The 101381-nt window shown below is 37.8% G+C and overlaps 2 protein-coding genes across 2 annotated transcripts; one reads left to right on the forward strand and one right to left on the reverse strand.

The window, feature by feature from the left end:
* The first annotated feature begins 14675 nt into the window (after positions 1 to 14675).
* On the forward strand, positions 14676 to 43535 carry LOC139722530 (uncharacterized). The gene is made up of 9 exons (XM_071633817.1): positions 14676 to 14845; positions 27573 to 27752; positions 33039 to 33110; positions 33528 to 33557; positions 34039 to 34232; positions 34569 to 34654; positions 35095 to 35358; positions 41498 to 41653; positions 41976 to 43535. Exons 1-9 carry the CDS (start codon positions 14676 to 14678, stop codon positions 43218 to 43220), a joined length of 2397 nt encoding a protein of 798 aa, XP_071489918.1. The 3' UTR covers positions 43221 to 43535.
* A 9728-nt stretch (positions 43536 to 53263) lies between these two features.
* LOC139722599 (TBC1 domain family member 5-like) lies at positions 53264 to 92358 on the reverse strand. The gene is made up of 15 exons (XM_071633900.1): positions 92261 to 92358; positions 87286 to 87394; positions 85014 to 85184; positions 72992 to 73162; positions 69098 to 69186; positions 67884 to 67904; positions 63849 to 63899; positions 62738 to 62983; positions 62130 to 62272; positions 60750 to 60856; positions 59601 to 59838; positions 58586 to 58782; positions 56534 to 56633; positions 55603 to 55682; positions 53264 to 54701 (listed from the first exon to the last, which is right to left on the reverse strand). The coding sequence occupies exons 1-15, from the start codon at positions 92356 to 92358 to the stop codon at positions 54210 to 54212; spliced, it is 2313 nt and encodes a 770-aa protein (XP_071490001.1). The 3' UTR covers positions 53264 to 54209.
* Between the last annotated feature and the right edge of the window lie 9023 nt (positions 92359 to 101381).

Raw genomic sequence — 101381 nt, forward strand, 5'->3', positions numbered from 1 at the left:
GAGTGTTGTTAGAGTCTAGGCGAGGCAAAACTTACCTATCCAATCGAACTCCGCCTTTAAAGAGAAACCACAGTCAGTGACCCACGATGGCGCTGTTTGATGTAATGAACACCTATGAAATTACTCCGACCTGTCAGACGGATTAGGGGCGCTAAAATCGAGTTATGGTAATTCAAGATTTGATTACCGCGCCATGACCGTATCGACTGCAAATCAGTGCCTGCTCCTTCGAGGGGGGTGGGGTCCCGTCCTGTGAAGTAACCCCCTCCCTTCACTCTCATCATTCACAAGGAGTAAAGGGGAGAGTTGAATCGACCTTATCGAGATGAAGACACCCAACTTCCAATGCTCGTGATAATCAGCGTATTATTTTTAGACTGGTTTTGATTGTCTTTGATCCCAAAATGAAACTCAAAAGTAATAATGTTTCGAAAGTGACCTTTCTACGCAATATGTCGAAATGCAAACGCCCTACCTTATTTATAAACGATGTCAGATGTGCAGTGGTGACGAAGCGCTGGTTTGCAACTGTATGAATTCTCCCCCAGTTAAAGCTGTCATGCAGTTTGATCTCACAGAGACAGTTTCCCCAAATATAAAAGTGGATTGAGTGAATGCAGCAATATTAGTAGATCATATCAGTGTTGTTTAAGGAAAATTGGACGATCCATTAAAAAAGTTACGGATTTTTTTAAACTTTCGGTGCCGCCGTCGCTGGATAAGAAGACTAAAACAGTTCGTGACATCACTGCAGAACAACTATAAAAGAAAAATGTAAGGAGAATTTTAACATATTTTCAATTTTCTAGCATAATGAAAGAGCAATTGACTTACCTCTATCATAAAGCAGGGGCATGGCATCACCATTACACATTTTGTAAGCAACAAGTCGTAGAAGTGTGTCTCTTTCATTAAAAGATTTTTTAGTGGAAAAATGAGCAAAGAAACGTGCATTCCATCGGGATTTTCCGCTAATGAATTATATTCATTTCTGGTCAGTTCCTTCTGTTTGCGTTTGTTTCATTAAAAAAAATGACATTTTGTGGAATTCTCTTCATATTTTCTTTATATTATGGCTATTTTGCAGTGACTTCCAGAACTTTTGTAGGTCTTCTCATCCAGCGATGTGGCACCATTACGAATTTATAACTTTGTAATGATTGTTCAATTTTCCTCAAACTTCACTGATTTCTTTTATTCTTATATTGCTGCATTCACTCAATTTATTTTGGGGAAACTTCTTCTTTAAATCATAAAATAGGAATATCTAAAATTAAGGGGAACCCTCTAAATGTACTTGCTTGTAGCCATAATTTTACTTAAATACACAGAATGCTACTAGACTTAGAATATTTCAGCGACATGGAATTTTGTGTTCCTTTAGTCTGACGTGTGATCATTCCAGCCTAGGGATATGGTATGTCTTGAATTTTATGATCAGGTTTACGCTTCGATGAAATTATTCTCATAAGGAATTATCCTTCCGTACTGATGAATTTCAACATCAGATAATATTATTCTCAATTAGCATGATGAAAGAATTTGCCTATTTGTGTTATAAGTGAGAATGATTTACACACATGTAATTACTTCCGGGCTGTAAATGTTATCGCTATTGTCATCGTTAGCTTCTTCTTTTTCTCTTCCCTCTCTTTCTTCTTGTTTTTTATTTCTCTTGTTTCTGTGTCCTGCTCCTCCTCCACCTTTCGTAATCCTCCCCCTCCTCCTCGTTCTCCTCCAGAGCCTCTTCATTTTCTTTGCCATTCTTAATTGCATTGCCTTTTTTCATATCACAATTGTTACTGTATACAACCTAACTGATAATTTGAAGAAATCTGACCAGCTTATCGTGCGTCTTGGAAAAAAAATGTCGACTCCGGGATCGTTGTTGCCGAGGAGAAAATGATTTGTTTATCAAACGTCGAGGCATATCTCTGTGTGGTACAGGGGTTGCTTAACACGGTGACGTTGTCATTCCTATATACTGTGCCTCTAAAGAAGATCTAAAAATATCAGTTTTAAGTAATCACCAACCTGTTTAAAGATCCTATACTTGATTAAACGATTTGGAGTGAAGGTACGTATGAGTAATGCCTTTGGAAGAGGAAGATGCCCAGCGGCATATTAGCAGTTAATTTCGTATGAAAGCATTTCCTGTATATAGCTAATCAGATGCTGAGGTTCTCCCAGGGACAATTTCGTCACAACCTATACATGAGAGGTTACCAAAGACACCCATCAGAATATCATGAATTTATTGAAACACTGTGTGATCAGTCTTATCCATGTGTGTCAAGACTGAGTGTCGATAATAGTGGATGATGATCAGCGTTGCGTCGTATTCTCTTTCTGGTCGCATCAGGCAGACCTAAGAAATTAAATCCGCTCCGATACGCCAAGAGCGGGATTTCTCTTTCTCCTCACTGGCGCCAAAAAGTCTTTAGAATGCAAAAACGCAGTCAGATGAGGAGCAGCATTACGGAATTCAGACTTACGTGAAATGAAGGTTGAATACAGACGATAGTGCTAAGGGTGGTGTTGTTGTTGTTTTGGTTTGTTTTGTTAAGATTTGTTTTCTATTTTTGCTCGCTCGCTTGTAAAGAGACGTATAGATACTGTGTCATGGATATGTCCTAACATCACATTTTTTTTTTTTTTGGAACTGTCGATATTGTTGCAACCATTCCCCTTGTCAAGTACAGTCTGTCATGTATATGTGACAAAAGGACACTGAGAATAGGTAATTATCAAAGCGTGAAGCTGTGGTGATGACAATATGCGAAGCATGCCTTTACCTGATAAGATATCCAACGAACGTCTAATAGAAAATATGAAACAAACGAACAATATTATATGTATTCCACCTACATTGCTGATCGAATTAAAGGATTTCGCTAAGTCCTTTAGCATATTCGACCGAAGAAGGATTTCATGCATGAGAGTAGTGACCTGTATGCTCTGAAAAAGAGGTCAATGTTCAAAGTTAAAAAGATGCATTTGTTTGTGACCATTCCAATGTTTACCTGCAGACGTCATTCCCATCACAGACATGCTTGAGTTTAAAGGGATGGTATAGTATTGGTGGAGATGAGGATTTGGCATTTAACTTTCTGCCAAGAAAACACTTATGAAATAATACAGAGCATGCCATTCTAAGACGAATTCAACTTTTATTAGATGAAAGTCGGTTTTAGAATTGCTGAGACATCCAAAAACAAAGTAAAACAAAGCAATTCTATTAAAAGGTGGGTCCCACCTTTTATTAGGAATTCTCTGTTTTGGATATCTCAACCACTTTAAAACCAGTTTTCATCAAATCAATAAACGTTGAATCCATCTTGGAATTGCATGCTCTTTCATATTTCATAAGAGGTTTCTCAATATCTCACCAAAAACTGGTAGAAACCTGAAGTTAGGTCTCAACCGAAACTATACGATCCCTTTAACGCGGCCAAGGGTTTAAAGGAGACCTCCGGATGATTTTCAGGTTTTGACATTTAAACAACTATACTAGTTATACTGAGTACAGAGTTTCAGGATTTATAATGATTAGGATAAAGAATAAGAATGTTTTCAAAATGTATAACAAATTGCAATGAACAAGAATGATGACATGGCAGCCTCACCATAAGAATGCATGAGTTGGGGCTCAAGAAAGCAGCACAAAAGAAGAAGGCATGCATACATTATATACACAGGTGACCTTGCAAGCAAGCAGCATTGTAATGGAATTATACTACCACATTTCTGAAATACGTGAGCCTCCTTTGTCATCATCATTGTTCAGTTTAATTTGCTTAAGGTTTTTCAAAGTATCGTTTCTCTGCTCAAGGACCACAATAAATTCCACAAATCTACACACGGAGCTTTCGATTTATGTACTACATGATGTGAAATTATGAAAATCGTCTGGAATGCCCCTTTAAGAGGATGTTGTTCTTTGTCATTATAATATGATATTATGTCATTATAATATAATGACATTAAGTCATTATCTTTCACTATATCATAATGAAAGATATAATGATATCTTTCACCATGTTATAGTGAAAGACGGCATTACATCCGGCGAATGTTCTTAACCAGCATGTGGTAATCGGCTCAACTCATGAGAGAAAGTTTGTGCATGATATTCCAAGAGAAGGGCCAGGATTTAAGATGGAGGTTTTTTATCATTATAATGATAGACGGCATTACATTCGGCGAATGTTTTATAACCAGCATATGGTAATCGGCACAACTTAATGAGAGAAAGTTTGTGTATGATATTTCAAGAGAAAAAATGATTTGCCTTCTACTTTCTCTCTTTCCTTAGATATCACAGCGTACTCCAACGTCAATAAGTCTGTAAGCACTTATCCATCCCACTATCGAGTAATCTTCATGAACAAACACGAGCCTATAGCACCTCTAATCTTTCATATCTAACGCCTTCCCGATACTGCTGTGTATGGAAAACAAAAATGTTAGCCTGATTGCTACTTTATTTCTGTGAATGTCTCTTGTGTCAGTCGCACTACGTAGTTTAACACTGCAAACGCAAACATTAAAATCAATATTTCACTTCCGATGGATTAATCTGCTATTTAATACGCAGAAGATACAGTTGTATTACCTTTTGCAATTAGAGGGTTTATTAAAGATTAGCATATTATAGGGTTCTCCAAAGTTGTTTGTCCAGAGTTTTAATTTCGTGGTTAGGCAAGTTGAATACGGGTTGCAGAGGAGAAAACGGAAAATAGCGAAGTGGGTGGAATATGACTCTAAATCCAGGAGATTGGTGGAATAAATTGTGTCCGTAAACAAGCGTCATCCTCTTATAGCATCATCTCTCCCAAGTCTTCATCTTTTTATCTTCCCACACCATAGTTTCGTCTTCTTCTTCTCGTCTTTTTGTCTTCCGCCTTCCACTCAACTCAATCTCCTTTTCTTGCTCCTTTTCTCAGCCCCAGCAGGTGATGGATCGACCTGTATTATGCGATTCATACATGCACTCTTCAGCATAAGTGACGAATCTGCTGTCATCACTAGCCGGACGGGAGAGAGTGGTGAGGAAGCCACGAGAATGCACGACGCTAGTCGGTGTCGTTTCGGCGATGTACCCGACGATCGTCTGGGACTTTCTTCTCTTATGCTGACCAAACTTTTTTTTTTCCTTTGGAAAAGTCCATTTTCTGACTAAAAAAAAGTATGGTCGTGACAAAGTCGGATTGATGGTAATGGACAGTCCCAGGGCTTAGTGGTTCTCAAAGTGGACAGCCCCGTACTTGTCCTGGTAAGGCGTAAATTCATCGTCTGTAAGACAGTTATTTTGTCCATAAAGTTAAGTCTGTCATATTCCCAACACACCGTAAAAGCATGCTTAAAGGAGACATGTATCACATTACTGACGTAAAACGGTGTACTTAAGGTATGACGTCAATATTATTGTACGCCGTTGCTCGTAATCTAATGAGTCCAAAATTCCGAAGCATGCACACGTCCGAAAGCGAATAAGGCCACACACTCTCAGAAAATAGCACAGTCAGGTTATATCTATACAACACACACACACACACACACACACACACACACACACACACACACACACACATCCAGGTTCTTATACGCAGAAGGGAGCAGGAGGGACACCCCCCCCCCCCCGAAATGCTTTTGGTAAGACGATTATCCTGATGTTGTACATGTACTTCAAATGTTGTCCAAAATAATCAATCTTATAAGACTCTAAATAAACATAAATCCAGTGAAATAGATGAAAATAAGCAAGGACATACAATGTTATAGCTATACAGCCCCCCCCCCTCCCCCCCCCCCCCCAACAACAAAAAGGTCCTTGAACACAGTCCCTCGTACCTAATACGCAACATACAGGTAGTATTGTCTTGGGTGCCAAAGTCAGATTTTGGGCCGAACAGTGTTTCATCGTCCTCCCGATGTAATTGGCTGGTTTTACCCTATTCAAAATAAACACGGCTGCTAAAATCTGAAATTTCCTATAATATCCTCCTATAAGAAGTGAAAATCATGTTACAGAGTGATTGGGGAGATTGAACTAAGGGAAAACTGCAAAAAAAAAAAAATCATATCACCAGCGAATTCTTCTCCAACTGTGATGGTACAACATACCTACAGTAATAATGTCAAAACCATTTAATAGATTTTTTTTTTTACAAAATCTTATCACGACTGTGTTGGTGTCTACATGGGCGTTTCCGTAGCCTATAGATAGTCTCAAAAATGCTTGACTTGATGAAAATAAATTACATTCTACTAATATTGTCTGTATTCATGTATTCGTAATGTGAATTTCAAGCGAAAATTATGTGATAAAGAGTTCATGGGAGAATGACCGGATAGAAATGGGAAAATTGTGTCTTAAAGCGTACATTCAGGCTTGAAAAGTATATTCCAAAGAAAAAAAAAAGGTGAGCTCATCAGATTCTTGTTAACAGCTGTTGTGTGAGGTCTACAATAGAGTTCAAACTTAAAGTAATGTATTTAAGAGACTGGTAATTTGCGCCTTGCTTTGTATGTTTTGTTTATTGGTGGGGAGTGTCGCTAGTTGTATTCTTACATTTTGCGCCTATGCTGGCCTGCCTTAAATGCGGAGCCAATGAATACGGCAGAAAGCCCCGACACTAAACGAGGCTATTCTTACGCAATCCGTATAGAAAACCCGGCTTGCATTATCCATTGTCCACTCCAGTCTTTTGAACTTCAATCCTCGACCATACTGAAAGAATGCTTGGTGTCAAAGATCTTTTTTAGCGACGTGCAAGACCTACCAACAGGTGTATTGAAACTACCATCTCTATAATCACAACCTGTTGTCTACAAAATCACTGGAACTCTGACATGGGATTTTGGTTTTAGGGGGTTAATTCTTTATTTTGTAGTTACATTGTGGGCACTTGATCCGGACAATAACGAGTTTGGTCTCCACTCACAAGTCTTTTTCACATTACCCAGCATGATGTGGTTGTGCTGTTTTGGACGATGTCCCGAGTGTCCTCTCTAGATTTTAGAGAAAACGGCTGGTAAGGAAAGACTAGGCTACTCGGGGATCATTCATGCAGAACACCCAGAAGTCAATAAAAGAGATGTTACCCCCGGATGGTTGGGCGGAATTCTCCCTGATGGCCGCCATGAGTGGACGTGCAGCACAAGCCCATCACGCAACCGCGGAAAAAACCCATCACAGGAACATTAATATACACATCACTACCACTGCCGCCACCTTCCACACTCATGCCCAGCAACCACACCGCCACCACCACCACAAACCCGAACCTGAACAAACCCGACAGCGAACCTGTCGAAGCGTGTCACGTGAAGCATCTGTAGCCCCGGCTGTAGCCCTAATAAGCACAACAAACATACATTATTTCACTTTTATACATTCGCTGAACATTCTTTTCCAACTCAAATATAAGACTCAATGTGTACATCCCAAACAGTCATGCCAACAGTCAGCAGAATACATAGTCTGCCTGCAGAAGCTTAAATTGAATTAAAGCCTGACACCAAGTTTTCTTTGATGGTTAGGGCCGATACCCTATTTCGATGGTGTTGAATCCGAATCTGGATGATGCAACTCTTGCATCCTTGAGAATTTACAAGTTCCATAAGAGCGCTAGAGGAGTTTCAATTAACATTTTAACCAAAAGGTCATATGATAATATTGACACAAGCCGAAATAGAGTAACTTCCCTAGAGTATACTATTAATAAGTTATAACTTCACATCTTGGGAGCCATCTTCGCGGCCATCTTTATGGCTATTTTGTAAGTCTTTGCGGCACAATAAGGTTTTAGCCGTAATAATCTCAGACTTTCAGACGTGTCAGACGTGTCAGACTTTCATCTCTAAAAGAAGATGTTAATATCAACTTTTTTTATACATCTGATCTTTTCAGTGATTCATTGCTGATTTGACGAATTCTCTCAACTGAAATGCAAATAGAATACGAATTGGGGACCCATAACTCGAATCACTTTAGAGTATACAATTTTTCACCATTCATAAGGATAGGCCCAAAGGAATTTCATATTTTGGCGGCCAACTGGACCATCTCAAAACTTTCAAAGGGTACAAGAGTTTCATCATCCAGATTCGGATTTAGCACCCTCGAAACGAGGTACAGACCACATTTTTTTTTCTGAATTCATAAAGAAATGGGAAGGAATGATATCGGCGCCATTTTGGCATTCATTTTGGTGGCCAGTTCGTCTGTTATCTTGAGTATCTCAAAACAATTAAGGATGAAAGAGCCGCATCAGATTCAGATTCAGTACCCTTGAAAATAGAGTTAAGAAATCACATTGTTTTTAATTTTCTCCGTTTAAAGAAATAATACGATAATGGGAATTATTCAGTATTTGGCGGCCATTTTGGCGACCATTTTGAATACCTCAAAACCCTCAAGGATGCAAGAGCTGCATCATCCAGATTCGGATTCAGCACTCTCAAGATTGGGTAAAACCATTAAGAAAACATGGGCGGACAGTAAAACAAGGTTCAGTCTCTGGTACTCATGCAGACTGTATAGCCTGCATGCGCATATTTATATTTGAGTAATGTTTTATTCGTACATTTGAAGTACGTAACACGAAGCACACAGACTACTGATGTTCATGCCTTCATTACACGATACAATTTGAAGTTGAATGTGCGGAACCGTTCTCAGGAATGTACTGTTATCTTTGTGTCATCGAGTAGACGTACATAATCAATTCAGCTCTACAATACTACAAAAGTGAAATAGGACCTACCACTATTATTCAAGTTGACTTTGATAAACAGAGTAAAATGCAACCAGTGCAACGACACAGGGCTAATCACAATCTGAAAAAAGATATAACATTGTATCTAAATTTCTTTCTCTTGTCTCTCTCTCTCTCTCTCTCGCTAAAAAACAAAAAAAAAAAACACGTTGCTGTACAGTGAACAGATAATCATACACCGCCCCCTTAAAAAGGTGATTATCAACGCTACTCAAGAGTGTTTTGTTATTACTTTCGATTTTAGGTAGCAATATCTCCAAATAGTGACGATTACTCGGAATTTCATTGATGTTGCACAACAAACTAACAAAACAGAACAGTAGCCAAGATAAATCTAATTCTGGCAGCTAATTAGACAAAGTGGTGATTTGCCTGCCACTAGTGGAAACAACGGAAAAAAAATCACGAGGATCGTCATTGGTTACGGGCGATGGGACTACTGTCATGGAGGTTAAGCGGGAGATCTTTCTAATGTATTCCATCAATAAGAAACAAAGCTTGCCGAGTTAAATATTTGTCAAGCCATGAAGCAGAATTCACAATGATCATATAAATGTCATGACATTCATTTTTACAGAGACGAAATATACCCATCTCTCTCTCTCTCTCTCTCTCTCTCTCTCTCTTTCTCTTTCTCTATTTTTATACACACATAAACACAACACTGCTGCTACTGCTATTGTTGCTAGAAAGAGTGAATGCTATTATTTCTACTTCAACCATGGCTACTGCTTCTTACACAACTACTTTGTTAATATACAGTAGCTGTTATTCCTAGTTTTACAACTGCTGTAAGATCCCCACTACTTCTATTATACTGGTGTATTTTACGAACCTACTTCCCCCACTACTTCTACTACGTCTGTAATTATTACTAACCTATTCCTCCCACTATATACTACCACCACTACTACTACTACTACTACTACTACTACTACCACTACCACTACTGCTACACTACTACTGCTACTACCACTACTACTACTACTACTACTACTACTACTACTACTACTACTACTACTACACTACTACTGCTACTACTGCTACTACCACTATTACTACTACTTTATACTACTTCTACTACTTTATACTACTACTACTACTATACTACGACTTCTACTACCACGTCTTTTGCTACAAAATTATACTAGTTCTACGAACACTATACATCTTATACAGCAGGGCGGAAGTGATGGTAGTTGAACGTGATATCTGCACGTAACAAGAGAGAAAGGAGAGGAGGGGGAAGCCTCCCTCAAACGTGGATACTGTTTGAGGGTGACATATTACCTCACACCTTCCCGGCGAGGTACATTAGTCGAGGTTAAAACACCCCATGTTGGCTAATCAATTTCTCTGACTAATCGAGTGTTTTAGGATCTCGCCGAAGGAATACGTGAACTTTGACCTTCCCGCTGCTTCTTGACAATACTAACAGGGGCTAGTTTTCCCCGTTGCACGGCAGCTTCTTGTGATTAATTATCCAATGGCAAATAAAAGTGCAATCATTGCTGTCTGCAGGCGCGAAGCTAGGGTCGTAACTGTCTAGTTTTTAAGAGCACATAATTTACCTGTAAGGTCACATACCATGTATACCATACGACAGTGCCAATTCTCAGCATGAGCTAGACACACATACACCACATAACTTGTGTATGTATAGGATGCATGTGCAGTATATATATATATATATATAGTAAACGAATCAGTAGAAAAAGAACGCCGTAAAAAATAATAATAAATCCATATATATATCTATATATCTATATATATATCATGTATATACATGAACCCCTCAAATAAGTTCTGCAATTAAAGTTTGATATATCATATTTCGTAGCGTGCATTCGAAGAATACATAATGTAAACAAGTGAGTTGTTATTGTAAAAACAACAAAAAATCAGGCTTTCTTATAATCAATGGTGTCACATTACATTGGATGATTATAAGAGAAATGTGATACATCTAATATGAATTGCACAGCTTCAAGTGTTGAGGGGTTTATGAATGTAAATGCATACATAAAACAAAATATGCATATAGTAGTAGTAGTAGTAGTAGTGGTAGTAGTAGTAGTAGTAGTAGTAGAAGGAGTAGTAGAATTGCACTATATTGATATATATATATATATATATATATATATATATATATATATATATACAAAGACGGACAGACACAGAGGGAGAGAGAGAGAGAGAGAGAGGGACAGACAGACAGACAGACAGACAGACAAACAGAGACAGACGTGCTTATTTGATATATGGTGAGAAATTTATATTGATATATGAAACGAGAAAGTATAGGCATAAATTTGTCCAGAGATGACATTCAAAAGCATTATATATATATATATAGCAACGTCCGCCTCAGTCTAATTTCATTCAGTATAATCATATGCAACCAACAATGAGGCACCGCGCACGTTTGGGAAGGGAACTATCTCTCGCACTATATATATATATATATATATATATATATATATATATATATATATATATATATATATAAGAAGAAGAAAGAAGAAGAAGACTGCGGACCAAGATTCATTTCCAGAAACGATCAACAGTTCACAGAATATTACTGGCAAGATACAATGTCTCCCTCTACTGGCAAGCTGCGCGGGAGTTTTGTTTCTCAAAGTGCCCGTGATTTGGTCGAAATTTGCCAGCGCCACATTATTTTCAGCAAAATATCGATATTTCGCAATTCTGTTTCGGAGCAGACAGCAAGAGATTATTAAGCAGGGGGTGTAGAGATATGAGTTTTTTGTTTGTGTGTTTGTTTCAATTTGTCTACCCTCTGTACAAACTACATTTTGTAAGATCGTAAAACTGCTGATTTACATTTTTTACAAACATGTCGAGAAAAGGAATTCAACCAGAGGGTTCTATTTTCAATTTTCCTTTCATTTCGCACATGGGATTTTATTGGAAATTTAATTTTCTTCTGAATCCCCTGTTTTCACACGGCCCAACTTCAAGAAGTTGCTAACAATACAATTGGCAGTACATCTTGACTCCAGAGAAGATTATCTCTATCACAAGAGAATTCTAGCATAACAAATAGTGCAACAACAACAAAAATGTCCACAACGCGTTTCACATCTTACAAGGAAACTAGGGATATAACGAATTAAAAAGAAATAACAACAATCTAACATTAATTTTCGTCACTCCTTCACTGATTTTTTTTTTCAGATTTTAATCAATTCTTTAGCGTCTATTTAGAGCTGCAACTTGCGTTTCTTTATCAAAACTTCATCAAAGTGTGTCCATGTCAAGTTCATCACTTTCGAGCTTTGTCTGATTTTTTATTTGGGGGTGGGAAAACGCTGGTATCATGCAAATGAACTTTCTGTAGGCATTAGCTATTGCCTTCATGGAATTGTTCTAGTCTATATTCAGGTGCTGATTTCAAGTGCATGTCCGACATTACACCCTACATGTCTGTACATAAGCACATGTCTTCAATTTGTTGTATACGATGTTACCTGTGGAGCTGATAAAAGATAAAATCTTGCACTGAGCACGACTTGTGGATGGGTGGTAAGATACAAGAACCCAAGAGTAACAGTTGTTCTGTTATAGGGATGGGATAGTTTTTAATTGAGATTGGGATTCAGCTTTCAACTTTTTGCAAGATAATTAGAAACCACTTGTGAAATGTTTAAGAGCATATAATTCTAAGAGGAATTCGATGGGTATTTGATGAAAATCCGTTTTGAAGTGGCTGAGATATCAAAAGAAAAAGGTAAAACAAGTAATTCCATTGAAAGGTGGGTTCCATCTTTTGTTAGGTTCCCTTTTTTTTGGGGGGGGGAATCTCATCCATTTCAAAACCAATTTTTATTAAAAAAAAACAAAAAAACTTTGAAATCCTCCTTGAGGATTGAATCACAAAAATGTTGGAAACATGAAGCCCAATCTCAACCAAAACTATATCGTTCCTTTGAGTGCCGATTAGCACAGAAAATCATCAGCAGCACAAGTGTCTTGCCTCATACACACTTAAAAAGTAGCATGCATAGAACACTCATTTTAGAAAGGGCTAGGGAGTCAACTTTGGGTGTGGTTGGAGAGTTCCACAGGGAAACAAAGCCAAAGCCTAATGCCATGCAGGAGGCATGGATTTATATGGCTCCATCGTTAGTGGCAGCAGAAGCTGTTCCTGAATTTGATGGTGGACCTGTGCACACAACAGGTTAGCAGCACGATGGGTGGGGTTTTGCGTGCAAATTCTTGGCAACAGAATAGTGAAATTCTCATCTTTGAAGTCACTTTCAAGTCACTAACTTACCTGCGTCCTTATTCCTTGACTCATTATACTAAAAACTTTTGCATTATCTTGATATACTAGGATTTGGAATATTGTAAGACCTTTTTCTTCAGTCAGATGTATGTTGAAAAATGTGACGATTTGTAATATGATAGGCCACGTTCGTTCATTTATAAGTTAAATCTTTAAGACTATTATCAATACTACTGCATCCTTATTGCTATTGTATTGGCAGTAGTAACAGTATTGTAAAAGTAGAATTACATTCTTGTATTTATCATCATCCTTGTCATCATCACTATCATAATGAGTTTTATTATTAATGTAATGATTGCAATTTGCAATCATGTGACACTAAAATAATTCATAATGATATGACACTGATGTATGTAAGTTGCAATTCGCTGACACTATTGTGTTCACTGCATTGCATTCCTAGGAGTACGAATGATATTTTATGCTTAATTTATACTTAAACCTATCTTGAATGGAAGCTCATTGGAAAGTAATTGCTCTATACGTCATAAAGCACGAGCATTTTGTGCTTGCGAGATTGTTGTCATCTTCATGCAACGACCCCAAACATGACCTTGATACACGTGTTTTTTTAATGAATGTCAGTCACAAAACAAATCCCCGCTCATTAATCCCATCTCTATAACGACGGCCTCGGAGGTACACACTTCCTATCTTGTCTACCCTTTCACGCAGTTCCGCATCGGCGAATCACCTTTTACCTCTTCATTTAATGTTTTCCAACCCAGCAACTTCGATCAATAGACTGCGTTCGATCGCCGCGGCGATGCACGGCGTTTCCACTATGTGAACGACACACGCAGTTCATCGCATCGCTCCCCGCAAGGCGTCTGGTTACCCTGGTGACGAGCGTTCCCGTATGTTTAGAACCCGAGCTCGGCTATCCCCCACTGAGGTGTGTGTGTATTTCTCGCTCAATCCGTTACACAGACAGGTGTACTCCACGCGAGCCGCATCACATGGTGATACAATTCGGTTAGGTGTGTTGACTGTCTGCTGCACTTGGATGTAACCATACCGATATAGCACGGCAAGGCCATATCTATGACAGACGACCATTTCACCGGTTGACAGAACCGTTGGACCTAAGGTGTTACAGTCTCACATCTTCGGATTTATATCTGTTTGTGCCTTATTCCAGTATCGGTGAAGGAATTTTCATCTCCTACCCAAAGAGATGTATTAATGATTGATGTGGTTTCGGATTACTTCGTATTATTTCGTTGGATCACTGGATTGCCATTGCCATATCTTGCAAACGGAGTTCATCTCTGGACCACTGCACTGATCATTAGTGGGAAAGCATTTTAATTCATTTTTCTTTACACTAGCAATTCATCAATTCCATCTAAAGTCTCTTTCCATCGTAAGATTTGGAAACCTGTTTTGTATCTCGTCGATTTGTGAATGCTGTAAGTCTGGTTCGGGATTCTACTAATCTCTGGAGCCCTGACTATGGCATACTCATAGCTGTCTCTGCTGGCTATTAGAGTACTCTCAAAACGGCGAGCGTATGAGTGACATTTAGTAGATAACAAAATATCATTTGAGAAAGTGACTAATTATACACGGAACTGAAAATGGCCACCGCCGCGATAAGCATGACGAACCCAGCCTCCGCGGGCCCGCTGGGGCTATCCCACTACTACCGGGAAGCGCAGGGTCTCGATACACTCTCCAGAAAGTTTCAGTCCAGCGAGCTCTTCTCACCCTTCCAAGTGCCACAAAGATCGACCGTATCAAGCAGCAGGTAAGAAAAATAAACCATATAACCATCACATGACTTCAATATCGCATTGTCACTACAAGAGACCGACGCAAGAGTCTCCAGTGCAATCCGCCATTTCGTGGCGGTATTTCCTCCATTACATTTTTTTTTTGATCGATCGTCTGCTTGGCGTGACGATGGCATGGATACGTACATGAATTGTCATACTGAGAGTAGCTGGTGCCATTGTTCACAGCGAGACAAACTGTTTGAGTGATATGGCTTTTATCTATTTTCATCGCTGTTGACAAATGTGAGTCATTGTTATGGTGTGTACACTCAATTTTCTCATAGAGGAAAAAAGACCAAGCACGATTCAAGTTTATTGCCACAATAATGGTGTAAAAGTAGAGCAAAACAATTTATCGGAACAGGTTGCTACAGCTGATGAATGAATCTGAAGTTGTAGCATATTAAGCAGAAAACTAAGCGGATATTTCTACTGGACCATTCTACGTTAGCATTGCATTTTCGATTGTGCCAGGGCCAATATAGTAATTGCAAGATTTTTTTTTTCGTACGAGAAAACAACAACAACAACAACTTGTCTATGTGTTTCCCATTAGAATGATCTGAAAGTATAATGCGGCATTGAAAGGAAGCTGTTCACGATAACATTTTAAATAACATTTATTTTGAATAACTAAAATTCCGGAAACAGCTAGGAACAAGTTGAAGTTAATCTTACCCATCATTTGATTCGACAGAAAATGAGCGTATTCGTCATTTCATATCATCTAGCATGGGTTTTACCGTTGAACTCTGTTTGTACAAATGTACCTTTGGTAACCTCTAGGAATACATCGTTTATGGCACTTCGAGGTGTTTGAGCTGAGACGAATAGCTGTCCATGTCGCATATGTTCTATTTATATATCTTATACCTTCACCCTTGTATTGCAAATGTATTCAGCATTAACATAATATACTTTATTTGGGGACCATATGACTTGAAACTTTCTTGATGCACTTATAGTCAAACAATATGCAGCAAGTAATGGAACGTTATATGTCTGTTCTTGTCGATTCTATATGACCACACATTGATATTTCCGACGATTTATGACATTAAGTTTCTAGTATGTGCACAGAGCATAATAAAGAGAAGAAAATGAAGAGAGAAATCCTGTTATAAGCGCATACAATACAGAAGGTCCAGAGTCATCAGCTCAGATCGGCTTAATGTTCTTTCGCAATCTATTATTAATATGATACTGTGAAAAGCTATAAAGTCATTTAGCGTGGGAACCATACACTGCTTGCCACGATCCGGTTACGCCAAGGATACGATCAGTCAGGCATGGTTGTTGTGTTGGCTCTACCGTGGATGGGTTGTCATGGCGATACGCTATATGACAGAATGAAGGATGGATTACAATTTCGATTCATAACTAATTGAAAGCGTCTATCCAGTGTAGTTTGGAAGGCACAGAATATATAGAAATTTGCAAGACCTGAACAATCATTTTTAATTAAATGAGATATGTCGCTTGGAATGGGATTGTGCACCCCCCCCCCCCACACACACACAAATATTCATACACACTTACAGAATGCATTTTAAGCACAAGTACAACTTGAATCATTTACTTTGGTAATTCACGGCATTGATTATTGCCACACGATTGACTGTTCTTGCCAGACACATTTTCGCATTATAAAAGAAAAATAACTTAAAATGCATACATGGTTATTAAGTGACTCACTTTTTTTATCCGTTATGATATTTTCGTGAATGCTAAACGCTATAGCACTATGCCAACAACTGTACATACTGTTGGGACCGCCGAGTTGGTACCCAAGACAGAGTTAAACTCTAAAGGACGTACACAAGAAGAAACCAGGCAACCAGTCATTCCGATGGTTCATGTCTCAAAAGTAGTCTTTTATTCGAGCTCGCAAGATTACATGACTATGACACGCCAGTGCTCATTCCAAGACTGCCTTTTACTCCAGTCAGCGTCCCAAGATATACTCAACACTCACTCTTAATTTCTTACAACATCAAAGCATCATTCATCACCTTCTTGTATACAATGACTGTCTTCTACAGTGACCGTTACCAATGACCATTTGTGGTCTGGTCTGGGGACAGGGAGTCTACTTGGGGGTGATAAACTCTAGGGGGCTCGTCCGTGGTAAGGGGAAAGGAAGAACCACAGATACAAACAATGTTCTCAGTTAATGTGTCCGCCCATAAGACTTGTCCTACCAACTTTCAAGTGGAGTCCCAATTTGCCTAACTCTGGGACCGTAACACTCTTCCCCCCTTTGAAAAAGAGGTATTGTCCGCAATACCAGAATGCGAGAGAGAAATGTGTTAACGATACATCAAATTTTTGACCCCAAAGAACCTTCCAATTAAATGAAATTGTAAATAAATGTCAAATCATAACGAAATATGTTTGTTTTTTTTTAAACATTGACGAACCTACTCCAAAAAGTTTTGAAAAAAAGGGAACAGAAAAGAAGTCGAGACACAATGACCCCAATACAAGAGAGACATATGTTTCATAAAAATCTATGCTAACTCTGACAACAGATACGAAAATCTATACTAACTATTCTACGTACATGTATAAGCTTACACATACTCACACTTCATGATATTTAACAACAAACTGGAAAATGAAACAAAGAGCACTAACACCGGCTGAAGAAAAAAAAATGGCACGGAAGTGCATCTCCCCTATTGGAGACAGGAAACAAAATCACTTTAAAAACAACATAATAATGACCACACCAAATGCATGATAGACAGTGCAGACAGGTGCCGACCGTCTATGGTCACCCGCCTACTAGAATTCCTTATCTATTACTCAGACCAGAAGTCGGGCACAAACCCTGCAGATGACGGAATTATGTAGCTGGACATTGTCAAAATACATCTCAGAGTTATCTTTCCCAAATTTATGAAGCAGGCACATGCCTCAAGTCTGACCTCATGTAACCTCCTATACTGTGCAGGCTCATGCCAAGGAGAGTGGAATTAGCTAATCTGATTGGTCAGTGAACGCACCCCTTGTGGACTAATCAAATGCTCAATAGAGGAAAAACATCGAGAAAGGAACAGGAGAGAGAGAAACAGAGGAGGGGAGCTAGAGGAAAGGAAGGGAGAGAAGCGGAGGGAACTGAGCAGTAAAATTAAAGAGGAAACCCATTTCTCCGAAATAAAAACTCCAAGTATCCAACATGTGTCATGCGCATCAGTAACAACAGTTTGTATGTACATCAACAAAACGAGTAACTCTACACTGTAACAATGCTCGTGCCCAAGCTAAAACAAAATGAAACACATCAGCAAATTATACTAGTGCTGCTACAATAAAAAAAGGATGGTTTACAGCAAAGAGAGCAAAGAAGTGGAAGAACTGAACGAGAGATAGAAATACAAACAGAGTGAGATGAATTGGTGAAGGATACATTAAAAAATCGGAGGAAAGGAAGGGAGCAGCGTCTTTGCAATAAAAACAATTAAAAGAAAAGACTGTACTTATAGTAATACACAATACGGAGCACCTCCATCAGGGTTTGTAAACTAGAATGCCTGTACCATCCATTTTACGAGATGGAAAATCAAACAAAATGGACCATCCATTTTACAAGATGGACAATCAAACAAAGGCAAAACGATTTCTTTTAACATACAACACAGCATTGGTAAAAACGTCAAATTACATTCATATAATCACAATGCGAAAAAAATGGCACAGCTAATGAGCGAGGTGAAGAAATACATAGAGAATGGGGGAGACAGAAGTAGAAATAGAAAGGGGGAGGAAGGGGGAAGAGAAGGGAAAAGACTGCCTCAACAACAACAAAAGCAAAAAAAAAATGGATACATGTTCGTTTTCCTGTAGGCTCATGAATTATACATCGCTTATTGGCTGTAGGTAATAAAAAAAAATTACACAACAAACATTTTGAACAGGACTTACTGTTCTCATGGCACATACAGCGATCATGACTACGATACTACTACAGTATCTTAGTCACCGAAAAGACATTAATCACGCAGTAAACAAAAATGCATTCTTACAGCGTCCACAATCACATAACGCAACGATAATGGCCAGTCACAACAATCAGAGGCGGCAGAAAGAAAGAAAAAAAAAGAGAAATCCTCCAAACATCGTAAAACATTTGCCATGGCCCCTGTGACCCTTTGCAGTCCATTGACTGAGAGAGAGAAAAAAATGTGTGCAGTGGGCGAAGGGAGGGAGAGCCAATAAAACCAACGTGTTAATTCTCCTTACAGTTCTCCATCACTCATAGTCTTTCTGCAGTACTTTGGCATGATCTAAGCTAAAACAAGGTTAAAATGTTGTTTATCAGAGCCGACTGATAATCTTAACTCTATTTACAAGTATACACACAAATATAAGCTTAAGTCAAATGAAATACTATGCGAACCTCTACGTGTACTTGTACTTTGGGAACCCAATCTGGAAAGTTATTGCTAAGGTACGGCTTCAATCTATCGTGGTGAACCACTTTTGGCTGAGACTTAATCTGTCTAATCACAAACAGCTGAACATTTATCTTTCTAGTAACAAATCGTTCAGTTTACGTGTTACGACAAATAAAGCAACTTCGGCCACTATCTAACAAATTTCGTACGACCAGGGACCAATTGCTGCCTGAAATTCAATCCAGCGAGACGTCTTTTTCTGAGACGCAGGGCAATATAGCCTCTTTACACCCACAAAATTCGTTAAAAATCGGGAAAAGTTTTCAACTATTGCCAAACCGTGATCAACGGTGATCGATTAATGCGTATCTTCCAGAGTTTTGTGTGATCGACATGAAAGACTTACCCTCCACTTAAACTGTGTAAACACTCCTCTCGCTATGTTTTCGATAAACTGTCGCTATATTCCTATATGTATGCTGTTACAAGTTGGATCATTGCTGCCTGAAAATTTCAGCTATGGCGACTTTGTCGGAGTCGCAGGGCAAGTTACCACTAACAACATACACATCTGAACAACAATGCGCATCATTGAATTATTCCTCTTATTCTTCATTTTAGGCACCTTCATCATCATCTTATTGACAACCCTGACAAGTGGGTTTCAATTTCATCTTCATCGTGCCGATTTTACCATTTTTCATTGTTAACCTTATGCGCAAAATCTTTCATGCAGTTTCTACAGAATATCGAAAACTAACATAAACTGACAATAGCACACAGTCATAGAACGAAAGGAACTCCACAAATGTTTGCTTGCATTAAAGATATGTGTGCAGTTAAGCTACAAAACCAGGGTTGAGTGTCTAATGATGTGAAACATAATGACAATAACTTTTTGGTCAAAACAATAATTGACGGAGAATGAGCACATACAATACCAGTTCCCGAGTCCAATGTTAGACCTTCATGTGCCTGTATGAGGTATATTCTTGGCCCCAGTGTTCGATTCTTAGCTGTCTTGATTCTCTGTCGCACTCATAGTCGCTAGTCATGTGGATGGTCATATATGGTCGCTGCCGTCTCGTTGCCATGGTGATATGTGCCGGGTCTATCCGATGATGTGCTCCCTGTCCAACAAAGATGTATCCTTAGTCGCGATGACGAAGTTATGATATGATCCGTCCATGTTCCTGCCAGCGCCTGCCATACTCAGCAACCCGACTTGAAGTAGCTCAGCAGAAGTTGTTGTCATCATCGAACCCGTCGCCACTACCTTGCCTCCATCAGTGCTATCTCCATGACTGACGTCCTCGCCTTGGATCATGAAATCCTTGATGACGAAGTTGAATTTGCTACCATCGTATCCAAATGCTTTCAAATGACTTCCAAGAGAGGAAGAGTTCTGTGTTGACTTTGGTAATGTTTTCCCAAGAAGGCCATGTCTCCCCATCTCCTTTTCTCTGATCACAGTGTCACAGAAAACACTTGCGATAACCATTGATCCTTTTTCCGATAATTTCATTCGCTTGTGGGCATGGGCTGCTACAAGAGCTACTGATGCCATCAACAGTATGAGAGTTAGGGCCTTCATCGTGTTCAATGTCCTTGAGTTGAGAGTTATTTAGCAAATCTCATACTGGTAATCATAGTTCAAGCAAGTCGCCGGCTATTGCCTTGTCCTAGCTCCTCCCTTCCTCACAACATGCAAACTTGCCATGTCGCTTCGATATGGCGTCTTCCCGAAATTAAATAATCACTGCTTTACCGCTGCCACCATTGTTGGGACCGCCGAGTTGGTACCCAAGACAGAGTTAAACTCTAAAGGACGTACACAAGAAGAAACCAGGCAACCAGTCATTCCGATGGTTCATGTCTCAAAAGTAGTCTTTTATTCGAGCTCGCAAGATTACATGACTATGACACGCCAGTGCTCATTCCAAGACTGCCTTTTACTCCAGTCAGCGTCCCAAGATATACTCAACACTCACTCTTAATTTCTTACAACATCAAAGCATCATTCATCACCTTCTTGTATACAATGACTGTCTTCTACAGTGACCGTTACCAATGACCATTTGTGGTCTGGTCTGGGGACAGGGAGTCTACTTGGGGGTGATAAACTCTAGGGGGCTCGTCCGTGGTAAGGGGAAAGGAAGAACCACAGATACAAACAATGTTCTCAGTTAATGTGTCCGCCCATAAGACTTGTCCTACCAACTTTCAAGTGGAGTCCCAATTTGCCTAACTCTGGGACCGTAACAATACATATGCATGGTACAGACGCTAATAAACCAGTCAAGAATAAAGAAATACGTTATGAGTTTGATCAGAATGCGATCAGCTGGATGTCATTTTTTATTATGTCGATTGGAGGATATCACATGAGTTTGTGTCTTGAGAGCACCAAATCAATGAACTTTGTGCCTTAATTTACTGCTGCATGAAACAAAGTAAAATCATTGTCTTAGGAAGATGATTAGACTTGACTAAAATCTATCGAGTATTCTTAACGTCTAACAACTCAATTTGACATGCAGTTTTCATAGTTGATTGATTCAAAGGCATGCACTCGCTTGATTCAAAGGTAAAGAAACATTAGGAGACATTACATCTCGTTTGCCATCAGTTTATCACTTGATTCAGAAGGTACCAGTCAATCTTGGAAGACAGTTACAAACATTAATGAAAATAGAGATTGTTTAAGTATTTCACGGACACAATTGTTTTAATGCATAATGTTATGTATCTTACATGTCTTTAATGTTATAGGGCACATAATCCTGTTTTGCTCTCGTTGATATTCTTATTTTAATGTATTTTCTCGATATGTGTTTTGTTAATCACTTGATGAACTGCCAGGAATGTAGGCTCGATGCCTGTGTGATCTCTTAAATCAATTTATCGAAGGTTCTGCCATTGCAATGATTTGTTTGTTTCATTATTGTTCAATGTTATGGAAGTATCGGTTCGATGACAAAATCAATGCAATCTTGTTTGTTTCGCAGTTCAAAGTAGACATTTGTACATGACGTTCACAGCCATCGACATTGTATTATTAGCCTTTCATTTATTTTTTACAGGTAAGCAATGTCCCCGAAAAAAAAAAATTAAAAGAAACTTCTGAGTATCACTTTTTTTGAGCTGTTCCTTGAAGATAACTTTCACTAAAATACCCTTGTGATGAAGCTTAATGCTGATGATGGTAATCATATCAGTTCTTGAATATTTCAGAACAGTCATAAAGCGCATATTGTTTCGTATGATTTTGTACATGTAAGCTTTGTAATGGATTTCGAGTTGTAAACGATATTCCCCATTGCACCGTTTGAAATTGCGAATGTCTACTACTATTACATATTTAGAAGTAAGATGAGAAAAACGGTAGACTGATACGACATCGCATCAATCAAAAAGTGGACATCGCATGGAAGCACAGCTGAACGCTGGCAAAGGCAAGGTTGTCGAGAAAAAAAAATGCAGAGGGGAACGTCTTCACGACAGCTTCTGTTTTAAGGAATCGTCCTCTGTTTCTGTTTGTTGAGGAATGAGTGACACAGGTTGCCGCGATTCCAAAGTCGTCCGGTAAAGATTTTCTAGAGCATCATCTGTATTTTATCGTCCAAATAAGACTGTTTGTTCGGAGACAAAGAAATTCAAATATTGGTTCTTGATCCCTTAGGGGTAAGGTAAATATAAACATTAGATAATCACTTTCTTGTGTCCAAGACATCTCTATCGCATAAGCTGAGTTCTGGATGTATCCTCCTGCAATGTTCACTTGCGATGAAGAGATCGATAAAGTGCTCTTAGCAAGGTTGCAAAGCGATTTATGGCCGAAAGCAAATAAGGATGGATCACAAAGACTCGATGACCAAATAATGGAATTCGAGTGTGTCTGCTGGTTTTACAGTGGTGATGCTAAGAGTACAGTGCAGTTTGTTTGCTCAGCAAAATCAAACTGCATCCAAAAACATGACAGGTCTTACAATATCAATGACGGTAGACAACTAATCAAATGTCAATAGTTCAGACAGTCTGACGAAAATAACATAATTGTATTTACTTTTCCAATCGCTCTTCAAGAAAGTTAAAAATGGTTTAATGCTGGTTGAGAATGTATAGCCCAAAAAAAATACAACACATAACACACATACAGGCTGTGTTTATTTTACTCAGAAGACATAGAACAAAGTGTTATTCATCTCATCGACAGCGTGCCAAAAAAAAAAATACAATTGTACTTTAAAGATGGCGGTAATCATCCACACTTTACTGTTTGATCCATTGTGAGAATCGGGTGACGATCCTCCAATATCTGAATGCTAAAGTCTGGTTAACTGATCTTGCGGGGGGGGGGGGGGGGGGTTACTGTAAATCTTGTGCTGTACATTGTCATCACTACAAATTTCGTCTATATATTTCAATCACTGAGCTTACTCGGGGTGCTAAAAACCACTGCAAACTGTTTGGAGGGTGACTGCCGTGCTCTTTAATATGCGATGTCACATTTGAAATAGTTGTAGGGTGCAGCATTATACATCTGTACCCTAATGAGTGTTTCTAATCGACACAAGCAAATATGGAGTATAAAAACGACCAAGAGGACGTGGCACGAATGAAATCTTTAATACCAATTCAAAGAACAAATGACACATTTGATTGTCTTACACGGCTTTGATGATATACAGTATGTTTATAGTTCCATGACTTTAGGATTAAGGTATGTTCTCATCAACTAGTTTATCAATGAACAGAATAGTGTCACATTAAAACCAAAAGAAAATGTAACTGTTTACTGTTTACAAGTAATATGCAACGATTGTCAGTTTCGGTGGGTTTCTAAAAACTGCGCTTGTTCAGCAGTGTTAAGGTCGTCGTCTTGGTTTGTTACCCTGTATATATCATAGATATTCTTCAGATTGTTTGTGCAAGTGCCACCTTCATAGACAGCTCTGCTTACAAGACTCTAACAAGTCGACTTTAAGCCTCTCGCGAAGGCAAAACACCCCTCTTTTGTCCCAACTCTCGATTCAAAAGGATGATGCCTTACAAAAAATCCGCCATAGGCGTTTGCTCCGAGTTCTTTTCAGCTGCTACAATGGGTACTCTTCGTGGTATGAGACTGGCCTTAGAACCCTCACACCCTTTGTCTTCTAAGATAGTAATAAAAAGGCTAACGCTATCCCTAGTAAGAAAAGAGTAATCTCACTTTGAGGAGCAAATAGGGTTGTAAACACAAGCTATGATATGCCTTGTTCACATAGAAGGAGTCAACGTGATGCTTATACGTACATGCCACACACACGGAATACAGTATCGGCATAACGCATGTTCAGGACTATGATTTATAGAGGTTCATACATGTTTCTATTTTCTTCCGGCATCAATATGTGATGAGTGACTCCTTTCTTGATTTATGCTTAGTGAATTTAAGGTTATTCCATCAGCCAAATGATAAAGCTATACATGCAGAGTAGTCGTACATCTCAAACGAGTATATCCCCAAGATTCATTTGAAACTGACCGAGTTTATCATATCTACTCTTTGTCTATAAAGGGTTAATTGATGCCGGCATAATTCGTCGTCAAATGAGAACTATATGAAAGCGGAAGATAGGATACTGAAAATTAAAAGTATAAGAAAAACAGGGAACCATGACAACACAAGATTTGATTGATTTGCAAAATTGTAGAAGGTTATCTTTGCCACAGTCAATTCGACATTCGCAAAGTAGAGTATAGTTAAAAGCACTGCCTGATTTGCACTGGATAACTTTAGATTACTTTGAAAAGAGAATTCCTTCTGTTTCACATCTTAATGCGCGTTTTTACAAACTTAAATACATTGTTATATGTATTTGCTACATAGGTAGTGTACTTCTATACATGTATAAGTTGTTTTAAGTATCGTAATTGTTTAAGGCCTGTATCGACAACGACAGCGAACTTGAGTTTCGTGTTGTAGCTTGATGCTTTAAAAGTACTTGAACTTTGGACATAGATACGAATAGCCCGAGTGACCGTTCATTTCAATTAACGTAATTTGATCGGACAATTCGATAGTAACCACGGGTGAAACTGAAGGGTATTTGTCTGAAAAGAGTAAATATAGTAATGGATGATGAAGAACTGAGGATATGTCTTGCAGTAAAGCATGACTGTACGTTTCAAATACTGCTACACCTCCTGGAAAAGGGAAGGAAAGGAAAAATATAGAACAAAAGATTAGAAAGGCGAGAAATACAAGAGAAGGACTGAACTGGGGATATATGGGTCATGAAATTATCAGCATGTAAACAAATGACAAAGACGACTAAATTGTTCAGCAAAGCCAGAAAGCTTGACACTAATTATGCATGTGGTAGATTGTTCCATAAGTCAGGTGCAGCTGACTAAACAATAGTCATTCTGTAACATTGTTAATTGAAGTAATAATGTATACTGCAGTATATTCCTTTCAAAACACAAAAGGACGGTGTGTTCAATGCACTCAAACGCAAATATCAGTATGAGCAAAATCAATTGTGACTTGTCACTCTAATCATTTATTATGTGATTAGTGAATCAGATATTTCTCTTCTTAAATTGAACATCTTATGGACTCGTGACCCACTTACCACCAAAGGTAGTAACTTGTAGCAGTTATACAATTACCATAGAGACAAATCAAAATGCGTACAGCTGATTGCATGATATCTCCTTTATTGTCATATCAGTTATAATATTTTTTGTCATAGTTTGTGCGTGTACTACTTTAGGAATCAGAATTCTACCTGCATAATGCAGGTTGCAATAGTAAAGAGTACCGAAGTGGTTGTAATTGTGTCACAGCATTTTGTTATAGCTCAGGGTGGGACCATGTGCGCGCATAAACACTCGGGCCAGGACGGGTGAGGTTGTTAGAACCAGTTCCCATGGCGATCAATGACTATGACGTCACACGTATTCTATTAACGGTAAAATTGTGGTTTCTATGACAACAGCCGAGCAGTGCAACAACCAAACGGGTCCAGGTTTTATAGTTACAGTGTATCTCTGTGACAACTGCATTAAATGGAAGGCTCTTCATGTTACATCGATAGGATTCCGAAGTTTTCGCCATAATGCTTTGCAAGGGACATTGGATCCCGTTGATTTACAAAGGGAAAGTGATGTGTTACCTGCCGACAGCTCATTGATATTTATTGAGCTCCGACTATCTATGATAACCATGGGAATATAGACCTCTCAAATTCACTTAAAATGAAATATTCATGTGCCCTTCCGCCACTTCGTCGTAAACTCCAAACGTTGTACAGCATAGTTTGACCCTGCGTGGTCACTACATGTATATTCAAACCCGAACTTGAAACGGTATCTTGTACTATAGACAGTATCCGAGCAAGGAGGTATACTATATTTCAAGCAGCTACTTTTTGTGTTGACACATTGCCTACAGGAATCGAATATGCAACTTCCTAAAGGACAAGTTCACCTTCATATACATGTGGATTAAGTGAATGCAGCAATATTATTAGAACACATTAGTGAAAGTTTGGAGGAAATCGGACAATCCGTTCAAAAGTTATGAATTTTTAAATTATCTGTGCAGTCACTGCTGGATGAGAAAACTACTACAGTGTATGATGTCACATGCGTACAACGATATAAGGAAAATATAAAGAGAATTTCACAAAATTTAATTTTTTGAAAAAGTGTACATTTCCTCAACCTGTCACTGATGTACAGTGTATGTTAAGAGTAATATTATTCCCCCTGCCTTCTGAAAGAGGCAAGTCAAGCGTTCTTTATCATGCGAGAAAAGTGAAAAATATGTCGATTTTTCTTTATTTTTTTTCTTTATATTGTTCTACACATGTCACATCACAAGCTGAAGTAGTCTTCTCATCCAGCAGTGACTGAGCATAAACTTCAAAACTTTATAACTTTTGAACGGGTTGTCCAATTTTCCTCATACTCTCACTGATATGTTAATGTTGCTGCATTCACTCAATCCATATGTCTATGAAGGTGAACTTGTCCTTTAAAGGTACAGTAGATTAAATCTTTATCCCGGAGGAAACAGAATGAGATATGACCGTAGTTGTTGTTGCTGTTGTTTTTTGCATTTGCAAACTTCGTAAAAGAGAGAATGTATACTCAGAAATATTAGCCGTTTGATAATTATGTTCTATTTCATTAATCTGTGGTTATCAATATAGCTGCATAGTGTATGAAAAGAGAAAGGAAAACAATCATTTTAAACTTCACGTTGATATACTGTACATAAATTACTACCAATCCTCTCCATTAATAGATACCAACACTATCGAGATGCACTGGAGAAACATCCACGTGTACCCTGGGGTACCGCCCGCGAGTACGCGGGGGAGGGACCGATCAATCTCCCTGACGACCACAGACCAAAGAGTGAACCGCCCCCAGCGGTGGAAAAGGGACATCGTCACTTCGGCTCGGGAGCCAATCCATATCCAAGGTATGATTTGATGGGGCTGTTCTGATCATGGCCTTTTTCGATATGTGATGATCCACTGGAAAATATTTTTGAAATAAGAAAATCAAAACTCAAAGTTTTAAGTTTGTCAGTTGCATTAAAATAATACCTTTGGCGAAACCTATGCAGGGTTGATTCTTCGTTCTAGTGAAACCGCATTGAAACCACTGATATCTCGGACTATAAAGATCAAAGCGGTTCGGAGATCAGGCAAATTATTAGCAAAGGTTACTTTCAAGTTTTCCAACGCGCATAAATGTTTTCAGCCAATGGATCGTTACAATCGAAAGGGCAATACTTGTGAATATACCGGTGTTACCACCAAGACAGCTCCATCTTACAACATTTCTGCTCTATGTTCAATCTCCTCTGCATGACGTCATTAACATCCTCATCATCTTCGAGGGACCACTTGGTAAGTTAACCCTCATCCATCTTTCCTCTACGATAAAAGAATACACTAACTGCATGTTCTCTCTCTCTCTCAATACAGGGAATAAACTGTCGTCATCTATCTGATTGATGTTTGTCCTTTATCCATTCTTTATTACGTTGGTTGCCATGACAGGAACAATATCTCACCACCACAGACCTGTAAATCTCGTCGAGTAATAATCACATGGGAGTATAATAAACCTGATTTACTGATTTTCTCACTACTGGATTTAGATTTATTTCATAACACGGCCATTGAAGAAGCGATTACATACCGAGAGGTTCGCGACCACATAACCGACGCGACGGCTTTTTAAATCCTCTCTAAATGGCAAAAACTGTTATATCATTGCCAGCTTGTTGCCAGCTTGCATGGCTATGAGTAATAGAAAATAAGGTTTTAAACTACTGATGCTTCACTCATAGCAATCAGGCTACTTAACAGTCGTTCTTCCATGTATTTATTCTGTCAACGGAGCCATTTTCTATTTCATTTTTTTAATATTCGATGATTTGGAGTGGTTGCCCCACAGAATAATGAGATAAGATGGATGTTAATCCTTTGTTTGAAACTTTACAATGAAAAGACACATTTTCTACTTTTAGATATTTTATATAGGTATTTCTACAATATCTTTGCAAAGCATTACAATTTGTTTGTATTCCGAGTATCTCTTATACATCATTTTCGATGCGTACAGTATAATATCAATGATTGTGATGATGATGATGATCATAATCTTATAGTAATAATAAAAACGATAATAAGAAGAGAGAAATAATAGAAATCATTACATTAAGAGATACAATAGTCAGAATTAACAATGCACCAGCTCCACCTATAATGTTGGTTGAAATCATTGTCTGAATCAATAATCAAAAAGTTCAGTGCGCAGCGAGAAAATACTTCTCAATTACTTCTCAAATACTTCGCAAATACTCATTTAATTTCCTTTATCGATATGGCGTCTTTAAATGTGAACTTATTTCTCCAGCTTTTAACGATACAATCATTATTGAATTATTGAGTTAGTGGTGCAATCTGCTTGAGACATCATGCGCAGATTAATGCATGTAGCTCTTCTACACTCAATACATAGTGTATATTATGAACAAGAAAGGGGTTTTTTTTTCGAGATCAAAATGCACCCTTCTCGCGTCTTATGAGCGGCTGGTGTTGAGTCTGTAACTTGCAATCAATCGCAATGCCTTTAGAAAGTAATTGAAAAGCATGAGAAAAAACTGCATTTATGTGCCACAGTCTTAACAGTGTTACATTACTGTGTGTCACTACGAGATTATATTAACTACTTTGACGCCAACTTGCTGCAAAATAGGTTTGCCAGACGAGGAGTAAATTACACTCTGTCTTCACCAAAATGTGCGTGTATAGGACTCTCGATCTTTGTGATTAGTGCGTGTAGCTGTCGGTGTTCCTCTTGCAAATGCTTTGTCGGACAATGGATAAGGGGAAAAACCCATTAAGGGTGGATATGATTGTGTTTGCTGTTGTGTCTCATCGTGGGTAAATCTATTGGATATATCGAGTAGAGACTGAGAGTATTTCCTTGACCCTAAAAAGACTGGTCTATCTTGATGCCTTTAGTAAGACGGGGGGGGGGGGGGGGCTGATTCAGCTCCCCCCCCCAAGATCTTGGTCTTTGACCGCGTGATCGCGAGGAAAATTGGCACGCGCGTCACCAACAACGTAATCCACAAAACTGAATATGGGTAATGGTTGTTCCGCAATTTATTCAAATTAATTTTGATTTAATTATGCTTAATTATGCTAATTTATGCATGAAATTAAAAAATGATAGCTTTAAATCTGTAAATACAAATCCAAAACTGCTAATTTTGGTCTAGGTACTCTTTTTAGGATTCTTATTGAATGTACATAAAAAATTGCGGTATCGAAATGTTTTCTTATGTATTCTATTGTTTTAAAATTTCTTACACTGTATGTATTTCGTCGTTTTCGACTTTCTGTTTTTAATGGTTTTATGGAAATCCTCGGCGACACTGTTCATAAACAACATGAAATTAATGGATTTTAAACAGTAAAAGTAAAAATAATAATACATTTATGTATTTTGACGAATAACAAAATTTGCATTGGATTTGTACATTAATCACGTTTTTGAGCAATTTTGAGTCTGGCATGCACTTACAAAATAGTGCGTAATTTCGGAACCGCTAACCCGGGCGTCGCGAATTTGGTCTCAAAAGTTGCACAAACTTAAGAGAAACAAAAATCATGAAACAACGCGGCCGGAGATTTTTACGTTACGGATTTACCCTCGATCTTTTTTTCTTTTTTTTAAGAAATTTCAATGTGTATTTTTCTTTCCGAAAATTGCCAGAATGAGGGTGCTGTTTTATATGAGCTCAGTGATCTCTCCATAGAGCTTCCTCCCCCCTCACAGAATTCTACACATGCATATAGAGTTTTGTGTCCCATTCCCTCCCCTTCTCTCATTTTGAGTATCAAACTGTTTAGATTACATGGTTTTCACCATATTATACCATTTCTGAGCAGTGAAGCACCAATTTTCGAACTTTGAAAAGGACATCCATAAGTATTATAGGTAACGCATATATGCTTTTATCTGTAATTATTGCATCTGCCTATCCTGTTTTGGAGGTAACTTACGAAAAACAAAAACAAATAAAATTAGTAGCTCATACCAGTATCCTGTGCTTCAGCATAATCCCAAAACCCTCGTTCTCTTTTCCAGTGAATCATGGTCAACAAAACAAGATTGATAATAACATCCACTTAACATTCTTATTCGCTCTTAACAACGCCTACCCCCTTAACGATTTTTAAGTCTGCCCTATTGAGCTGAGTTAGCCACCGATGAAACCACACAAAAGCGAGAAACGCGACGACCCCCGGGCACCCACGGGTCACAATAGTTCCTTATCTCATTTGCATATCGTCTTGGCGACGTCCACGAGCGTTACCGGCTTCCGTGATTCGGGACTGTCAACAAACCCCCTCTGCTAGCGTGGAACCACAGCTTGGGGTGCGAACAGGTGTACCTGCTCTACTGGTCCCATACGTTCATTGGGGTGTACGCGCAAACCAAGCATGCACCCCTCTTGCTGGGCTCGTGTTGATAAACACATGTTTGTGCAACCAAATGAGGACCGATTTGTCTTCTGATGGGCCTGTTTATGGCCATCTTTATTGAACTTACGCTGCATCTCTGATAGGTTCCCACAAAAACTCTATCAGATTGTATTTGTTTGGAGTGTCTGCTGTTTAAACTGTTGTTTGTCGTCCGTTCACGTCTGTCGAGTATCAAACATGACATCGCTTCTTCCTACCCTGCCGAGGACCTATCCTCACTTGAATGTCGAGGAGGACGAGAGGAAGAAACGACAGTTCATCAAGCTTCATCCTATCTACTACACGTAAGAAATGCTGGTTCTATTTCCTGGCCGAGGGGAAATCTCTGTTGAGCATCTTGACAGTTGTTCATTTCGCCTCATCTGGACTATCTTGTTTATCGCTAAAATGTCAAGCATAAATGCCTGCAGGATTTGACAAGCAAACCTGCTAAAGTTGGGGGTGGGGGAATCTCATAGAGCAAAGTAATGTGCACACCGAAATTTGTTTGTATCACCTTAAAAAAAAAGAAACAAAACTTTGCCATAGTGAGGAAGTCACTTTGGTTTACATCAGAACAGTGGTCTGTTTTGACACGCGAAAGAGTATCCAAAACCTTTGCTAAACATGGCGCTACTCACAGCAGCGATAGATTAAATATTATTAGGCGCGTATCATCCATTCAAAACTATCCGAAGTAAAATTCAAACAATTCGTCAATTTCTCTGTGGTCGGGTTGAGGCACCACATGCTGGAATATGCTCCGTACGCTCTCTGTTTATTAAGTATTTTTAAATATTACAGGCGTTCTTTGTATTCTCAAACATCACTCAATCATGAAACACACACTGTTCTTCATTGCAACACTAAAACATGTGGCATTTTGCAAATTGTGTTTCTATATATAACAAAACGTGTTCAACACCGAGAACACTTTCTGTTGACATTCTTAGTAATTCATCCGTACTTCTACCTTTCCTTGATGCTCTGCGTTTCAGTATCTTTCAAGATAAGATGAGATCCATGCTCCTGCGCGGAGGGATTGCATTATGATGAAGTTATTTGAAAGCCCACACAATTCAACAACTTGAAATCTCAAACTTTTATTTCTATCGCAACAAAGAACTTAAGATTTTCATGGAAAAAAGAAGCAGACTACAATTTGACATTCATTTCTCCTTGAGTTGACTTAAATTGTGGTTGGCAAGGTATACGCTAGTAACCACAGCCTCAATCACGCGGAAAAGACACGTGAAGGTTAAAGACAATGTTATTCAGTCACGTTTGGTCAGTAATCTGTGGCAATCACAAAGGCAATCGATATCTTCCTATTCACAGAGGTGCAAGATGGCGATCGATAGCGCCGTGATAACTTATCATGGCTCCTACTTCGAGGACAACGCGTCGTTGTCAAGATACCGCCAAACGTATCATACTTTCAAATATATAACTTACATTGAGCATTATAAAATCACTTTAAATGAGATATATCCTTTTAGCGTAATCATTGTTATCATCGTCATCGTTGTGGCCATTTGTACAGAAAAACAACTAAAAAATATTACCAACAAATCAAACTGGATTTCATGACTGACTCCAAGTGTGTAAGGAACGATGAGTTGGGTGTGGTGGTTAGAAGGTTATCGTTGTCATGGCAACCGTTGATGTTGTTCTAGATATGCATCTCTTTGTTTCCCTCCATATTTTGTGCATTCTAGGGGGCTCCCGATAGACCAGTATTACGACCTCACGCTACTCAAACGGAGCAACATCAGGTCCAATGACCAACTGTAAGTATGACGTCATTAGGATTACATCTGATAGATCAATCATTCATAATACATGTATCTTGTACCAACCGACCAAAAATTCGATCATATCACTAGAGCAGACCGTGTAATGATTTCATATTGGTATGGCGTTTATTTGTTAAAACTGTAAGGAGAGAAAGATAAAGGAAATATGTTACGCAGGAGAGAATGAAACTAAAAAGCGACAAAAGGGTATTCGTTAACGATGCCAAAGATCATTTAGTGATATAGAAACGATGTACATGATATCAAAAAAGATTGTTAGATTTTTAATTTGGGTATGATTTATGATGTTGTATAACATAATAAATACTGTGCACTTATCCGCCCGTACTCTCTTGAAATGAATCAGTATACAAAGTCGTCATTATTTATTTGTATTTGCTCTCTTTTCAGGTTGCCAAGACCCACAGAAGTCGATATGACGTAAGTGTGACTCATATATTACAGTGATCTTAATTCTGACATTGTATCTCTGCATTACCCGATGAGAAGAAATGTAACTTATGTCCGCATGACTATTCATCTACCCTGGGCTACCTGTGTGGCAAAATAAGCCATAAGTATCTAGATCACTAATTATGATGCTGTATTAATAGTAATGAAGATAATGATAATCATGACGACAACATCTCAAAGGATGTTACTAATGATAGTAATGATAGTTATGATGATATTCATAATAATGATAATAATGACAATAATAATGATATTGATTATAATGACAGTCATGATAATGATGATAATAATGACGTCAAGGCCCTTGTGAAGAACAAAACTTATGCACTAGACTTAAATTCAACACACTCATTAGAATATATGCTGTGATAACATTAAATTATAAACATCAATTTCCGTCATAGTTTTATCAGTTCAAATGTATCCTCTTTCATTTGTCCCGATACAGGAAGCTGTCCATAGACAAGCCTTTCCCTGCCGAGCATCCATACAGCTCGCATATGTCACGATTTGCCATGTTTCCTAGCTTCTCCAACACCCCTGATGACTACAAGACCGGGGAGGCGGCCCGGAGGTCGCTTCCCCTTCATCCGCAGATTCCGGCCAACCCCAACGATGTCACCATCAACTACAAGAGTAAAGGTAAGACACTATAATTAAAAATTGTCCCCCTTTAGTTTTCCAAACACTTGCTGTTTTTGTTCCCCTGCAATGTTGATGTACATTAATGATAAAGTCTGCGTTTAGTGCTTTTAAAGAAAGGCAAATATTTCTCAAGTCATAACAGTATTGTTTACATTCAAAACATGAAAGCTTTATAAAAACTCAAATCACCAAGATACTAAAGAAGAAACCATTTAAGTCCAATGGAGCTCCTTGGTTTTTATTTTAACAATACATGCTATGTAATATGAAAATATTAGAATATGTAATTACTTGTTGCTAATTGATCATCTGTGTTTCTTCTCTCTTTTCCAGGAGCACGTGACCGCGTGGAGACGGAGCATATACCACTAGATTCACAGAAGAAAGCCCTCAGCTGGCCGGGTGACATCTTCTTCCAGGTACGTGCATATTTTGGAAACTTCAGTTTACCCCTTAAATGAAAGCTACGTTTATACATACTCCAACAATATATCCCTTTTTAATCCATTATTTGATAATTAATCTAAGAAGACATGCACTGAATACCTGTAATGTTGTAATGGCGATATTATATCTGTCGCCTCAGTGCAAAAATACTCATTGAAAATCTAAATAGATTGATAGCACAAACAAGACCCTGCATCGATATCAACGTTTTCACTTACTAAAGTATCCGGTGTTCTCTTAGCAACATGATCATCATTCTGATGAATTAGCTTTTGATGAAAAGGTTGATATACACTGTTATAATATTATTTACATGTAATTGCTATATATTCATTTAGCTAATATACTGATATTCTTGACTTGGATATTTCAATAATTTCACTTGTATAATTTGCATTCTATCCCAATCCAGAACAAGAAAACACCCACCAGCGGTCAACAGCAGTTCTATCCAATCCCGCCCAAGGCTGTCATCCCAAACCACGCCCCTCGCAAACTAGACCACGCCCTCGACCCCCGCACGGCCAACGCCCTCCGTAACGTAGAACGTTCCCAGTGGACGACGACCTACGGTCGGGCGCATGCCGGATATGGCCCGGCCAATGCGCTGGCACTTGACAACTACGACGAGAAGGTCGACAGGGAGAAGGCGACAAGGATTGAGGACCATAGTTTGGTAGGTATTCGTTCGGAAAATATATACTGCTAAGGAGTATAAAGCATCCCTGACGATCTGAGCATGGAGCTATTTTAAAATCGTTTGCCTAACAAATACCTCCTTAAATGGATCATAATATGTTTTAATGATCAAAATATAGGAATGGTGTAACTATCAGATAGATGGCATTGTAGTTTTAAACACAGTAATTTTGACATGAAGGGTTTTAATCCCTATATTCTAAAAGAGACTTGTATAATCAGAAATTAAAGTTTTCTGTTAGGTAACTTTTATCCAAATGATTATAATTTGAACTAAAATGTTTGATTGCACATTATCATGCATTTGTATTGTGCATTCATTGATTGATATCATGATATTAAGTTGACTAATACGTAATATTTGTCACTTGTTTTCATTCTGTTTGACTTCATTTATCGTACTTTTTGATTTGTCATTCTTCGTTTCATATTTCTATATGTATTTGCATTTTTGTGTCTCATTGAAATGATATTTCAAACGTTACATTTAACTTGGACACAGATGGGAGAGAATCATACTGTTTTTGTTAATCTGTGTATCTCATCAGCATTGTGTGTGTGTGTGTGTGCGTACTCGTTTTTTTTTTAAATAAATTTCCTGCATTACTGCCAAAGATTGTATAATTCCATAATATGCGTCATTCATTTGCTCTGCCACTTGTCATTATCACGATTACAATGTTCAAAAAGCTTTACATTAATTGTTTATTCCACCGTTCCTTTGACAGCTCTTCCAGAAAGGTCTGCCTTTATTACGTCACGGAGTTCAGAGGTCACACTGGAACCGACAATTTCTGCCTCCATCACCGCGATAAAAAAAAAATCATTTTGTTTACAATCAATTTATGACATGACCAAAGAACTCTATCTTATCTCCCATGTCTGCAAATATAAATGTGAGAGCTTGAAAGATGTGTTTGTTCTTCAGTACATTTCATCAATCATGTACTGTGATGTGCTGTCGTTTATACATCGCGCTTATGTCGGAACCATACGAGGATGTTTTTGTCACTTTATTTTTTTAAGCATACCCCTACTGTGCCGAAGTTGTGTATCATTTGTCCTGGAAATGTACATTCAGTGGTACTACCTGTGCAACGTGTTATGCATTGTCTGGTAGAGCAAAATTTGTTTGGCTAAGACAAAAAAACACTGCATTCAACAAGCTTGACAAAGAGAGCAACATGCCTGCTTTGACAGTATCAACGTCACGTAAAGAGAAGGAGCTTTGTATTGTAACCTTGAGTCAAGAAGAATAGAGTGCCAATGTGTGACGTCACAGCAATTCATCGCAATGGAGACTGGTTCTAAAACAATCTCACCTTTATTGCTGCTAACCATGCTCGTATACTGGTCCCAACCCAAGCTAGAACAAAAGACTTTGACATCATCACTTCGGTACTCTATTCCAAGAAGATGAAAGTCAAGAAGACATGTCAGTTTTACACAATCATGAAGATATTATAGCTCTTAAAACAACAAAATACAAATGCTGCACCATTGTTTGAGATGTTTTGTCGTGCAAAAAAGAGGGGTGGTAATTTTGCAGTAGGACGCAAAAACTGTCTGTGACTGACCTCTTTGGCACACGTTTATTCGTATCCCGGTGATTACGAGAATTTGGTTGTCCGTATTATTTATCAGAGAAAGAAAGGACCTCACTTCTCTCACGTTCAACTTCTACGGCATTATTTCATTGAGGCTTTTGTAGGATTTTTACCTTAATGTGTAAGTAGTCCCTGCCGGAAAGGGAAACGTAATCATTTTAAAGTGAAGGTCTGACTACTTGAAGTTAATGTTAAAGTAATGTTAATGTTAAAACGTTAATATAAATAGTATTGATACCATTAAGTAACATAGAGAGTTGATGTAATTCATGTAAATACTAACAGCATAGCAATGATTGTAATAACGCAATGCTGTTGCATTTTCATACGATGTCGATGTGATGGCACAAAAAGTCTCACTTGAACCAAATGTCTTTCAGTTTTGGTTATATGGAAACTTTGGCATGGTGCTCAAACCGTCGAGATCCATTCTTGAATTTAAAATTGTAGTTTGACTAATAGTTCCTAATTATATCTCTTTTCTCTTTAATTCTACCAAATCGTTAAATAAGTCCTGGCCTTATTCCAAAGTAATAATGGTTTAGGCTTATAAATTCATTCGATAGGCCTACTTTCTGGCTAGAATTTGTACTAATAGCATTTTTTTTTTCATGTTTACTCTCCGTGTTCATGTGGCACAAAACTTCCTCTTAGTCAATAGCCGCTTGCCATCTGATTTATTTGTGTGTGTTTTTTTTCACTCAAATGTCCTTATCTTCTGAACCTGGCTTGCCTCATGCGACATCTTTTCTGACTATTTTAAAAAGAAGAAATGCCTACGTGTTTCATATTGTGGACAGCAGCGTGGTTATTGCTTGTCTGTAGGCGTTATGTTAATGAAGGCTATTTGCTGAGGTTCTTTGTGCTTTTCTTTTGAATATTACATGTACTGAGCTGTCATTATGCTTGCAATAAATTCGTTTTGTAATATGGTTTGAAAAGTTTTGTCGTAAGTCTGCTCAATTTTTTTAACCTTCATTTGTATGTATTCATATTGTCTGCTGTTTGACACGATGATCATTTGTCAAATCTATAATATACAAACACACACGCACACACAACACAACAAACAGTAAAGCTGAAACAAGCCAGAGTACTAATCATGAACACATTTTTGGCGGCAACCGGTCAAATTTCACAAGTAGGTATTTTCACAAGTAGGTACTGAATGCTTGATCAATTCATATCATAAAGATGAAAAGCATTATCGGACTATTTCAATTGAATGTGAAAATATTTGTGTTATACACGTTTACAACCTTGCCATCGTCTTCACTGACGCACATTACGGAAACAATCAAATTCAACACGTTGGGGAAAATGAGTTAATAACTCCTCATTTAAATGTTTCACGTAAATCCCCACACAATGGAATGGTCACAATAAGGGAGTTCACGGTTGTGATTTGCGCATGTGCAAAACAAAGGTCAAATGAGAATGTCTGTGTACTGTATTTGCCACTGACTTTAAAACGTAAAGAAGTCTCAAGCAACTATGAGAATCTGAATTATGTCAGTACAATGTATGTGTTTCAGACTAAATTAGAACGTACAGGTGTAAGTCATTCATCAACACTGTTTAGCATAATCTCTCCATGCACTTTCTCAACATTGATTTAATTCAAGATGACATGCTTCAAGAAGGAATTCTTGATCACAACACATGTCCATGTTATATCAAAGTCTGTGGTGTAGGGGTCGAATGTGACATGCACTAACCATGAACTCCCTTATAAGGAAAGATAGCAAGACGTCAAAACAGAAGAGTCTTTTGTTGGTGCAGGTGTTAAACTGAGCTTACAAGCCAAGTACATATTTGCTATTCCTTACACCTGTGTATGTTCACCTGCACCTGTAAAAGAATATTCGATCGATAAAGCACAATGCAAGGTGCACGTGCCTTACATAACCAGTCAGACATATCGATACAGTCCATGTGATTGTTAGCTTGCAAACGTCCGTTGCTAGGTGAGGCATAATTGATATTAAGAGATAGGTTTCCCCGCTGTGCAATTCAGAGTAGCGACTTTTTTTAAAATCATGGATGGTTTGTCATCCGAAAAGGAAAAAACAAAGATTCGATTGGTTTGTTCTGATAATCCACCTTGTTACTGCTCTTGTTAGCAAAAGATAGTGCATGCATATTCAAAAATGAAAAGATTAAACACACACACACACACACACACACGTCATTAAAAAAAAAACCATCGTTTTTTCATTCAAGTTACAGGCCAAATCAAGCTTGCGTCCTATCCACGCTAACCCATTGCCTTGAAGACATAGTAATACCCCACCGGAATTCATACATGCAAAATCCAATTCTCGTAAGCCCTGGCCTAAAGGGCTTGATCATTGGTAGGGCAACGTCGTCTGCTTAGGCACACTTGGCATACCATCAATAAAAACTGGAAAGCTAGCAAACGTTAGCCATTCTGTTCAATGTTTGAAAAGTAAAACTTTGGGTAAACTAGTGTTTACTTTTCAACCTTAGGGGCAGGGAGGACTAAAGCAGGAGAGCAAATAACGAAGGAAATGTGTTTGTTTACTGTGAAGAAGGGTATTTTATTTTGAAAGGGGGCTCCTGCAGGCCCTAGCAGGTGAGAATAATAGAATTTAGACAGACCCAGAAATAGGGAGCGAATATTGTGTTTGACCCAGTGTTGCTTATTCATGGAATTAGCACTAGATATCACAACCTCTCTGTAAACATTATTTGGTTACCAAATATATCATATCTTACAGAATAAATGTGCTGTCATTTTTATGACATTTTAGCAAGTAGAATACGTGCTTCCTTAGCATGAATAGTCGGTACATATTTTTTGAAAAGAGCAACTCAAGAATCCCATTAATAACTTAACTTCAGAAAAACTTCCGAAAGAGATAATTGGCAAATATTTCTTTTGTGGAATATTTCATGCTTGACTTTTTGTGATGAGGTAAAGGGATAAATCTGATTTCTGACTGGCAAACAAAAAAAAAAAGATAAGAAAGGTTATAATCTCTGACAATTTCAGTTAATTCCCCCTCATTTTACAGAATTAAAAAGATGATGACTCTGATTAAAATAATGACAATCTTCTAGAAATTGCAAACAGTTGTCTTTTTAACTATTTCCATCGGCTCTATCACTCTCCAGAGATAGGGCATTCATTGCACTCATCTACTGATTATATCTTTAAACATGAACTCATCCCATAAACCGGAGGCGATAACAACTGTTTCCAGTCCTGCCTGGAGCAATCACCAATCAATCAGTGGAATTTAAAGGACAAGTTCACCTTCATAAACATAAGGATTGAGAGAATGTAGCAATATTAGTAGAACACATCATTGAAAGTTTGAGGAAAATCGGACAATCCGTTCAAAAGTTATGAATTTTTGAAGTTTTTGTGCAGTAACCGCTGGATGAGAAGACTACTGCAGTGTGTGAATAATTTAGATGTCACATGCGTACAACAATATAAGGAAAATATAAAGAGAATTTCACAAAAGTTCATCTTATGAAAAAAGTTCACATTCCCCCGACTCGTTACCGACAAATGTTATGGGTAATATTATTCCCCCTGCCTTTAAAAAGAGCCAAGTCAAGTGCTCTTTTATTATGTGAAAAAAGTGAAAATATGTTGAATTTTCTTTATATTTTCTTTATACTGTTGTACGCATATGACTCACAAGCTGTAGTAGTCTCCTCATCCAGCGGTTCCAACACAAAAATTTTAAAAATTCATAACTTTTGCATCGATTGTCCAATTTTCCTCAAACTTTCACTGATGTGTTCTACTAACATTGTTGCATTCTCTCAATCCTTATGTTTATGAAGGTGAACTTGTCCTTTAACGACTTCAAAGAAAAACGGGAGTTTCCCATAATCTAACACTTTAACAACCACTGGCAAATACACCACCAAAAAGATGACATTTATATTTTTAAGTATGATGGTCTTAAGAAAGTTAACGCACTTAACAAACACCTACGCACAAACATAAAAAGTATCAATACACACAAATTAACCGTCGGCTAACTTATGTCCAGCACACGGTTCCAGTGGCTGGAAGAAGGCATGTCATGTAAAGAAACGCCGATTGATGACGCCGCTTTGATTTTTGACGAGTCGTGCAGACGCATTTATCTTATTTTATTGATATCTCTCAGCTATATTGATAACACATCCTCTTTCAATTCTTCTTTTCAGCAATATTCTTTCAGAAGGATTACAAGAGCACAGAAAATTTGATCATCACACGACCTTCTCACGACACATCGAGATGCCGAAATAACTTATTTCCTACTAAATTTAAAAATTATCTCCTTGTAGATTGTATAGATAACTTACCTACATTTTCTTCAATCCAGAAACACAGGTTGTTATCGAAGAGGACTCGAGACGAAAAGTAATCTTCATGAGCAGGACGCTACAGCATGAAGATAAAATGATTGTTCTTGGGGTTTTTTCAGTTAAAATGTATATTTATGTGTATCTCCATATAATTTATCTTCCTTGCTACAGAGACCCAGAAGCTACCCAACATTCATGCCACCTCGGCCCCTAGAGGGTCGGATCTCTCGGCTGATTGGCCCCAATCAGATGGTACGATGTGTCATCAAGGACGGCCGTATCGCTTACGTCCCCTACTACCCCAAGATTGAGATCGAGATGGACAAGGTAAGACGAGATGGACAAAGGACAGTCGTTGTGTTTCCCATGTTATCTTAGGAATTATATGGCTATCAGCTTCAGCACTACTAAAATAAGGTTCGTCATAGATTATCTCACTGCATTGGCGCCATGATGTCTATGATTAAAAGTTTGACACGTAGCTTATTCTTTTTGCATAGCTTTGTGACAGTTTCATAATTGCAGTCATAGGGTTTGCGATCCTATGTTGGTGCTGCATCTAATCTGGACACGTCAACTATCGTCTATGATACAGAGACAATGCACCGCCAAATCATCTGTCAATTCTATCTTTGTTTTTAAACCACAGGTTCGCGAACACAAGAACCTACCAACGGAGACGGCGGAGCAGTTTCAAGACCCTGGCCTTACCCTCCAGTGGAAACGCCTTGAGAAGGCTCGACACCCAGATCTTCATCTCCGCAAGATCGAGGAGAAGAAGCAAGAAGCACTGCAGGAAATCGACCCTGCCAACACTCTTCCTATCGGTGACAACAGCTACAAGCCTTTGGAGAAGGTCAAGGAGTCCAGCTACTTGAAGAAGATGGCGGAACAACGCCGCGAGGAGGTAGAAGACCTTAGCTTAAAGTCGAGATGGAAGCAGGCCGAAATGCAGGAGCATCACCACGATCTCCAGGAGCTGAAGCGGAAGGTGGACTACACAACGGCGTCTCTGCAGAAGCAGGTCTACTACGACACTCTTCACAAGATATACACCAGTAAACCCCCATTCTACTACGATGGGGACAATCCATACGAGTACGACTACGTCACGCCGTGGGACTACCACAAGACATCAACCATGACAGATTACTACAAAGTAGACTCTGATGTGCTAAGGATGATGGAGAAAGAACAAGAGAAGAGGGATGCTCAGTTCATCGGGTCTCCAGGCCGCAGTCCCTACGTCATGCCAACATACACTCAGCAGCAGTTGATTGAGGGACGGCCAAGATCGGTGTCGATGGAAAAGGCTCAGAAACCCGTCCCACAATCCACGTACATATATAGTTACACACCCGAGAACATGAAGACCGTGGTGACGCAAGACAACCCCAGGTTGGATCTCTGGGACATGAGTCAGCCACTGCCCAAGATCTACAACAGCAACCTGAGCTCGGGCACTACGTCGAAGAGCAACGGCTCGCCCAAGCAGGTCTCCATCTCCGACAGGGTGAAGGTGGCTGATGGAGGGAACGTCGAGCCACTCAGAACACATGAAGAGTCATTGACAAGTCACGAAAGAATGCTCCGGACGAGCATGAACACCCCGAACGAGCCGGCCTACCAGAACCCTGGAAGTAATCCGGTCGTCGATGCACGTCACACTAACCCAGAAGGAAATCGTGACTGGCGGTTCGACTGGGCACCAGGTTATCCGCTAGGACCACGACCACAGACTACGCTACTTAAGCAGCAGAACGCTTTCACCAAGACTGAGGCAAGGCGGGAATTTAACACAACCTTCCCCGAAACCAATCCCGATCTCCGGGACAACACGTTTGATGGAAAGAAGCACGAATTCCAAGGAGAAAACTCGTTTTACTGGCACTGATTTTTTCAGAAACTGAACTGAGGGAGACAAAGTGACCAGTCACAATGTCCTATCCCACATTTAGTGAAGAGGAAACTTGTGTCTTGATTACCGGCAAATGGCTCTCAAATGTAGGCCTATTAGCTAAAGACAGGTGTAAGAAAAATGCAAACGCTCCCATTTGAGAACGGATGGTAAATTATTTTTGTGTCCTGTGTATCTGGATCTTTCAGGAAAATGGTTTTGTTCAGGAGAATTAAATGATGCAAGGTTTGGGCGACGTCGGCCTTATTGTGAGCTGGATTGTTCACTTGATATTTTGGTAGAGCCGACAAAAGGAAGGCGAACACTAAATATCCTATGCAATAGAAACCAAGGTTTTAATGAATCATGGGTTGAAAGATTTAGTGGCAATTGTTCTTATTCCGTCCTTAATTGTCTATCTTTTAGAACCTAAGTCAATTATTATCGAATGTATAGCACATGAAAAGATCTTTATCTGTTTCTATTTAACGGTAAAACATAAGTGCAACTATCGTGTCAATATTCAAGTGTTCAATTTGGTTATATTTTTGCTTGATTTTGCATTGACAATATTAAAATGCTCTTTTGTTAGATTGATTGTATGTATATAGTTTTGGTTTTTTTGAGAGAAGGTTTAAAGTGCCTCATGCTATATATGCACATCTATACATATACTTTGAAAGGTTGCCTTATGCTCAAATAATATCTTCTTAATTAAGAATGTTGCCAATTTTTGATTCACCGATGCACATTTTATATACACCTGTATACACTTATCTTTCATGTTTTGATATTTTCACCTTTTTTTTTCTTTCACCAGTAATGTCGATGAAAGAAGATCCCTGTTGATGATTTTATGTGATTTTGTGCAATCGTTATTCATAAGGACAGTAAATAACTACAGAAACAATTATTTTCAACCATGAAACAAATAAGTAAGTTATTCGTAATGGCGAGCAATCACATATCACCTTGTTCATCACCTACTCAATAGGCTTTTGTTTCAAGTAGGATTTGAGAAACATTGTATATGAAACTTTGGCAATTGATGTGCTAAGGCAATGTTCACTGCTTTTAATCATCAACTTTTAATGATCTTACAGGCAAAGTATGGCGTGGAGAGCAATGAGCGTATGTACGTATGTTTGTGTGTGTGTGTGTGTGTGTGTGTGTGTGTGCGTGCGTGAGTGCGTGTGCGCGCGCGAAGGGTCGGGGAAAGGGAAAGTGAGGTTTTGTATACATTTAGGTAGAAATCATGTTCTACTAGCACCCGCCTCTAACAGACGCTTTTACATTGAAAGTACGTCTCTCGGATTTCCCTTATCAAAGAGGAACCAAAGTAATGGGTATCACATGCCCCAGAAAGTAATTAAATTTGATTAAGCTTACAATTCATGAAAGTAATATGTTTTTTAAATTATTGTTTACTATCGTACCATTTTCAAGTAATTAAACTCAGATTCATACTCAGGTAAAGGCTACTAAGGCGGGACAACGAAATGTTTCTTGTCAAATCTGTGTAATGAATCACTAATTGCTTTAAATTTACAAACGTAAGTTCAGTACGTAAAATCAACCGTAAACTGTGTTCAACATTGGAAGAAAATTTAACGAACAGGAAACATACAAATTCGAGATTGTGTAACGATACATTGTACATAAAGATCTGTATACAGCATCTAAAGACTATTTTGTTCATCTCACGGCCTTTTCCTTGCACCATTTTACGATATGTGATATCGAGATAGTCATGTTCCTATGTGTAATACGAGATTGTTGTTTCCAATATGTACTATCGCTGTATTGCACGGTTTGAGCTGCATTAAAAAAAGAAGAAAATGATTCATCACCGAAAAAAAAAATCCCCTTGTGTCTGTCTGTCATTCTTTTCCAGATCGTCTGTTACTGTGTATCATACGTCCCAAGAAAAATTACAATCGGACTTTCTGCACGTATAACATTAAAAAAAGTGAATCAATCGAAATGCAATTTCAGTACATGAAACTATAATTTATTACCCTCATCCTGCAGAAAACCCCAGTCGATTTGCTTCAGTGGTCACGGAAAAATTTTGGGATCTTTGTAAAGAATGCCAGAAGTTACTTCCTTCCAAGTTTTGTAAGGAGACCAGTTGTCCATTCTGTTCTCTCATAAAAAAAAAAAAAAAAACTTTTGAAAAGGAACTGCTTGTTTCTGTTTGTTTGCAAACATTGATAAGATGTGAAAACGTATGATGAAAGAAAGATTTGAAGTATTAACGCATGGAAGATTGGATTTAGCTCTTCCTTCCTTTTCTGTTTCCCGTTTCATCTTTTTCCATCAAGATAACCATGAACAATGATATTTACTTCCTTTTCTGCAAGATGTACGTAACAAGTTATTGTTTCATACCCTGAAATAGCTTTTATATTGTTGAATTATTTGAAAGTTATCAATGTGGAAAATCCGATTTTATTTCTCTAATTTGACATACGGTATTTCATCACAAAATGACGATATTCAGATAATTATACATGCATTTCTGAATACAATGTACTAAAAAGAACTACGTTCTAAATGGCAAAAATATCAACAATTTGATAATGACCTCGATCAGGTTTATGCACAACATGATTTCAGTACCAAAATTATTGAGAAATTGATTTTGTGGAATCGTTCCTGTAAAGTAGTACTACAATTTACGCGTATACTGGGCCCTTCTTTCCTTAAATGTCACTCGACATATGACTTGTATCTAATATCCCCATTCTACCGAGATTTTCTCTCATCGGTCACTCATCGGAAGCAAGGTTTATCAATTCCGGCCACCCACCGAAGAGAATCGGATCACAGTCCAATGAATATGACTTGTGTTGGTCGACTATAAGGTCAGTGTCAGACATGATGTTGGGCAGTGATCCGATGAGGATCACGCGCGACATGTCTGACATTCACCCGATAGCCGACCAACCAAGTCGGATTCATCAGACTGCGACCCGAAACACTTCGGTTGGTGGCCGGAAGCAACAAACTTTGCTTCTGATGCGTGACCGATGAGAAAAAATCTCTGTGGAATGGGGGTATTAAACGTAACAAACAGAATTGCTGGAATCATTTTTCCGGTAGAATGCGATGGTTTCAGATGTCTGTGACAGCGATGCAAACAAACATGCATTGACACGACCTCGGCCATTACAATATAGCTTTAATCATAATCTTTCGCATCCTGATAGATACAATCAATATAATACAGATACAAAAAGAACGCATCTCTTACGACATGTTCAATATAACTTTCTCTGAGAGTCATTGTCTTGTTACCAACAAGAAAGGCTAGCTAATAACACTAAATCACAAGCCGTCTTCTGGAAAAAAAAAAAAGTGACTAAACATCCAAATTGCATTGAACATCATACAGAATCAATTGCACTGACCAACATCTGTGTAATTCCACAAGAACTGTGCAAGACGACTATTGAAACACTCCATTTGACACCATACAGTAGCCCTTTCATATAAAATAGGTCACTGCTGACCAATACAAAAAAAAAAATATCCTCGATATTTTGAGTAGCATAGTAGTAGTAGAAGTAGTAGTAGCAGAAGTTTCAGTATTCAGTTTCAGTAAGTTTCATTCTCCACTTGTATAAAAGAAAAATAAGTTTGACAGTGTATGACAATATAAAAGATATTCACAAGTCATGAAAATATAAACAAGAGTTCTCATTACAAATATATAATCATGTGAATAATACATATATTTCATGACAAATCTTGAAGTATTCAGGTGGAGGACACGGTTATCAATAAGTAAATCGCTTGACTTGGATAACGGCCTCTAAAAGTCAAAATGGCAATAGTAATGCTCGGTGTAATGAAGATGATGATAATGTTAGCTCCAATCGAAGGGGAGAGGTGATATCTCACAAACTATACAGTCAGTCGCCTTAAGAAAAGATGAGGAGAAATATTCATGGAAGCTTGATGGCATGGCAAAGTACTTTTATACTTTCATTGGAAATAAAGTTGCCACAATAAAGATAATAAAAAGTTAAGAACAGTGATCAAAATAATAATCATCATACTTCTACTACTACTACTACTACTACCACCACCACTAATGATAACAGTAATAATAATAATAATAATAATAATAATAATAATGATAATGATAATAATAATATTAATGATAATAATTACTATTACAATAATAATAATTATTATTATCATTATCATTATCATTATCATTATCATTATTATTATTATTATTATTATTATTATTATTATTATTATTATTATTATTATCATTGTCATAACCATCATTATTATAATTATTGAAATTACAACTTAGCAGTCTCTAATTCATGATAGTCTCTTCAGTGTCAGCAGTGCTATTACAGAGGGAACAGCCATTACCAGTACATGTACATGTATATCAACTCAACACTGCCAGCGACATACAATGTATTTAGACTCCTGAGTGTAGGTAGACAACAAGTGTGAAAGTCTTGTCTGGGGATGTAATCACTGGGTAGTATTTGAACTTGAGACCTTTTGTCTGAAAGTCAAGGGCTCAATCCAGTCACCCTTTTCACGCAGTCCCACAATGTCAACAGACGTGAATTTATTGTGACAAAAATTATCACCATCAAAATGGATACAGTATACACTGTGCCTACAATACACGATGTCTGCATCTTAAATTAAAGGGATCGTATAGTTTTGGTTGAGACTCAACTTCAGGTTTTTATCATTTTTTTGGTGAGATAGTGAGAAGCCTCTTATGAAATATGAAAGAGCATGTAATTACATGAGGATTTCAATGTTTATTTGATAAAAATTGATTTTGAAATGGCTGGATATCCCAAAAAGAGTAATCCTAATGCGTGTGGGACCCACACTTCATGACGATCTTTTTGTTTTACTTTGTTTTTGGATGTTTCAGCTATTCCAAACCAGATTTTCATCAAATAAACTTTGAATTCCTCTTAAAATGGTATGCTCTGTAGTATTTCATAAGTGTTTTCTTGGTATCTCGCAAAAAAAGTTAAAGCCCAATTTTCATCTCCACCAATACTGTACCATCCCTTTAAGACTACACCGTCAATGAACGGTTAAAAAAAAAAGAAGATAAAGAAAATACACTATCATCATTGTGAAACCTACAAGCACCTGTTACACTTTAATGTGAGCACACTAAATTAAACCCTTCACTGGATTGATTGGTACTTCACAGTCGAGATTCTCATCAACAAGTGATGCTAATTGATGTGTGGATTTGTTTCATGCTGAGATATTCATTTCAAGCTTCCAAAGTTCATCATTACCCCTTTGCATGACAGAACGGATGCACCAAGTATTAATCCTATTGATAATGGCCATACATCACAGCCACTGGGTTACAGATGATCCTAATCCAAACAACAGGCATTAATGTTAGGCTGTTGGGAATAACACAAGAACATTCTTTCCTGTTTAGTATATGGCCTGGACATTAAGACCATGACAAACATTTGCACAGCTTAGTAATCTAAAGAGCTACAAAACAACTTGAAATTGAAAGGAGAAAGAATATCCATATACGTAATTTATGCAATTCCATAATCTCTCCCTCATTCTCTGCTTCTAGCTTTCCTATTCCACACAGGATATCAAGATCATTTATGCAATAAAAGTAGAAACAGGAGTGACAAATAGTAATGCTTATCACAACATTTGGAATGGAAACTTCGATAGTATGAGTTTCACACACTGTAAAGGCTTATTTTTAACATCTGCATGTACTGTATTCATCACTTTTTATATATCGGATACAAACTCTATTCCTGTTTTCAAAGAATTCCGCATATCAATGGAATAAAGGCAGCAGCCAATCAGAGATGCGGAACTCAAAAGGAACGGTGTCTACATGTCTTTTCACACAATAACTATGGTTGAAACTTTCCACACAAGACATTTTGAAAAGTGCACATATCTGCAATCAAATTTCATACAATGGAATTCATGATTTAGTATAAAACTGTGCAAGGAAGATATTCTTACGTCTTTTCATCACTTCCTTGACGAACGTTCCACAAAATTTAGTAAATCGAGGAAAGATTGCCAAAGAGAAGCACTCCGAAATAGAGTTGCCGTGTTCAATAGTAGAAAAACAATCCATGCTGGCACCATCAAAAGTTAAAAACTCCATGCACAAACTTTCAGTATTACTATTGCATATCATGCACCTAGCATGTTTGAAAATTACAAATGCTACTAGATGATATATACCATGCATGTCGTTGAAAATAAACAAAGACAAAAAATAATGGATTTCAGAAATGCACAATTGTACTTAGATGCATACATACCAAAAGCATAATACCGGCTCTATGAATCATGGCATTATATGACATTTGTGGCAACACAAGTCTAGTCAGATTGTGATACATGTACTATGCAAATATATTGACGAGGCTTTCAATGTACTTGTAAAATCAACTCTCTCTACTCCCCACCCATCTCCCTTTTCACATCATACATTCTCTACATGTACAACAACTGTTTCTGTCCTCTAAATACTGACAGAACCATACCTTGATCATCAGTGGAATACATTTGTGAGGTACACAAGCCCATAAAGCCTTATGTTTATATTAACAGAGGATGGAAAGCATATAGAAATACTGCCACACAAGTACAGCATTACTCAGCTATTTACATAGATCAGCTCCAAATTATGGCCTGTTTAATTCAAAGTTCATTTTTGATGTTAACATTGTATGTTCATTTTGTTAGTTCATTTTCATTGTACACAGAAAGTAGTGTTAATCTTCTCCACTGTTAGTGTAAATAGATGCATTATTCTTCTCAAATACAAACAAACCTTTGATCTTTATTGGGGCCAACAAAAAGAAAAAAGATGTAATTTTGTGGATGTCATTTTCACATACACTACAGATATGGATGTGAGTAAATTTCTGATTCACAAGAAATATTGAACATGCAAACAATCCAGAAAAGGAGCCAAAACAAATACAAAAACCAGTAAGTCTGAGCAATTTTGCCAAGACAGGTATCTAGCCATGACCCTTGCCTGACATTCATCTGGAAGACACACAAGCAGGTAAGAAATATTTCCACTTTAGTAGCACACAGGCATCAAAGCATGAAAAACATCTAAACATTTTCCAAAAGGCAGCCATGTTGTCACTTCTCCACGGATTCACTAAAAAACAGATGATGACTATGAGGGCCTTGGCAAATGTAGATATTATACTCATATTTTCACAAATTACTGAAGTATTTGCAGAGTCAACCACAATTATCAATGAAAGAGGGCAAAATGGAGGAAATTGCGCAATGGGCAACTGTACCTCAAGTACATGTAACGTTCATCAGTGTTTCACGGTTTCACGGTATCACGGTATCACGGTTGAAAAGCTCCATCCGGAACATCACTCAACGTTGATAGCGGTCTGTGAGGGAACAGTATCTAATCGAGCTGTGTGCTCTTTAGCTTTTGTTTGAATGTCATTGAGCCCTTGATGGAAATTAATGAGTGGGGAAGGGAGTTCCAATCTTTGGCAGATTTGGGGAAAAAAGACTGTTTGAAGCAGTTGGTCAGTGAAGTCAGTGAGTGTTGACTGAGCACAACATTACCACAGAGCCTTCCAAAGCAAGACAAAACCATTAACATTCCATCCCACAGATGTATGATAGCTATACACCACTGGGAAATAAACTGACCATGCTGCGTAACATACATAGAGTCAACCATGCCTAAGTTGAATCCAAAGGGACTAGTAAAAAAAAAATCCCTTGACTTACATGGATTTTGACTGACACAATAGAAACACGACAAGCTTCTATCCATTTGGGTTGGAATATTTAGCCAATTTTTTGATTTGTACAAGGTCGAATCATGTGAGGTTGACTGTAACTCTCATCACAGTAGAAAGAAGCACTTCATCAAAGGATGAAATATAGATTTTATCAAGATAAAATATAAATTATTTCCCATATCGCAGATTTAGTTTGTCCAAGAATTAATCATCATATTTTCTTATTCCATTGATGTATTGCAATTTGAAAACTACATCATACTTGAGGTATATTTCCCCTTGTGCAAGGACCAAGACACGTGGCATGCATAATAAAGTAAATCACATGAAGAAGTTGCTTGTCAAATATTTGAATTACTTTCATACAGACACACAAAAAAGTGAGCATTAAATTGTATCTACAAGCGTTACAATACTATATCATTATGATAATGTCTTTCAGTTCCTTGTTCTCAAGAAATATATGTCTCTCATACTCATTATAAAATATTGTGGTGCTACTTGTCATTTGATAGTAACACAGAGAAAATGTGATGTGAATTTCAAAATTGAGTAGAGATTATAACTGCAAGAAATTTGATAAATATTTTAAAAAGTGTGTACTCAGGAATGTGACAAAAGTTTGATAACTAAAAAAAAAAATGGTAACTTCTGTGATTATAGAGTGTGAAAGGCAACTGTGAGTTGTCATATATTCAGTTCAAATTTATATATACACACTTTTTATTTTTATACATCTCTTGAACAAATGTTTACATATTTAATACACATAGCATGGCACATACTGAATTCTGGTAATGTGAAGTTTCAATGGAAATATCTTTGTTACTCCAAACGGTTCCTACAGCTACAATACTCACAAGAACTTCTTCTATCAATTGAGAAAGCAAGAAAATTTGTCTGGGCCTGATTAAAATAAACAAACAAAATCTGCATGATTATTCAAATATGGCAGAAATCTATATGCCAATGGATTTAATTTTCTCTCTGCATTTATACAAAGAATAAGCCTGTTCATATCTGATATGTAATTCTGAATATACCATGGCACAACTTTTTTTTTTATACACTACATAATATGAATATTTCTCTGTAATAAAACTTTGTAAATTACTAATTTAGTTGAAACTCATCAACTTTTAAATCAACACCCCTAGAATGACTGGAAAACATATCGTCGGTTGAGAATGATAAGGGCGTTAAGTTGCCACAAAACCCATAGTGTTCAAGACCACTTAACGCCCTTCTCATTCTCAACAGACGATATAATGTTATACAGGTTTGAGCCTCAATAATAATAAGAATTATATCTTTCATTTATTTACAAAATAATTTTTCTACAAAATAATTTTTCTGAATAATGCAACTACATGACATGTAGCATTTACAAAATAAAGTCCATTCCATGAATGTTTGTCTGCACATTATATAAACCTAGCACAAAAACTTAATGTGTGAGATTTAGATGAAACATCACAAATAGATATTTGTATACATGGAAAATAAAGGAACACAAAATGTAGTCTTCACTCACCACTATGTGCTCTATAGCAAAGACAGCTATAAAGGGAAAACAAAGGGTTGAGATGTATTACCTCTGTTTGACACTGGAGACTATTAGAATCTGTCTGGCACAATATCTCTTTCTTTGATTTCTTGAAGATTTCGTTGTTGTTGATTTCTCTAAGGTTTCATTGTCATTGTTGCTTTTGGGGGAGGGAGTGGTTGTGTGGGGTATCGAACATTTCTTGCTGTACAAGATAAGAAGTGAGATGTCCAGAGTTATCCATCAAATATACCATGTGATATACAAAAATCACGGTCAAGCTACCAGTATACAGTGGCTAATGTATAGCTGATAAACCATACATCATCTCTCGAAAATGTCCGTGACCTACCCATTCGTTAGAATATCTGTATGCAAAAATAACAGCTTATACAGTATATCCACACCTACAATCCTCTCATTCATCCTTAACCAGTTGAGGACGGAGTGATTTTTCTATAACACGCATTTCCCATAGACACCTGCCTGAGTATTCTCGGGACTCGTCTTCAACCAGTTCATAACATATAAATGGTTGACTATATACTTTCTGCCGAGCTTCTATTGCAGTTGGAAAGCAAATCTTACACCAAGTACATCAAGAAACCTAGGTTCTCTGGCACAAGCTATGAACAAGTACTCAAGTATTGTGAATAACTTTCTTGAGGGAAATACACTAAATGATTCTAACAGCAAGCATCTGAAGGAAGGGTCAATCTTGACCATTGGAGAGAAAAGAGAAATCCACAAACTTCACCTCAATTTAATGATACTCTTAAGAATGCAATACTGTAAAAGTGGTTTCTTTCGCGGTGGTTTTATTTTCGCGCTTTTCGCGCTTTGAGGTTGAACCGCGAATTTAACATCACGCGAAAATGTTTTGAACTCGTCACTTGTACAACGCTATCATTACCGACCGCGAATTTAAACACACGCGAAAAAGTCTGCACCGATGGAAACCGCGAAAGTTTCTGTACGCGAAAGAAACCACTTTTACAGTACTCAAAGAATGCTTTGGCATGGCAGATTTCCTGCACATTTCAACTTCGACATCAAAGCCAAGGTATTTGAGTTCATGTGCAGGAGTTTGCTTCTTGTCATATACACAAGAGCATGCCCTGATTTCATCATACAACTACTCTAGAGTTCATCGGAAGAGTTGGTCAATCTTTTACCTCACAGTTCCAAGAACCTGCCTACAACTTCTTACATTTCCTAGATCTTAAAATATATGCATGGAGTACCTGATCAGTTATTACAACACACTGCATATTTGGAACTTCAAATCGATGGAAATATGGTACTGCTTAACACGAACATAAATGTCATACATAGAATTGCTTGTTGCAAATGTGCTTTGCAGATCTTTAACAAAAGAAAAGGAATAGCATCATAACATGGCTCATTTGTAGCCAAATCCTCTAACAAAACCTACCGATGCAAAGGTTATACCTCAAAGTGTTTCATATCAGCAGCACGGGAACACTTGACAATGAGTGATGAGTATTAGCACTGTTTCATTGCCGGCCCTTTAAAAAAAAAAATGAGATTGAATGATGTAAGCTGCGTGGCATTTCTGATTCTTTCCAGTTATTTCCAGAAACACTTAAGATGATAGAGGCTAGGATTAGGGGCACACTAGGAGTCAAAGACAGGATGTGTATTGCACAAGACATCTACTTCCCCCTTTTGTTGAGTCGCGCCTGGTTCCTGAGGTAAAACTGACTTTTCTCCTCCACCGTTTACAGCAGGTGCATCTACCAAGGTCCACTCGCTCTCTTGGCGACTGAGAGCAGCCGGATCCTGAAGCTCCTTCCCCTCCGGATGGGCGGAGTCCGTGGGCGGGGCTTTGCTCTTGGTGGGGACATCTTTCCCTGAGGACTTGGTCTCAAGCTCCTCCCCCATCCCATCAGCAGGGCCTGTGATTGGTGCACTGGTGTTGTTGTTGTTGCTGCTGGTGCTGCCGCTGTGAATGAAGGTCTCACGTGATTGGTCCATGTGTTTGATTGACATGCTACTCCGCTGTGTCAGCTCCTCCCCATCCGTGTAGTGATCGTCGTTGATGGCAATCTCCTCGCTGTCAATCAAACCCTGCATGAAGCGAAGCTTTCCATGAAGAATGTCCTTCACCTGCAATCAAAGTCATCACAAAAATTATGCACCATTCCTTTTCACATTAAGAGTTTATCTGAGGTGGCAAAGGAATTGTCCGTCAAGTGAATCCAAAAAAAAAAGAGAAAATAATGTAAGTGCATCACGATGTTCCCATTGAAATACATATAACTTCCTTTTTGGGACTATGCCACTTCCAATCAGCATAATTTTTACAAAAGGGGAAATTTAAGCTTTGCTAGATTTTCAGGAGATTATAATGTACACAGATATACAGCACCATACCACAGAGACATGGATTAAGGCCCTCAATAGGTCAAAAATGGAGATATTTCATACTGCTTTTATTGTCCTACGATTCACTTCAAGATATACCTTTACCATCCGGAGTAAAGTAAGTTTTAAGTGCTGACAATGACCTCCCAAATGCCCATTGAATTTTTTAAAAATGCACCATTTCCCAATTCAAGAGATGTGAGTGAAAGGGTGCTATTATCCTAAACCCTTTACCATGCTCAGTTTCTTTGAAGATCAGATCTAATATACTGAAACTATCTATTTGGCAGTGAATAGTGTTACATAATTACCCCCCCCCCCCCCCCACCTTACTGTTTCATAATGTCCATGATATGAGACTGTCACCATTTACTTGAACGGGTGGTCCAACTTACATTACAGTTGAATTTGTTGTTGTTGTCGTTGATTCTTTTTTTTTTTTTTTGGGGGGGGGGGGGGGGGGGGGTATTTTAGTGTGGTTTCCGAGGGGTGTATGGAAGGTATGGGAAGGGTGTATGGAAGGTATGGGAGATGGGATGAAGTGAATGTTGTAATATATAGCAGCTTAGCAAGTTACAGTCAAATGCATAGGCATATGTGGGGTTAAGACCCAATGAAACGATGCTGATGACCAGCTGCCTACCTGTTTGAGACCCGCCAGAGAGACAAACAATTCATCGTCTGTCTCCAGATTCAACTTTAACAGCTCCTCCTGCATTTGCACTATAATAACAGATGTAAGAGAGAGAGAGGGGGGAGAGGGGGATACATAAAGAGAGAGGGGAGAGATGAAAAAATCTTCACATACACCAGATCTAGGAATATTTTTCATTCCAGTCTATTCAGTTTACACTCATCTTCAAGGTGCTAGCACCAGGGCCCCATTTCATAAAAAGTTGATATGACAGCAACTCTTGCTGGAATGACAATTGTCATGGTAACGACAAGAATCCAACTTCCTGATTGGCTGTTGCTATGGGAAGTTGCCATTCCAGTAAGAGTTGTCATCCTAACATCTTTTATGAAATGGGTCCCTGAAGAATAACATAGCATCTAGGGTTTGCTTTGATTGAACATTATGCTCTGTGGGAGCAAATATGGTAAAAACACAACATAAGAGTCGAGTAGAGCTGACTACATCTTAAGGGGCAAACTTATGACTTCATGTAGAGCAGCTATTGTCAGGCTGATGTTATTCCAGTAATACATATTCTTTTGTAGACGAATTCACATGCATACAGGTTTCACATGCAGCGAAACTGAATTACAAAAAGAAGACAATTAGAGCAAGAGTGATGTAAGGGGGTGATTAAAATCACAAACAAAATAAAAGCAGTACGGTACTTGATCTGGAGACATTCCCGCTCAATTAGTAGATTAGTATTAGCATTATAGCTGCTGTGGTGTTACAAGCACAATAGAAAAACAAATATTGGAAAGCAACGACGTGTCCCTTATTAAAACATGAGCATCCTGTGTTTGGAATGGACACATTCCTGTTTCTAAACAGTGATTCAGATTAAACTGGGCATGGTGTATTGGCCTGTACATCCACTGGACGGTGGAATACTTACTGATGTGAGCTTCCATCTTGGTGGCACAGTATCTACACATGTTCTGGAGCTCGTTCACTTTGCTCTGGCTGGCGGCCAACTGCTGTTCCATCTCTGCCTCCTGAGGGCGACAAACAACAATGGCACATCTATCGAGCAATGCAACCAATGATGTGACATGCATGTAGTGTCTATCAGTGTACCACGCTATATTCTTCTCTGTCAGAATCACAGATGTTTTTGCAATAATAATCTATCATGCTGAAATCAAACTCTGTGACACAAGTGTGTTCACTTAAAAATCTTCAAAATGTGCTCTGATTGAATGTTTGTTTTTTCATTGGAGCTGTCTGTGATGGACCAAATCAAAAGACAGCTCATTAGTGTCAGATGAGTGGGAAGGGGATGACCTTCTTGACTTTATTCATTTATTCATCAGTCACTGGGAGTAGATTTCATGGAAGGATTTCAAGGAAAACCTAAATTGTATCCATAAAGTGCATTTGCCCTGAACAATTAGGGAGGAACACAATTATTCCAAGAAAATGGAAAGAAATGCAGTGTTGTGTTTCAAACTGCAGAGCTGACAGGCATTTTGTTTCAAAAAGCACATCCTGCAGAGATGCTAACTTTTTGACATTAAAAAAAAAAGCCAAAACAGATGGAATGTCCTAAAATATCTGTTTTTAAGGGCAAATCAGATTTTCATGAAATCTTGATACCACCACTATCCTGTTGGCCCTGGGCCAGTAAAATGTCAGAAAAAAAAAGGTTTCTCTAGTAAGAATGGGCAAGTAAAATGTTGCTACTTCATCAACATTGATGGGAAAATTGTAAGGTATCTGCATATTTCCTGCCCATTTAGGCTTGTCCTTCAACATATTCATAGGGGTTGCAGGAATATAGTAGTACATCTTTCCATGTGATGAACTAGTCTTCTGCAGTTTACACAACTGGCTTCATTTTTTGTTCATTCAAAAGATGAAAAATTATTCTTTCAAGAGGCGATATCATATTATTATATTTCACTCTGTTTATCGTACTGACTACTATAAAATCATATTGGTTGGCATCTTTGCATTCTCTTTTGCTTTTTTAACCCTTACTGCACTGGGGGGGGGGGGCCTGGGAGGCCCCCCCCCCTCCATACTTTTGGCAATTGCTTCGCGACTGCTGGGAATTTCGGATTCTCGCTTCATGACTTTTTCCCCTGAAGTCTTGCGCACATTTTAATACCATATTTGTCCATATCGGACCTACCTAGGGGGTGTTATGGGCCAATTAGTATGCGCATGTCATTAAAACGGCTAATCGCTGCATATATTTGTGTACAGTTACATACTGTCAATAGACCATGGCTTGCATTACTTTGTAAATTTTGCTCAGGAATTGGTTTTCCACTTGGTTCATGCTTCTATATTGTTCTGAAATAAATTGGGCAAAGTTTAGAAACAATGATATACAGAAGGAATATAAAACAATAGAAAACATAAGAAATAAAAACAATACAAAACATAACAAAAAAGTTGTTTTTTCTCGTTTTTTTCTCTCTCTGATTTATAAACACATTTGGGAAACATTATTCTTCATTATTACACAGTTTTCATGTAATTTTGTACTTGTTTAGGCTGAAATTATGAAAATATCCCCCAAATGCATAAAATATGCATTATGAATAATTAATTAGCTAATCATGCAAAAAATTTGCATAGTTGATTAAAATAAATTACACCATCAGATTCAGCACGCGAAGATTTATCAGCGTGCAAATTTTCAAGTTCATCGGACATTGCGTTTCCGAAATCAATGGCCCCCCCCCCAGTATTTTCATGGAGCCAAATAGCCCAGTACAGTAAGGGTTAAGACATTTGAACAAAATATTTACAGAAAAGCTTAGCTTCTTACAGAATTAATTCTATCTGTAACTGTACATGCACACAAACAAACACACACAGACACAATCAGATTCAATTCTCTTGCAAGAACAGCACAATATTGTCAAAAGAATCTGTTACATCCTCCAGACTTGGGACCATGTTGGCCCCTGACAGCCCCCCACACCTCTTGGCTTACCCTTTTACTTGTACTCCTGGGCCTGGAGAACATCTTGGGCTGTGGGGGCGCCAGTCTCTCTACCTTGGGCGGAGTGTCGCTGCTCGATTTCAGAGACTCCATGCTGGAGGCAGCGCCTGACTTGGAGATGACCCTCAGGTTCCTGGTCTGGACATCAGTTACAGGGTCAGCTGACTGGGCAAGGGGATGGGGCAAGTCTGGAAGAGAGCAAGCAGTCGGGAGATGCATTCAAATGAACGACTCTAGCACCTTAATGCAACTGACTGACAAATTGCCCTTCACATACTTGCCAACCTTAAAAACTAAGAAATAGGGACAATTTGCTGTACTATCTTTAAGAAATAGGGACATTGTTTAATTTCCTTTACATTACTACATACAGAATTTGAGGAAAAAATGAGACAAAATTGAAAAAAAAATCAAAAGATTGCACTTCCAACTGCCAAAAATGAAAGGAATGCCCTTTAAAACAGGGACAGTTCCAAAGTACACCTTTATTGACACAAATTAATACTGATTATTCAGTGTCAGAGTAATATCAATGATAAAAATCATGGAAATGCACTCTCTCGAGTGGGATTGAAAACCATGATCTCCTGATGGCTAGACAGGCATCTTTTCCACTAATCTACCAAGCTCTCATCCCAATAGCCAGTGATGGTTGTAATCTCTTGTAGCAGCAGGTACTGCTTATTTATTCATTTAGGAGATGTGTTACAGAAGCATAATCTATGGTTGGCATGCACTGAAAGACAGTGAAATTGTGACATAGGTATAATCTTTTGATGGCATAATTGGTGCTACTTGTGTCACTTTCACATTGTCTCTCATACCTTCAAAGTGACATTGAACTGTGAATTTAACTTTTGTTTGAGATTCTCAGATCTCAAGATTTTCCTGTTTTTCCATCATCATACTTATTTTACTATATAGCAACTAGATCTTGAGCAAATTCATTCAAACAAGCAATGAAAGATAAAAGCTTTCAGTGCGGAGCACCTATCAAAATGTTCACCTTCTGTGGTCTTGGACTTGCCCGCCCTTGACCCTTTATCCTTCTGACCGCTGCTCTTCCCGATCCTCCTGAGGCTGTTGAATCCCTGGGTGACGGCCATGGAGGTCTTCTTTGCCGCCCCACTGCCGGGCAGGGGCTTCTTGGGCACCGCGATGTTGCCTCGGGAGGTGGAGAGGACATTGCCACTCTTCACCTGGGAGTAGATGTGGAACTGGTAGTTTGGCTGCCGTGGGTTGTTCTGTTATGGGTAGGGAGGAAGGAGTGTGATAGGATGATCAATGTGGGAAGTAGAATTCGTTAGGGGCTTGTTACAATGATGTATTATTTCTCTCTACTTTGTTACAGTCCTTACTGCCTGCATTATCAAAACCTAACTTTCAACTCTTTCTGACATGTTTAATGGCTGACACTATCATACATGGACACACATGGATCATTCCAGTCAGGTTAGAGTCTGATGCATATTCCACATGGAACTGGGTAATGGGACTGTTGTGAGAGCTCTACATGATGTGACACATAACAGAAGTTAACATGGCATCTTTTGCACTCATGTGTCAAATAAGAGCAATAGACATGCATCTCTGACTTAAGCAAAGTATATTTGATACATCAGTTTTGCTTCAGGAGCGAAATGAAAAATATCATTTCAGCCACAGAAGGCTTCATGGAGGATGGCCAGCAGAACTTACACGTAGAAGTAGTTTCTGCTCCTCAACCTAATTCTTTCACAAAATCACAAGAGAAGGAGTGATTCATTCCAGTGTGCAAACAGAAGTGTTATACCTCCTGAAGGCAAGAACCCACTTTTCCATAACAAAGTTGGGGCAAGATCTGAAATGGACAACAGCACCTCAGGTGAAGTTACACTGGGAGATATGTTAACATCATCAAAATAATAGCTAGTCGAGAGCACAACAGGACGGTCACATAATAAAAAAACACTGTCATCTGCCTGAAACACTGAGACACATTTAGAAGGCATTTACAAAACAGAAACTCCGCAAATTATCTTCAGTATCATTCACAGCCAAACTTGGGAGATTGAAATCAGATTTCATCTCTGCTGATACAAGATGCTACTAACAAGTACAGAATATCTCTTGTGGAGAGGGATCCCTTCTGAAAAGAAGAGAGAGAGAGAGATACCTTTGGATCTCTGAGATGGAGAGCACGGTTGACGAGGAAATGGATGTCGTCTACGGTGGGATACCTCATCAGCAGCATGAGGGCACTAGCATAGTCAGCAGTCAACACTGGGGTGGGGTGACAACAGTATGACAATAAGCAAAAATCAATGTTGGTGAAGGTGATGGGACAAACTATCACTTCCGAGGCGATCTGGATGTAGCAATCTTTCCGAAGTGCAGCTGAGGAAAGATAGCGTACACATTCAGATCGCCGAGGAAGTGATAGTTTGTCTCATTGCCTGAAACTAAAAGTTGATTATTTGCTTTATACATATATTCCACATCTAGGGTCCTAGAAAATCCTATTTTATTCCACATCTCAAACTGTTTTAGCTGTCTTTAGGTATCCTTAGGGCTTAGGCTACTTGTGCCCGTAGATGACAAAACAATGAATTTGCTGCGCGCACCGCGCGCCACCGAAGTGAAAGTGCGTTGCACTGTGTACTATCAAGTGACCTAGGTCACATGATAGTCCACAGTGCAATGAACTTTTATTTCGCGCGTACTCATCTTGCGTTAGGACTGTGTGGACTGTGTGGAGATCAGCGAAACAAAAGGGACTATCAACATAGAGTGCAACGAACTTTTCTTCTCAGGTGATGTGATGTGATGGGCACTAAGAGATTTTCCCCAGTGGTGGGGAGGAGAAAAATCTCTTTGGATGGGCAAAACTACTCTTCATCACGTGATCAGCTCTGGACCAATCCTATTGCAACATTCTTAGTATGTGGAATATAATAACAATAAATAATAATAATAAATGATAATATGGTCTTCTTTATCCAGGATAGCCTCTTCAGTGTTGCTATTGCTCTAACAAAGGGCCCTGCCATTATTATTACCCTAGCAATGCCAGGTACCCATTTATGCACCTGGGTTAAAGGGGACATTGTGGGTGAAAATGTATTGTCCATGGACATAGGCACTTGAAGAGATTTGAACTTTGAACCTCTGCTTTTAAGTCACGAGTCCTATCCATTATGCCACATCTCAACTTTACATGAAAATATCATAAAATCTATTCACAACTTCTTGAGTTATTTTGCAAACAGATAATCAAGCAAACAAATAGACAGACAGACAGACAAACCAACGCCGACAAAAACATAACCTCCTTGGCGGAGGTAAAAAGAAAATGCATGGGCAATTCACCAGTTTTATGTGATATTTTAACGATGGAACAGGACTTGATCCCATCGAAAGTACAAAAACTTTTTTCTTTAATGTGTAAATCTAAATAATAAAACTCGACATAGACACTGTGTTCTTAAAAGAAAAGAAAAAAAAATATTGCATAAAAAAAAAAATAGCTGAGAACTCATCTGCTGCATTCACTTACACAGTTCTCTGATCTTTATTAGCATGGCAACAAAGACGTAGTCGACCAGATCCAATAGGACGGAGTCGGCAAAGATGGCGTCCCACAAGACGATGAGGTCTTGGAAGGTGAACTCCCTGCCAAACAGGAGCCTTATCCATCGTCTGCACAGGAGAGTGTACAGTGAGGAAATATGTTGAGAGTTTCAGACTTCTTTTTCTAGTCATTCACTGTCAACGACAATCTCCCTGTACATGACGTGCATTGCAAAATATATGATTCTGCCTTCTTGTTTTTTCTTCCTCAATTGGCACTGCAGTCAAAATTACTTCTTGCATTTATTTCTTCATTTGTTGCTCCATCACTTATGTCAAATATACTGCAGATGAGGGTGAAGGTTAGGAGGGCAGTAGTTTGTGGCAATGTGCCTCAGAGTATTGGGATTAATCACTCTGTAAGAACAAGTCCACTGCAAAATAATCACTCCATAAAAGAGTTGAGTTGAAGAAAAGTTACAGAAAAAACAGCCACAAGAGTTCTTTTAGTATCTTGGGCAATCATTTTTGAAGCATGGCTACTTGTGTCACACAAATTGTAGGCTGCCACTAAAACCAATCTCTGACACCTACATGCCGTAGAGCTGCGGTGGGATGTCAAGGCGATCGAGATGAGAGTAGAGCTCGTAGTCGTGTCTCTTCAGGATCACCTCCCGTATCCTGTTGAGTTTCTTGACCAACGGGGAGGACGGGTTGCACTCCTGGGGCTTGGAGAAGGGCTCAGGCTGGACGAAGGCCCCCTGGGAGGAGGCCGAGGGGAGATCCTGGCCGTGTTGAAACCAGGGTTCAGCCGTCTCCATCAGGTGGCAGAACAAGGTGCTACATACAAAGACACACATAAACGTGATAATCATCCATTAAATACATGCCGTACTTTAACAGCAAGAAGGTTGTTTTAAATCACTTACAGGGGCATTCCAGACGATTTTCACAATTTCACAACATGTAGTACATACCTGACTAAACAGCTCCATGTATAGATTTGTGGAAGTTATTGTGGTCCTCGAGCAGAGAAACCAATGCTCTGAAAAACCCCAAAACAAATTACACTGAACAAGGATGATGACATAGTACTCTCATATATATCAGAAATGTAGCAATGTAATTCCATTACAATACCACTTGCTTAACAAGTTCACCTCTTGTGCATCCTTATGGTCAAGCTGCCATGTCATCATCCTTGTTCATTGCAATTTTTGAAAACATTCTTATTCCTCATCCCAATCACTATAAATTCTAAAACCCTGTACCCAGTACAACCAATTTTATAGCTGTTCAAATGTAAAAATAAGAAAGTCATCCAGAGGTCTCCTTTCAGGAAGCACTATACATTTGTCTGCAAGGTGTTGCAATCAAACATAAAAGCAGACACACACAAACAAATAATCACCATCTCCTGCTGATTTATCTCTCATCTTCTGACAGCAAGAAGGTTGTAACTCCTAGTTTCATTCAGAGGCATTACTTGCTTAGGTATCACAATCAAAGACATACGCATACTTAGAGGTGATATCTTTACACTTATCCAACATTGTACAATTTCAATTCTCTGCATGATTTTATGCCTAAATATCATATGTTCATAAGAAAAAAAAAAAAAAAATATATATATGAGCATGTTTGGAGCACTCTCGGGAGAGAGAGCTCATACATGATGAGTACACAAAACAGGAATCTGACGTACTAGGAATCATGCTCCAAATACTCAGGATTCATCAGCTCTGATACAATGTCTCTGCACACAAGAGAGAAAGAAAGAAAATATAGTCAAATCCCACATCAACAAACAAGTAAATTATACATAACCTCCAGAATATATATATATATATATATATATATATATATATATATATATATATATATATATACAGTGGAACCTCTCGTATCCGGACAAGTTGGGACCGGGGCTCATCCGGATAAGGGATTTGGCCGGATACGGGAGACTCAATGCTTTATACATGTACGTGTACATATACATATGTGCATACACATGTACTGATGTAGCCCTTTGTAGTACCACATGTAGTAATGTGTATACTGCAACCTTTTCATTGCTACACTCAGTAAAAGACCCCAAAATAGAGGTTCGTGTTTGCAAGAATGAAATCATTTTCTTTTATAAATTCTTGGGATGATTTACCTAAATAATTATTAAGAAATGTATCAAGTACTGTTAGATCTTGAAAATATACAGTACGAGTCAACGAAACTACGCTTCAAAATTCGATCATCACGGCTCGGCAAAGTCGACTGTAGGTCGCCATTGTTAGATTGAGTTGGGAATCCCCCTTTCCTCCCAAAATTATTCAAAAAAAAAAAATCACGGCGAGATTGCGTCCGTATAATAGAGAGATCCGGATAAAGGGAGGCCGGATAAGAGAGGTTCAACTGTATATATAAATCAGTGACTTCAATATATGCAAACCACAAAGAATTAAGACTTTTCAAACAAGAGAAATTGAAGGTGTTCCATTACCAAAGGCAACAAGGAATTTTCAATCAGGAATAAATATCTGTGACTAGATTCACTTGAGTGCATCAGGACAGACATGATGTGATACCCTTAAGCACTTTTAATTTGATACTTTTCAAAACATTGTGTCATAAACATAACATAAGCTAACCCAGGTTGAGGGCTAAAGGGATAACAGCAATATTTAGAAATTACGCAAGAGCATCGGATTATGATCTGCCTTTGGCATGAAATGTTCTATTATCAACACGCAATGGGATGTTTTGGCAGCTATAGGCTATTTGCACTTGAAATCACGACGATGAAAGATGAGCCGATGTTGAATGAAAAAAAAAAGAAGAAAAAAGACACCCAGCATTCACCTCGCAGAAACTTTCTATGAGCATAAGAAGTAAAGATTCATTTCAGTATCCAAGAAAATTCAAATAACCTTCTTTCCAGTTGCTTTCAAAGGATAGGACAGTAATGAACAGTTTTCCTTTTTTTTTTATAGCAAACTACCACACACAATGATTGTAAAAAAAGAAGAAAAAAGACCCAAACAAATAAATGAACAGACAATGAATGTAAGATTTTAATTAGCAAACACTCTGTTAGATACTAACTCAACATGCTAATACCCTCTCTCAGAATAAATTCAATAAAGAAAACAACATGCAGACCACATTCCAGATTATGTCTCAGTTGATGACCTGAATGACCACCACACATTGCTCAACAGCACACAGGATTAGATATGACATGCTTTTTATGACGGCCATTAGTCTGGAAGATCGCAATTAGCTGGCGGGATATTGCCGCTGCGGGCACTGTAATGATTTTGTTGTGACAATCACTTCCACCTTTTCCATCTCCAATTACACAGTCTACCCATCTCTGACAAACACAACATGGAAAGCTGGGAAACTGTCATACTGTGATAATCATTAAAAAAAAAATTAATGATAGTAATAATAATAGTAATGACAGATGAGTTTGTAAGAGGAGCAGGTGGTACCTCAGAGTGATATCTTGTTTCCATGAGGCAAAAATTTAAATCGTTATTTTTAAAGGCATTATTTACCATTTGTACATGAAACAAAAATCTAGCTTTAGTGCTTCAAAACAGTTCTAAAATGTGAGTTAGGGATAGAAACAACTAATGTAAAAAATTTAATCAGTATAAATAATTTATGTTAAGTATTGTAAAATGTACAAAATGTGAACAATAGTTGATGATTAAGAGTTTCTAGACTAAACTGTCTACAGTTGTGGTTTAATGAGAAAACTAGCAACATCTCCTAATATTCTAGGCTTTATTGCGAATTGTTTTCATGGTAGGATGTTTTGTGATACTACTGACCTATACTTATGCATCAACTGCTCCCAATGGTTAACAGTAGCTTTAATTAGCAGTAGTATAAGTTTGTCTTGATGCAGAAGTAAGAGTCCAAATGGAGAGAAAAAAAAATGACAAAAAAATGACATCACAATCCCCACAATTTTTTTCCTGCCACACTAACTGTGCTTTTAAAATGACGTCTTTCTATGCAGCATGTAAAATCTTCCAAAATCAGCAATAAAAATCAAGGTCTTTCACAATGGCTGAGAAATGAGCTCTTTACAAAGCGTTAAATCAGTATCAATCAATTGTAAATCTCTTGACTGCGAACACATTTCATGGATATGACAATAATTTACATAGATATTATCGTCAGCCTCATGCCAAAAGGGCACTAACAGTGTACAAAGTCTATGGTGTTAAGGCCCTTTTGGCATGAGGCTGACGTTATGTAGAAATAAAAACATGATTTTTAGAATAATATGACTGCACTGTAGTCTGCAGTGTAAAGCTTTGTCTCTTTGGTCTTCAATATGACGTAGTAATTCTTCTACCAAACAATGTGCTGGCTTCCAATAAGACTCGTTATAAAAATGGCATCATCAGACAATGTAGATTAAATTTAGTGCTTATGTTATTGAAGAACTCTTCACACTGGCAATATCACACGCAAAAAAAAACATGTCATGGTGTATTAGTTCAAGCATCATACCTGGTTATATGTGAATGTTGGAACACAAACCAGGTTGGTTACAAATATGTGGACAGTTGCCAAAGTAGCAGCAAGTTTCTGGCATATATTTCAAAATGACTTCACTTGCACATTTTGGTTCCCTGCTCCATGGTGCACAACTCGATTGTGGATGCATTGTCTTTTGTGTGTGTGTGTGTATCACTGCATTCATCACGCGTATCACATGCATTACCATCAGAGCAAAACGCTTGTATTTTTAGGTGGCTGCGGCGGATTAAGACGGCATTATCATCATGGCACTGGCTTATCAAATTCTGTGAGCACTGACAGAAAACCATTGCTCTAAACCCAGACTACTGCACACTGCAGGGCTGCCAACCTCGTGTGAGAATTTTGAGTGAGACACTGCGAGGGACGGAGTGACCAAACCAGACGGATTGAAGACAACGGTGGTGGGGATGGTGTGGAGGGGAGTCCATCCCCCCTTTTTTCTTTCACTGGAGGGAGCTTTGACAATTTTACATTTTAAATGGTGCACTCTGGTGCATACTTCAATAAAGATTTCAATACATGCACGGAGAGAGTGTGCCTGTGGGAAAATCTTGAAAGTTTGGGCTTGGGCAAATTGAATGTTCGGATTATCAGGGATATGGGGGACTTTCTCTTTCTTTTTTTTCACTTTCTGTTTTTGGGGGTTCGCATGAGAATTCTTTCATCAGAGTGAGACACCTAAAATTTGATGAATTGCGTGAGTCTCACATTAATTGCATGACAGTTGGCAGCCCTGTCAATGTATTCTACAATACTCTGTTCTTGCTATTGCTGAGAGTCGACAGGTTAAATGCTGGTGAGAATTTTACCATGAATGCCAACAAACTGAGCAAATAACACTTGAGCCTCCTGAAAATGAATTCACTTTAAAAAATAAAAAAAAAACATGTCATGAATGAGTTCAAATGAACCATGATGCACAAGATACCTTTTAAAAGACACTGATGCATTTGCCATTTGATGAATTTTTAAAAATGTTTTTGGCTTGTATATAACCCAAACCTTATAATCAGAGTGCATTCAAATAAACTGCAAGAGGACTGCAAATTCATGATAAAATCAAGATGGATGAAAACGCAAGATGCTAAAATAAAGCTATGGTAAGAGGGAAAAGTTAACTGACATTAGTATACATCAGAGATTGAAATTGAGAAAAATCTGTGTTAAGCAACAAAAATACCTTTGAGTGGGACCAACAATGCTGGAGGGACACAGACGAACAATCGATGGGAAGAAGAAGGTGTATATTGGTGTTTCCACATAATAATACATAATACTTAAATATTTTCAAACTGAATGAATGACAGGCATCGATCATTAGAAATGGTTGATATAGAACTGATATCATCACTTTCAATATAATATAATCTAGTCTAGTTTTATCTAACTCACATCACTAATGTGAATCATAGAAATGAAACTGCCAGTCCATAGAATTGTGTAAGTGCTGCCATTATGAGCTCCATTACAAACATGATTTAAGAGATGGATCGATTCATGCTGAGACAGTTTTACTGCCTATTATGAGGAGCAGAAGCAAATTCCATGCAAAGAAGGACCTGCCTCCATAGCTTCTTGACAAAGCAGAACTTTATATCTAGATGAGTAAAGCAACTCATGCAAATGTGGAGATTCTCTACTGGCAGATGTCCAGACACAAAGTGAGATGTTACTAACCCATTTATCTTGTTTTACTTTTTACTTGAATCTGGGACAATGGAAACATTCAGAAAACTCTTACACAGTTGTGTATCATTCAAAATAGTAGCAGTATTTTCCCACTATGTGGTCATTAAATGAAAAATAATCTGATATGGTTCAATCTGATAGCTGTCTAGTTATATGCTTTGATGATCTTTATTGTTGAATCTGGTCTGTTTCCTAACAAACATTTCATACAGAAACGTACAGGCTACGAAGAGTTACATGTACCATGCATGAGGCAACAACTGCAAATTTGCCAATTGACTGAAAGTAAGCACAGATATCAATCTAAATGACATGTCATGCATTTTCTGTAAGATACAGGTGTTAGAAACACAAAGCACACCACTTAGTAGCCAAGAACACATATGTCCCGAGGTCACAGGTTTATGCACTGCTTTACAGCAACAATCACCTTAAAATCAACTATCTCACACTCATGTTTGCACTGAAGTAATCCAGACTGATTTCCATATTTATACATAACATCATTGTTATTATTATTATTATTATTATTATTATTATTATTATTATTATGATTATTATTATCTTTATTATGATTATTATTATCATTATGATTATGATTATGATTATGATTATTATCATTATTATGATTATTATTATTATTATCATCATCATCATCATCATCATTATGTGACAAGGTCAGGAAGGGAGTGAATGTCTACTCACAGTTGTGACTCCATTTCTTTTGCATGGAGAAACGCTTGCTGGTCGGAGTGTATCACAAACATCAGGGGAGCCAGGAGCTCATGCATGCCCTGTTGCAACCAACGTCCGTGAAACCGGGAGGAAGAAATGTGTGGATGGATGAGAAGAGGATGGAAGGGGTACAGAAAACAAAAAGAAGGTGAAAGACAACAACAAATAGAGCTCGATACAGATCGACAAAATGTGATGATACCATTGAAGATGAGAAAAGAGAAGAAGGGGGAGGGGATTTGTTGAAAACTAAGGAGAAGATGGGACATGGGCTGAGAAAAATTCCAAGGTTCGTAACAAGAACTGATCATGAACAAATATCAGAAACCAAAACCTGACAGGTAATAGGTAACTCAAAACACGCAACAACCCATCATGTGCCTTAATTGCTAGCATAATCATCTTCCTACATAAGCCACAATGCTTGCATTACACACTAGAAAACAATAGGTTTGACATTGACACCATTATTGATCAGAACGTCTCACTAATAGCCATCTTCAACACTGAAAGCGGAAAGTGAGCATTAAGAGTGTCTATAACTGGAGTCGGAAAAAGTCGGTGATTATGTACACAAGGTCTCACATCTCTTCTGCACATAAAATTGTAAGGTAGAGGTGATTAGCCTGTGGTTTCTGGCACCTGCGATTTGTCAGGGCATTGCAAACTAAGGAGAGCAAATTCAAATTCCATCCCTTAACCTTAGAAGTCATCATAAGAATGATCTGAAATCACACAGCACAATCTCACAACCTCCACTCCAGGATATCTCTGGAAGCTTTCTCTTCTTGCAGAGAACACTGCTCCTGCCCATGACTCTCTCATTTGTGACATTCTGTGCAGGTGCATTGCTGTTTGTGCCATGATGCTGAAGGCCTTTGGTACACTTTCATTTTCCATGGTCACTATCATCAATGTGTTTTCAATGATATTGATATTGAATGTATCCTGGACTTTTCAGTGTATTAGACACAGCTGGTCTGTGTTTTCACACATAAAATATGATCCTCATACAGCTTATCTGCCAAAGAAGCTCTCACAGCATAGCAGGACTTGGGGGGGGGGGGGGGGGGAGGGGGGACTGTTGCAGAATTTACGATGCCCCCTGTCAACTGTGATATCACACAAAAATCACAGCTTTGCAACGTCAAGCAACAAAAGCACATCTTACAGTTTCCTCCGCTTCTCTCTTTACACTAAATGATTTAACCCTATTCTAACTGGGGGGGGGGGGGGGGTCAAATTGACCCCCCCTCGACGTTTCGCACTAGGATTTCGCAACACGCAAAGATTTTGCCGCGTCGTTTCACGACTTTTTTCATTGAAGTCTCCCGCATATTTTGAGACCAAATTTGCGACGTCCGGGTACACCATTTTGAAGTTATGTAATGTTTTGCATATGCATTTCAACCAAAAAACAGCTCAAATTCATGATATCGTGTGGCTCATTCAGCACCCCCCCCCCTCCAACATCTTGGCCGTTGACAGCGTGATCGCGAGGAAAATTGACACGCATGTCACCCACAAGGTAATCTACAAAATTGAATAGGTAATTATTCCGCAATTATTCAAATATATTTTTAATAAATTATGCTAACTTATGCATGAAATTTGAAAATTGGCTGTAAATCTGTAAATAAAAGTAAAAAAACTGCTAAGTTTAGGTCTAGGTACTGCTTTTAGGATTCTTATTGAATGCACATCAAAACTAGATATATCGCTACGGCGACTGATATGCCTCCGCCATAATGCATGGCAAAATATTAAAATGACAGGTTTGACACAAATGTGCTGAATGTTCACTTTCCTAGAACTAGGTTCAATTGGATGAATGATTAAAATGTCAGAGTGCAGGTATTTGGGGAACTGATGATTTTTACTTGACTTTTGACCCTTTTATAAGTTTATGCATTGAGTAAGTTTCAAGGTATTGAGAAAAAGTATAATTTCAGTATCAAATGGGAAAATAGCATTATCTAAACCTGGCCTTTGACCTTTGACCTCACAGTTCCAAAGAGAATCACTGTTAGGTTGAACATGCATAAATATGTAAGTTTCATGATGATACCTTGAGTTACTTTTGAGATATGGAGGAAAAAGTGCAATTCAGCACTTTCACTTGACCTTTGACCTTTTGACCTTTGACCTTTTGGCAAGAAACTTCCCACAGAATATATATTGGGTAATACATGTATACATCAAGTTAAAAAAAAAAAACCTTCAGGCATTGCATAAATATAAGGAAAGTACTGATATTTTGAGGAGTTGACCTTGACCTTTGACCCCTGACCTTTGAACCATGACCCCCAACTTCCCTAGATAATCACTGCCCATTGGAACAAGCATAAATACTAAGTTCCATGAAGATACCTTGAACCATTTGCGAGATATGGAGAAAAACATGAATTTTCAACCTTTTTTTTTCACAAAATAGCCTGTGACCTTTGACCTTTGACCCCGTGACCCTAAAATCCAAACAAAGTATTATCCCCCCAGGATATACCCTCATACCAAGTTTGATGTAAAACCACCACACGGTTCTTGAGATATCGACAAAAACAAAACGGGACGGACGTACGTACGGACGAACGGACGGATGTATGTACGGACGGACGACCCGAAAACATAATGCCTCCGGCCACTTCGTTGGCGGAGGCATAAAAATGGCGGTATCGAAATTTTGTTCTATGTATTTTATTGTTTTTAAAATTTCTTATGTATTTCACTGTTTTCAAATTTTTGTTTTTTATTGTTTGTTTTGATGGAAATCATCAGTGAGGTGACACTATTCCGATCATAAACAACATAAAATTAATTGATATTGATCAGTATAAGTAAAAATAATGATACATATATGAATTTTGGCTGGAAACAGAATTTGCATTGGATTTGTACATGAAATCACATTTTTGAGCAATTTCAGGTCTGACATGCACTTACAAAATATTGCGTAACTTCAGAACTGCGTACCCGGGCATCATGAATTTGGTCTCAGAAGTTGCGCAAGACTTCAAAGAAAAAAGTCATGAAACATATGTTTAGGCTGCTAAATTCCATTGTTACCGCATGCACACTATTACTACTGATGCTCGAAAAGACATGTGCATCATCAATTTATAGAATGGATTACCATTTTTGTGCCAGAAATCATCTTTTGATCATGTTACCTGATGGCAAATTTACAGGATGCATTTCATTTTGGCTTGCCACAGAGTAAAGCCATGTATCCAGTAATTACTGGATGCATGGTTTTCTAGCCAATAGGCGTCTCTTCAGAGACTCCAACCCCACGCACCTTCTGATCAGGAGATTCTCCCGCCCGAAACCCCTAGCAAACGGGAGACTCCAAGTTGATGTGTGCGAAGTGCGAAGTTCCTAGGATTCTAGATGTTCTCTGGTGCTGTCTTAGGCTTATTTTTTCAACATACGATAGAAATAAGTAAGAAATCCTTTCCACCGGGAGACACAGAGCTAGGGCGGGAGAAATCAAATCTCAAACGGGAGAACGGGAGATCGTGCAAAAATGGGTTTTCGGCGGGAGATCTCCCGTCGAAAACAGGAGAGTTGGAGTCTCTGTCTCTTACTGGCTACACGAAAGCTTGCTTAGTGCGTGAACCTTTGCTACAAGTGTGTGACAGCATGTTCACAGTGGCCCTCCTCTGTGGGGCTGCGTACGGCCAGTAAAAATCAGCACACAGCTCTCAACCAATGAGATTGCAGGATTTTCGCAGCAAACTGCCCAGTCAATTTGTGCATTTGTGCAATTTTGTGTCGAATGTCATAATATTTCTTAAATGAGAATGAGCCCATGCAGGAAATAATTTGAACGACTTTATGAAAGGGTCTAATGGGAAACCACATTACCTGTTTGTAGGATATGTGGCTGTTCTCCTTGGCGTAGCAGAACAAGATATCCAGCATCATGTCCTGAATCCTTTCACTCTTAAAGAAGGCAATCTCTGGGAAGCATCGGACGACGTCCTGTTTGATCTCCATCCTACAGCTCCGGTCCTGGAAGTACTTGTTCCACGGACTCTGCAGACATCGGACAGGGAGAAAGACATAAAAGAACGAGTGAAACTTTGATGTGATCCTCGGTTTAAGAGCGTCCTCTCTAGTTGTTCTGTGTTAGCACCATCTGATACATTTTGAAGATTTAGCTCCTTCAGAAACAATGCAATCCAAGTCAGAGACACAAATCCTTTCTCTTTTTGCTGACAGCACATCAACTATTTGCCATCAAAAATGTGCACACAGAAGCCTCTCATAAACATGAAATAATTGCACTTTCTTGTCACTTTCAATTCATTTCATTTTAGCTGGTCGATGGTACGCACCAACATAACATCAGCTGCACTAAATGATACACGCTGCAAGTGATACTGATCTGTCAAATACATGCACTGATTTAATACATGTGTGTGTGTGTGTGTGTGTGTGTGTGCGTGTATATATGCAAGTTATATTCTGCCAGTTTTGGCATTTCTAAGTATTAATTGAACTTACAAAGATTTGGCAATGTCTTGGCATTTACCTTATTGTGGCTAATGCAACATGTGAAACTTGATGTAATGAAACATCTCATTCTAATGTTAACCACTAGAAAGAGGTTCATACTTGCAACTCTTTTTCCCATTTCAAATGTTCCGCTCAACAACAACAACAACAACAACAACAACAACAACAACAAATTACATGCAATCTAAGATGTAATGATTTACTAGTCCAAGCTGTACTCCAGTTTTGGGACACCATTCCGGGAAATCAACACTACAGCAACACTTATATCTGAATCATCGATGGAATTTTAGTCTCACTCAGCACATTCAACAAAATCTATGTGACAGTCTTGTTATTTGGCTGGTCAAAAAGGAACAGTGCTGAATGGACATTTAATCATTCAAAACAAAGGAGCCAGTTTCTTTCAAAGAAGATTTCCCTTCAACATAACTTGGGTAGGGATTAAAGAACTTAGTCCCCCCCCCCCCCCCTTCCCCCATCCAAGCTTGGACCTCTCATCTTCACATCCACCCAGCTTTATGGTACAAATACATAAACAATCAATGCACAGTGGCTGCTATTGTATTGCATTGCTTGGACACACACACACAATAGGTTTTGATGCACGTGATTATGAATGGGGTAATAAGCTTCATTGAGCTTCCTGTTCTTTCACCATTACTGAATAGGATTACTCAGACAGTGTGTATGGAGCTGACCAGTGCTCTAGTCAGGCACACCATGTTAGGAATATTTTATTGTATATACTATATGTGCTTTGTAAGAAGCGAATAAAGAATATAATAATAATAAAATCCTTTGTGTGCTACCCTTTTAATTGCCAGAGAAAATCCCACAGCATTGCATACACTGCCCAAAGTCCCTGCAACAGAAAGAGTTAATTACCTCAAAGTTTGACAGCGTGGCAACTAGAATGTTACCCATACCATGTTTCATGCATAAGAAAGAGCTGAACACCTCAACCATTGTGGCAACTTTTTACCACAGCCTCTCCCTGGATAACAAGCATTACGGGCAGCTTGCGATGGAGACACAGACATTTTCTTCGCTCCGGCTTCACAGCTTATAACAAACGGTTGTGACTGTTCAGAAAAACACTAAATATGATCAAATAATTGTGAAATTCTTTTAGCTGTAACACTAAGATTAAAATATATTTTATCACTGGGAGAAGACTAGAGCTACATCGAAGGGAAGGTATTTGTACCTCTGTACACAAATAAAAAATGTGTGTTGACAGATATAATCTGGCAATTACATATTTCAGTGCATGGTGTAGGAATAATTGAAACTGCTCTAGGTAAGGTTTGATATGTCTATCATGTCCTTCCTCAATTACATTTGGCTCATAGCCACTTGGCAGCCATGCCACATATCACTTACAAGAAATCCAACAAAGTTACAAAAACACCTTTTCTCTGCTTCAACTTGAGATAATCTTGAAACCCATTAAAAGTAATTGCTGTGATACTGTTACACACTAGACAATGAATAACATGAGCCTTATAAATATGATGGGCAGGAATGTATGGCACTTGTCCACCTATCTGGAATACTATTAGAATTTGCTCTAGGATGTAAACTTTTTGTTTTGTTTCTAAACCTAACCTGAACCCCTAAAAAAGTGATTTCAAAACCATTGTGGATCACTCTTGTGAATGTTGGTTGTTGGTATGAACAACACGGCTAAATTTAGATCTATTCCAAATAAAGCTGTAGGACAGCGACAAGATAGAACTTCCAATCATCCTACTCCTATCCTGCCTCAGAAACTGACATTGCCTGGGGTTATGGGGTTCGGTGGAGAAAATAGTTCTAACAAAACACACACAAAAAAGAAATGCTGTAAAAATTTAAGCAACTCCAGATTCTACACATTTGTATATTTGCTATTGATTGGTTTGCCAACTATCATGACACAACAAAAGCATAAAGAAACACAAAACAAATTAAAAGAATTACACTGCAGGCCCAACTTGGTTTTATCTACAGGACATGAACAATATTCCAAAGGGTCAAGAAGATTGTAGCCATGCCACCCCCCCCCCCCCAAGAAAAAAGAGAATTTATTCATTGTTGGTTCGATCTGCGTGAGATAACTTCATTGGCACACATGGAGCTCATTTTCTCTTCACACTAGAAAAGGAAACATAAAATAAGCCACAAAGTTCTTATTTCTATTTGGGTTTTGACCTATGGTTTTTCATTTTGGTGTTCTTTGACTTTTCAAGTGCATGTACACAGCTAATATCAAGCTAACTCTGAGGTAAATATTTCAAGAAGAATAGAAAAGTTTGATTGGTCATTTGTTACGTGGACCATCTGAGAGACAAAAATATACATAACATGATTAACCATGTTTAAACTAGAAATGTTGCTATGGCAACTGGTATATGTCTGCCATATCGCATTATTCTCCAAATAGGTATACAGTATGTACTTCAAATGTGAGACAACTATTTCACATGATTGGCAAATAATCATTTATCTGGTAATTATACACCAATTTTCATGAAAATACTTTCAGCCACTTTCAAAATATGGAAAACATGTTAAATTTTAGCATTTTCATTTGATCTTTGACCCCATGGCCCCAAATTTCCCTACATTATCACAACGGGATAATGCATCATGTACAACATTGTATATGGTCAGTTTTACGGTAAAGGGTGTAACTTTCAATTTTTAGCCTTTTGGCCCACCCTGAACACATAGATTTATAGATCTCAAAGATTTTTTCCCATGTGAGTCACCTTATGAGTAGCCACCTTGGGTAGCATAATCAGGTCCAGGTATTGATGCGTTTTGTTTTGACAGTCACATATGTACCCTAAAAATGACTATTTTGTTGCACTGAAATTTATACAACATTTTTGAAATGTTAATAATTTTCTACAGCAACTGCAGAGATCTAATTTTTTATGTTAAAAGCATAGTTGTATGGTCAATTGAAATGACCAAATTAGTTTGGTTTGTATCTGGCCCTTTATTTTAGAATACTATGACTTCAAATTTGAGGTTTCGGAGGCTTCATTTTCCGTTAACAATTGTTTACAAACTTTGATGGACAATAATATCAATGGATGTGTTTTGGTTACTTTCTTTTATGCTGAAAATAGTAAGGTGCAGCTAAACTTTAGACTTACATCAAAGTTTACTTGATTCTAGGGCTATTTGAAATTTTGTGATAATTTTATTCCATCAAGTGAAATTTCCGTTAGCAGTTTTGAAGCCTCCGAAACAAAGTGTTTGGTCAAATAATATGAATATAGATAAGGGAAGCAACCTAATCTAGATGTCAAAATGTAGGATATGGGGCCCTAATCTAATAGACCAAAAATAGTTAAGATCCGCCAAACTCTCTGAAAATAGGAGACAATACAAATTTTCCGTTAACACGTGAAGCCTCCGAGACGCATTGAAGCCTCCGAAACAGCAAAAACATCTAATTTGACATTTCTGATAAATTCTTTGAGTGTTTGCCCCAAATTATGCCATGAAATCATCAACAGACATAGACTGACAACAAAAATAATAAAAACATTATGATACTGCAATAATTTTTTGAGCTAATTCACTTTATGGAGAAAAAGTGGTTTCGGAGGCTTCAAAAGGATGTTAACACTGCATTTTTGTGATTTTCTCTCGACAAAATCAAATTAGATTTATTGTTCACCCACATAATGATCGCTTATGACATATCTAAAGATATTTAATCACATTCAGTTTTCTGGCTGCTTTGTTTACTCACCAATATAGATTTACTATACGATTTACCTATTTTTCTTACACAGTGCAGTGTGTCACACATAACTCACCTTTTCACTCAGCAACAAGATATTAGCAGATGAGGATGTTGCCCCACAAATATGTTTAAACAGTGTATATCAACCAAAAAAGACACAATTTACCCATCACTTTCTACATAACATACATGATTTTCATAAAAACATACAGCATACCAAATTAATTTTCCAGATGTTTCGGAGGCTTCATTTTATGTTAACAGCATGTAAATGGAATGTTTTGATTACAATTTTGTAATTCTAAGTCTATCAAATAACTGTTTGGACTGAATGAGACTTAATGATTCCTCAAGCAAGGTGTAGATAGTTGTTTAAATGTATGAAAAGCATTTATTTTGTGGGTTTCCTTTTGAAACAATGGAACAGGCAAGATATTGTGAGTAATGAAAGTGACTTCCAGCTTGCATGCATGCTCACATCATGCAACAGTAGTGCAACAAAGCAAGTAGTTGTGGATACATCAATGTTCTTAAGTTGGATAACTCATTTTTACTCTTGAGAGAAGTTGAAGTGTTGTGACCATATTTGTATCACTCTTGTGACTGGTTAGACTTTGTTAATGAAGACCAAACAATTACTTGATTATCAAGTGTTAAATACACTTTTTTTTTAAAGAACTGAACACTATTCCTGTCCTGAAGATTCAAGGACTTTAATAGATAGTTATTCAAGAGGGAAGCATACACGTAACTAAGAAATATATTACTTTTGAATTTAAGGTTGTATCTTTTATGCATGATCAAGACCAAATGGTGGAAAATACTTTTTGGATTTTTACACTTTCGACTCACTATCATCTGAGTGTAATAGTTTCGAAACACAATCTTTTACATGTTCATTTATAACCCATTGACAAATCCATTCCATTGTTACTCACATGGCATTTGTTTTTGCCATACTAAAATCTTGACTTTTTCAGCTTTCCATTTCTTAACAAGTTCTTTGGCTTTCATTTCCAATACTTATTTGGAGGAAAGTAATTAATCAATAAATTTGTGATTGGATTTGAAAATAGCTAACATCTTGCAGATTATCATTTCTGTGGTGTGACTTGGATCACAGGGTACTGTTTTGGAATTTTGACATTTGATTACTTCATTCAGACAGGTTTTCATGTCAATCTGTATGTCAGATCTGATGCATGCTAGGTGCAACACAATCTTGATACTATACCCTATTTTCCATACTTTATCATGCTGGCAGTGACCTCTTGATCATTTTTGATTAAACAAAATGTAACTTGTGTTACGAAACATCTCTTTGCATACATGTGTGAGACTCTATGACATGTTTGCGGATGTAGTTCTCAGTGCAGTAAATGGACAGTAATGGTTGGGATAGGATTGTTTATAAATGACATATAGACCTCTACTTAAATAGCCTGTTGCCATGGGGTACATGTAGTTTACATGGGTGGGTGACTGGAGAAGTTATGTTCATGAAGAACAATACTGAAATGATTGAAATCTTTATAATCTGTTTAGTCCTGGCTTTTCTGGAAAAAGTTACAAGCCCCTAACTATTTTGAAATTCAAAGGGTTAAAACTGTAGTCTGTGGGTTTATATACTATTTAAAACAAACTTGTGGGTTTCTAACAAACTTAGATATTTAAACACATTTGCTGCTTTTTAATTTTTTGCTACTTTTTAATTTTTTGCTAAAAAGGTTGTCATTTTTAGAAACAGTAAAAGTTCTGTTAGCAATTTCTCAATGCGTACCTTCAAAAACAGGCCTCCTAGCTGTCACAGGAGTCACACAAACTGGAATTTTACAAAATAACTATAAAAAAAGAAGCCTTTGAAGAATTTAAAAAAAATAAAAATAAAATGATATGAAACAGGGGTGACTTGTATACCACAGAAAAAGAAAGTAAAATTCTAACTATCATTATAGGGAACTATACATTTGGTCAACATTTTTTTTTTATTCAAATTCATACACAGTCATGGGAAGGGTATGTACATTTATCTTTTCAAGAGGCGATTCAAAAAGATGAATGGGATCTTGACCATTTCAATTTCTAGTGAGCTCCATGATAATATCACCAATATATTGATTATAATTCCAACTCCATTTTGATGATGACAGTTTGATGATGACCCTTACATGGAATGGCTGATCGGTGTTTAAGATTGCTGTTCTACATGTATGACCATGATCACTGCATTTGATAGCTATAGTAGAGGATATCAGGCATGGTCCATATGGGCAATTCCATGGGGTTGGGACTGAAATTGTGACATACAAGTTGAAAATTCAAGTTGGGTAAATTGAAATTTCCTTTTTCCCCCAGATTTGTTACTCCCATTCTTCAACATATTCCACTAGAAATCTGTTTATTACTTCGCACACTTTCAGTCAGCATGGGTAAACAGGTATGGCAAAATACCTATGTTACACGGACTTCATTTGTTGACTTCCTTCATCATTTTGTGTTCTGAAATGATAACAATGAACACATCCACGTTTTTTCCGTCCATAGCACATCAACATGTTATTTAACAGGCGCATGAGATCATTATCAGTAAGATTGTATGTTCTGATGTCAACTGCAAGCCACTTTTATTAACATGTTTTTTTCTACAAACCATTAACAATTTCAATCAAAGGTTTAACTTTTTCATCAAGAGTGATACAATGACAATATTCTTAAAAGCACCACAATTGAAGCAAGTGATTTGTATGGGTATTCAAGTAAAAACATGATTTTATTGTTATAATCAGGGGTTTTCAGACAACAACCTCGCCCACGGTGTACTACCTATGTTACACGGACAGTATGTCTTTGTAACACAGGTACACTACGACATATCAACTGATTTCCTTTATTGTGGTGTGAGATGTTAAAACCTACACATATAGACTTTATGTATGTTCCCACAAATAACACTATTGTAACAGTTCTTTGGAATTATATCTACTGCACACTTGTGGAACAATACCTATGTTACACAGACTTCAATTCTTTGTAACTCTGATATGAAAGAAGGCAGACTTAATCAGAAGAAGAAGAAGAAAGTGAAGCTTTACACAATTTGACCTAATATACACTAACAACATCATCAACTAGTTGTCAACTAACTAAGAAAACTAATAAAGAGAAATCAGACAAGTCTTCTTGTCTTTTCCATGTTCTTTGTTTGAAATTAATTTCTGCTCTTTTGTCCAATGTCCATTTAGCCCTCGATTTTTGTTTTTCTTCTGTCCATTTTCCCTCTGTGCAGTTTTCTTCTTGTCTAGTTTGTTACATTCGCTCTTCTTGGGTGTTGCTTTGTCGGCTTCCTCTCTGTTTGTGGAGTGCTGTGGATGTGTCCTTTTCACTCTTTCATGTAGTTTAACACGTAGCGGTGGTAGAGGAGGAGCCATGGCAGATTCATCAAAAAACTGAACAAAAGGTGTAAAGAGAAATAGAATAAAAAAATTAAAAGAAAATTTTTGTCGGGGTTGACTATATATTCCTGTTGATGTATCTGTGTGTTTATGAATGGAATTAAATAATTTTAACAATTTTGCTTACATTTCTACCTCTTGGCATACCCATTAGCTAGAGTTCCATGTGTACCTCCCACCAAAATTGAAAAAAAAATGGGTTATGCTTAAAATGATGTAAATATTAATAATGATAATATAGCATGTAAAACATAGGAAAATATCATTTTCATACTCTATGCTAAAAACTTGTTTTCAGATGCAAGCTACACTGTAGGAAGGGCAGGTCGCTGCCCCCAGTGTCCTAGCTAAGGTTAGGGCTAGGGTCAGGGTTACGTTTACGGTTATGGTCCTTAATAGACTCCCAAAATAATACTAGGCCCTATTTTATATTCATCCCCCATCGAAATTGTCGCCCTCTTTTTGAATGATAGTGTAGAGCAATAATAGTCCAATTTTGATTGGGGTTCATAATTTTATTGAAGCCTTTCCTACCCACTACCCACCCAAACTGAATAGGACACTGGCATTTTAGCTTTGAGACTTCACAGTGGGTGAACATGGAATGGAAATGGTGAATCCTTGTGAAATGTTAACAACTTCATCAGAGCATCTAACAGGTCAGTGAAATCTTGGAAGGAAAACATTGACATTTTCGAAGTAAATCTGTTAAAGAGAAAGAATTTCACAGCTCCTAGTTCCCTCAATATCACCAGCAAAATAAGGCAAACTCTATTTCTCTAGTTCAGATGCAGTCTGGACATCTACGTTTTCCAACTAGTATTATAGTGATTAATACTAACTCTAGCACGTCTACCTTGGTAGATACCTAATGACAAAAGGGTCCAAAAATTCACAATAATCGGGAGGTAAAACAATTTTATATTGCAGTGAAGATACACTGATATACTTTTGTATGGTTTTCTAAGAGAGGAATATATGCTCCTTTTGCAGAGACCGGCATGGACGGAAAATTTGGCAATCAAAATTATGAACATGAACCTGTAACAAATATCTCAGTATGTGGGACTACAGTATCATCGTCCACAGTATTTTTGGCCAGTTCAGAGGTTTAGATGTCGTTTTTTTTTCCTCTAATAGAGTTACAGAATATGACAAATGTTATTATTTTTGCAAAATAGCGTAAAAGCTTACCAATTAACATCAGAAACATTAAAACTCCTGTACCTATGTTACATGGACAACGGCATAAAAACAGATCTTGTGCTGTCCAGGTAGGTGTATATTGGCTGTGAGTAGTTTTTCTGCCATTGGGGGAGGACTGCCAGTGACATGAATACGATTGCTGAAGTTAGTAGCTCTTCTTTTTATCGCGAGACGCGTCTTTCCTTACCTACGTTACACGAAGAGGCCGGACATCGCACTGAAGTACAGTGATATGTTCCGTATTTTCTCATTTATTTGGAGGATTTTGATGCTAATTTTTGGATGAGAATACTCCTGAAATATAAATCTCATTATAGAAATAAAGTTTCTAATCATATTATGGTTGGAAGTGTATGTAAAATCATGCTATACCTATGTTACAACAAAAATTGCCATGGACATCGTTTGTAACATAGGTATGAGGTTGCTTGAAGATGCTCTGGTGTTCTTATTTTGTTACAAATGTTTATGTGCCTTATAGTCTTTGTAGAAGTCACCTTGCCTCTCTTAATTATGATAGGCATAATGCTGAAAGGTTGTATATTCCTGTTTTACATTGCCATGAAAATGGCATATATTTATGTCACAACATAAACCACAAAAAAACATGGGACATCATTAGTGAAACAGTCATAGACAAAATACATTTGTACACAGGCTTGTTTTTTTTTCATCAAATAATTCTTCACACATTTCTCTCCAAGAATAACTGCAAACCACGGACAATTATTTGATAAATTTTTCAGAATATGACTTTTATTCCCTACACAACATGAAAATCTAGAGAAGACCCAACCCCATGGAATGACCCATATGCAAAAGAATGTTTATAAGCCTTTTTTCCCCTTTCTATATTTTACAATGATATGTTGTAATCTAACCGTCATGCCATCACATAGTCTATTTTCTATCCCTTTCTCATCAACAGTTGAAATTGATTTCACATAATGTATATACATGTAAAACAATTATGATGGGTGGTTTATGTCAATATACATCCCACAAACTGCACTTATAAAGCAAGCAAACATAATCTTTGCATCAAGTCTATAGCTACAGTTCTAACTCATTGAAAGTAATTCTTACTGCATTATGATGAAAAGTTTGACAAATGCATACAGCTGTACATGTGTGTAGCCTAATCATGTTCTGCATTGCCAAAGTCATGGATATGCAAATACAGTGTATGTATAGAACTGAGCATAAAGATTTAAAATATTTTTCTTTGTCTCTTAACATATATGTTGGAAAGTCTTTTTTCTGCATACAAATAAATACTATTTTACATGTTACAACATTGTTAGTTATTTGGAAACAATCAGCTGCATTAATGTACTTCATATCACCTTAAAATGGACCATTTTTGCATGTTAACAGTCATGATGAAGCCTCCGAAACATGCGTTGCTGCTAACTTTAAGCCGCAAAAAAAAAAAAAAAAAAAAAAGATGTTCCTAATCAGTGTACTTTTATTGCTACTGTTGCAGTTTCCTTTAGAATCATATTGCCTCATGTAATGTCATAAATTCGAACTGAGCATTGCTCAAAGTGTACACAGTTTGTTATTCACTTTTGTGGAAGCCAATTTCCTTATAATAATAAGTACAATTTGTATGAAGGGTAAACATTATGCACTGCCATAAAATGTACATTTGTATACTGTTAATCACATTTTATTGATGCCCTGTTGTTATTCTAGCATGTAGTGATAGTTGCTTACAGTAGTTTTATTATTTTAAGTGAATACAGGACTAGAACTTTGTGTTAGCAGTTTTGAAGCCTCCGAAACACACTAGTTTGTTAACTGAAGCCTCCGAAACTCACAAGTCTGAAAATTTCAACTTTGTCAAAAATAATCGAATTTCTTTGGGATTTGGGTTGATAAATGTTTGTTACCAAGAGATAATTTAGGGCTATGTTTAGAGTGGCTCTTGCTCTTATAACATTCTTTTAACTTAAAAATGGTTTGTCAGGTACCATTTTTACCTTGGAATTTGAAGTTCACATCCAAATAATTGCAAGAGCGAATATCTGTTGGGGGAAAAGTGTTTTGATATTTCAAATATATGTTCACAGCAAATGAAAAGTTGCATTACATCCACCATTTATCTTCATTTGGTTGCTGTGGGTGACCAAAACATTCTTGTTGTTTTTACCTAAATTTATCTAAAATTCCATAATAGTCACTTCATTTTTCATATTTAGCCTAAGAATTAAGCTCTGGAATGACAAAATATTGAAAATATAGACATTCCTACATGAAATAAAGGCAAAGATAAAAATGGAAACACAACTTTAATTTTTGACCCTTGCCACACCAAAGTTACACCCTTTACTGTAAAACTGACCATATGCTAAGTTTAGTCACACTGCTTTGTGAATGCATTAAATCATTTCCAGGGTATGGAGAAAATAGTGTAATTTCAGCATGAAATAGTGTAATTTTACCATTTTAATCTGACCTTGCACTTACAAAGATAATCAATGTCAGGTATCACTGTGCAAGTACTAATTTTCATGAAGATGCATTGAGCCATTTTGAGATGTGGAGGAAAACATGTAATTTTATCATTTCAAACTTGACCTTCAACTTTTGACCTTATGACCCAATAACTCTTCCTAGAGAATTCTAATCTGGTAATACATGTATACATCCAGTTTCATGAAAATACATTTTTGCAGAGATATAAGGGGAAATACAGGCAGTGAAATGTTAGTATTTGACCTTGATGTTTGACCTTTGGTCTTGAATGTGTGCACCCAAAGTTGATACGCACAGCTTCGTCCACTTGTACATACGTTTCTCTTGGATACCCCAGATGGTTCTTAAATTATCAATTACAGATGAACAGACAACCCGAAAACAGAATGCCTCCAGCGCCACTTTGTGGCAGAGACATAAAAGAAGATGAAAACACAAACATATCAACAATTAAGGAGGAGGGCACACTTAAATAACCTACCTCCTCCATCTGAGAGAGAGGGTTGTTGAGGGTGGGGTCCATTGCACTGTCCCGGATGCCATCGCTGGTACTCTGTATATGTTTCTTCCTAAAGTTGTTGTACTTTTCCCTATTTTCCCTCAAGGCCTTCAGCCATCCTGACCTCTGCTCTGGGAGACACTCCAAGTAGATCTGCATTGGGAAAAAATATGATTATATACCATTAATAATAATGATGATGACAATGATGATGATGATGATGATGATGATGATGATAATAATAATGATAATGATAATAATAATGATAATGATAATAATAATAATAATAATAATAATAATAATAATAATAATAATAATAATAATAATAATAATAATAATAATAATAATAATAATAATAATAATAACAACAATAATCAGGGAATTGAGAAAGAATTTCATTCATCTCTTTCAGGTCTACTGGAAACATGGATAGACTTCTTGTGTGGAAATTTTTGGTGAATTTCAATGTCTACTGAACAAGCATGAAAGTACCAACATGTAAATTCTTTTCCTGAATATATACAAAACTGTACGTAGAGCAATGCCTTAGCAATATCGTAAATAAGTACTAGCAACATTTACTGTAATTGGCCAAATAAAATTTCAGTAAAAAAAAATGTTTGTCTAAATCTATGAAACCAGATATATAAAGCAGAAACATAACTTACTTTCTCTTCACCATTTCAAATTCACAATTTCAATCTTGATAACATATCACCTTGACTGTTCAAAATAACCTTGTACAATAGCAAAAACAAAAGGAAAAAGATACTTGTAATACAAACATTGCAAAACACTTGGTTGCCTTTGAACGGTCTGTCTCATTGCCATTCTTCAGATTTTGCACATGATGACAGTTTTATGCTTACAAACTGGGCAAGTCTTTCATATAGTCATCTACTCATTAGGAGTCTGTAGCACAAAAGAGAAACAGAATATCCCTGTGAATTTAGTTACATATGGGACTTGGTGCCAGTGGGGCCTAAAGCTGATCACATTACCCTGACATTCCCAATGCGTACCTGGCAATTAGAAGTAGCTGCGATCAGTTTAGATCACCTTTTGAAACTTGTCATTGAGCTCCCTTGAAATCATTGTCCAAAGATAAATCCAGTCTCAAATGTCTGGTTCTGTCCAATCACACCAAAATATGATATTGCTACACTGTAGGTACCTCAAAATGTCTGCAAGTACCAAACTACTTCAAACTTTCACATGAGCACCTAACACTTGCACTTGGTTGAAACTTCTTAAGCGAACAATGACGCTGGAGCACTTTCTTTGCTGATTGGCACAGAAGTCTTGTAAATGATTGTCAATGAATAGATATTTCCTAATCCCCCTAATCCCTATTGTGTCACTGTGGTCTTCCTGTGGGACTGAGGCACATTGCTACATCTGAGTGGGCTTGCTAACTTATGACTACCTGGTAAGTCAAGTTTGGATGAAGTACAGTGCACTCCCGTTATAACGAACACAGTTATAATGAAATTTCGGTTGCAACGAAGTAAAAATTCAGGCTGAAACATTATCTAGTCAATGTGTTTTTATTGTTTATTTGTTCAGATATAACGAAATTTCGATATAGCGAAAGAAAAATGCTGGTCCCGAGGACTTCCTTAGAACAGGAGTCCACTGTATTGAATGCTGATGAACGAGCTTGTCAGGTTGAGCTATTTCAAAGTTGGGCACACAGGGATTTAATGCACTCAGAATCTTCCAAATCCTTTGCAGTGTTTCAAACAGTGAACTCAACATCACTTTGCAGGAAATGAATAACAAATTTCTTGTCATCTCAAGGCAATATTAGGGAGCTTTACATAACTGCGACGGGGACGTTCAGAGGGGAAAAAAAATGTTCTGAGCATGTGCAGAATCGCCTATCAAAGTCTATCTATTTATAGCTCGCGTCATCTGAGTTTTCACTACTGTGCATATTGTGCTAATTGTACATCTGCTCAATTCACGATGCAGAGAGCTTCTTCATGCACCGATCATATGGGGGCGCCATTTTATCTTTTACAGGTTGCATCTCAGCCTAATCTAATGCTACTTTCAAAACAACGCAGGGAAGAGGAGAACGTCCAGCTCAAGCATCGTCTCAAGCATCCGCACCGCAAATCTAAAGTTCCCTATTCTGTGTTCTCTCAGAACTTCATTTGGGGATCCCTAACACCTGTCACCGTGATTTGACTTGCTCCTTAGTAGAAGTCAGCAGACTTTGTGGTTGGACTGAACTCTGGAGCATTCTCACCTTCCAGCAAACACTCCTAAACCTGCTGCTCCGCAGTCTTCCCTTCTTCCCCTCTTGTCTCACTACCGTCAGATAGTCATCACCTTCAAACAGTCGCATCCATTCATCCCTTGAAGAATGTAGAAAAGAAAAGTAAAACATCATGCTAGAAGATTTGTGAGACTTCATTGACTCTACTGACTCCCCTTTGGGAAAATAAAATAAAAATATCTTGCTCTAAGATCTGTGAGATTTTACAGACTGTATCGACTCACCTTTGAGGTACACAAGTACAAACGTACTGTATAATGAAGAATGTTCGTGTGCATTTCAATATTGTGAATTTTGCGAGAGCCAAGATTTCCAAAATTAAAGTGCACATAAAGTTCTTGTCTCCACTATCATGCATTGAATGCCAGTGACAATTCACAAAAAAAAATTCATGATGTGATAAAGGCCATCTGTTCCAATTCGCAAATATTTCATGTGCATAACTGTCTTGGGTTACAGTATTTACAGCAAAAGAATACAAACACAGGTGATAATGAACATGTGAAAGTGTAGAATACAAACTATTATACCTACACTTCAAGGCATATAGGATGCTTTAGGCTGCGTTCACATAGAAGTGTACTATTCGGGTATTCGGGGCTCGTTTTTCGAGGGCACGCGAATAGCTTGAATCGAACAATAGGATTTCCAAACACCGGTTCACATAAGAGGGCACTATTCGAAAGTACCAAATAGCATAGAATAGTATAGCATAGTGGGAATCGAGCTTGTTCGATTTCCTTGCAGTGTATACCGTCTCTCGTTTATGAAATAATGACAATTTTGGTCTGGATTTTCCCTTTAGCAAAAATAAGCATGTGGACTGACATTCTGATGCAGTTTAGAAATTGTTCATAAGATTTGCTGGGATGTAGGAGGAAGAAATCCTCACTGCATGGGATGGTGAGTTGATGGTGCGGGTGATGGCATACTGGGTGCCCGAATAGCGAATAGCGAACAGCGAATAGTGAATAGTGAATAGCGAATAGCGAATAGCGAATACCATATACTTCTATGTGAACGCAGCCTTACTACTCTGTCATGATGTGTGTTCATGCATACATCACATAGATTGCCTCCAAGGCATATGATATGGCATTATTGCACATGAGGGGAAATACTCAATGGTGGATGACAAGTGTGAGCTCATTGGTGAGCAGGAATTCATAGGCCTTGTTTAACACTTTGTTACAACTTCATTTTACTGTCATTTTCACGTGTGATATGGAACCCAGCTAAAATTATTTACGGTGAAAGCATGATGGATTAGCACCTTGTCACTCAGTATGTGTGTGTATTATGACTCTATGTTCCCTGTAAATACAAGCCTAGATCGCACAATGGCATTTCCATTCATTAAGGGTTACAGATGAAAACCCTAGCTACATGGAATTAACATACTACATGCACACTGTGCAACCAGAACCATTCCCAGCATGAAAATTTTATGAATTGGAGTCAACTGCCCTACTCATCATATTGAACTTTCGCAAATCGCCACTGGCATTCAACGTACAAAGTAAAAAAAAAAAAATTAGCAGGCATTCTAACTTTTTGCGAAACTTGGGGCCAAATGACCTCATTTTGATGTGGAACTCAAAAACTTTGTGATTCAATGTTTCTGCATGCATCATTCGTAGCAAATTTTGTGTCCCCTGATGCATGCATCTCTTAAAAATTTTACTCTTCATTTCAAAGCACAAGTATACAATAAAAAGAGAGAAATTCTTGTATTAGTTTGTGTTCCTGCAAATAAAGGAAAAATCTAAAATGTTTCCAATTTCCCACATTTTCTTCCTCCCCTTCCATCATTTTTTACGTTATTTTTTCGCCGCAAATAAATTGATATTTCAACATATATGTCTAAAAAGGAGAGTACAAAGAGGAATTTTCTATATACGATCACAGTGTATTTTCACAAAATAGGATGGACTACAAAGTTACAGAGACATTAAAATGGTATCATCTGAAAAGTAACAATGAGGCATTGAGTAATGAAAACAAAAAATAATACATAAATCAATACTTTATTATAAATATATATAATATATGTATCATATACAATACATTACTGAGGTATATTACAATAAGAATAGCTAAAAGAAGTATCCATCCTTATAAGTAGCTAAATGACTAAAACAACCCCTGAGCTGTATGCAACCTGCAAGCCTAGTTATAAACTGATTGCTGTTTCCTCAAAAAAAAAAAGAAGCAAAACAAGAGTGTGTGCAGTAAACTGACCAAAAAGGGGAAAGACTCACACACTAGTATGAGTGTGCATGTTTGTGTCTGTGTGTGTATGTCCACCTGCACAGTTGTGTATATCCTTGTCCCGATACTGAAAGTCAACGACAACATTTGCAGTTAGTGCGTCCTGTGGATCTAAATTTTGTTCACAGGGAGTATGAAAGAGGAAGGAAATAGATGAGGTCACTCCAAGCTGGGAGAGAGCACACAGCTCAGGATGTGGGATGAGGTGTTAGTGTGAACATTGAGGAAGTGAGTCGACGGGGATAGGGCTTTTTGATTTATCAATGGCACGTCTTCCCACCAATTATATGATCAGTGCAGCTGACTTACAAAACACAACACAAAGTGACAGTGAGTAGACAAAAGAAACACAAAGGTTTTGCTAAAGCTTTGTCTCTCTTTTGTCACCTCTGTTGGTCTCTCTCTCTATCTGGCTCTTTGTGTAATGCTCATGTTACCTCAGTCCTGGTGCATTTTTCTGAGAGGTGAAAATTAAAGGAACTATGTAAATAATGGAAATGCATGTTGACTTGTGTTCATTCATGATACCCTCAACATCACTTATGTGGCAAAAGGAATATCCAAATACATTCCATATATTTTTCTACTAGTTTTCGTCAGATTACTGGGATACGGCCACAAAAACCCTTCCAAACCTACATTCTGCTAGTGACCTCATCTGTCGATCATTGCAAAGTAATAATCAATCTGATTAACAAAAGACATTGGAATGCACCTTCCCCTAGACTGAGAATAATTTGCATGTTTCCCTGCAATGTTTTTTGTTAGTCATATTAGTAACATAGAAACATTGTGCATTTGCACTGCAGAGGTCCTTTAAAGTGTGTGCATTAGTGGTTGTGATCGATCCCCCCCCCCCTTTCTTTGACTGCTGAATGCAAAGTTCTGTTTAACAATATGCAAAGTCCAGTGCATGTCATATCAATTGAAAATGATTGCTGCAGAAGCCACTTCATGCCAGTTGAATACAAAATATTAGATATCTGGTAACCGTCGTGACACCCCACACACAAATTACCAGAATCTGACTCCTTCCTCTCACTAACATCTAGTGTCAGGATTTGCTTCAAAAGGTTTGTCATCACTAAATCAGTTACTTGAATTTGTTTGAGCACCTTTTGATTAGATTCACTTACGCAAAGATGGAACTAAGTGGGTCATGAACTCATCTATGAAACCTTTTCATTGCTGACCTTTAAATGTTCCTCCCCAAGTCTGCTCGAAATCAGGTAGAGCAGGTTGAGAATCATCCTACACGATGTGTCCGTTATTAAATGCTCTGACATTTGCCCACTGCATCACACTTAATTTGATAAGTCTGTGACATTTAGCATGTACGAAAAGAATAGTCCACAGCCAGATTTCATCACAGTCGATATTGTCAGTGAAAAACGTGACTTGGCGTCTACATATTGAATGGTGAAGAATGTTTCTGGCTAGCATGTTGAGGAATGTTAGTGTGTTCTTTCAAGAGACATTAATTTCTCTCTTCATGGGCCACCACAAATTTACCATGTGCTGCCCGATGATGTTCAGTGCATTCTTATGGATCAAAGTTTTGAACTTCTGTTACTAACTCCATGCGCACAGTGTGTGATCATAATTTCTGTGACAAATCTTGACTGTGCATGCATACCAAGCTGAAGGCTGGTAAAAGAAAAGAGCTCTCATCAGAATTATTTGAAGCAGTTTCATGTTCTACCAGAGAAAATTATGTTGATGGCAATTTGATATCTACACAAGCTTGGTAACTTTAAAGGAAACCAAAACCCAAAGAGAAATGTGGATTGAGTGAAAGCGGCAACATTAGTCGAACACATCAGTGAAAGTTTGAGGAAAATCGGACAATCGATGCAAAAGTTATGAATTTTTACAGTTTTGGTGTAGGAACCTCTGGATGAGGAGACTACAAGAGGTTATGGCATCATGAGTGGACAACAACATAAAGAAAATATAAAGGGAATTCCACAAAAATCAATTTTGCATGAAAATTACACATTCCATCAACTTGATACCAACATATGTTAAGGGTAGCAATTATTCCCCCTGCTTTCTGAAAGTGGTTAGTTAAGTACTCTTTCATTATGCTAGAAAAGTGAATTTTTGTGGAATTCCCTTTATTTTTTCTTTATATTGTTGTCCATACATGACATCACAACCTCTAGCAATCAATATCTTTTGCATCGATTGTCTGATTTTCCTCAAACTTTCACTGATGTGTTCTACTAATGTTGTGCTGCTTTCACTCAATCCACATTTCTCTTTGGGTTTTGGTTTCCTTTAAGCATTTCATAAGTACATCATCTCTGCTGTTTTGCAAATTATAAAAATGAAAGGGAGCTTTGCCCACTCCATCCCTGTATACAAACCCTACAGAAACAAACGAAAGCTACTATTAATGAACTAAAAACAAATGGGGAGGGGGGAGGAGAGTCCACAGGTTACAAACATTCACACTTTGGCTGGATGAATGGTAGCTACAAGTAAAAACATCCACAGATAAACACAAAAATGATTGTTCCATCAAGATTAAAATGTGAAAAATGTGATATGTAGTTCCTCCTTGTAGAAGTTCTCTACATTTAGCTCGCTTTCTGACCCCCTCACAAGTCAACATTCAGTATTCACATCAAAACGACAGGCACACATCAGATCCAAGAAAGAATGGTGATACCTGTATGAGTTGGTGGTGCTGCTGCTTGGGTACGTCTCCTCGTCGTCGTCCAAATCTTCTGAGGTGCTGGCTGGTGCGTCAGCCACGTGGGCTGCCATGTCTTGGCTGCTGGCAGTGGTTGACCCATTCTCTGTATGTGCTTGCAGCAGTGACAATGGATCTTGGGGTGCTAAATGACATGGAAAGAAACACGGTTGAAAGAAGTCTTTTGACACAATAAGATTATTCTACAGGTAGAAAAACATCAAGAATTTATGGGGTTTCTCACCTAAATAATACATAACCCCCACATAATCATTGCCCTCACACAATGTAAATCATTGTCCTCGCACAATGTAAAACATTTGTAGTTCATCCCGCTGTGTACAGCATAAAGGCATCATGGTAATCAGTGTAACACAGATAGTAGTACATGTATACAACAACTTAAGATGCATACTAAAAAAAGACAGATTCTTAAAAATAAGATATAGAGGGAAAGAAGTCTGTGCAATCTATATAGAATTCTATATTGTTTATTGTTTTGTGCTAAATTCTGGCTTGCACCTAGACTTTAAAACATGAAGGATATTCCATATTGAAAGCAATACAGGCTACACTCACCAGTAACGGTTGACTCCAGCCAAGATTCTTTGGCTGTGTGTGTAGTGGGGCCGATATGTGAAAAAGATGCTCACATCCGGCGGAAAGTATGAAATTTTGCGTATAGGGGTATTTTGGGGTGCTGATTTCAAAAATTGCCAGATCCAAGAAATCTGGTCACGGGGTCGGCCACCATTTTGAATTCCAATATGGCCACCGTCAAAGATCCCTATCTTCAGTGACATAAGCCATTGAAATTGATACATAAAAGCATGGTGATATGATGACTTCAATGACAGACTTATTTGATATGTCTGACAAGCTGCACGGCAGCCAATTTGAATTTTCCTACATAGTTGCCATGTTGGAGTGTTGAAAATCTCTATCTCGGGTTTATAAATTAGGCTACCTGATTAAGCGTGTGTTTGTAACTGATTGAGTGCGCGCTGCTGTATTTACATTGTGATGTCAGTGAAAGGTGCATTATGCTTCATTTTTGCTGCACTTTTTGGCATGCCTGTGAATGTTAGTCATGATGTTTGTCTTCGCAGCTATATTGGAATTCAAAATAGTGGGCATTGCGTTTGTCAGACACATCACATTAGTCAATTTTTTAACTCAGTCTGTTAAAATACTTGTTTGCACCTAATTTCAGCGTCACTCACCACTTAGAACTCGAGATAGGGATTTTGAACATTTCGTCGAGGCGGCCATATTGGAATTCAAAATGGCAGCCATTCATGTTTGTCAGACACTTCAAATTAATCTGTCATCAAAGTCAATATGTCAAAACGCTCTTGTGTACCAAATTTTGGTGCCACAGGTCATTCAGAACTGAAGATAAATTTGTTTTGTGACGGCGGCCATATTGGAATTCAAAATGGCTACCGACCCTGTGGTCAGGATCTCTTAGATCTGGCAATTTTTGAAATCAGCACCCCAAAATACCCCTATTTACGCAAAATTTCATACTTTCCGCCAGAAGTGAGCATCTCGACCAATTTTTGCTACATATCTGCCCTACTAGTGTACTTACAAAGAGATTAGTGATAAAGCTGTACACAATTCATTACAATGATTCTTGAATATATAATCTGAGCTGGGCCAGCCTCCCCACTGTATGGTATCCCACTCTACCTGGCCTTTAACTTTCAACAACTGCAAGTCCTTTACACAATACTGTAAAAGTGGAAATTTTCACGGTGTTGAAATTTTCACGCATTTCAAGCAACCAGAAGCTAGCGTTAAAAATAAAAGCACGGGAATATTTTTGCGTGCCATAGCTGATGTCTTGATTCCGCGGAATTAAAACCATGCGAAACTCTTCTCACCCTGGCCAAGCATGAAATGTTAGTTGCACGAAAATATCCACTTTTACAGTACAGCAGGTCTAATAGTGTGTACATGTAAATCATGCAATTTACTTGTAGACAAGCTCAATCCTAGTTTAAAGTATTACTGCCATTCATGTATGCATAATATATGCAATGCATATTTATAAGAGTGTAAACCATTTTCCTTGCAAACACACACCTTGGCTTTTTTCTACAGGCACTGCTTCCATTAAGTCAGCTTGTCTCTGTACGTCGACCCAGCTGCTGCGATCCAGTATCTCTTCATTTGATGTCATGCCCTTCTTATATGGAGACCAGATGGAAATATACTGGTACTATGAGAGTTGCTTCTCTCATATGGGAAGTGTTCACTTTCAGTAGTCTGTGGTAACTAAGTAATCTGAGAAATTAATATTGTAACCACATGAGAACAATCATCAAAACAATTAAAATAAAACTATCTAAAACAATAATATTTAACAAACAAATGATTTGTACGAATTTCATTACAGCAAACTTACAAAAGCAGTTAAAGTGAAAACATTTCCTTTCTTCTAGCATGATTGCCGTGGATGTATATCAATGGACAGTATACCACCTAATTATTAGGAAGTGAGATATTATTGATCCAAAATATGTCATTATTTGAGAAAGGTCTACTTTATTCATCAACAATTTTCTTTGCTGTCAAAGAGCTCACAAAATTTGCTGTCATTGGTGGGTGGTTTGCTTCACTCCATCCATAAAACTAAGAATTTAGGATCTTCTGTGTGTTTTCATATTTCAAGAATTTTTCATAAGACTGGGTAGAAATCTGGAAAAAATTCCTTTTGTATCCCCTCCCCAAATGTGTTATTGTTGTTGTCCTATTTTTTTGTCTGTTGTTGTTGTTGCTGTTTTGAGGGGGCTGTATTCCATTATTCTGAATTTAGAGAGCAACACCTTTAAAGCAATTTTGGTAAAAATTAGGCATGGTATTTTCATCAACTACTATTAAGGAAAAAAAAGCATTATTTAAAAAAAAAACAACAACAACAACAACCACTACTAACTCCAACCCAAACCCTAAAACACTGGGATCCAGTACAGACCCCATTCTTTTTTTTTTTACTTTTGGAAATTTTGTTGACTTTCTCAGCCTAAGTGGTCCTAGGTAGAGGTAACAACAATGGATCCCCACAGCAACAGCATATCAACATGGTTGGAAATATTATTTCCAGCCATATGATATATACTAAAAAAACAAAACAAAAACAAAAACACACCAAGGTTCAACCTCACATCCCAAAATTTTACCACGTGCAAAAGCATATTTTTTACATGCAGTCAGCAGTCAAACAGTCACATTTTGGACGGCGTTATGGTCAAATTATTAAATATGGGCAGCTTGTTTTTACATTTTCCTTATTTTTTATTTTTTTTTTTTGGGGGGGGGGGGGGTTGGGCAAAATCGTGAAATAGGCCCCACTGCAGTGCGCGTGGACCTGTGTGTTAGCAAGCAAGGGTAGATCCTAGGGTTAGGGTTAGGGTTAGGGTTCGGGTTGTATTTATGGTTAAATTGGCCGTTAAATTAGTCGAGGGACATTAGGGAGGCCATCCGAGAATAAAAAGTTGAAGACCGATATAATGCTGTGGAAATCGGCCCCACCGCTGTAGCAATCTCGCGTAAACGCCGTTTGGTGGGGCCGCATTCACGAGTATTATACCGTGGAAGGAAGCCCTTCCGCTGTGCTTACCTACCGATGAACGCCACACGGTGGGGCTGAATTCACGAGTATAAATAAAATAGGCATTCACTCTCGTATACTACAACGTACAACGTAGGTAGTCGGAGAGGCGCCCTCTAGCTCTCCGACTACCTACGTTGTACGTTGTAGTATACTGTACGAGAGTGAATGCCATTCAAATAACACGCAGATGAGGAGTGAAGCAATAAGGACGTTTACAGACCTGATTTCAGCCACAGATTTCGGTGAGTTTTTGACGTAATTAAAAAAAAAATCGCGTACTGATTATTGACTGATTATCATAGATTACGATAATTCCTTGTATTTTAGTTTTCCACGATTAATAAAGATATTCATGAAGGAGTCGCACAACCACACTGAAAAATGACAACGTCTGCGAGGGAATAGAGGTGCAGCCGCGTCGCTTCGCGACAGCGGCTGCGTGTAGTTACACAGTAAGTAGAACTAACGTTAGCTGACAATTGTGCACTTTTATTTAGCTTACACAATCTAGGTCTAATGCGACATTTCGGAAGAATTCACCATCCCAACCCACCACTGGATTTCATTAATCTTAATGACTGGAAAAACTTACATTCGTGCTTTACATTCACTTAAATTAAAGAATATGGTCAATGGTAGTAACTTTACTGACGTTAGTTGAACAGCTTAATAACAACTTCCTGCAAGGTTAACACAAAATCGAGTATGTGGGACCGATGATTAATTACTTTTACGTCGGTGGTCTTCACGTGACGAGAGGTGAAAATCACCTTTACAGGATCAACCAACTAACAAGAAAATATATAATTACATTCAGACAATATCATCCTCTCCAGCCCTCAGTTTGAGAAGCATTGAGTTCTGAAAACATTTGCACTGAAACAACTACAAATCGAGTGAAAGATGGCAGTATTTATTTACCTGAATCCGAGTATCCTCCCTCCCCTTCGTGAACAAAAATCGTGACCGTGTTGTGTACACTATGCAATCATCAACAGACAGGCTAGGCAGACAGACTGTGCTAGATTCTCGGAAACAACTAATAGTATATTGGGGTATGAAATGCTTCAATGAACGTAGAAATGTCTCCATGGAGGTGTCATACCAATTAAAGTCAATCAATAAATGACAGAAATATTTCTGTGGTCAAAATGTTCATACTCAGGGTATCCTAGATACAGCATTCTGCTTCCTGTTAATTAAACCCCAATAATTCAATGTAATATTTCATCAGGGCCTACCTTCACTATACTCTAAAATCTATCAGTACACTGTATCATTAGCGAGAGAGAGAGGAAAAGGGAAGTTCAGATTTTATAAGAAAAGACTGGAAAATTTATATTGTTTGTTTTGTCTTTGTTTTTGTAATTGTTGGCATCGTTCCTGTCGTTGATGGTGAAATTAGCAGTCACAGTTGTTGCTGTGGTGGTTATGGCGATTGTAGGCCTAAGCTATCAAAGATCTTTGCCGTCATTGTTGTTGTTCTAGTTCCTATTTTTGTTTTCGAGTCGTTCTTGCCACTAAAAGAGTATAATTTCCTACTTTCGAAACATATAGGGCCTATAACTTGCATGCTTTGCTTTTTTTTTCATCTTTGATTTAGAAACCACTTATAAAGCTGTCATCGCTTCCCGACTGTCTCATTGTTTGCACATGAAAAGCTCTAATAGTTCATGCTTTTGATCAATAATTCAGCAACCACAGATATTTCCATATAATTGCCGACATTATTGGGTTGGAATACAACACCAATTTGATCAGTGCTGAGGATACAATAACAAGTCTTGTTTATTGCAGTGGTGGATTGGGGGAGGGGGTGGGAGGGTAGTCTCAGCAAGACCAAGACCCCTTTTTTCTTTGGTTGTCATGGCCCATTGCATTGTGCACCCCCCCCCCCCACCCCCTTTAGCAAAAAGCTAGATTCGCTTCTGATTTGTGTGTGTGTATGCAGAGGTGTAGGCTATGTGTATTTTATCTTTTCCGGACTTGACTTTTTTCTTTCTTTCTTTCTTTTTAAATGGCTTGTGTACAACCGTTTAATTTGCAGAGTTTTCTTATCAATTTTCTTATTTGTGTTGCCTCTTTGTTACAATGTCTGTAAGAAGGAGCCTATGTGGTTTCATACTCAAATTGTATTTTGTAGCCTATATATGTGTTGAAGGGCCCCTTGGCAGAGGACTTCCGCGTGCGTTGTAAACAAGAAGATGAATAAATGGATAGATAGATAGATAGATAGATAGATAGATAGATAGATAGATAGATAGATAGATAAATGAATAGATAAATAAATACATAATCAAATAAATACATGATTAAGTACATTCATACAGATACAAACATACATACATACATACATACATACATACATAAATGTATATACAAATATAAATAAAAGTACAAATAGATAATAAATGAATACATAAAATGAAATCATCATTATCATTAACATCATTCAGGGGCAGATGCAGGAATTCTGTAAAGGGGGGGCAAAAATATTTCTAGTGCCACTTCCAGGTTTGATCAACTGACAAGCAAAAAATAGAAAATAAAAAAGGCCACTTCCGGGTTTCATCGGCTGACAAGAAAAAAAAAATGCTTCAGCGCAATTTTCTGGTGAACAAAATAATTAAAGGGGGCGCACAAGCCCATTTTCCTTCTTTTTTTTTAATTTCATTTATTTAAAAAAAATATTAAGAGGGGCGAGTGCCTTGTGCGCCCCTCCTTTATCCACCACTAATTTTGTCATAGGGCTTATTCCATGATTTCAGCAGAGAGCGATATGCAACAAATAATGCAAAACGTCTTCCGTCTTCATGAGGTCTCTAAAGTTTTATTTTCTTTTACATCCTTGGTGCTATCCAAGACAGCTATTTGCTACTATAACACAATAATGAGGTTGTAAAATAATTGTGTATTTCTATAACCACCGATTCATAGAAATTGGTCGTTGGTCGATCAATCATCAGTAATTCTGATGTGACAAAGTCAGAGCGGTGGGTTTACGAGTAAATTGAAGCTCCACGATGCTCTTTTGATATTAGCAAATAGCATCAAAGCAAGCAGAGCAGTTTACGTTTGACATGTACCATCCACAGCATAATAATGGAGAAACATTCGCGTTTATAGCTGTGGTCAGTGCGGTACCATGACATTTGCTCCTACGACAATTGCTCCAATGAAATATCTACACGCTAGGCCAAACATATTATCTTAAATTCTACCCTCAAGCATAACCCTAACCATAATCCTAATCATCACTTCAAACTAAACCTAAAAACCTATCCCAACCCTAACCCTAAATCCTTGCAAGAAGAAAATAAGACCGGAGCAATTGTCGCAGGAGCAAATGTGTCATCAGTCAATACATCCGTTTTCTATCTTGATCTATTACTCGAAAGAATGGAGTTATCAATCAACGAGCAACTTGGATGCCGTACATTATATTTTATATCTATGTGGGGGTATTTTCCCACCTTCATAGATTATATACTTGCATTCTTTTTCGCGAGCATAATAATTATACCCCCCCCCACCCCCCAACCCCCCCACCCCCCCCCCAAAAAAAAAAAAAAAAACATTTTCTCCAGTCGACTATTGACAACAAATTGTGTCTTAGTCCGAGACTCCTTTTCAGATGCTGGAGACGGTGTAAAGTGTAAATGTAGATTAAGTTCTTAATATTACTGTATAAAGATAAATTGATAGAATATAATGCATAATGAGACAATTTTTTTAACACTCTTTAACTTCAAAGGGGAAATAGAGCTAACAGTCTTCAAGCAGCTGCCTAGATAAGATCAGTTGAGTAACGTGAGTGCCGTTTGACATTACTAGAATCCCTTCATGATCAGAAGGCCTGTGACTCTAGACATTGAGAGAAGAGCGCCATCTTCGACAGAGGACCGTGAGTAAGTCAAAGAGTTTTTTTTCTCCTCGACCTATTCATCATGAGCTCTTTGGAGTATGCACACTTTCTATTAGAAATTGGCCTTTCTCTCCCTCTGTCTCTCCTTCTCTCTCTCTCTCTCTCTCTCTCTCTCTCTCTCTCTCTCTCTCTCCCTCCCTCTCCGCACACGTACACACACAACATGCATTAATGTAGGTCGGTGTCTTGAAACCAGAATCCAATCCCATTGTCATCATAACATTTGAATTATTGTGTTGTTGTTGGAAGAAAATATACCACAGACAAATAAGAAAATATATAAGCAAGGGAACAGGAGAAAATGATGCCTAACTGTCTATATAAATGAAATCTAGGTTTTTATTTCAAAGAATGAAAGGAGAGATACCATCAATCTGCATGTCACTGTTTTATGACGGAATGTACGAGGACTCCCTATTCACAATCTTCGTTCACTTAAGCGCAAAATACGAAAGGGGATTCCAATTGTTTCACAGTGAGCGTGCCTACCCTTGCATTACCCAACAATACTTATTATTTCCTCTTTATTTTAAACTTAAAATCTAGATTTTTATCACCTATGGTCATGTCCATTTAAAGACATTTAAGAAAATGAAAGGGGGTACGTACAAGGACTTCTTTCATCTTCGATGTGTACCAGTTTTGGAGATCTGCCTTTACGAATGTGAATGTGAATGTCTTGTGTTTGACGACGGCGGGCAACAGCGTTTTTACAATGCTAATAATCATGCTCCAAAAAAAAAAGTTTTATAAACAAAGTCATTCTGCTTGAAAATCACAGACGTGTCTGTCGGTATGGCATTCAGCTTGACGCGGGGTGTAAATGTGGACATAGTTTTACTCCTTGCTTAAGTTATTGTGTACATTCAAACCTTCCTTGCCAACAGGAACAATGTTAATTGTTTGGTCAGTGTACTAAATTGAACCTGTGCACCAAAATGAACCATGCCTGAGATTTACTCGAATTCGACTGCTCATGCCATGATATTTGACAACATTCGGAGAGATGCCAGGATGTCGGGGGAGGAGCTTAGAAATATATGTACAGCTGTATAGATATGTATGCAAGGATATATGTATGTATGTGTGTATGTATGTATTTACATATGTATAGATAGATGTATGTATGTATGTGTGTATGTATGTAGATAGATAGATGGATAGATAGATAAGATAAATAGATACTAGTAGATATATAGATAGATAGATAGATAGATAGATAGATAGATAGATAGATAGATAGATAGATAAATAAATAAATAAATAAATAAATAAATAAATAAATAAATACATAAATAGATAGATAGATAGATGGGTACATAGAGAGATAGGTAGAGAGACAGGTATGTAGGTAGGCCTTTAGAGGGATGGATAATTATTAGATAAATATGTAGATAAATAGATAGAGATAGATAGATACATGTAGATAGATGGATAGATAGATAGATAGATAGGCAGACAGACAGAGAGACAGGTAGGTAGATAGATAGATATATATGAAGAGTTTGTTTGCAAAAACCGATAAGTCCATATTTGCCAAATGGAGATAT

Source organism: Diadema antillarum, unplaced genomic scaffold (genome assembly GCF_040938485.1).
Source record: "Diadema antillarum isolate AM-2024a unplaced genomic scaffold, OU_Dant_1.0 scf00000167, whole genome shotgun sequence".
NCBI lineage: Eukaryota > Metazoa > Echinodermata > Echinoidea > Diadematoida > Diadematidae > Diadema > Diadema antillarum.

Excerpts from the sequence above, each read along its gene's own strand:
- LOC139722530 (XM_071633817.1), top strand. The coding sequence starts at position 14,676 with ATGGCCACCGCCGCGATAAGCATGACGAACCCAGCCTCCGCGGGCCCG. Across the intron at positions 27,753-33,038 it reads GGAGCCAATCCATATCCAAG|GGGGCTCCCGATAGACCAGT; the intron begins GTATGATTTGAT and ends TGTGCATTCTAG. Across the intron at positions 34,233-34,568 it reads CATCAACTACAAGAGTAAAG|GAGCACGTGACCGCGTGGAG; the intron begins GTAAGACACTAT and ends TCTCTTTTCCAG.
- LOC139722599 (XM_071633900.1), bottom strand. The coding sequence starts at position 92,358 with ATGGCAGCCCACGTGGCTGACGCACCAGCCAGCACCTCAGAAGATTTG. Across the intron at positions 73,163-85,013 it reads CTCTCTCTCAGATGGAGGAG|AGTCCGTGGAACAAGTACTT; the intron begins GTAGGTTATTTA and ends CGATGTCTGCAG. Across the intron at positions 67,905-69,097 it reads AAAGAAATGGAGTCACAACT|CATTGTTGGTCCCACTCAAA; the intron begins GTGAGTAGACAT and ends GTGTCCCTCCAG.